This window comes from Falco peregrinus, chromosome 12 (assembly GCF_023634155.1).
Source record: "Falco peregrinus isolate bFalPer1 chromosome 12, bFalPer1.pri, whole genome shotgun sequence".
Lineage (NCBI taxonomy): Eukaryota > Metazoa > Chordata > Aves > Falconiformes > Falconidae > Falco > Falco peregrinus.
In genome coordinates, this window is record NC_073732.1 from 18,386,968 (window position 1) to 18,508,863 (window position 121,896).

Here is a 121,896-nt window from a genome sequence, read left to right on the forward strand (position 1 = left end):
CTCAGCAGGCACTGCCACACCATCTTGGAGCCAGGGAAGTCAGCCCTGATGATTCAGGGGCAAAAAGGGAAATCCAGACTCACTCCTCTGCCCTCCACAGCCTTTCGAGCTGTTTCCTGGCTCCTCTCTATTTGCGTAACAGTCACCAAGCTGCTCCCTGGGGCCAATGGGCCCCCTGCAGCAACTGACCACCCACCGCTGCTGCAGGCTCCTGCGGTCAGCCCCAGCTCTTGCTTGTGCAAACAGCCTTGCCAACGGCTGCCTGCACAGGAGGGTTTGCAGGCACCTGCCCCTGATAACCAGCCAGTGCTCATCACCATCCCAAGCGCTAAGGGGAAGACTGCAAGCCCCAGCAGGGTGCATTGCACTGTGTGGGTGCTCAGCCACGCTCCAGCCAGCAATCAGAGCTGTCACATCCCTGTTAACAACAGGGGTGAGAAGAAGTGGATCCTTGGGGTGGCTGCAACAGACATCTCCATCTTCTGCTAATGCAAGGCTGGTGGCTTTGGCCCAGAAAAGCTGCCCTGACATCTGAGTTCACTGGCAGTTTACTGGGTGACTTCCTGTGGTACAAAGGTTGAGGCCCATTGTGCTTCCCAGCCGAGCCTGCTGCTTCCCCACTACTCCTGGGTGTCCATCAGGAGCAAAGGACAAACCCAGGTGGGATGGGTAACCACCACGTGCCCAACTCCTCTGCCTCCCAGCTCCAGCCTGGGCCACGAGCATGTCCCCTCCAGCCTGGCAATAGGGGTCAGAGACACGGAGAAGTGACAGCCCAGATCCAGTGCCCGTGGTGCTGTTAACCAGCTCCAGCTGTCACTGCTCAGCCCAGCAGGGAGCTTCTCTGCTTTCGAGGCCCTGGCACAGCTCTGGGACCACAGCAGGGCTTTGGCCAAAATGAAAAGGAGGGGACAGGGCTGAGCTGGGGGGATGCAGACAGATCCCCAGTGCAGTGGGGCTGGCTGGGCACAGAGCAGGGCTGTGGCCACTACCCAGGGCCACCACTTGTGGCACTACTTCATGACAAGGCAGCTGCGGGGATGTCCCAGGCCAGGTTAGAGCTCCCCCACAACTGGTATCTGGAAAGAGGCTGAGCTCAAAGGGTTTTTTGGGGGCTTTGCCCACGGGCACTGGGAGGAGAGCCTGGAGCTGCACATACAGCACCCGGCCTGGGGCAACAGCAATAGGCCGTGCTGATCCCCCTCCCTCGAGGGACCCTACAATAAGCCAGGCCCCAGGGACCCCCTCCAACCCTCACCCCATCCCCACAAGCAGCCAGTGATACAAGGTGTCCCCATCACCCCAGCCTGCTCTGCCCTCCATGCCACCAGCACAACACACTCAGCCCCACCCAGCAGACCCTACAATAATAAGCCAGCAGGTGCAAAGGAGGAAGGAAACAAGATGGTTAAAGAAAAAAACAAACCAAAACTAAACCAAAAAAAACCCAACCACCCCAGCCCCAGCAAAACGGCGAGCAGGGCAAGCCAGGCAGCCACACGTTTATTGGGGGGCAGGGGATGAAATACCTGCCGAGGGGGCAGCTGGGGTGCGGAGGCCGCCGGCGCGGCGTGGTACAGGGCTCCTCCCGGCGGCGGCGCATCCCGATCCCGCATCCCGACCCCACATCCCAGCCCCGCATCCCGGCCCCAGCGGGCGGCGTGCACAAAGGCTCCGCTTTTAAAGCCCACGGCCCAGGTCCCCCAGCCCCAGCGGGCCCTGATTGGTCGGGCTGGGGCAGCGCTGCCGGCTGGGCCCCCCCACGCCGGGGGAGGTTGGGGGGGGGGGGAATTAAAAAAAAATTTGAAAAGAAAAAAAAAAAAATCAAACACCGAAGGGGAAAGTGCAAACCGGGCCCAAGCAGCGCAAAAACCACCCGCGGGGATTCTCCAGGCAGGGCACGCCGGGTACCCCCCGTCCGGCTTGGGGGGCTGGCGGGGGCTCCACCGGGTGCTGAGCGGAGCGGCCGGGCGGGAGAGGCTGGAAACCGCAAATCTGCTGCGGAAAAAACTTGCTTATGGCGGGTGGGCGGGTGGTCACGCGTGTTGTCGGCGCCACCCGGCTCCAGCCCTTGGCCCCCCTCCGGCGCTGGCCCTCGCCCCGGGGCCGCCCCGACCCCCCTCCCCGTTCTATCCCCCGGTTTTAGGAGGGGGTGGGGTGGGGTGGGGGGGTGTCCGGGGAGCTGTGTTTTTCCAGCTCGTCGGCAGGGGGTATGCTTGTACCGAATAATCCAGCCTTTTTGTGAAGGATCCCGGCCCCCGGCCCCTTCCCTGGCTGTTGCGTGCATCCATGCATCACCGAACATCCTTGCCTGTTCCTGGTGCACCCCGCGGGGCGGTGGGTGAGCAGAGCAATCCCCTTCACCCCATCCCACCCGTGGGAAGGTGCCGCCGACCCCACCAGAGCTGTTACAAAAGGGCACTAAGCAGCAGAGGGGTGTTTTGGGGCTTGGATGGAGCACGTCTAGTGTGCGTGGTGGCAGGGCATGGTCCTGGACTGCACCAGGAGCAGGCAAGGATGCTTGTACAGGTGTGTTACACCATGCATTTGGCCAAGGGTTGTGTTGATTTCACAGGCTCTCGGCACACGATTGACCCAGCTACAGAAAGGGAAACTGAGGCACAGGAAAAAAAGATCCCAGGGCAGCCCCAGGCCCTTGTTGCCATCCTTGTCCCCAGTCCGGAGTGCCTCAGAGCAGAGCCACATTCCTTGCAGACTTCCTGTACTGCATTCCCTGCTTTAACCAGCCTCTTACTGCTAAAGCTCTGGGGCCAGTGCACATCCAACCCCCAGCAGTGCTGGCCGTCAGTCTTGGCTCTCCAGGGATGCAGAAAGAGTTTGGGGTGTTCATCCCAGCAGCAGGGTTGGGGCCATTTTCACCCCTCTTGTGCCCTGGGCCTCGATCTCTGACCATGCAGAGAAGAACAGAAGAGGTAGAAAACCGAATGGATCTTTCCCGGTGTCCAAAACCTTGTAAAATCCCACTCTGATGGGAAAAGTTTCCAGCCCCATTGTGCTTCAGCCATGGTGCTTTAAAGAGTGTCCCAGACTTGAGTCTGAAGTGTTCATGACTTGTTTTCTTATAATAATTTCTGGGGTTTGCATGTGAAGCATCACCCCTTGGAGATGGGCACCTTCTGGCAGGAGAAAAGCTACGGGGGAAGTACCGAGCGGTGTCTATGTGTAGCTGGGAAGTGCATGTACACGTGTGTGTCTGTGTGTGTGTTTGCATGCACACATGTGCAGGTACACGCAGCACAGAGCAACTCCAGGGCCCTGCGGAGGCAGGGTGGGTGCTCTGGGGATGGCTGCAGGGAGGGGAGGGCTCACCAGGGAAGCAAAGGGTCCTAGCGCAGACAGGAGGGCAGGTACCACTGGAACACCAATCCCAAGCCCCTCTTTTGCTTTGAATTTCTGCAACAGTGCGCTTGCACCGGGCTTTGTTTACGGGGCAGGGGGTGAATACCTCTCCAGGGCCCCTGTCCCATCCTCTTTGCTCAGCTGCCAAGCTCTGCTCACCTCCCTGGGCCCTGGGCAGTGATGCGCTGGGACGAAGAACCATAATCCACTCAGTAATGACTCCCCTTGTTGTTAATTTGGCAGCCAAATTAGCTCAGTGACTCTTCTCTCGATACCATGCTGTGTGGCCATCATCTCATGGCCTCATGAAGAATTCCCCCTGGCAATGCCTATGGAGATGGAGTTGGATGCTGTGGCTTCTTCCCCTCTCTGTGCATCTTCTGTTGGACTTGTGCTCTGCCTGAGCAGCTGGTATCTTCCTGGGGGGAAACTGAGGCACAGAAGCCAGGCTGGCACCAGCCAACCTTGTGTCGAGCCTCCTCACCTACCAAAAAAAAGCAGATTTTAATTCAAAGCAGTGACCCAGGAGCCCTCACCCTGCTTTTCCACTCCAGCCCCTGTGCCAGTTCCCAAAGCAGGGGTCACCCCCACGCTGCAAAGGACCCCCACAGGGTAAGCTGGCTCCTGTGGCTGCTGATAGATGGGCAGACCCATCTGTGGCAAGTCCACCTTGAAGATCAGCAGGTATACAGAAAAAACGAGAAAACCACAGCATACACAAGCTGCACCCAGGCTCTGTTTCTTTGATTTCTTTTTTTTCTTTTCCTATAGGAAACCTGACCCAGCTCTGGATGTCTGCTGCTGCTTTGCAGGTAGGAAAAAACATAGAGGGATTTTGATCAGGCTGGCTTCTCGGGGACAGGAATTAACCCTGGAGCTGAACTGTCTGCATTACCAGTGCTTGGGGCTCCCCAACAGACAGCACTAATGATGACACAGCATCACCCTCAAGACTCGTTAAAACCCATACTTTAACGAGATTGTCGTGTATATAAACCCACACAGCCCTGTTGCAGCACCCATGTGTGAAACCAGACCTGCTCAGAAGCACATCTGAAAACCTCCTTGGTGGCTACAGCAGGTCTCCAGGCTGCTGGCCCTGGCACAAGCAGGACAAGGCATGGGGGGGTACCAGTGTTTTGAAGGGTCCTGGACTCTGCTTGGGTGGAGACGCAGGTGGGAAAGAGCAGCCCGGTGCTTCGGGATGTTCTGCCCATCCCTGGGCTCACTTCACTGCTTAAACCCTCCCGAAGTGGATGGAAGTTGCTGCCCAGCTCAGGCCACGTACATTAAGTTCACCCTCATCCATGCATGGGCCAAAATGGGTTGGATCCTGAAGGAGAGAGATACCGGCAAATCCAGCTGCCTTTTCTCTCCTGAAGATAAATCTCCCACAATAGCCCAGGCAACGAGGAGAAAACAAACACAAATACCGAGCAGGGAAAGTTTGGCTGGAGCTGGCTAGTGCATCCTGGCAAAGCAAACGCTCTTGCTAGTGTTGTTCCAGCTTTTGTGCGAAGCCCCCTTTTTTATTAAATGGGGTCCTGGAGAGTTTGCTTCGCCGCCCATCAGAGCAGCCCTGTGGGGCCAGGCTGGCTGTGGGAGGGAGATGCAGAGCCAGAAAGGCCTGACCCCACCCAGAACCTTATTGTTTTTTTCAGCAAGAAGTGTAACAGCATCACGACCCTTGGTGACATTGAGAGACTATTTGTCACTGGGAAAAATGCATGTGATGTCACTGGCAGGAGGCAGGAGGCAAGCCAAAGGCTGCAGAAAAGCATGAGGCAGCCAGTCCTGCGCTCGCCGGTGAGCAGGCAGGCGTGTGTGCAGGCAGGGCTCCAGCATTCCGGCACCGTGTGCTGCCTGTGCTTGGGCTCCTGCCTGCACTGCTCTCGTGTGCTGCTTGTCGTGTGCTTCGGGTGAGGCTCTGCCTGCACACAGTGCCAGGCATGCACGTGCACCGCCTCCGTTGGGACACCGTGCGTGAATTTGGCAGTCTGGCTGCTTACCTTCATCCAGCTGAGAGCGGGAACTAAACCAGAGCTGGTTTGGTCATGGTGACCCAGTGAGGAGCTGGGGCTGGCATCATGTTTGGGACAGACTGTGATATCAGCTTGGCTCTTCCCCTGCCTGCAGCGATGTCTTCCCAAGGACTGTAGCTTTGCAGTTATTGCACTGATGGAGAGGGATTTCTCCCCTTCAATACGCCGCAGCTGGGTGGCTGGGATGGGCAGCCCTGGCTTGCAGCAAATTTAAGTCAAGCATTCAAGGCTGAAATGGGTCTTTTGAAATCCTCTCAAAGCAGCGGGGAAAGGAGTCAGGTCTGCTCAGGGTTTTTCAGCTAGACCCTGGGCCAGCGCCCAACTCCACCCACGTTTCTGAGGGATTACAAGGCTGAGGCAGCCACAAAATCAGTTTGGAGATGGTTTTTCATGTCCCAAGCACTCCTGGGACTGGGTTCAAGCCAGACATGATGAAAATTCAATAGAAAAGGATTGGCTTGAAGTTTGAGGTGGGAGACAAGCAAGGTGATGCTCTGGCCAGGAGCTGGGAGCCTGGGAGGGAGCCTGATCACCTGCCCTGGACATGCTCATCCCTACTTCATTGCCTCTGGGATGAGCTCTCTTCTCTGCTCTTGTTAACCTAAGCTGTCTTGCAGATCACTTAGGGGCAAGCATGTGTGAAGCACACATCACATCGTATGTGTGCATCCAGGCCTAGACACTAGGTCCGGTCTCTGCTCCTGGTTCTTCCCTGGCATTGTTTGCCTCTTGTTTTTGAAGCAGCCTGTTTGGATGAGGCCCCTCACCAGCCTCTCTGTAACATGTGCACGTGTTCTTGTGCCTTCAGCAGCTTCTCCTGGGCTTTCTTCTTGCTCTATTTAATTAGGCGCCAAGGGAGAGGGACAGTAACCAACAATTAGGTGAGCTGGAGAAGTGCCCTGGTTTTCTGGCCTCACTGCTCTGAGCACCTTGGGAACCACTTTCTCCCGAGACAGGAGAAGGAGAGGGAGGGAGCCAAGGCTCTCGGAAAGATGGAGTGAATAAGTGTCAGCTGGGAAAAGCAGGCAGTGGGTGAAATTTTGCAGGCATGGCATGGTGGGATGAGGCAGGTTAACTCCCTGGGAAGGGGTGAGCCCGTGGGGTTTTCTCTTGGCTCTGAATCGGTGGGGCTGTGAGGCCATCATGGGACAGCATCGCCTGGATCGTCCCTGCACATTATTGATATCCCAGGAAGCGCTCAGTGAAGTGGGTGTGATGTCTGGAGGCTGCTGGGCTCTCGTCCTTGGAGGTTGTGAGGCTTTTCCATTCATAACTTCTTTGTGATTGTCAGCGATCGCCTTCCCCATAGTTGCAGGGTCAGTGGCATCCCTGGGGAGGGATTAACTCCACCACTGACTGCGTGCCTGGCCCAGTTAGAAATGGCCCCAAGCAGCCTCTGCCTTTTTCTGTTGCCAACTCAAGGCCTTGGAGCCAATCTCCAGTGTCACTAAGAGATCAGGTCTTGGCCCTGCTGGTAATGGTGTGATCCCAAAACATTTTGGAAACAGAGAACTTGAGATGCTGAGCCAGACACTGAGCTCCTGGAGAAGACAGTGGGGGGCGGGGGTCTGACTACATCCAGGTGAGGCTGGAGGCTGTGATTCAGGTGGTGAAGGTGGTGACTGGATAGATGATAGAGGTGACATGGAAATGCAACAGGAACCAACAGAAGTGCAGCAATCCAAGGCCTGAGAGCATCCCTCTGCTCTCCTCACTGGCTGGGAGCTACCCATGAGGTGCTGTGGGAGCCCCACGAATGGGCTGCTGCAGAGGAGGATGCTTGAGCAGTTAACAGGGATGACTAGAGCCCTGGTACCTGCATCCCACTGGAAGTCTAAGGCAATTGGAGACTTTTTTGGTCCTGGCGTCTCTGAAAGGTTCAGTGTTGGCTTTGCCAAGGCAAGAGCTGTCTCTGTGTCTCGCCAAGAAATTCCTGCCAAGACGTTATTTGGCCAAAGTCCTGGAGGCAGGATAAATCAGTCTGAATTTGCAAACCCTGGGCAAGTGGCTGTGCGTGTGCTCAGACACACACACCCAGGAGAGGCCGTTTCTTATCTGCATCCGCTCTGCTCAAGGCTGTCTCAGCCCTTGCTTCTGCTCCTGGTTCGGCTCCCTTAACTTCAAATCCCATTAGGCTCCAGCGGCATCTTCCCAGGGGGCTTTTCAGAAGGGCTGTGCCCCATTCCCCCTCACCTGGGGAGCTCTGCCTGGAGATACAGCGTCCAAGGGGGGCATGCAATTAAAATCACCCATTTGTCCCCATAGCAAATGGCCTGGTGGTGGCAGGAGGCTGTTCTCCCATCCATGAAACACACGCAGCTCCTCAGGGGCTGATCCTGCCTTCTCTGGCTCCTGATGGAGTTGATCCTGCATCCCCAGTTCCATGTTCTCCTCTGGCTGAGGCCACTGGATATGCATCTCCTGTCTCTGCTGCTGTGGAGGGGAGAGTTACCTATTGCTGCTGCTGAGCTCTGCCACACAGGGAAACCTCTGATGGGTGGAAGATCCTGGATCTGCCATATTTCCCACTGGAAAGAGGATATGAAATGATCTATGGAGCCAGTCCCCTGCTTGGCCATGGCTGCTGGCACCTCTGTCTCCACTTATCCTCTGGGTGTGAGTCCCAACTGTCCTTGCTTGATGCCATCAGTAAACAAGAGACAAGCGGCAGTGGGTCCAGCTGTGCTGAATGAGAGAGGTGTTGGGGGAAGGCTGGTGGAGAAGAGGCGAGTCTGTCTGGGTGAGGTGCATTGATCAGAGGCATCTGATACATTATTCATGATCAACCTGGGCTGCAGCTCAGGAGAAAGTGGTGAGCGTGCGCTTCTCCTTGGGAGATATGTCTATAAGAGCTGAAGAGCCCCCGTCTGAGGCTGGTGGCATTTTGAGGGAGAAGCTAAGATGCTGAATGTCTCACCCTTCTGCAACATCTCCTCAAGCCAGCTGCCCACAGCAAGCTGGGGGTGGAGTGTGGTGGCCAGGTCTGTCCATGACGAGGAAGGGAAGACAGCCTCAGTGCTGCAAAGCATCGCAGCTGAATGGGCTCCAGCTCATCAAACACCCTGGTAGTCATTCAAGGCACCCCAGCTTCCTTTTGGCTTTTCATACCCAAATCCACTGATGCTTGTGGCACTTGGACTGGCCAGTGAGTCCCAGCACCCAATGGCACCTTGCGCTAGAGAGTTTCTATCCAGCGTTGCTCTCTCTAAGGGCAGAGCAGCTTCTCCTTGCTGCGACACCCCAGTCCTTGTCACAAGAACATGTGGCTCCTTTGAAAGTGATGCTCCATCTTGACCAGCAAGTTAAGGATGGTCTGCTTCCCAGTCTGGACGTGAGCACAATGCTCAGCAGCAAGGGATGTGGGCCATGTTGGGCTTTCCCAAGAGGAGGGAAGGGTGACAGAGAGGAAGGCAGGGGCACACAATGAGGACATCTGCATGGCTTCACATCAGGCCCGATTCAGTGCAGAAGTCACAGCCTGAGATGGATGCAGTGCCCAGAGCTGATCACATCTGGAAGACTTTGGGGAGAATACTAAGAAAGGGACTTTCCAAAATGTCTGAGCAACTAAAGCACCTGGAGAGCCCATCCCTGGGCAGCTGGGGTTTCTCCAATAGCCAGATCCCTTTCCAGTGTCGGACGTCATCCCAGCTGTCCAGGGGACCAATGATCAGGACAGTGAGGGGCAGTGGTATGACAGCAGCATCACCCATGGGATCTGCTCCCCACCACTGCAGGCATCCCTTGGGACAAGTAGCAGCTGCATGACGCATGGGTCATCCGCTTGATGTGGCACTTGGCATGATGCCACCACACTCTGGAGGGACTGGGGCTGAGAAGAGATACTGGGCTGAGGTGTGTTGGGTTGGAAGTGCTCTGGCATTAGGGCTGAGGGGGGTCCTAATGGGGGCAAAATAGGCTGAAAGAGACATCAACCACAATCTGTATTTCAACAGGGGGCCTTAGAGATGCCTGCGTCTGGGTTTTATATCCCTCTGCCCATGGCAGCAGCCCCATGGGGCTGGGGAAGGGGCTCACACCTGCCCCTCCGACCCCGTGAGCATCCTCTGTGATGCTGCTTCTCTTCCTGAATCCATTTTCTCCCCTTCCCCACACCTGGGGATGTGCTGCATCTCTGGAGGATGCAAAGAAACCTGCCAGGCCTGGGACACCAGCTTCCTCCCTGGAAACATCACTGCTGTAATTCCCAGCAGAGCTGAGGTCGGCTCCATATGGCCGCAGACTCCCCTCTGCCTCGCTCGCAGTCTGCCTGGCCCAGCTTCCTCGCAGCTCCTCCCTGGTGCAATATGGTACCTCGCTGTCCAGCGCCAGCACTGGGGGATTAGCTCTTTTTTGTTGTTGTTGTTGTTGCTTTATTAGCTAAACCTAAGGAGGCAGCATTTGTGTCGGCCCTTGAGGGCAGGTGGCCAGGATTTATGACTGCAGCACTGCCAGGTGACCCCGGAGTAGAGACAGGCATTTAGTGCAGGGGAAAAGAAACCAGCACCCACATCCCTGGGGATGCCGGGAGGACCGGACAGCTGTGATGCCCAGTGACCTTTGGTGATGGCATGTTTGCACCGAGTGAGAGCGGGCTCCCGCGATCTGGGTTATTCACTGGCATCACTCACGCCAGAGCTGGCAAGGAGGCTGTGCCATGCTGAGAGAGCACCCGCATTGCGAGAGTCACAGCTGGCACGGGCACGGCACTGCTCTGAAGGGGCATTTCACTGCTCAGATGGTTGCTGCGCATGAAAAGGGCATTGTAGGGGAGCGTGTGTGGCTGAGGAGCAGCTGGCGTTGGCAAAGCATTGCCGTGTCTTAAAGGCACACAAAGACTACCACCTCCTTCCCCAAAGGGCAGTTTTGGAGCCAGAGGCAGCAGGGGGGGAAAGGGCAGGACGTTGCTGGGGTGGCAGTGGACATCACTGAGGATGTGAGCATGAAGGGGACAGTCACGCAGGTCCTGGCTGCAATTCGGAGCCAGCTGGATCCCTGCCCAGGCACCCAGTGCATGGCATGAGCAGGGTAGGTGCTGCCCTGTGCCCTGTGCCACTTCCCTCTGGGTGCCGCGGGATGCTGCGCCCCCGGAGCGGTGACACCCAGATCTGCCTAGAGGGAGGGGACTAGGAGACTTAGTGAAAGTCCCTTCACTCCCTTTCTTCTAAGCCAGCTATAGGGAGCCCCTGCCCGTGGTCCCTTGTAGAATCAGGGCATCAGCCCCACAGCTGCCTGCACCCCTGCTGCACCCCTACTGTGAGCACCCCTCCCATGCCCTGCCCGGGGGGTGCAGCGTGCCCCCATACCTATCTGCGTAGGCCTGGTTCACACCGAGGGATCACAGAAATTTCCTCCTGAAACTGGTTTTTGAACGGGCTTGGCTCACCCAGCGTGAAGAGCAGGACGGGCAACGCTTTATTTCAGGCGGCGGCATAAATCAGCCTGTGGCTGGTGTCGGCTTTGCCAGACGTTCCCCTGGGGAAGCAGAGGCAGCCGCAGGGGATGTTTCTTCAAGCCCGAGTTTGCAGCTTGGGGCCTGAGTACAAATCCACTGCCATGTTCAGGTTCAAAAAAGTGACCGGGGAGATGCAAGGAACACACAGGGCCCTCCGGCAGCAGAGAAGGGGAGCCAGCTGGACGCTGTGATGTCTCAGCTCACTCCTGCCAGCTCTGATGGAGCTGCTTTGCCAATCCAGGGTGCAGAAAGCGGGGAAGGGGACGCTTGGAAGGATGCATGGCTCCCACTGAGGAAGGACCTGAGCGAGATGGGGTGCGTGGGGTGGGGCGGGAGGTAGTGGGGCACGAGGGAAGGAGCCACACCAGACAAAAAGCACTTGGCAAAGTCCTCAGCAGCCAAACTCACTAGCCCAGACACGCTGCAAAGCACCTCTCACTGGGAGCCGCCGCTTGAGAGGAGCCTTTGAGGAAAAGCCGGGGAGCACAAACACGTTTCTCCTCCTTCCCCTGGGGGGGGAAAGCTCCCGTTCCACGGCAGGGTGCTGCACCCCACGTGGAGGAGGACACTCGTGGGGGGCTTGTCACAGCATCTTAGCTTGGGAACGGGGACTGGGGCCGAGCCTCAGGAGGGGGCTAATTGGGGATACAGACTTTCCAAGCTGTTGCTGCGGTGGAGGGAAGGGGGGGCTCTGCCTCCCTGCCCACCCTTCCGTCGTAATGGGGCTGCCGGGAGAGGGGCGAGAGGTTTTGGGGCGGCGGGGTTGGGGGCTGGACGGACCCCCCGCCGCCTCAACCCCCCCGCCCCGCTCCCGGCAGCGCCGCTCTCTCACGGCAGAGGGCGCCCTGCTCCACGCTTGCGAGTCGCGGCGTGGCGGGGGGGCGGGGGGGGCTGGCGGGTTCCTAAAGCCCCGAGCAAACCCCCTGCCTCCCGAAACAGGGACCCCAGCCGGGCCTCAGCCCCTGCCCCGCATCCTTGCATCCCTGTATCCCTGCATCCTTGCGTCCCTGCATCCCTGCCCCACAGAGGGCAAGATAATTTGCATCCGTGCATCTCTGCATCCCTGCATCCCTGCATCCCTGCCCTACAGAGGGCAAGATAATTTGCATCCGTGCATCTCTGCATCCATGTCCTGTGGAGGGTGAGGTAGTCTGCAGCCTGCATCCCTGCCCTTGCTGCTCTGGTCCTCCCATTTCCTAAGGATTCCCTAGAGCTGGATGAGGCTCAGAGTCCTGCTTCAAGGATGTCCTGCACAGGGAACAGCTGCAGCACTCACATGGATGAAAAGACACCAAGGGGAGATGATAGAAGGTTAAAATATCCCAGGTGTCAAGGAAATGGTGTGGAGGGGTGACTGTTCCTGCCACCTCTAACAGAAGAGTGATTGGGGCAGCAAATGAAGACTGAAGGTGGAGCTGCAAAATGGGTGGTGTATGTCACGCAAGTTCTCCCTGCAGGACTCCCTGCTGCAGGGGGCCCTGGGTGCTCAGGGGTTTGCACATGGCTGATAAACAAGTGGACAAAGTCATGTAAGAAAAATCCATGGAAGTCTGTTAGATACAAAAGCTCCGACATCCCTGAGCTGCTGGTGGCTAGAGGCTAGAGGACCACTTGGTCAATCCGACCCTACATACACTTCCTGCTCCTGCACTGCTCCCTGTGCACCTGGGAGACATCCAAGCTGGCTACCATGAGGCAGTGGTGGAGACAGACCTCTGGGCTGCCCCAGTCTACCTCTCTTCCCTTCTCACACAGCCTGGATTTCATGCTGCCCTATGTCCTACCAAGTCTCCCTCCACATTAAAAGCTAATGTGATTTTTTCTGGGCTTTTTTCTGCCCCTAAAAGAGGCCAGTTGCTCCTACCCGGGAATACCTGTCCCATCTGGCTTCTGGGTTGGTTGTTTTCATTGCATGAGCAAAGGACCAAGAAATAGACCATAAAAATAACTGCCTGCAGCTGAAGCTCTCTGGGAAGCTGGGATACACAAAGGAGGTAGCATTAGGGGAAGCCAGTGTCATAGGATCTAGACTATAAACCACCTCCTTCTGTTGCAGGGACAGAGGCCCATGTTTGTGCAGGAGGAGGATCGGTGCTGTAATTCAGATGCTCTTGCAATTGCAGTGTGTGTGTGTTAGTGCTGGGAAATCCCCGAAGCTCATCGCCAGATTAAGAATTAGCTCCAGATTGTAGCGAGATGGATCGGCATCCTGGCATGGTACCCTGAGGCGGCCTGTCATAGCTGCTGCTGGTGCTACGTGATGCAATCGGTCACCATTGCCTAAGGGAAGCAAAAGCTGGAGAAGAAACCAAAACCAGCGGACGAGGATCCGGCACCTTGCCCTCGGACTCTGGCCTGATCCCGATGGCCTGAGCCCTGAGCTGATTATCAGCAGCTTGATCTTTCCTCTAATGCCACAGCCCGGTGCCCACACCAGGCTGCCCCAGAGGGATCCGGTGCACCTGGCTGCCTGCTTTTATGGATGCAGTTGTGTCCAGCATGGCTTTGTGGGCTGTGCATAGTGTTTCTCACCTTCCCCAGCGATGAAGTGCACAGGGCATGGAGAGAGAAAGCTTCATTTTAAGCCACTCTCCCTTGCCAGCCTGTGCTGCCCAGGCACTCTGGCAAGCCTTTGGCTGGCAGCCTGAAGGCCAGGAGTTACCAGCATTACTCAGGAGTGAGAAAGGTCCCCTGAGGACAGGACTGGGGTGACAGAGGACAACACGGGAAAAGCCACTTTGCAGAAGGCAGTGCTTGGGAGGACAACGGCTGGTGTCACGGTGGGAGAACGGGCAGACTCAAACATGGGCTGTGTGACCCCTCCAAGCAAGAGCCCTCTCTGCTCTGAGATCCCCTTAATCCTCCTGTCCCACTCCTGGGGCTGGGACACAGAAAAGTTTTGTTGCAGTTTTCCTTGCAGGACTGTTGGCAGAAAATTTTGCCAAAGCCCTTGTGGACACACCAGGAGGGACAGGGAGGGATGAGGGATGTCCCTCCTGGGGGCTGTTTGGCCCTGAAGGGGAAGGAGTCCACAGAAGGCCAAGCAGACCCGCCAGCATATAGGCTTTGGTGTTCGAGGCTACTGTCTTTGCTTGCAGAAGAGCCCACAGTCCCAGCGTTGCCAGCCTCTCCCAGCAAGCCAAGCCTGATCAGGCTGTGAGCTGAATCACAACGGCTTCCCAGCTGCCTGCGCACATGGGGAGAGTGGGGGATGCTGTTCTGCTTCTCTCTGTGCTCCCCTGGTCTCTCCAAGTTGCCAGGAGATGCTCCAGCCTCTTCATCTGCCTTGTGCTTTCCTCCCCACCTGACTGCCTGCAATTTGAGGTGAGAGCCCATCACCTTGGCCTCTTGGCTGCAGAGTGACGAGGTTCCCATGCACCCTTTGATAGCCTGGGGCTGAGCAATTTGTTCTGGAAATGACGCCCCCCTGCCTTTTTCTTGCCCCATGGTCTGGCCAGGTGGCTGTTAAATAGCACACACACCCTGCACTTGCTATGCCATGAGGTGCCCATGGTGTCCAGTCCAGTGCTGGGACACCCTGGGAAGCCCATGAATTTAAGGATCCCCCAAACAGCCCAGGGAAAGGGGGAGAAGCTCCAGAGCAGGAGGTACCTGTGCCTCAGTGCTGCCCCAGCCCAGCAGATACAGCTTCAGAGATGGGCTGGAGCCACCATGGAGACTCTCTGAGCACCCAGACAAGTTGTACCACAGGCATTTTCAGAAGGATTATACGCTGGAGAAGGAGAATTAAAGTCTGGGACTGAGAGACGAAAAGTAAACGCAGATGTTTAAATAGCCCAGGAGCTATAGGGCATGCTGTGCTTTCTCCTGGAAGAAAGGATGGGGAGATGTAGCAGTGAGGTTGGGTGGGATTTTGAATTTATCTGACAAGTCAGTGTTGGGGTGAACATGCACCAGTATGGTGAGCATCCTATGGAAGAAGGTCTAAGGGGGATTTGTAGAGACTCTTCCAATCCCAAAAGGCAAGGAAGACAGTGCCAGACATGACTGGCTGTGTTGGTTTCATCAGATGAAGCCCTGGGCTGTGCAGGAGGCAGAGTTACACATAAACTGGGGCTCTGCTGGTGGCTGCTGTGGCTTTGAGACAAGCTGGTGACAGTCTGGGGAAGCAACTGGGCTGACAGTGCAAGGCAAAGATGCTGAGGAGATAAAAGCAGTTCAAACACAATGTGTTATCGACAGAATGAGCTCATGTGGCAGAGGACATGGCTGGAAGAGATCTTGGTCACATATATGCCGGGGTTAGATGCGTGCTTACTGAGCCAAAGGAATGGGAAGCCTTCCCTGATGAGGGAAAACTTGGTGACATTGGTTGGGGTGGAAGACACTGGTGTGGTTCACGTGAGGGGAACTGTTCAAGAAGGACAGTCTGTGTGAGAGCTGCGTGGGAGGGAGTGCTTTATGAAGGGGCTGTTTCCTTCGTTTAGAATTATTGATAACTGTGAAGTGTGAGATCTGGACTGCACATGGAGTGACATGCTAACGCCAGCGCCCGAGAGCGGTCCTGCCTGCCAGGCTCTGCACCAGGCAGCTGAACCAGTGAGCAGAAGCAGTTCACTACTCCTTGGGGGAACGGGGATTTCACTGGGTTGTTCGGAGAAATCACACCTGGGTGAAGACTATCCTGAAGGTCTGACACATCCACTAGTTAAAAAAACAAAGAAGGAAGGTTGCTGAAACTGTCAGAAATAAACTGACGTGAAAGGAACCACACAGGACACAAAATAACGTGACTCCGGACCTTGTTACGACAGATACAGATGAATTAATCACTGGGCTGGAAGGTAGTGGTTACCTGGGGACTAGTCAGCCTGACCTGATTCTACTTGTTCTGGGTGAAAAAGTTCTGGCTCATTTGTGTGTGATGCTCCACAGGGTTAATTTTTCCTAAGCTGAGAGAAAGTAGGAGAGATGCTGGTTGGGAGGAATAATTTAGAAAAAATGTACGAAAATATTGTGAGCTCTTTAGAAAGAGTTTTTGATAGTTGGCAGGTCACAGTGCAAACAGAGAGGAAACAGGTTTGGCTACAAGCCCATTCTGATTCAGTGGCAAATTGGAAACCAAAGAGCTACACATCACAACTGGAGGGGAGGGAGGACACTAAGAATCAGTCAATAAAATGAAAACTTGTGGTATTGATTAGGAAAGCTAAAAAAGAACAAGGAAAAAATCCGTGTTGGGCAGGGGTGAGGACGACAGGAGAGACTTGCAGGTAGATGGAGAGCAAAAGTGACAGCATGGATACAGTCTCCACTTAATACCATGGAGATGATAAAATTAACAGTGAGATGTAAAAGTTGTGCTCAGTAAGTAGTTCCATTTGGAGAGCAGAAGGGGGATATACTCGTATCAGATGAGATATCATACAGACCACTGGAATCTTGGAAAGATATTAGAGCACATACAAGAGTAAACTCACAAGCCCAGAAGAGTCCTTAGAGAGCTGGCAGAGGTGTTCTACCTTACCAAACTTTATTTGCAAGAAGATCAGAGAAATGCTAATGTTTTGCCAGAATTTCTAAAAAAGGCAAATGAGATCACTGGATAAATCAGACCTGTTAACCTGGCATCATGCAAAAGAGTGGAAGAGAATCTGAGCTTTAACCAACACAGAACTAACAGGCAAGAATACAAATAATGAATTGCCCTGGTTTTGTGACAACGACAATCCTGGCTTTGGTAAGTGAAGCTCACTGCGTGACAACATTGTTCTTGTGAACATATTGACTGAGAACTCTGCGATACATGATAAAATATTTCTAGAGGAGCCAGCTACAGGTGGGCCTCAGAAATAGTTGACCTCTGCTGACATACAATCTTCCTCACAGGCTTCCCCTGGAAGGTGGATGCTCTTGAATCCTTCTCGCCACTGATAACGCTGGCACATGGCAGAAGGATGATAATGAGATAAGGGCATCACAGTCCTGCTCAGTGGTTTGCTTCTTCGGTGAACTCAACCTGTTCAAATCAAAGATCTTAGCAAGTCAAATGCAGGGAGCAAGGAGCAGATTGTGGACTTCATGTACTGAGTGAGAGGATGGAAAGGTGCAGAGCAACCAACTCAGCCAGAGCTCCTACTGTGATATGGGGCTAAAAGGAATAACACAATTTTTTGATGTTTAAATAGAGAGCAATGACATGGCTGACGCAGAAGACCTGCCTATGCTTTTCAGTTTTGTTTTGTTTTGGTTTGGTTTGTTTTGGTTTATTTTGTCCTGTTTTGTTTTTAATGGGGATGAAACATGGGAGAAGATGTAGAAAAGAATCACTGCAAGGAAGCCCAAGCATGGGAAAGAACGAGAACACACATGCCTGGTCTGGTTATCCAAATGAAACAGAGATTAAGAGGTGTATGAGTGTTTTCCTAAGGCCACAGGAAAGCTGATTTCAGTTGTAGGTAACACGGAACATTTACAGAGGAGAAACCAACAAGACACAAACTCTACAGCCTGTTGCCGACATGAAGGATGCGTTCTAACAAAATAAAACCTCCAGCCGTTTCTCATCGTGTTCCCAATCTAGACTCTGGCTTGGCAGAAGGAAGATGCACCGCAGGTGTCGGAGACCTCTCCCTGGGAAACAAAACCCTCAGACACGCCCTTTGATCCCCTACAGCAATCCCAACATACATATTCATCTCAACGTACCCCAAGCTGGTATCCCACAGCACATACCTGGGATACCTACCGCTGCTGGCTAACACCACATTCGTATCAGTTCTGCGCTAGTTGCAGCATTAGGGCCACTTAATGTATCGTTAGTGGTGCTTGATCTCACAAGTGTCTTAAAGAAGGTGGTGTTCATACAGCCTGACTTTCTTAATGTCTTACGAGGATTGCCAATGGTAAAATATCCTTATTGCTCCTTCTACACCCGTTTTAATCTAGCACCTTTACACATTGAGAGATTTATTGTTTTATTGCTCCATTAACAAACCCATCCACTGTAGTCTTCATCCAAGGTCCCATGACTCTTCTTTATACTAACTGACAAAACCTTTATCTAGGAGCTAAAGTTTTTTAAGTTAGAACACTCTCAGGAGCCTAATTACCTCCATTTCAAGGCTAAATGCTTTAATATAGGCAACAAACCAATGGCTAAATTCCAAAGCCAGGGTAAACCCACATTAGAAATGATCAGGCTTCCTCAACAAGAAGCATGACTAATCGTCAGAACCAACCAGCTAATGAGAGACTGATCTCCAGATCAAGACCTGGTTCCCTTCTGGAAGAGAGCTGTTTGATTTGGCATCCCTTGCAGCAGTAAGTGGGCAAAATACAATGGCCTGTGGTGTAAAAGAAGCCATATGGGAGGGGTGGCCATTCTTTCTGGTCTGATCCTCCCAAATGCACTGTACCTCTGTCTGCTTCATCAAGACCTGGAGGTGAGCAAATGGGCTCCTTGAAATCAAGGTTAGAGAGACAGCTCACCCAGCCTGCCCCTCCTCTCTACCTTCAAGGGATCCCTTAATATGCAGTGTAAAACAGTCAAGGGCAGATAGTCAAGGCATGGCTAACCCCAGCCCCGAGTCAGCAAAGGCCTGGGAGCCTCTCTGTTACACAAATCTTTGGCACGTGTCTGGAACTGCCACCAACCTGAAAGACGAAACATAGCCTTCCTTGGAAATCTCAACTTGGGGAACTTGTTCCTTTACAAAATCCTAGTCCCCAGCCCGAGGCTGAGCCCACAGACCATGGCGCTCAAGGGAAGTCCTGTTAGATCAGAGCTGCTCACATAGCTTATGGCAGCTATGCCAGGATTGTCTTCTTACAAGTGACCCAAAATGTTGTCTTGTGATGGCTTATTAATTGAGACATACCCCTGGACACAGACTACCTCCTTTTCCTCGCTACTTACTGGAAGGCTGCTAACACAATGGGATGGGTGAAAGATGGGAGGATGAATGGTGCACTGGAGGCAGTTCTCTGTCCTGCTTGATGATAGTGGGCATCCCAGTATTAGATGATTATATTAGGAGTGGTACAGTCTCACCTTCAGCTATTGCCTTGAAGCATCCCTCAGTAAAGGTTTGCTCCAGCTGGCAGACTTCATCTTGTCCCTCTTGGATGTGGCCACATCTCTGCCATCTCCTCCCTTTCTCACCACCATTTCTGACTGCCCCCCAGCAGCACAGTACCCTGGGCATGAGGGTTTTTGCCCTGAGGAGATGGCAGTGAGCACACAGCATTGCCATATTTATCTCCAGCAACTCATGTAAAGTATGTCAAGCCTGTCCTATGGTTTCCAAACCAGCATCTCAGGTTGGAGACCACAAGGTCTGATGAGGGTGAATGATTTGCCCTCGAGGCTGTTACAGAGATGATCATTGCATCTCTGAAATGGAAGCAAGCCCTTGGTTTCCAAAAGGATGGACTTCTGACAACTTTACTGAGGTGAGTTCAATCTCTCCTTGTCTTTGGGTACTCCGTGGTGTAAGGCTGTGGCAGAGCCCGAAAGCCATGGTTAGGGCCATTATCTATTCCTTTGATGCAAAACGTTTGAGGGCAACCATAATGCTCTTAGGACCTCCTCAGGAGACAGCCCAGAATGGTGGAGCTTACTTCTCCAAGAGGGACAGGCTGCTTCCAATCTCCCTGCAACCCCCTCTGTGTTTCTTGGGCCATTCATTCCTTGCTGCATGAGCACAGAGCAAGGAGCATTGCTGTGAGGCGTGTGCAGGCGCTGACTACCAAGACATGACTCTCTTCCACAGACTTGCCACTCTTGGGGAGCACGTGGGAGAGCAACCAAAGCCATGGCACTTTGAGGAGGGTCTCCCAGACCCTGCTTAGCTGCTGGGAAGGGGAACCTGGACATAAGTGGGCGTGTGGGGTGGCTGTGAGTGCATCTATGGGTGCTGGGAGCAAAGCTGCTCCACGCACTTGGAGCTGCAGTCTCACACACTTAATCGGCACCAAATGTGCAGGTATATAAAGTGAACAGAGGGAAAGCCTTTGTCAGGCTATGGTAACTGCCAGTGCAGGAACAGTGAGAGAACCCTTTTCCCTTAAAGTTTACTACTTTTACTACTGGCCTAGCCTGGAAGCCTTTATTGGTCCCAGCAAGGCCGGGATCTTGCTCTAAAGCCAACCAACGAGAAAGAAGGATCAGAAAACCTGCACCTATATATATATATGTGTGCATGCACCTTTGTGTATGCATTCCTCTGTGTGTGGGTGCCTGTGTGTGTGTGAGCGTGCCAAGGGGTGTGAGCGTGGGTTTGGGTGGAGCGGGAGTGCACCTCTCCCCACGGATGCTGGCATGGGGAGCCAGGTGGGGGGCTGCCGGCAGTGGCAGCAGGCTCCCTCCTGCTGCCGGAGGCTTGGGGCGGGCGGGAGGAGTTCGGCACTTCTGCAAACAGAGGCCTCTCTCAGAAATGCCAGCAGCCACTTCAGGGGCAGGTTTGCAAAGGAGCTCAGTGCCCTGTTGCAGAGCTGGAAGGAAGAAGGCAGCTTCTGCAGGGAGACTGTTACCTTGAGCCCCCCTTCCAGGGTCTTTGGAGAGTCTGCCCTGGCAAACCCCGGCAGAAACCCTGCTCATGGTCTTTAGATGAGCCCCAGCCAGGATGGGGGAGACCCAACAACAGGGAGGTGTGAAAGGTGCAGAGGCTGTCTGGAAGGGATTGTATCTTTGCTGATGCAGGTGGCAAAGCTCCCCCAGGTTCAGGGGAGCTGCCAGCAGCCCATAGTAGCCAAATCATCTTGACCATCCTCCCCTCTGCTCCAGCTGTCAGACCTCTGCCAGCGGTGGGACAGGTGCCTGGTGGCTCTTGGCAGAAGGGTCACTCCTACAGCTTGAGACCTCAGCCCTGCCCTGCATCCCAGGTGCTCAGTGGGAAACCCAAAGCTGGAGCATCCTGTGGGTCGACTGTGCCTGATGGGCACTTCTGAATTGCCTGACTCCCATCCTCGGGCTGCTTTCCCCAGGACCGACACCCAACCCTCTCATGCCCACAGCAGGCACTCACCCACATTTCATCTGCTGGTCCAGGCTGGCAAAAGAAGGCTGAAACCTGGCTTCCTCTGCCGCCTGCAGCCCTCCCATGGCCCACAGCATCTGGAAGCCGTGGCAGGCATGTCTGCTGCACCACACGGCATTTCTGCAGGCGAGGAGGCCTTTGAGAGGCCAGGATAATGGCTAATAGTGCTGTTTCCCTCTGCTCTGCTTTCCTTCAAGTGAATTACCAGGGTCTTGCTGGGAATTATCCTGCCATTACCCAGCGCTCTGGGGAGCTGCCAGTGATTTACTTAACAGCAAATAACACAAAGAGCCGGACACGGCGGGAGCTACGCAACCAAACAAGCTGGGGAACGTGCAAGTGGAAGAAAAATGCTATAACAGCAGCCAAGGTGCAGGGATCTGGCCAGGGCTGCGGGCCAAAGATGGGCACAAGGATGTTGCCAGGAGCAGCCCTCCATTTGCACATGGACTAACGGAGCTGTTCTCCCCTGAGGGCAGGTTTGGTCTGCGGCATAGATGAGTGCGATGGACATGTCAAAGGGTGGTGGCCCCGCAGTGCTGTGCCCAGCTGGCTGGGGGTAGTTCAGGGCTTCAGCACGAGAGGAAAATCCAGCCCTCCCTGCTCCTGGAGAGCCATAGGACTCAGGGATGGTCAGGAGGCTGCAAGCAGGTTGGCTGACCCCCTGCTCTCCCACGGAGACTCACCCAGTGTCTGTATGGAGGGTGCAGCAGGGACAAGAGTCCTGACACCCCCTTATTGCCTCTTTGCACCTTACAGACTTTGCCCTTGTCACCCTTTATTGTCCCATGGGTAAGCACAGCCCTCAGACACCCGTGACCTGCCTTGTACCAGCCACACTGCCTGTGACAGCCTCCGCCCTGGGGGACCACCACGGTATGAGTTTGCTCAGGGCTCCTCCTTCCTCCTTCTGGGAGCTGCCCTCTGCACGCAAAAGGGTGTGGACCCCCCACAGACATGTGCCACCCATGTGTGTCCCCACCACCTGCACTGCACCCTCCTCACAGGCTCTCATGCTTGCCATGTCTCCCTCTCCTTGTACAGGCTGCCCCTGCACAGCAGCCACACACCCCCTCCCCAGCGCTGTGCACCCCCAACCCCCCCAGCACCCACACAGACCCCCTTGTCCTCCTGCCCGGTGCCTGCTCCCACACAGCTCTGCACACACACGCTCTCCTCTTGACACTTCGCAGGCGCCGGGCGAAGGAGGGGCTCCGTCGAGTGCTAGAAAGTTGTTCCTACTCCGCGCTGGGAGCAACCACATTACTCACGAGTCCTTTTTTAGTGCGGCTATGTTTCCCCCCTTCCATCTCCAGTCCATTAGCTGCTATGGAAACAACGTGTCATTGCCCAGAGGTGGAGTTCAGCCACAGCCAAAACAGCCGCGGATAAATTCCAGCACCCAAATTCACATCCTGGGGCAAAGCCCATGCAGCTCAGCCAGGGAGCAGGAGCAGAGTCCCGGCCGTGCTCAGGAGGCAGATGTCAGCCCAGGCTTGCCGGCTGTAGGATATGTGGGGTGCGGGAAGCACTGGTGGGGACCCCCTTGTCCCAGCTGGGGTGGAAATGGCATGGCTGGGGAAGGCTGGGGTAATTTATTCTTCCGGAGCCCAACCGAGGGTGTGCGAGTGGTGCGGAGATAAACAGCGGAGCCGCAGGGCCTCGGCTGCCTTGTTTCCGCCGTGTCCTGCAGCTCCCGCTGCCCGGCCTGGGGCTGCTCTGCCAGGGTGGCCGCCGAGGGGAGGTGGCAGCTCCGCAGCACCACTGGCTGAGTGGTCTCATCCCCCCGCTACACCATGTGGTCCTGCTTGCTCCTGGCTGCTACCGTGTCCTTTCGCAGCAGACACCCATTGCAGCCCTCAGCTGGGGATGTTGGCTGTCATGACATGTCCAGCCTGAGCAATTTGTGCATCTCACCCAGGGCCCTGTTGCAGAGGGGCACGAAGGGGCTGGTCCCCGTTGCACCAGGGCAGCTGAGGTCCTGCTTGAGCTAAGCTCAAGCTTAGCTTGAGTCTTAACACTGCAGGTAAGCAGTGGAGAGGGGAGCACTGCGGGGTGACCCCCTCAAACTGTGTCCCCATACCCTGAGTCACCTGGGTGTCCCATCAGTGTCCCAACACCTGCCTGGCTCCCTGTGTGGGGAGCCATACTCATGGCAAGGCAGGAGCTGTAGGGACCCAGGGAAGTTGCAGTTTGTGTGGCTGCTCCTTGCCGTATCTCCCAGGGACCCTGGAGAGAAGGAGGGCAGGCAGGGATGGTGGCACATCCTGCCTAGAGGCTTTCATATCAAGGGTGAGTCCTGGCTCCAGTCTCTCCTGGCAGATGGAAAATGCTGGAGATAGGAAGCAAAGCCCTTGGACGGAGGAACTTTCCTTGGTGGCAGCCAACAGTCCGTGACGGGGCTGTCCCACCCAGCACCAGTGCTGCCCAGCTGCCTGCTGCTGCCTGTGGGCACTCTTCCAGCTCAGACTGCCCAGGAGGTGCTATGTGCCACCCTGGTGGCTTTGCCACCCTGCGATGCCAATGCTTGGGGACAGCAGGGTCACACACGGTAGGGAAGAGCTACACCAGTGCTTCCAACAGCTCATCCAGAGACAGGCGCTGGAGCCACCTCTGGCCCTAGCTTGGACCCTCCCTCCCTTCCCCAGCTTCTCCAGGAGACGGAGCAGGAAAACCTGTTAGTCCCCGGGGCAGCCTGGGAGCTATCCACCAGCTTCCGAGTTGGAGCAGTGACCTGCGTAAGTGCCTGCCTGGATCCGGGCCAGCGGGAGCAAACTCTGGCCATGAGGCTCCCTTGGAGGAGGGAGGGAGAGGCTGGAGGCGAGCGGGGATGCCTTTCCAAAGCAGGCAGAGAAATTGCCCATCAGCAAGGATTCTCCGCACAGAGGCGAGCGCTGTCTCTGGAAAACAACTGAACAAACATTGGGAGGAGTGAAAAAATAATGCAGGTTTCTACAGCTGGGATTTTCAACCTGTTCTGCTTTGCTGATCTCCAAAAACATCCCACCAGAGATGTGAATTCCTTTGTAGCAAACCCACACCACCTGGCAAGACACTTGCTGGCCTCAGTTACCCTTCCTTAAAAGCAGTCCACGGAGCCACGGGGATCCCCCAGCCCTGGAAACTGCAGCTCTGGAGAGCACTGGAAACATATAACAAACCAGGCTGGTTTACCCACATGGGAGCCCCGTGGAGCAGATTGCAGCCTCAAAAACCCAGGCCTGCCAGGGCATGGCTTTTGCAAGAGCGATGCTTGTCTGACACCCATAAGGAAGGGGTAGGAGGGCACCCAGTGTAGCTGAGAGAAGCTGAGCTGCACCCTTAAGGATGAGCAGTACTGGGTAAATTGCAGCTTTGAACCCATGCCTCAGCCATGGTGCTCGGTGTGGATTCTCTGATGACTAATAAAAGGCCTGAGTCTGCAGTAGCCAGTATCTTGGAGGGGTGCTAGTGAGCATTCCTCCTCTGTTCAGCCACTTGTTTCCAGGACACCTGCAAGAAGACCTAGGATCTCCCCCTTGCCTCCCCAACAAATTAGTTTAAAATTTGTCCCACGGGTTTGCAACAATCAGAAAGGAACAGGAAACAAAAATGTGAGGAAGGCTCCCTTTCTTGGAAATCAATGTGGAAAGCAGCTGGAAAAAATGCTGGGGGATGTGGGAGGGTGGATAGAAGAATTAGGAAGGGAGCGTTCCTGCTCCTAAAAGAGAAGGTTGAAATATCCTTCCCCTCTGAAATCCTGAGTATTACAGGTGTTTCCACTGAAGCAGGATGCCTGAGCATCCTGACCTAGCAGGGGACAGTCCTGAGATGTAGATCGGTCCTGATGTCCCCAGTCACATCCTTGTCCTGGATCTGAGAAATGGCACCCAAGAAAATCCCTTCCAGGCAGAAATCTTCCTTGTGTTCCCACCCTAGTGTTAGGGGTGTGAACACAGCCCCCATCAGCTCTGCAGCTGAGCTGTGTGACACAGGGGACACCACCCATCTGTGACCCCACAGGCACGGCATTTTCCTCCATATCCCCTTTGCCTCTGCCTTTAGTCACTCTGATATGAGAAACATCCTTATAACACCTCTCAGACGGACAAGCCTCCTCTGAAGTCTGCACAGCCATGAGATGAGTTGGCCAAATGATTTGGTTGAGAATCAGCCTCCCTCTGGAAAAAAACACAACAAACGGCAGGATTTGTTTTCAGCCTGATCCGTTCCCTCATCAGACTCTCGTTGCACAAGGAGGGAGTGAGGCCGCTCACTGGGCAGGGCTGGATGGCTCCTTTTGGCAGCGGCACAGATTTCGATCAGCTTGAAGCAATCGGTGAAACTGCAGCCTGAACTTCCAGTGACTCACCCAGAGAAGGGAAACTTCCTGGCTTGTGTGTTTGAGCATTTCTGGAAAAACTGCTATATTTGGCATGGAAAATAGGAAGGATTCCTCTGGCCACTTGAAATGGGAGCAGCAGAAATGACTCAATGGGCAGTTTAAGAGAGCTGAACAAGGGTGCTCTCTAAATTATTCATTGCGATTCTCCACATTGTGTGTTTTGCCCACAACAACCTCAACAGTGTCTGCACACAGGATGGTCCAGGCTCCGCCAAGAAGTTGTACGATTTATTGCTCTGACAGCAACCCCACCAATGCACACTGGCTGTATATTATTGACTACGGACATTACAGGCTGCTTCCCATCTGTTTACCAACAAATACTGCTCCTAAAAAGGTATGGCATTGTGCTTATCGCTACACGTTGACCCAGCGTGAAAAATCTGCCAATTTATATTTTCATGACATCAGTAGCTAGAAATGCATTTCTTGCCAGCTTCAAACACTGTCAACTGTTTCATCTAGTATGCTGGGGAAAAAAATAATGAAGAAACTGCTCTTCTGCAAAATACTGAAGTTGGTGGAGGGGGGGCGGTATTTCTGAGGATTTTAAATGGATTCTTCCTCTCTTCCTTTTTTTTTTTTTTTTTACATACTTGTCCAAATGGTTATTCAAATAGCTTGTTCATTAAACTCCTGAGCTGGTAAATGAAAGTCGTCATTTTCAGATCATAACATTATCGCCTAAAAGAAAAAAAGATGTGAATAAATCCCAAGAAAAAAATAATCAACAACTTTTTATGAAAATCTGTTAGAAAGAGAGAGAGGGCACCAAACATATTCCATTGGGTTGAAATGCCAACTGGCTCCTGGTTAGCGTATATTAAATTAAATATTCAATTTGGTCATGCACCACTTTTATTGGTGGATTAAATATCGACAGATACGTCTAGCGCAGGGAGATGCTTCACGCTGCAGCCTGACAACTCCTGTGAGAGCTCTGGATCAGTGCTTTGGGTGGGAAAAACTCTTCCTCCCACCACTAAGACCCTGGGAGGCTGATGCCTGGGATCCACGTGACCACAGCCATTGCATGGGGGCTACCCCTCCCACCCTGTGACCCCCCAATGCCCAGCATGGCTGTGCCAGCGGTGAGTGACCGGCACCTCTGCTGTGATGCTCAGGGCAGGGAGCAGGGAGAGGGCTGCTGGGCAGCGACCCTTTCCCAGCTGCCAAGGCTTTGGAGCCAAGGGACCTCCAGAACAGGGAGTGGGCCTGTTGGATTTAACTCCTTCCCATTTCTCTCCTGAATTTATCCAGTTGGTTTTTTGCCTGTAAATTTTTAAACCATTCTCCATGCTCCCACAGCAAGGAGGCCGTAGCTTGGCTATGGCAGAAGAGCTATCACTTTTGTTGGCATGGAGCTTGCTGCTTTCTGGTGGCCCCACGCTCTTGTACAGGGAAGAGCTGGACACCCGCCTTGATTTTGATTTTGCAGGCTTTTTTTCCCTCCTCCCCACTCAGCCTGCTCTTTCCAAGGGTGCTGCTCAGTGGGAACCATCCCGTGCAGGAGGGTTTCAGCCTGGAAGCTGCAGCCTCCTTCCCCCTGACTCCTCCCTGCCTGGCTGGAAGGCAGCCAGTCCCTCCAGTGCTCCAGCAGCGTGGGGGGCGAGCTGGGAGGTGAGGTGAGCGGAGGAGCACTCCCATCCCTGGCACCCCATGTCTTCAGCTCACCAGAAGCCCCAGAAAAGAGTGAGACACATTGGCATCATATCAGACAGAAGGGGCTTGTCCAGGGCTCTGCTTTGCCTCTCAAATGTTGCCCCTGGAGATTCGGTAGCTGCTTGAGACTTCTGGCCCATCAATTATTTAATTCCCTCCAGCCATGTGGTCTCCAGCCCGGAGTGCTTGTCTCCTCTGAACACACAAGCCTGCGTGTGGGGGAAGTGGGGCTGGGCAGGGGGATGTGGAGCTGGGGCTGGGCAGACGACTCCTGCTGGGAAGCAAAGGAGAGGCACAGGGGACAAGTCCTGCCAGCCAAAATGTTGAGCTGAGCGCTTCAGCTGGCATCTTCTTGCCCAGCCACACACCTGCTGGAGGGGTGGGTTTGTCTTATCTCCCGGGATGACCCTCGGCAATTTATCTCCCCACACTGTGCCTCACTTTCGCCACCTATAAAATGGGGGCAATATTTCACAACCAGTATAAGTTTTGGTGGCATCCACCACCTGCCATACCAGCACACAAAAGTGTGTGCGAGATGGTGGTTTGCAATAAAAAAAATAATCAGAGTGGCTCTCGCCCCTGCTTGCAGGGGCCACACCAGCATGGATGTGTCTCTAGCAGATCGCTTAAGGTTGCTGGTCCCTGTTTGCTGCTGCTGTCCATGCCATCTTGAGCTAAAAGCAGCAAGGCATGGCACAGCATGGCACGGCACGGCATGGCGGGCGCTGCTGGGTAGGCAGGACAAGCCGCGACACGCGGTCAGGCAGGCGGCTGGAGCCGGGTAGGTGTGTCGCTGTTACCCAATAAATAACTCAAGCCCTAAAGCAGCCCATTGTAATTACAGGGGCCCCGCGCAGATTGAAAACGAAGAAGAAGGAGGAAAAAAAGGAAATCAAGGTTCAGTCTTCCCCAGGAGGTAGCGCTCCACGGGGGAAGCAATAGAGGGGAGCGGTGATTTATATCTCTCCAGAGGAATTCTCCTTTCCAGGGCTGCCCCAGGCGCCGAACTGCCGCCAGGTTCAGCCGAGTTTCTCATCTGAATATGCATGAGCCAGTAATTAATTCTCTCTGATACTGATCCAGATTTGGGGTTGGTTTTGTGAGTGTGTGCGTGCGCATTGTGTGCCTGTCTTCTCCCAGGTGTGCCGATGCGGCAAGGAGTGACGAGGCGAAGGAGTGGTGGCTCTCCACACAGTTGTCCCTGCAGGATGATGGCCATCGGCACCCCATGGCTGGCTTGGGGCAGGAGGGGGGCTCTGGTCAGGTGGGGACCCCTATGAGGTGGCTCTGGGGGGTGTCCTGCTGGGGAGAGTGGGAGCAAGGGTGATTGAGAACAGGGCACAATCGGGACCATGTGCCTGGGGCTGGCCACACCATGCAGCAATCCCTGCCCCAACACACATTCAGCCTTGGGCATGTGCGGGGGGGTTCCCCTCCTCCTGAGGACATGGCAAAGACGTCGTGTTTGCAAAGCGCTGGGAGAGGCAGGGAGGGAAGAGAATCTGGCCTCGCCTCCTCCCTCCCACCTTCCTGACTCTCTCTCCTTTTAAATCTCTTCTGCGCATCACTTCTAGCAGTGGGACAGGAGCCCTGAGGACTGAAACCATGTCTCTGGCCCAAGGCCCAGGCCCAGGGCAGGGTGTGGGTGTGTAATCTCCATATGATAGGCCCTTGCCCGAGTCTGATCCACGGCATTGATCACTCGGGCTTGTAGTCACAACCAGCCTTCAAACTCGGGAAAACCCCAGAAAACTCATTAAAAGAGAGAAACAACCATTTTCCAAATTCACCAAGTCCATGCCCTGGGGCACAGGTCTCTTCCCCCTGCCTCTGGGGCAGGTTGCCCTGATGTCCTCCTCACCCTTCACTTGATAGAAAGGCAATAATCAGCTTTGCTGCCTTTCAACCCAGCTGTGGGGCCCTGGCAGCCCACCAGGGTCAAGCCAGAGTCATCCTGGCACGCAGGCAGGGAAGGACAGGGATTCAGGGATTTGAGTGCTGGTTTCCTGAACCACGGCATCACTGGCGCTGGCCCTCAGCAGCCAGGGAGGTGATGCTGTGTCCTCTTCTGCTGTTGTGGGCTCCCTGGAAAAGCTAGCATCCCAAACTGGAGGCTTCCCTTGTCTCCCCGTCGCATCCCCACCCTGCCTGCAGGCAGGATCAGGATTAGCAGCAGCGCTGGAGTGTATTGCTGCCCTCGATCCTGCCAGCACTCAGCTGAAGGAGGCAGCAAAGGGCACTCCCTTGCCACCGCCTCCTGTCTGGCCAGTGTGGTGGCTTCCCAGACCTGTGGAGAAGCCAGTGAGCATCTTGGACATCCAGGAACTGTGGTGTCTTTGCCTGCTGGAGTCAGGGGACATAAAGAGATCACACTCCCTTTCCCATATCCTCCAGTCATGGGGGATAACCCCCCCTAGAAAGCTGTCCTCACCCTGGGGCTCCACGCAGAGGCCCAAGGGGGACGCTGGCGGGATGGTGCCACGTCCTGCCCAGCACGTCCTGCTCTGGGTGCCAGCACTGGGATGCAGAGCAGCCAGACTCCCTACATCCTTCTGAGGGATCCCTGCAAATGTCTCCAGGCTTGGTGAGCAGTGGGCTGGGAAAGGCCGGTGAGTCAGAGCCCTATTTTGTAACACAGGGGGCAGAGCGCGTGTCAGAGCAGGGATGGCCGTGAGCTGAAGTGTGGGGCCCGCCTGGGCCTTTTGCAATCCTCTGGGGAAAGGCGAAGTCGGTGTCTCCATGCCTTAATTAAAGTGTGCCACAGGGCCCCGCTCCCTCCTGTTTACGTGGTTTGTGGGGATGGATGGAGGAGCAGCAGCCTGGAACGTAGGGAGGAGGGCGGCCTCATCAGCCCTTCCCTGCATCGGGGTGGCTAATGGTCTCCAAGCGCAGTCTCTGCCTCCTGTGGCAAGGTCTCAGCCTTGGTCCCACAGTCTCACAAAGATGCTTTTTGGACCCATGAGCTGGTCCCAGTGCTCTACACACCTCCATTCCCTCCTGGGAGTACACATGAAGCTCCTTCCCACCTCCAGCCCCCTCCCAAGCGTTCATCGAGGCCCTGCAGAGGAACGTCCATATGCAACCCTTGCCCATCGAGGAACAGAAGGTGACACTGTCAGGATGTCATCTCTGCTGGCTTCATGTCCCGCATCACCAGCCTGACCTAGAAACACTACCACGTCTCGTGCGCTGGAGCCTGGGGATGCTGCAGGCTCATCCCTCTGTTTTTTCCAGAGCAGCTGAGTGACAGTCGCCCCTCCCCTGCCTCTCCGAGGAGCGTAATGAGAATTTCCTCCGAGGAGCAGCTTGCCGCGATGAAATAATCGCCCTAGCAGCAGGATCTTCGCCGGGGATTAGAGAGGCTGCTACTTGCTGAGCTAGGGAAACGACCAACAAGGAGGGAAAACTCCTACCACCTCCTCCAGCACCTCACCTCCTTTGCCAAAACGATCGCCTGCTGCAGACGGAGAGAGGTCCTGGGCAGAGCTCAGCCCTGGAAACTTCTGTCCCCGATGCTTGGGCACTTTTGCAAAGTCCCCTTCCACCCTCCTCCTCGTCTCGCTGCTCCCTGCCGAGCTGCTCCCCAGCCCCAGCCGGCGGGAGGGGTGGAGAAGAGGTAAAGCAGCAGCTGCTTTTCACAGGCAACAGTTTTGTTGTTGTTGTTGTTGTTTCTTTTTGGATTGCTGAGGCTTAACACGCCAAGCTGAGCCTGCCTCTCTCTGCCTTATGCGCAGGAGCACTCACCAGCTGGGTTATCCCGCTGCACAGGGGGACGGCAGCAAGGGCTATACATGGATTTCCGTCGCGGAGTGGTTTAAGGCAGTTTTGCTTCCACTCCAGGCTTGGTTGTTTTTTAGTTCACAACCAACCCCCCCCACCTCCCCCGTCTTCTGTTGGATCCTGGCGTGACCATCCCTTGAGGATTCCTAATTTTCTTCCCCAAATATCCTAACAACTCTTTTTCTTTTTTTTAGCCGTTCGTGAAACGTGGGAACCCCAAGCCCAAAGGTTTGAGGAGAAGGCACACGCTAAACCCAAGTTATAGCAGAAGTGCTTTATTTTAGGGCTGGGCTTGGGTGGTTTTTTGTCTTTTCTTTCCTCTTTCGGACGCATTTAGAGACCCACCGTCCGCCAGTTCCTGGCTGGGCTGTGGCAGAGGGCGCTCCTGCTGCCAGCCCTGTTAGCAACCTGCCCCAAACCCACAGCTGGCGGTGAGTGCCGTCTATGTCTATGGGAATAGACAGCAGCTGCCCTTGTCTTGAACACACCAACCGAGAGGCGTAGCCAGCAGCGACCAGAAATCCCGGTTTCCACAGCCCTGTCCTTCCCCCGAGCCCGCGGAGAGGCTCTCACCCAGCTCCCACCCAGCCCTGCCACTGGGTCAGAGCGGGACATCCAAGATGAGAATTTGTTGTCCCCAAAAGGCCCCTCCTGACTAAACACAGGCTTGCCGGTGGCACCTGAAAGCCACGAGTGTGGCACCGTTGTGCCAAGAGTGGCTCTGCTGCAACGTGAGAGCTTCCTGGGGCAGCACTTGCCTGTTGGCTCACAGCTGGCGAGGTGGCCCCTGGGGCTAGTTGGGGCAGGGGATGGCCAGCCCCAGTGCAAGGTCGGTCAGAGCATCAGCAGCCAACGGTCTCAGCCACCGCGGTGCCTCCCATTCCCACCACAGCCTGAAGGCCCTGACCTGCCCCCCATCATCATCACCTCAGGGCTAGTCCCTGAGGGCAGGATGCTGGGGCTGAGGAGAAAAGTGCTCCGTGGTGCAACCAGGCATGGACCAGCCTGGTTGTGGTGCTGGTATGTTTTCTGAGAGGAACGTTTTTGTCCTGGAAATGGGGCCCTGTGGCCTCAGTGTCCAGCCGCTGTAAGTGTACAGGGACAGGGCAAGGGAGGCTGGCACCACGATGCCTCATGCTGCAATGCCTGGTGCCAGGTGGTGCAGGGGGTACCATGGCTTCTCCGCAGCTCTCTTGTAGCTGGGATGGTGCAGGGGAGAAGCCCAGGGGCAGCTCAGCTCCCAGCAGCCAGGAGAAGCGCACCCTTCGCCCGCGGCAGCCCGCCCCGGGTGTCGCGCCCCTGCAGGGTGCCCCGAACCCCCGGTCTGGTGGCCTCAGTTCCGCTCCCGCACACCGCCCCGCGCCCGCTCCGGGTTTTCAAAACCACTCGGCTTTAGACAGACAGGCGCTTCAGCCAATAAGAAGCCGCAAAGCGTCAACACAGCGTTCGCTCAGCGCTTCAGGCCAATCCGCATCGCTCGATCCTTATATCCCGCCCTCCGAGGATAGGCTCTGCCGACAATCGCCTCGGCCCGGCGGCCATGTTGAGTGTGGCAGAAGCGCTGCTCCGTTTGGGGGTGCTTTTCCTTACCCTCTCACGCCTTTCTTCGCGCTTTTTGTATCGGGGGGTGCTTACCGCACCTCTGTCTTGCCGGCAGGACTGTTGCGGGCTACGGAGCGGCTGCCGGCAGAGGGCAAAACCGTGTGGTTGCCCCACGAAGCGTTCTCGGCGCCATCTTGAGTGTGGCAGAGTCCCCTCGCTCGCAGAGTCGGTCCCCAATTACCCCGCGGCGGCGGGCGGGCGAGGGGGACACAGAGGTGGCTCCGGTGCTCGCGGGTGTGTGTGTGGGCCCGCGGCTCGGTGTAACAACAGGCTGTGGAGGGGGGGAGTGCGGTAAAGCTCTCAGTGCGTGCCGAGCCTGGTGCTCGCGAAAGGTGTGTGTGCGCCGAGGGGCGGTGAGGTGGCCTGGGTGCGTGTGTGTGTGTGGTGGTTGGGTTTTTTTTTTTTTTTTATTGTAAAATAAGCGCATGAGTGGGAATCCCGCATTTCTGCGCGGCGGCAGCCGGCACCCCCGGCGAGCTCGGCTGGCCGCCCCTCCCCCGCTTTCCCCGGGGGCGACAGTTGTTGTTGTGGCCAAAGTTTCTGAGGCGCTGAAAACACGGCGCAGGTTGCGCGGGTGAGAGGGCGGCATTGGGTTACCCCAGCGGGGACCTAGGGACCGGGGCTCCCAGGTACCACCGGCCGCGCTCCCTTTTGCGGACGTTGGGAGGCCCCGGCGGAGTGTGTGTGTGTGTGTGTGGGGGGGACGCAGCGCCGGTTTTCCCGTATTACTATTATTATTATTTTAAACTTAATATTTTTCCTCCCCTCCGCGGGCGGGCGCGCACGCCTCCCGCCCCTCCGCAGGCATGCGGGCTGGCTGCGGCGAGGGGAACGGTGGAGGAGCTGCCTCCCGCCCGCCGCCTCACGGGGCGGGGCGGGGGCGGCGGGGGCGGAGGCAGCGCGAGGGAGGGGAAGGAAAGGGGGCGGGGCTCTGCCGCCCACCGCCTCGCGCCTCGCCCACGCTGAGACCGGGCCCGAACTCATCGCCGCAGTGGCGGCGGCGCCGACGCCTGCCGCTTTAAGCGGCCGTGCCCATTGTTTGCGCCGCGGCCAATGGGCGCCGGCGGTCGGGGCGCGCGCGGCCAATGGGCGCGGCGCGGGGCAGCGCGCGCACCGCCCCCGGCTCTATAAGAGGGCCCGTGGCGCCGCGTGAGTCCCCACTGGCTCGCGCAAAGCCATCTTGGCATTGTTCTGCCCGCGCCGCCGCCCGCGCCGCCACAGCCCCGCCACAGCCCCGCACGCCCCCCGCCATGTCCGACGCGGCCGTGGACACCAGCGCCGAGATCTCCGCCAAGGTGAGCCGTCGCCCCGCGCCTCGCCCCCCGGTTTTTTTCTGCCGTGTTTTTTTTTTCCCCGAGATTTTTTTTCGGTTTTTTTATCTTTGTCCTTTTTTAAAATTTTTTTTTACATCCCTTTCATCCTTCCCCGTCTTCATGCTGGTCCGTCCGCCCCTCGGTTGAAGTTCGCGGTGGGGCTCGGTGCGGGGCCGCCGCTACGCGCTCGTCTTGCGGAGCTGCCTGCGCCGTTTCTTTGTCTACAGCGTGCGGGAAACGTGCTCGCCGCCCTCGCCGGTGCTGCGAGCCGCGCCGGGCTCCGCGGCCCGCTCCCTCCCGCCTTCCCGGGGACAGCAGCAGCAGCGCCGGCTACGGGGCCGTCCCGCCGCGTAGGGGCTCGGGGACTTGGGCGGGGGGGGCGGCGGGGGGGGGGGGCGGGGGAGCGGGAAGCATGATTGCTCCTCGGCATCCGTCTGTGGCGGGGGGATGGCGGCGGCGGGCAGCGCTCGCCTCATTCAATCCGCTGCGGGAGCTTGACAGCCCCGTCAAACTTGGGTCCCGCTCAGCCCTGTCCTTGCGGGGAAGGGGGGGGGAAGCCGGGGGGCGGGGGGAGCGCTCCGGAACATGCACCGGAGGGTTGGGGGGGGCAGTGACTGTTGTGGAGTTACTCCCGAAAAAGGAGGGGGGTGGCGGTTGCTATTTTGGAGTTGCACCCGGTTGATGCGGGGCGGGGGGGGCAATTGCTGTGTCGGTGTTAGCCCCCCCGGGGCGGGGGGAGGCAGTTGCTATTTCGGAGTTGCCCCCCCCTCCCCCCGGAAGGGGGGGCTCAGTTGCTATGTCGGGGCTGCCCCGGATGGGGGGGTTGGGGTTGCTATTTCGGAGTCGCCCCCGGAGGCGGGGGGTGCAGAGGGCTGCACCGGAGCTGCCTCGGGGCGGGGGGGGGGGGGCAGTTGCTATTTTCGGAGTTGCCCCGGTGTGGGCAGCCGCCCCGGGTGCGCTGGGGCGGCGCGGCTGGGGGCTCCGGCCCCAGGCCGAGCTCCTCGCATCGGGGTAACTTTGCGAGTCGGTGTCGAGGGGTGATGGGGAGCGCCGGTACCGGCCAGGAGAGGCTCTCCCGGGAGTCCCGGCTGCGGCTCCCGGCGCCTGCCTTTGTCTGCGAGCCGCGGCGGAGCGTCCCCCGGGGGCGCCGGGCACCCGGGCGGGCTGCGCTCCGCCCCGGGCCGAGGGTGGCGATGCGCCCCGTTGAGCCCGGGGCCGCGAAAGTTGCGGGGGGACTCGAGTCGGGCCGGGTGCGTGGGAAGGTGGCGGCGGATAGATGGGGCGGCCGTGCCCGGGGGCCGCCTCACTCAGCGCCCCGGCCGGTACCGGGTCGTGCCGCTCCCGGGGGAAGCGGGGCTGGAGGAAAAAAATACCCGACAGGGAGGAGGGTTTACAAAAAAAACAGCCAACAAACACCGTTTCTGGCAGATTTCGATTTCACTTCTGTTTCCCGCTCCCGCAGCCTCCCCCCCCCCCCCCCCCCCGCCCGCTCATCTCTGCCTGCCCTGCCTCCGCTCCGGGGCCGCGGCTCGGTCCCCGCTGCCTCCGGCTCTCCTGGAGCCGGGAAAGCGGCTCGATCCCCGTCCCTCCCCGGGGGAACGGGGCCAAGTTTGCCGTTAACCTTCCCCTGCCCTTTACGGCGTGGGGGAAGGGGACCTCGTCCCTGGCTCGCCCTCCCGGAGGGAACGGGGGGGGGGTGGGGGGGTGTCCGTGCTGCGGGGCGGGTGTAGGCACGCACGGCGGCAAGGTGACCCTCCCACCTCCCCCAGACCCGGTGGCGGCGGGGCCTGTGCGTGAAGCGCAGAGCCACCGGGACCGTTCGCCCTCGTCCCGCCTTGCCGTCCGGAGCGCTCCCGGGAGGCGGGGAGGGGGGGTCCCGCCCCGCCCGGGCGGCTGCTGCGCGCCGAGCGCCGCCCCCGGCCGCCGCCGTGCCGCGGGGCGCCCACCACGTGCGGCCCTTCCCGCGCCGCCCCCTGGGAGCCGGAGTCCGCCGCGCCGCCCCCACCGGCACTACACTTCCCGGCAGGCAGCGGGGCGCCGGCCCGGCGCGCTGGCGGGCGGCCAATGAGCGGGGCGCGCAGAGTGGCGCGCGGTTTGAACGGCGGCGGGGCGCGTGGCGGCGCGGGGGGCCCCCTGCCGGCCGGAGGCGCGGGCTGCGGCGGCGGCTCCTCCGCCCGCCCGGCGGGTAGGCAGCGGGGCAGGGGGCTCCCGGCCCTTTTCGCCGGGATCCTGCCCTCTGCCGCGGCTGCAGGGGCAGTTGCCGGTGCTCACGCCCCGCGAGTAGAGCAGGGCCGAAGGTAGAGCTTCCCGGGCAGCTGGTGTATGACTGAATGCCTTTGCTATTTTATGGAGAAACAGCCTCGCCACACCTGTAATTACAGGCTCTGTCAAGCTTCGGAGCTCAGGCAGTCCTGCTGCACAGACTCCTGGATTGGAGGCTGCTGTGCACAGCTGTCTGTTTGTATTGGACTGGCCCTGGGGAATTGGAGAAGCTGTGGTCCTCTATGCAACTCTTGCTAGCACAAACTGGCATCCTGTTGGTTGTTAAACTGAGAGTGTCTTCAGTGGTGTGGGAAAGGTCAGGGCTGGAGATTTGTCCAGCTAAAATCCCCAAGAAGGGGTTGTTCCTTCACCAGGAGAATTGCTTATGTTTTGTGCACAGTGCTTCCGCCCCCCCCCCCCCCAGAAAAAAAAAACCCAAAAAAAAAACCATCGGGAATAGTGAGATGTGGAAACGATTGACTGCTTGATTTGCTTTGTATTTAGCTTGGGAAATGCTTTGTCCTCTTCACACCTGTGTGCCTGATGTGAGGCAGTGGCTGCAGAACATAGCAGTGCAGTGATGTGCGAGAGGTTAAATGGTTGTGATCAGCCCCTGGGGAACAGGGGGACTGTAATCACTGATAGTCTAAAACAAAACCGGTGGACTTGGGTAGCATGGAGGAGATGGCCTGGGATTCAAATGTAAGCAGCAGGAGGAGGCAGGAGTTTGAGTTTCTGTTTTACTACAGACTCCTAGGATGCTGATTTGATCAGGTGGGGTTTGACCAACAGGTGTAGTTGCCCCTGAGCTTGCTTCCAAAGAAGTCTTTCCTCTGGCTGCCTCCAGTAACAGCATTTGTGTGTCTCCATCTGGGTCTGAGTGATTTAAATAACCTGGTGGTCTAAAACCAGTGTGCTGTCCCTCCTAAGCAGCCTACAGGGTAGTACAAACCCTGCCAAAATGGAGCAGCAGTCATGCAAGCAGGGCCAGGGCTGTGCTCTTACCTGTCGATGTTCCATAAGGAAGGGATGGTGGCTCAGGGGGGAGTGAAGGTGCCCGCGGGCTGCAAGGCAGCTGCAAAGGGCAAGGCAGGAGAGGGGCAAAGCCGCTTGCTGCTGCAGCAAAGTAGGGAGCTGCCAGGCAACTTTCAAACACCTCATGGTCGCTGCTGAAGTTGTCTGTGTGGCTGTACTGCTGGCCCTGGGGAAGGGCCTCTCTGCTTTCCTTGGCTGGGGTAACGCTTCTTGTGCTGAAGGATCTCGCTCCAGCTGATGGAGGAACAGAAGGGGAGGAGGATGCAAGCAGAGATGCCAGTGTTAAATCCAAGTGTTCTTTATGCGGGAACATAAAGTTGGATCCTCTCAGCCTGTTTGCTGAGCAACTTGGCATGACATTTTGACAGTGATCAACAGCAAAAACACAAAAGCTCCCGCTCTCCTTTCACTCTGCTTGCAGTGGAGACTTGAACCAAACTAGCCAGGCACTGCTCTTGGAGCAGTGTAAAAATAGACTTCTTCCCCACCCCATCCTGTTACACTTGAAGCTGTGAGCTGGATACTGGCGTCTCCTCTCTGCTGCTGCGAGAAAGACCAGGCGTATAATACTTGCCCTATGATTTTCCCCAGGCAGGGCAAAGAGTGCAGTCTCTACTAGTGAGTCCCTGGGATTTGTTCCTGCTGCAAAGGTACGGAGCAGCCGTGGCAATCTGCAGCAGTGGGGCGGTGGAGCCCGTACGTTGGACAGGGCTGCCGGCTCTCCATGGTGTTGCAGGAGCTTGCGTGGACTGTGCTAAGATGGGCAATCAGCCAGCTCTGCTGCTGTTGAGCATATGCAGGCGGCCAGCTCTGTGTGTTTGGGAGCTCAGAGGTGAAACAGAGCAGTCTCTTTTAGATAGCTGCTCTCTGGCAAGGCTAACTTGGATTGAGATTCACCCCCACGCTCTCCTGTTCCCAAGGAGGAGCCAGAACGTGGTGACCAAATTGCAGAGCAAATGGGTGTGAAGAGAAACCAGCTCCCGCGCTCTCTCAGCCTTGTGTTTTTCACACCTGATCTGCAGCTTCTCTGAACCAGGCACCTGGAATCGGGGTGACTTCTCTGCTTTTCTGCTCCTTCCAGGATCTAAAAGAGAAGAAGGAAGTTGTTGAAGAAACAGAAAATGGCAGAGATGCACCGGCCAACGGCAATGCTGTGAGTATGGCTACAATCTGCAGGGAGAAGCAGCCCTTACACCAATACCTTTTTGTTTTCATTCTTGCTTTTGATGCAAGCTTGCCCCCAGCTCTGCTGAGAGGGAACCCCTCCAAATGGCAGCGCTGTGCTGTGTAGAGCCCTGAAGCCTTTGGAACTTCAGGGTCGACAGATACTCCCGAGCCTGTGGGCAGTTCATGTGTGTGCAGAAAGGAGGGGCTGAGTTCGGATCCCCTCCCCCAAAAATGTGTGAGGTTGTGTCCAGTGCCACCTCTTCCCTAGGCACACTAGAAAGGGAGAGAAAAAAACCCCAGTACACAACCCTAGCTTTATAGTGTTAGTCAGTTAAGCGGGGAAACACATTGTGTACGGGTAGACCAGTTGGTTTCTTATTTTTAACATGCTGGGGGAAATTCACTCTACTACGTTTCAGTGTGTCACAAGAGCATTTGCAGTCTTTGTCTTGGCCTCCAAGCTGCAGCCCCAGGTTACTTTAGACTTGATGCTTCGTGCCTGGGCTGTCTGCATCGTGTGGAGGCAGGCAGGAAGCGGGATGCGCGCCTGGTGGGCTGGTGCTTTGCTTTAGGCAGAAAAGGTGGGGATGCGCACTTCTGCTGAACATTCTTCCCCCTTCTCCCTTCCCCAGTGCATTTTTTTAAGTGATGTTTTGTCTTGCCAAGGAGAACGAGGAAAATGGAGAGCAGGAGGCTGACAACGAAGTAGACGAAGAGGAAGAGGAAGGTGGTGAGGAAGAGGACGAGGAGGAAGAGGGTGATGGTAACTTTCTTTGTTCCCCCCACCCCGTGGCTGTGTCCTGCCCTGGACAGCAGACCCCCGGCAAGCAGAGGAGAGCAGCGAGCAGCATCTCCCCCTCGTGGCTGCGTCCAGGCAGCCTTTGCCAGCCAGGCTCAGTCTTTCCTTGTTCACCCGGGCCACCAGTGCTGAGAGTGAAGTCAGCCTTGAATCCCTTCCAGCAGGTTGAGGGCAGATTCCTTCCTTCCCTCCGGCCAGACGGCACTGTACCGCGGCGCTGAATAAGCGCATTAGCCCTTCCGTGCGAGTAGTAAAACCTGCCCTTGACTCTGTGATTACAACGGGTGCTGCAGACATGAGTGCTGGCCAGTGGGCCAGGGACAGCCCTGTATGGCTGTGCTTTGGCCCGGGCATAGTGCATAGGTCACCATCCTCATTCATGCAGCAGCATGCTGAGGGGCTGATGGTGGTCCCCTCTCCCAGCCCTTTCCTGGCCTGGATGCTGTGTGGAGGTCAGGCAGAAGAACCTGTGGCCCTTCCCCACCCCTCCAATGGGAACAGACAGTCTTGCTTTGAACCTTCCCAGTCTACGGTGTCCTGTGCCTCCCTGCCCTCCCCTGTTTTCTGGCCTGACCCAGCCTGGAAGTGGGTTTTGGCAGCAGTGACCAGAAATCCAGCAGTGACTTGCCGAATAGCTTCTCACCCTTGCTGCTATGATTTTTTTTTTTCCCCAAGATCTGCTTGGATGAATAACATTGTTTATTTTTATTGCTCGTTAAGGTTTGGAGAAAACCATTCTTGTTATGCTGAAATGAACTCGGGGCCCTTGATTAGCTGTTACTAGGTTAATCCCCTGCGAATTGTCGGTTTACGTGCTGACCTACTAACCTGTTGGTTAGTTTTGGGAGATGGGGACAGGGCAGGAAATTTTAATGACCATTAGGCCGGTGTGCAGTGGTAAGCAGGGAAGGCTGCCTCTGCGGGGTAGCACTGCTGTCAGCAGCCTGCTGTCTGCAGCACCCTAGTGAACTGGTTCGCTAGAAAATACCGGGAATTGTGGCCCTCTTCATACTTGAGATTTTAAACCCCTGGGGACAGAGCACAGTGCTGTCCTGGGTCCATCTACCTCCAGCCCTGCTTTGGGGTGGAAGAGGGGGAGAACACTTGCCTCTCCCTGCTCCTGTTGGGCCAGAGGGGAAGGTATGTGCCGCAGGCCTATGTGTATGGGGTAGAAGTGTTGCTTGGATACTGCTGTGAAAAGCCGAGGGAGATTTCTTCGGTCCCGCAGTGCCCAGCCCCGCTCTTCCCAGCTCACCGAGTGCAGGCACGATATGGCACACGGTGCTTGGAGGTGTGAACGCCTCACTGGGATCCTGCACAGGCTTTGTCTGTCTGTGCCTGCTGCCCTCGGGTGATCCTTGCCTGAGAACTGCACCTGAGCAGCTGAAAGCTGCAGGAGAGAGATTTAAAGGCAGCGGGTGCAGCTTGCATCAGCTTTTTTTCCCCCAACACTTGCAGCCAAACTCCATCCTGGAATATGACAGCAAAGGGGAGCTTGAGGGTGTAGTTTTCTTGCCCTTCTCCCCATCCCATCTCATTATTTGCTTTGCTTAAAGCAGCTCAAAGAACTAAAAATGCTCCCAATCAGCTTGGCACTGTCACCTGACTGGCCGGCCGGCCCAATGCATGTGATAGCTGCTGGGGTGTTGATCTACCGCTGGGAGCTAATCTTGGCCCTTCTTGCTGCATGGGCCATGCTGCAGCTGGGCACACGCTGGGTAGGGGAGGATGGGCTGACCTTAATCCCCCCCGGCTGTCCATGCATGTGGCTCATGGCAGTGGTTTAAAGCCAGCTTACTGGCCTTAACGCTCTTGAGTTTCAGTAGGGTCTTGTGTAACAGGAGGCTTGTCACCACAGCCAAGAGGTGGTTCTGCCTCTGGTCTTACCCCCAACCTACCAAAAGTGGCCGAAGGTGATAGACTCGGTTGTTCTGATCCACTGGCCTATTTGAACTCAAAGTGGGTCAGAGCCCAGAGCTCTCTGCTCATCCTCCTCTGGCTGTAAGATAAGTTGGTAGCATTTGTTTGCCGTTCTGGTAATTAGAAAGTGTTCTGACTCAGAACTAATGCGTTCTGGCTCTCTTAACTCATTAAAGATGGACTAATAGCAGCGAAGGGAAGCAGAAGTAATCTGGAGCAGTTAGGCGGAGCAACTGCTAGAAAGAGTTTTTTCCTTTTGGTTGTTCTCCCCATGCCGCGCCCCCCCCCCCCCCCCTTTGGCAATGATTTTGGTGCTCATGGTAGGTGCTGGTTTTGCTGTCCCATTGCCTGCACTACAGATGTGTGAGCCAGACTTAGTGCTGCCAATTCTTAATTTCCCCCTTCGGTGGGTCAGGTCAGTTGGGGGATGCTGCACATGCCCCCATGTCCTTGGGCAGCTGCTGCCCTCAGCAGGGGCTGTGCTAGCTGGGGAGATGGGACACTGGACATCGCAGTGTGGCTCTGAGCCAGAATTAAACCCAGAGGGGGAGGTACATGGTGCTGTAATGCTCTGAGAGGGTCTCACTTCCTCCCCTTCTCCATGCAGGTGAGGAAGAGGATGGTGATGAAGATGATGAAGCTGAGGGAGCCACAGGCAAACGGGCAGCTGAGGATGATGAGGTAGGGAGAGCAACCAGCCCCTCAGAGCTACCCGTGTTGCCAGCGGGCTTGGGGAGGGGAGTGTCAGTGGGGCCAGAGGGGCTGGGCTGGGCTGGGCTCGGGCTGGAGCGCCCTGCCTGCGTGCTCCCCGTGCTGCTCTGGGGACATGGCCCAGTTCTGTTTATACGCTGGCCTGGTTAACGGGGTGTCTGCTCTGGCAGTGCAAAGCCACTGGCCCCAGGTTGGGGAGCCCCAGGGTGCTCATGGCAGGCCAGGCCAGGGATGCTCGGGGGCTCCTGGAGCTGGCTGCAAGAGAGAACTTTGTGGGAGGGAAACACTTGTGTTGCTCTGCTCTTGTACCAGTGGGGGAGGGGGACCCAGAACCCTCTCCTGCCTCACTTGGTGTGGCTGTCAGCAGTCCTGCTGCCTGTCCCTGCTCCTGACAGCTTTGCTTTCCCCCCAGGATGACGACGTCGATCCTAAGAAGCAGAAAACCGATGAAGATGACTAGGCAGCAAATTATTATTATTTTTTTTTTTTAAATAAGGAGGAAAACAAACCAACAAAAAAGGCCAGCGCGTCCTCTTCACCCTTGGGACCCCCCCCCCTTCCCTCCCGTTGAAACGCCCTCCCCACACACAGACACACACCCTTCCTCCCCCTCCGCCGTGGTCATCCTCACCAAGTAGAGTGAATCCCATCCCTGGCCCCCCAGCGCGGCGCTGCCACTCAACGAACATACAAAACTATTCGCCCGTTAGCGGGGAGAGAAACCCCCCACCCTTGCCCACACAGACCCCCTCCCCCCCAAGCACCAAAACTTCAAGGCCCTGCTTTCTTTCTTAAAAGTACTTTAAAGGAGAATTTGTTTGTATTTTTTATTTACATTTTATATTTTTGTACATATTGTTAGGAGGTCCGCCATTTTTAAGTGATCTCGGATTGACCAAAAGGGGGGCTTTGAAGTGTATATCTCTCTTGTTACCTATCTCTGACTTTACTTGTGGTGTGACCAGGCCCAAACCATTATCTCAAAGGAGAATAAAACAAAACCTTGTAAAAAAAATTAAAAAAAAAAGACAAAAATGCAAAAAAAAATATTTACAATCTTATTCTGAGCATTCCAGTAACTTTTTTTGTGTATGTACTTTAGCTGTACCATAGATCGTGGTTTGTATGAGGTGGCAAGGCCAAAGATAAAAAGGTTTTCTTTTTTTTTTTTTTTTTTCTGTCTATGAAGTTGCTGTTTATTTTTATTTTTTCTTTTTTTGGCCTGTTTGATGTATGTGTGAAACAATGTTGTCCAACAATAAACCGGAATTTTATTTTGCTGAGTTGTCCTAACAAGGCTGCCTCCCAACTGCTGCTTTTTGTTTTAGTTTTAATTTTTTTTTGTTTTTTGTTTTTTTTCTTTCTTTCCTTCGTTTCTTTCTTTGCTTTGGATTTGGGCTGGGAAGAGAGTTGGAGAGAGGGTAGAGGGGTGCAGGGTACTGATGGGGAGGGTCTGGGGCTGTGGTCCCAGCTGGCATGGGCAGGATGGTGCTGTGCCCCTGGCATGGCCTCTGCATGGTCCCGCATGGTCTGGCTGTTCTTGGGAATGGGCAGGGGCAGCTTGGACTGGGAAACCCTTGGAGATAGAGAATAAATGAAAGTGAGCCCCAGGGTGTGTGGTATGGGGTGCTCAGCCACCTGGCAGTCCCTCTACAATCGGACTCTGGTGTTGCGTTTGGCTGGTCCAGTGGGGGTGAGAAACCCATGCCCCAGAATTCCTCCTTGGAAAGTGCTGTGGGTGGGTGCCGAGGCTGTGTGAATCCTCGCCCGCCCTTTGAGCTGAGGGCAGCACAGGGCTTGTTTACAGCATCGCTGGCTGTGGGGTAGGGTGTGTGTGCTGGAGGGGATGGTGTTCAGCAGGGACTGAATTCAGCCAGAGCAGGTCCCTGAGGGATGCTCCAGCCTGCGCCAGCTGCCTAGCAGTTGGTTTCTGGGGTGCCAAGTTAGCAGAGGTTTGGTGGTGGGACCCCAGGAGGTAGGTTGGGATTTGTCTGCTTTAACCAAACCAAAAATGCTGTTAACTTAGCTTAGACCTCTGGTGCTTTGCTTCTGACCTTCCTCCGACTCATTTTTCCTCCCTCCTCCAGGGTATTGGAGCTCAGAAAAGCTTAGCCTGCTCTGCCAGGTGCATGGAGACCCATTGCAGGAGCCTGCCTTGTGTCCGTGCTTCCCAAACCCTCACCCAGGCTCCAGCGAGTCCCCTTTCCCTATTGACCCAGGCTGTGCCGAAGCCTTACCAGATGGTCTCATTTCCTCCTCTGATGCTGAATCCCAGCAGTTAAGCGTTAAGATGCTGGGGATTATTATTATTGTACCCCTTTTTAAAAAAAAAAAAAGAAATTGTGCAGTTAATGTGCTGGCTATGAGGGTCACAGCTCCTGATCCCCAGGAGCAGTCAGGTCACTTACTCTATTTACACTGGTGGCAAATAAGCTCAAAATCTGGCTCCTTGTCCTTAATTATCCAACTAATCATGGTGCTAGCTGATAGCTTATCAGATTTACTGCCTCGATGCCAGGGGTCCTGTCCAACCTGCATGGGTGATGGGGTGCTCGCGGAAGGGGTGGAGGCCAGTGCTAGATTTGATGAGCAGGTGCTCTGATGTCCCTGATGGGATATGGCAGCATGTGGCAAACGGTGTTGCCGAATGTCACCGCGCTGCTGGGCAGTGCTTCATCATGCAGCACCAGGAGCCGTCCCTGTGCCCTCGCTGTGGCTGCCCTGCGCGCAGCTCATGTACTGCAATGGGCTGGGACCACGTGCAGTTCGAGCTGGCATTTGTGGATTTGCGAGGCCAATTATTAAATAAGTTTCTGCAGCTAAGGAGCAGGCGAGAGCGGGCTCTGCGTGTCACCAAAACGCGGGGACACTGCATGCACAGCTGGCACGAGGCTCCTTGGGGAGAGATTTTTGGGGGAGCAGTGGCCTTGTTGCCCCCCCCCCCCCCCCACTGCAGAGTCCTATGTCCTGCAGCCCCCCCAGACCTGGGGGTCTTCGGTAGTAGGGTCCTCTGGTCTGGGATGCAGGGTGTGGGGTAGAACTGGAGGTGTCCCCAGCCGGACAGGCTGGCGATGGGTGGGGCACGGAGCAGTGTGGGGTGAGGAGAGGGCAGGCTGGGAGCACCCCCAGCCCCACGGCTCCTGGTCCTTACCCGGTTGCCATGAGCCCTGTGAGTGCTGCGATGGAGAGGGCAAGGCCCGCTCCCCTGCCACCAGCAGCCCCAGTGTTCCTGCGCCCTGCCTTCTGCGCCTGGCCCCTGCCCCGTCCCGGTGGGTCTGGCAGCCCCCGCCGCCCCGTGCCCCTGTTCTGTCCCGGCCCTGGGGGCTGAGGCTGGGCACAGCTCAGTGCACCGACCACCCCAGGGAGCCCCGGCCCAGCCCCACTGCCCTGCCGCCCAGCCCCAGCCAATCCCCACACACCGGCACAGCCTGTCAGCCAATCGCACACTGCCACCGGTCCGTCCCGCCCTCGTGCTGCCTCCACCAACCACAATCAAGCAACATCCAGGCCTGACCAATCCTGGTCTGCCACCTGGCTCTTCTCCCCCAGCCAACCGCGTGCTGCCACCTGGGGGCTGCAGCCTCACCCCTGTGGCAGCAGCTCACCAATCACAGGGTGAGGGAGGTTGCTTTGAGCCAATCCGGAGCTGCCACCTGTCTGCTGGCCTGGCCAATCAGGGGCAACCACACCTCCCCGAGGGGTATAAAGGCCCTCGGTGCGGTATCCGCGGTGAAAGAGTCTCCTGTCTGTAAGGGCTTGGCAGGGAGGGGGTTCTACATCTGACTTGGTGCTCAGTGCCACACAGGATCTTCTGGGTGGATTCAAAATGTTACAGGGATTGCTCACCTGGATGATGCCTTGGGATGGGGACCAGGAGCGGCAGCTCTTCCTTGGCATGAGAGGGCTTGCAGGACTTGTGCTGACTGAAGGCACCTTTGAGGATCTTGGAAATGGCCTCTCTGGTGGGCCAGCCAGGTGCCAGGGGCTGCCCACTGGGACCTGGGGAGTCTCCCTTGCCTCTGGTGTGCGGAGGAGGATCTTCAGTGCTGCCCAGTGGCCAGAGCCAGGTGCCGTAGGGGACTGACATGCAGGACTGGAGGTGAAGAGCACGTCGCTGTTGTGTGTCTTCAGGCATGGTGCTGGGTCCCTCGACTAGAGCACAGGTCACATGCTCAGCTGTAACCTGCAGAGCTGAGGTACTGCTCATGCTGCCCCTTGCCTGCAGATGTGACCCATGGTCATGGGTGGTTTGAATCCTGGCTGGAATGCTGATCATGCTGGTCCTGGGGATGATGGAGGCAAATGGCTGAAACTGTTCTGGGGTGTGCTAGCTGGCTGCAGACTGCTGAAGACACTGCAAGGTAGCTCCAGGTGTAGATAAATGTCAGGAGAGCTGCAGGATGCTCTGTATGAGCCTGGAAGGACTTGGGCGTGCTGGTGTGTACAGGTTGCCACTTGGACCAAGTGCAGCCCTTCCCAAAGGACTCTGCTGTGGCTGGACCTTGGCTGGAGCAACGGTGTCCTGCGTGTGGCTGAACAACCTGGTGAATCGAGAGCAGCTTCTACGTGGTTGGTCTGACATGCAACACACCAGTGGAGCTGTGCTACCAAAGTTCACAGCCAAAAGAACCGGTGGGACTGAGCCCATGCCCTGTGGGCAACTAGACTGGATCTGGACCAGCAGCCCTATCTCCTGCCCGTAGTAGGTTAGGACCTGTTTCATCGGCTCAAGCTTGTCCTGCACCAGCTGTAGCTTTCACTGTCTTATCCAAAACTCTCGTTGCATCTTGACAACCTTAATGAAATTTGGAGCACCTTGAGGGCTTGATGGAGAACCTGCCTGTGGGGAGCACAGGACTTGGACTCCAAACTAGACACGGGCTTGGGGTTACTGGTGCAGTTTGTGTCTGGGCAAATAATTGGCCTCTACTTAAGAGTCTGATGAGTGAAACTGCCTTCCAGGCACAACTCCTCAAGATCACAAACAGAAGCGCTTTTGGGGTGTTGCTGTTGGAAAAGACACAAAGAGCTGTTCCTCTGGCAAGGCAATTGCCATCCAGCTCAAGGGGAGCTGACCCCTTGGGAACGGGCTGGGGAAGTCTTGGCTCATCCCATGTAGCAAAGGTGAACCTCCTAAATGTCACAGGGAGGTTCGTGTACTTGCCCTGAAGACAATCTGGTGCCAGCCCATGGTGAAGAACAGATGTGGGAGATCTAGTTCCTGCCCTGTCCCTGGCTGCTGCGTGTCCCCCTCGGTGAGCTGGGGCAGCTCTGGGCCTGGACCCTGACTTGGCAGTTGGCAAATCCCCGGTATCCCTGCTTATCCCCCAAGGCGAGGGTGTTCTGCTTCCCTGGGGATGCCCCCAGCACGAAGGCCTGTCCCTGGGTCTGACTGGGATCAAGGCTGCAGCTCCGGGGCGATGTCCTGGGGGATCAACAGTGGGCAGGAGCGGGGCTGTGGGGCTCTGCTGTGGGAAGGGGCAAACGCAAGGCACTTAGGACTCCTGTTCCCTGCTCTCCATGCTGCACCTTGGGGTGGCTTTGGGGCACCCCACAGAGTAGGCTGGTCCCCAGCGAGGGCTGGGGTTGCGTTTGGCTGTGGGGAGCCCCGCCAGGCTGCTAGCCGGGGGGCTGGGGCTTCTTGTGCATCCCCTGGCTTGGCAGCAGTGGGGCTGGACGGGATGAAGGTAGGCACGAGGCACAGAGGTGTCGACGCCTGCGGGAGATGCTGGGACACCTCACCCCGCAGCAGGAGCAGCCCTGGTCCTAGCATGTGCCCCTCGGTGTCCCCATCGGCTCTGGGCTGGCAGGGGTCTTGGCACGTGCAACCCAGTGCAAGGGCTACTCCTTTCCTGGGGTAGAGCTGGTGGCACGTCCCATCCCGAGTGACCTCCCAGCCCACGTGGCACGGGGTGACCGGCCCAAGCTGGCCCTCGGGGGCTCTCCTGGGGTGCCTGGCCAGCGCAGGGGACCCAAGCCAGCCTCCTCCCCGCTCGGCCGTGTGGCTGTGCGGATGCTGTGCGGTCCGCGCAGTCTTGCTGTATTGCAGCACCATCTAGTGCTGTGGGACGGGGAAGCCCAGCACCTCGACGTTCCCCCGGAGAGCGGGGACAGGCTGTGGGGACAGGCTGTGGCTTGGCTGGTGTCTGTGGGTCACGCTGCCAAAGCCAACCTGCCAGGAAACCCGAACAGGCTGTTGGTGATGGTGACAAACGGGCAGCACAGCGGGGCAGCCAGGGCTCTCCCTCCCGTGCCTCTGCTCTGTGCCAGGGAATTTCCTGCAAGGGTTCCGGGAAACTTCAAGGGGCACAGGCGTTCCCAGTTCCTGAGCCAAATATATGGCTCAGACCTCAGCTGCTGGTTTTGCCGCCACCTCCCATGAAAATGGGGCCTCTGCCCTCTCCTCCAACCACTTTGGCTTCTTTATTAGCCAGGTGACCTCAGCTCTGTAAGTCCCTCACTGTCAGGGTCTCCACATCACTCTTGTGGCTTCCTCCTGCATCCCTGGCAGTGTCTTGGTGCCCAGCTTCCATAGCTGATGTGAGTGTGATCTCTACCCACAACTTGCCACTGTTCCCCTTTTGCACACCTGGGGTAATGCCAGCCCTTTCCAGCCTGGCTTTTGGGACACCAGGAAAGCTTTCTGCAGCACTGTCCCATTGCCCCCTCCTCCCTTTGCTCTGCGTCCCCAGCTGGTCCCCTCAGCTTGTCATCCCTCCTGGGTGCCTGCTGCACTCCCTACCCTGCATGACCCCAGGGTGCTGGGCGAGCAAGCAGGATTTTGGCACAGGGAAGGTGATGCAGGCAGGATTTTGGCACGGAGCTGGATGCCATCCATGAGAATGGGATGCTCTGCAAGAGGGGCTGTGGTGGTGGCTGGGCCCGCAGTGCAGTGGGGGGTGCCCATGGAGAGCGCTGCCGTGGGTGCCAGGCACGCAGTGGGGTGAGGTGGGTGCTGAGCCCTGAGGGGCTGGTGGCTGGAGGCTCCCCAGGGCAGGAGGAGTTGGGCACCTTGGACTGAAAAGAGGCACTTTGGCTCCTGCCTCTGCCCTGGCTGCCCTCCTGTCTTTGGGGATGGGTAAGTCACCTGGCAGCCCCGAGGTCCCTGTGCCTGAGCAGTCTGATGCCTGGCTGGGGCTCTGCCTGCACTGGCCTGGTGACCCAGGAGCAGGATCTGTGCCCCCCAAAACCTTCCCAGGCCTCCTGTCCCCTCCCAGTGCTGCTGGGGGAGTTGGGAAGAGACAGCACTGACCCGGCAGGCTGCCTGCCCGCCCCTGCTGCCCGCCCCTGCTGCCGCTGCCACGTGCTGCTCGCTGCCTGCCCGTGCGGGAAGGTAAGAGTAGCAAAGCAGGCACCGAACATAACGTGGCCCTGGGCTGTTTGTACACCTTTTGTTCACCAGTAACTTTCATGCATCAGTTAACTAACCGCGTTAGGATGGCTCTGCTTCCCACCGGAGCGTCCCTGGGCAGGGCAGATCTGGGGCAGTGTGCCAGCAGGAGCCCTAGCCGGCTTCGTCAGGCAGCTGAGAGCCCCCGCGGTGGCCGGGGAAGGTGTCTGGGCAGTAGCCGGGGCAGGTAACGCCCCAGGGGGTGCTGGTGATGGGCAGTGAGGGTGTGGGAGCCTGATGCTTGCTGTGTGGCGGGGAGGAGCCGGCCATGTCTCTCCATCACCCTCATCGCAGCGAGCAGGCAAAAGCCCAAACTGCCTGGAGTCAGGGTCCCGCTTCACAGCCAGCCCTGCACCCCTTGATGGGTGGTTTTCAGTGGCGTAAGCCATGCCCGCGCTTTCAGCGAGCCTCTGCGGTGTGGTGCATCCCAAACCCATGCAGACGGCTCCCCTAAAGCCAAAAGCACGTTGTGCATCACTCTCCTCCTGCGCTGCCTTTCTGACTTCACCCAGTGGTGATGTGACACCCCAGCTTGGAGGGGCTCCCAGGCAGAGACGTGGCTGGAGGGCAGTGAAGATGGAACTTGCTTTTTACAAGCTTCACCCCAAATCTCTCCGTGCCACCCCCCCAGGCTGTGCACAATCCTGACTCTCGCGTGCTTCTCCCTCCCTCCACTTCCCCATATGCCTCTGTGGCCTCTGACTGGGAGTCCGAGCTCCGCAGGGCCGCCCTGCCCTCGCTGCCAGGTGTGGGGCAGGCTGCCACGGCCCTCCCGGTGTGGGGGGCGGCTGGTGGGGGGCAGCCTCGCCAGCACCTTCCCTGCCCCCAGGCTCCTGCAGAAACGAGCGCCCTCTGCGTGCGGGCGGCTGGGAGCCACCAGTGCCCACCATGGCAGCTGCCAGCAGTGAGCTGGGGGAGGCCGTGGCGGTGGCAGCTGAATCCGGCCAGTTCCCTTTCCCCAGTGCCGCTTCCCAGTCCCAGTGTGGTGAGTGCCAGGAGGTGGCTGCTCCAGGTGAGCCAAGGTTTCTGCGAGCGGCCGGGCTCTGGGAAGGGCCCTGCGTGGCGAGAGGCTCCTCACCTGCCCCAGCCGGGTCCTGCCACCATGGAGCCCCCCTCGCCACCATGGAGCCCCCCGGTGCAGAGCGCGGCGGGTGGATGGGGCTGGGGGAGTCTCCCAGCCCCAGAGGTGCCGGCCAAGGCTGGGAGTATCCAAGCGGGAACTTTTTTGTTAAATAAAAGGGGGAATCGCTGTGGTGTTCCTCGCACCCGCTTCCCCCCTCCAGCTGGCTTTGCGCAGACGGTGGCACGGGGCTGCCTGGGCACATGGAGGGGTGGTGGCAGTGGTGACACATGGAACCCCTGCCCCACTTGTCCCTGTGGTGGCACCTTCGCTGCCCCAGTGCCGGCGGCCCGGCTGAGGGCTCCCCCCCTCCCCCCGGGCTCCCCCCTCCCCGTAGGCCCACGGGGGGGCCGGGCTGCGCACCGACCCCTGCTCCAGGCACCCGGGGGCCCCTCACCAGGACTGTGGGTGCTGTCAGCTCAGCCCCCGCTGTCCCGCCCCACCGGGGCTCCTCGGCCGGCGGGGCCCGGCCCCCGGCCTTTGCTCGCTGGGTCCCGGCGGGAGGCCGAGTCCCGCTCCGGGGGTGCGGGGGGCCCGGGCGGGGCGGCCCGGGGCAGGAGCGGGGCAGCTGCAGCTGTTCCCCGCGGAGCCGCTTGAGGGCAGCAGCGACCCGCCGCAGCGCCGCCGGCTCCAGCTGGGCAAACTGGGTGAACTGGGACAGCCCGGGCGAGGCGGGCGGGGAGCAAAGGGGCTCCGGGAGCCTCGGGCCGTGTCAGGCCATCACGCGTGTCGGTGGCCGCCCGAGCCCCCGCAGAGACCCCAAGCGTGGGCGCCCGGCAGGGAGGGCATCCCCGCGGGCACCGTCCCCGCCGGCGAGGTTTGGGGCTCGGTGGGTGTGAAAATTCAGGGCTTGGCCGTGGTTTAGCGGCGGACGCGGCAGTCCTGGGCAGACGGTTGGACTCCACGATCTTAAAGGTCTTTTCCAACCTAAACGGCTCGATGAGTGTATGGGTAGAAGGAAAGGCACGCAGCCGGGTTAGAGCCAGCCCTGCCGGGAGCATCCTTGGATACGGTGGCAGAGGCTCCCTGGCACTCGGTTGTAGCTCAGCTTGGCAAAAGGAGATGCCTTCTCCTTGTCTCTGCTGGACACCTCCTGTGTGTGCCTAGCAGAGTGTCTGTCCCAGAACATACCAGTACCTGCTCTCAAGACCCTCGACCTTTCATTTTTTTTCTTTTTGGATACTCTTTGACGGGCATACTACCATCGCGGGGTGTTGATCTCTTTGTATAAAGGCTGACCCACAACGGGTCGTGCTGCCCCACAGACCCAGCAGGCTGAAATCCATCCGTGAGGTCTCATGGGAAAGCTGCTACAATGGCTAATGCTCTTCTCATGGGGATTAAGTCCAACTTCAGGTTGTCTACAAAAAATTTATGCTGTACCCCTCTCACGTACCCTCAGTGGCTGAATTCAGGATCCAAAATGATGCATTCCATTTCCCTGTGACCCTCCCAAGAATCTCAAGCCCACCCACAGGACAGGCTGACCAAAGTGTGGAGTGATCATAAAGCTGCCCATGACGTTTAAGAGCAGAAGCTGGAGATGCTCACTTCCCAAGATTTACACGTGCTAGATCTAATTATAAATGACAAAGCAAAAGAGTAGTGGTAGCGCTCGAGAAACCTGTCACAGCAAAAGTGCCATCGTGTGTCATCAAAGCCGTGCACGCGTGGGGATTGTTGGCACCAGCACCTCCAGCCACAGCCGTGCCTCAGGGAGCTCAGCCCAGCACAGGACTGGTGCTGGCGGGCTCAGGGGAACACAGGTTTTCCAGAGGGGTTTGAGCATCCCCAGGAACCCAGAAAAGCAGAACAGCGTGCAGTGCTGCTCAAGAACCCGGTGACTGGGCAAGCAGGACAAACTGCCCCGCGGGATTGATGGACAGAAATGAGGCCAAGGACAAGCCTCGGTGAGAGCAGTCGGGAAACCTTTCCTACGTGGTCAGCGGGAAGAAGCAAAATGTAACAAGAATACGGGGGCTGTGGAAAGGCCTGTTCTGCTGCTGGCTCGAGTGGCAGGAGTTTGTACCTGGTGCGAGACATTTTTATAACAGAAAGGAAAACGCACAGAACGAACATTTCTTCCCTTCTTTGGACAGTAGGAATGTTTTAATTGAGAAATTTGTTTTAATTACATTAGGTGATATCACAGTCTATTTTACAAGTTCGGGGTAAGAGGATATGTGGACCAGTTACACAGAAATCCAGTAAAAGGATAAAAACCTACAACGTGAGAAAAATGAAAAGGTTAACGTAATCCGTCAAAGATGAAACGCATTGAGAGTTTGGTGTGAGTGGAATGGGAGATTATACCAAGATCCAGAGAAGTACAAAGGATGAGACTAACGTAATTTACAGTATTGGTTCTGCATGACCATCGTTTGCCTGTGTTCAGAGACAGCCTCTATTCCCCAGTGCATCGCTGAGCAGATGGTCCTGTCTCTGAGGATTTGGTCTGGTCTTGTCAGAGGAGAAAGCAAAATAACTGATGGGCAAAGGTCACAACCCACGTTGAGCTGGTCCCCAGGGTCACCGCCTACAGGAGTGTCTTCCACTGGATAGTCAGGGGGGTTCTGCACCAAGAACTGTGTGGAGGAAAACTAAAACAGCTCCAAAAAGCCCCATCTCAAACGTAGAAAAGTCTCACTCTGGAAGTGCTTACGAGAAGATCGTCGTCATAGAATTTGGTTTCTATAATAACATTACCACTGTGGAAGGAAAAGAGGAGAAAGAAGAGGTGTTAGAAGAATGCATGAACAGTAGGCAATGACTGCTCCTCTCAGTGCTCTCACAAGCCGGGGCTGACACCTTACCCCTGTAGCACGAGCTCTGGTTTGGAGCTGCATGCGAGGAGCACTGCGTCCTGACCCGGGGGTGCTCAGGGCTGAAGGATCTCCCCACCGCATTCCTACATGGAGCAGTTCCCCCAGTCCCCCCCTTCTCGCCCCCTTTCTGGGCACAGTACCACGCAGGCTGCAGAGTGCTCACAAACTGCTCACATCTACTGCTAAAAATAAACTAGCAGTCCCAGCACCTTCAGGCCCCTCTCTCTTGCAGTGAATTGTGAAAACTGATGGGAGTTCTTTTTTTATTTCCCATCTCTGTCCTCTAGTGCTGAGCAAGCTACTTCAACCAACTTGTCATTTCCCTCAAGAAGCGCTTAAATGCAAACACACAAGCATATTTTATGCAAACTGCGATGGAAATGTAGTTTTGGGTGTGACAAAAGCTCTGATGATTTAACTTGCTGACTTTGAGATTTTGGTAGACAAAAGTAAGAGCTTTGGGGCCATTGCAACACCTGGACACCTGAGCAGCGTGATCTGACCATGTCTAAATAACCTGGCTCTTGAAAATCAAAGCAGCTGTTCCATCTCCACTGTGGCTCTCGGTGTCTGTAACACTGGCAAAGCTGAACCTGGCAAGAGTGCAAGGTTTTTGCTGTGGTGTGGACAATGCTTGAACTCAAATGTCAGGGAATGTTCTAAGTCTGGTATTCAGTCATCCTGGGAATCCTTTGCGCAGAGTGCCTTGGTTAGCACCAAACGTCACATCTCCATTTTGTCCTGCTATGGAAACACCGAGACGAACATGAGGTTTTTGGGAACACCAAAAAGTGAGGGGCTCTCTCCAAGTCTTGGCAGCTGAAAAAACCTCATTTCTTTTGGGCCACAACCCCCCCTCTGGATTTCTTTGGACTAGTGATTCTACTGAGAAGCCTCAAGAATGACTTTAGGACACCTCCATGAATAGAAGAGAGATCTGTGCAGCCCACTAGAAGCGGACAGACTCCAGGGAAAGTATGGGGCATTGGAAAATCCTCAAGGTTACTTGAGAATTGGACTGCCAAGACTCCCAGTCCTAAAAACGCCTTGATTTCTTCCGATGGTCAAACCCAATGCATCAGATGTCGGTTTCTTTACCCCCACTCCCAAATCTGGCTCCCCCGGTACTGACTGAAAGCCACGAGTTCTGGGACCCCAGGACGTGTGTAGCACCTACAACGTTCTGAGCAGACTGTGGCAGGGAGCACTACTCGAACGCTGATGCTTTCTTCTGAGTCCACTCTCTCTTTGAAACGTGCTGTGAATAGAAATCGGTGAGGGCAGTTCCCATCCCAGTGCCTTCTCTATGCGACTGGCTTGCCTCCAGACAGGGAACGAGAGGGAAAACGCTGGAGAGGGAGGTCTTCCAGAGGACAGAGTGACCTTGCGGTGAGACTAGCTGCTCCCTGTCTGCCTCTTGTTGGCAGCAGGATTCCCATACCCTTCTGTCTCTGCTGGCAAACGTGCTGCTCATGTGCTTGCCAGCACCCATCTAGCACTGCAGGGAGGATGGCTTTTTGTCAGTGATTACAACCTCCTGGGGGGCCTCCCTCAAAGAGCCTTTTCTGTCATCCCACGAAAGCTTGTGCCTTGCTGTCCACACTCAGAGCGATGCCCAGCGCGCGTTATTCTGGTGCAAGTTCTAGAGATTGCTGACTCAGAAGTCAATGTGCAAAGAGAAGCCAGGACTAGATGTTTCTGAGGAAGGTGTATGAGTCCCATTACAGGTGACTATAAAATAACCGTTTCCTACCTGTTAAGGGTATTTTATCCCCACAAACAACTCTGTGTGACTAAATGCATAGTTTATAAGCCAATGTGAAAGACACAAAGCTTGGCAAAACAGTACAGTGATGAAACAAATGCTAAAGCAGCTCCTGTGGGTGATACACTGCATGAAAGACAACCACCTTGGACAAGAGTTAGTGATCAATAGCTGGATTTGAAAATGGCCCAAACATCTTTCTTTTTCCTGGGTGTAAGGGGTACTAAGCTGCAAAGCGTTTTTAAACTCTTTCACGGTTCACCTTTCAAAAAAATTAAGCAACTCTAATAAAGGATCAGTTCCACTTTCTCCAAGCTTTTATTGCTGTATTAATGCAAATTGGACCTATGGGAAGGAAGGTAATGAGGTCGGCTTAGCCCCTTTTACTTCTCAATAGGTAACAGTAGTGAGGGTGATTCAGAGTTGGTAGCAGCTCCCTCTCTTCATTCCCACTGTGGCCCCCAAGGAAACGCCACACTGCTTTTTCTTTGCCTGCTCTCAGATTCTGTAAGCCCAAGGCACTCACGTTAAAACGTTAGCTGGCATCATCTGTGATTCAGGTGCTGCCTCTATCAAGGACTGCCAAGTGTTTGTGGAGTTAGGAATCACAAAACCGAATTCAAAGAACCATTCTGCAAAGTAAAAAGAAGATCCAGAGGCATTTGAAAGAAGATAAAATCCACAAATGGTCCTTTTGCTTTTCACCTGACAGGCTGGGGAATTCCCTAAACTGTCCTGCTGTGCTGCCAACATTTTACATTTAAATTACTTTGTACAGCTTAAACTGCACTGAATCCTGCCCTCCTCTTGAAGCAGATACTCCCTTTCTAAAATAGCTGATGGTAATGATAAAGTCACACCACTTCCTTAGCGTTCAGTGGAAGTTTCACCACACCTAATTGGGAACAGGGAAACCACACTCCCCCTCTTGCAGACATCCCCCAGATCCCGTTGCGATTAAGTGTACAACTGGTTGCCCAAAAGACAAGGAGCTCCATGTTTTATCTCCCCCTCCTCCACCCCAGATTAAGAGTAATTCTGCAGTGAGGGAAGTCAGAGGTGCAGCTCTGGAGGCACGCAGCCAACGCTCAGTGGCACTGCTGTAACCAAAGTAAACCAGAGGCTCCTTTAGCCCAGCCTCCAGTCTGGCAGTGGCCAGCACTAGGTGCTGCAGAGGAAGACACATGAATCCCTGTGATAGGTGACTCTAAAATAACCTGTTTCCTTGCCTCAGGCAGCCTGCGGTGGATTTATGCCCTGAAGCATGATTACCCAGATTTTTTTGTTACATAACAAAGTGTTAATACACTTATGAAATGCTATCCCTAATACTGTGGCCCATTAGTCCTGACAAGATGAGTGCTTCTGTGCTACTCTAAAAAATTAAAATCACCACGTTCAACCCATTTTAGTTTCTCTAATCCCCAGCACGCTGGGGGTCATTCCCTGCACTGCAGCAGGACTGCACCACAGGGCAGATGCATACCTTCTAGACACTGCCCTTTGAAATAAACTTTCTGTTCCAGTCGGAATTTCTCCATTTGTTCTGCTGAGGAAAAGTTTAACTCCCGAGACACTGCTTTGCATTTCAGGATTTTTTTGGGAACTCGAGCTGTGAAACAGATAAAGAAGGATTATTTGGACACGATAAAACAAACCCACCTGCTTCAGGTGCTCTTATAATGTACTTTGAAATAACGATTAGTGCTAGTACAAGATCATAGTAGCAGGAGAAATGCAAACACAAAGGATTTTGGTTTTACATTTGCAGGAGTGAAATCCAAGATGCAAATAGGTTAAGTATCTTGCCCAGAGCCAGGAATGAAACTTGTGACAGAACCAGGGATACAACACTGATCTTTCAGACTCCTGTTCTTAGCTGTTCAGTACTAAAGCCCGCAATTCCTCAAGTTGAAATATGAGATCCAACTTCAAGCTTGATTTTAGGAAGTGTGCTGAAGATCACAAGTAGCCACAGGCCTGCATAGCGCACCAAGCGTGTTAGCCCTTCTCACTTCTCCTTCCCTTTCAGACTGGGCATCCCCAGCAAACCACAAACGGCTATTTCGCAGCCCAGCAGCATTGTTCCAGCCATCTCACATAGCTCTGGGAGGTCGTGCTGTGAAAGTACAAAATGTCTGTTCCCTAAACATTGAGACCCACACAGGCAGTAAAGTCAGTACCAGAGAGTTTAAGAGAGAGCAGTTTGGCAGTCCGGGGTTTCTGGGCTCTTGCAATGGGCGAGACACCAACAGCAAGTGGCAAACGGTACCTGGCAGGTATTTGATAAGGCTTTTTCTACAGGTGGAGGAGTAAGAGCAGGGACAGTTTGGGAGCACTGATTAAAATGCTGAAAGGCCCCGATCAGGAGAATATAGGGGGGAGTCAATGTACTAAAAATCTCCCAAGCCTGTCATACTTCAGTGGCGTGACTGTACATAATCCTTCCTGCATATTAGAAAATGTTTCATGTAAATTTATTAGAAATAAAGAGGGGAGGGAATACAGCTGGCGTGTGCTTTATGAGCCAAACTGTTCCTAAATGGAAAGCGTATCAAAACATCCATGAGTAGACAGCAGGCTGCTGTTTAATAAAAGGAAGAGTTTACCAAACCCCAGGCAAATCCATCTATGTAGAACAGTTTAATGGAGTAGGACCTTGATAAGAAACCAATCTAGAGAGCTGAGGGGTTAGGGAATATAAGCTACCATCCTATCCCATGGAGAAGTACACAGCCCACGGATTGTTTAAAAAAAAAAAAAAAGAAAAGGTAAAAAAGAAAATTAAAAGTCTAATGGAAGAATTTAAAATGTAAAAGCTCTCTAATAATTTTTAGTCTTTTTTTTTCAGCAAGAAATCTGCATGGCACCATCCTTTACTGCCCTCACAAGTACAGACTACAGTCTGTTGTGAATAAACAGCTCTTTGCAGTTAAGTGTAAAATGACTTGTTAAAACTATTCTGTAATTTAGTAATTACATTTCTTTCATCCCCAAGACAGACTGCTGAGAATGTTTGCTTTAATATTGTAAAACTACAAAATAAAAGGTTATTTTAATAAAACAAGGACTGTGTAGACTTTAAACATCTGATCTAAGATATTTAAATTTATATTTATACCATCAAGTAGAAAATTTTAATTGGAATTATTTTAAATTAAATTTATTTTTATACCTTTTTTTCCATTACAAAGACAGAAGAGAAATCAGTTTGATTCACATCAGCTAGGTCCATTTTAAAACATGCTGAAATGCAGGTAAGCATGTTTTAAAATGGACCTAATACCTGCCCATTTATTTAAGCACTTATACAGCTAACTTATATTTAGTCAGATACTTAATTCTGATCAGATTTGAAAGTCATGAATGACACATTTCTTATTTACTAAGCAAGTCATTTTGGGTCCAACTGCATTTAGTTAGAAACTGAAATTCAATTGAAATATCCATATAATTATGTTTTCATATAGTAGTTTAATAAAACTACCGTAAATATTTGGGACATGTAAGAAAGCAAGCTATCTTACTCAAGCTTATTTTATATTTCAAACTACATATTTTCTTAGATAATGAAAGGATTATTTGTATTTCCTAAATGAAAGCTGGTTGTGGTGACTGGGAACAACACTGGGGATTCTACAAGTGCTACACCTCAGCAGCTTACTCCAAGATTTGCTTGTATGTTGGAAGAAACCAAACTTTATGGATTTGTATCTCCCAGATTGCCTCCCAATTTTGAATGCACTGTCACTGAACTGAGCTGACTGCATACACAGAAAAGGTCCTGCTGTCAAAAGCTGGTTGGTTAATTCCAGTTTAAGGTGCTCAGGCAGTGATTTTCACTACTTTCAGCAGTTTAATGTTAAGATTGCGGCAGCTATCCAATACCACATTAATATTCTTTTTAATTAATCTAAGTGGTAATAGTAAGTTTAGGTAGTAATATAGTATCATGACTTAAACTAGATACTACACGATACAGTACATGATTTTGAAATAAAAGAGTTCATTTTTAAAAGAAACCTGTGCTTACATCAAATAGAAGTCCTGTTTAAAGGAAAGGATTTTATTCACTCTGCTATATATTTGATTCTTTGCTTGCTGTGTCTACACTGTGATTTGCTCTGAACGGCCACAGAACACACACACACAAGTACTATATAATGACTTTGAAACACACATGGCCTTCATTTTAGAACAGTTTGTTGTAGTTTAACCCCAGCCAGAAGAGAAGTACTGTGCAGCAGCTTGCTCACTCCCTTTCCCACTCCCTCTGCTCCCGCTGAGGGAAGGGGAGAGGAATAATATCCAAAGGGAAGGGACAAATCCAAGTGATGCACAGTACACCACCACCCACTGAGTGATGCCCAGCCAGGCGCTGAGCAGTGATCAACAGGCACCGGCCACCCCCCTGCCCAGTCCATACGCTGAGCATGACGTTCTGTGGTATGGAGTATCCCTTTGGCCAGTTCGAATCAGCTGCCCTGGCTGCGCTCCCTCCCCATTTCCTCTGCCCCTCCAGCCCTCTCCCAGGCAGGGCCTGAGAAACTGAAAAGTCCTTGATTTAGTATAAATACTAGCAAGCAACAACTAAAAACACCAATGTGCTATCAATGTTGTTCTCGCACCGAATCCAAAACACAGCACTGCACCAGCTACTAAGAAGATAATTAACTCCATCCCAGCTGAAACCAGGACACATTTGTTCTGACTGTTTGCCCTTGCCTTTCTGTTGCAGGACTATCAGAATCACATTTCCCCACACCTTTTAATTCATAGTCAAATTATCCTCCTTTGTGGGAATCTCCCCCCCTTCTTAGCCTATTTATTGAGAATAATCTATCCATCTCAGCCTTCTTTTCTTACTAAGCCATATGAGAATGGCTTTTTTCCTCTCTTCTCCTAAGGAAGACCATCCTCCCATGCACAATCTTTTCAGCGGCTTCTCCTAGTAGCTCTCTGCACCTGTTCCAGTTTGCAGTCATCTGTCTTCTAGATGGATGACTGAACTGCACACTGGATAAGGTCTTAACAATTTCTTGTACAATGGGCATTAATCTCATGCCAGAGTATGTTTTAATTAATTCCCCAAGCTCCTCTGATGGAGGGGAGGGTTTCTGTTTCATATGTGGGAAAAATCTGAGATCCTGTGAGGTGATATGATTTGCCAAAATGAGAAAGACGGCAGTGGGGAAATGGGGCACCACAACAAACCCTCCTGAGACACAGCTCCAGCTGTCACCTCTGCCCCAGATCACACCTTTCTGCTGTTTGTATCGAACCACGGCAGTGCAACGGCCTGTTGAGACAGTGAAGAGGATTCAAAGACTATCCATGCATCCAAGGGGAAGCTTTTACAGCGCAAAATCTGGGAAGACTGGGAATATTTTGAGTTAATCTTCTTTGCTTTCTAAAGCCTGATTCCTCATTTCTCCTAGGTCTCCTGTTACACAGTTATTTTAAGAAGACAAAGCATCACTAACCCACAGTTTAAGACATATAGCACCACATTTCTTTTAAGTTGTATTTCAATTGCTTTCCTACAGTTTTATACGAAGATGCTGGAATGCTTTGCTTTAATACAGGTAGCTTGTATGACAGACATGAGTAAGTATCTGTTAAGGCCCATCAGCAAAACTGTTTGCTCTTGGCACTGCTACAAGAATGGGAGTACAGGTTAGCAAGGCTGAAGGAGACAAAGCTTGGAAAATGCTCTTAGTAATCGCTGAATCACAGCTTTGCTTTCCTCTAGCTCTGATCGGCATCCTCTGTTCCAAGCATCAGGCTCTTAAGCTGAGACAACCTACCACTGGTCCTGTTAATGAATTCTTGTCATAAAGCAGATGAATGTTAACTGGGGACCAAATGAGGAGAAGGCAAGTTATTTCTCTTGTGCCTTAATCTGGCTTTGAAACCAGGTGTATTGCTGGGAGACTACTGGACTCACAGTGTTTTGCCAGAGATCTTCTGTATGCTCTCTGGGCAGAGGAGGATTATACTGGTTGCTTCCTTCAGACATAACAGATTTTCCAGTTTATGGGAGAAATGAGTCCTAGCAGTGCCAGTCAGAACTCAGTCCTTGATGTTTAACCAAAAATACCAGCAAATGTCACCAGCATAATTAAGCGATCAACTTCACTCCACTTACTGGAGATCAGCTATGGTACTCACATAATAGAAAAACCTTCAAAACTAGTTCAGTGAGGCCAGACTTCACAGAGCCAATGCCAAGCTCTTGGCAAGGGATGTCACCTATCACAGTGCTTTGTCACAAAGGGGGAAGAGTAAGGGACAGTGAAGTCCTCTGCTACTCAGTGAGGACAGAAGTGAAAGGGCAACAGTCCTTCCTAGCAATGCTAGACGGACAGGAGAGCAGAGCAAACGTGCCATGTACACCACTTCAAAGCAGAGGTCAAATTTAGCCCAGGACAGTATTAGGACAGTTGTGGCCAGGCAAGATAATAACCGTATACGCTTCTTTCCCACTGGTTGTCCATTTGACCTCTACCTTGACTAAACGTTGTTGTTACACTGAGAAAAGTCAATATATTTTTATACTTTTCATTTTGGAACAAACACTCAACCTAGCAAAGGTTGGCCACTCATTCCTTACCCTGCTGAGCTCCCTGCTTAGCAGTTTAATTTGTCCCTTTTGCCAGCCACTGATCCACTCCCACCCTTCTCCACATGTCCCCAGGTTATTGTGGTGGAAGTCTCTGAAGATGTGAAGTAACAACCAGGACATCTGTCTCTCAAAGCAGGTGCACGCTCACAACCCTGGTGACTTAGACATGTAGCACCACCCAGCCCCAAAATGTACAATAAGACCACACAGTACCTTCATGCTCCACTCCAGGTACAGAGAGATCTTCTGTTCCTTGCCAGAGGATTTTCCCTGTTTCAGCATCCCGAAGGTTCATCCAATTTCTGATTGGGAAACAGTTAAGGAAAACAAGCTATCTGCATCCCTAAATGCTGTGTCTAGTATTCTTTCTTAAGCCTTGAAATAGGCTACTCAAGCTGTTTTAATCATGTTTTCTGATTCTCAGGAGGCCAAGGAGGAGAGATGCTTTTCCCCAGAAAATAAATGAACAAACCAATCCTTGACCAGAATGAATGCAACGAGAGTTGTATAGTCACAGATTTAGTTTTCACTTTAGCTTGTTAACCTCATTTATCATTTTCCATTTGTTCTAAAGGATACAGGCAATGTCACTGTGCTGTGGAGAAGCAAGAACATTGCTAACAATAACAGATAATTCTACACAAGCAATGGCTGTTCTTCAGCATTTGAAAAATGCTAGAAAAAGAAGTGCTTCCTTTATAACATTAGAAAAAGAGTAACACCTGATAGAGCTTGTTTTCCTAACTTGTAAATTATTAATATCAAGGGTTGTTCTATTGCTGTTGACCCTGTAACTGCCACTCATGGGAATTCTTCAGCTGCTGAGTGCTAAGCAAGGAGAGATCCTCTCTTTTCACTCTCAGCAAGTGAGGCTGTGCCAGCTTTCAGAAAGCCCAGATCAGTGATTTAGTCATTAAAGTTACAGGCATGTACGGCATACTCATATTTTCAAAAGGACAATTAATAACGATCTTAAGCACACCTTTAAAACATCTCCCCCATAACATAGCTCAGACATCGACACATCAGGACAAGGCGCCTGCACAGCTGCCCAACGCCGCTCTGAACAGGGATACAGCCATCAGTGAGCCCGAGGCCCTGCAGCAGCCTCCTGCTCCACAGCTCATCAGGGTGGCTCCGAGGAGTCACCAGCACAAACACAAACAGCCTGAACAGAGCAGGATCTGTGAGATAAGCAATGCCTTTCCAGGTGTTTTCTTTTGCTGGTTTACGGCAGTGTAGCCTTTGTACTCAGTAATTCCTAGACAAGAGACTGGAAACTATCTGGGAGAAGGGGAGAGACCAACTGCTCAAGGAACTGACTGAGGAGGTAGAGAAACAGAAGAGGGACAATATGGACCTTGATGTTGGTATAAATAGGAGCTGTCAGAGATACGCATATTGAACTCATCCTCTAACATACAGTTTCCAGGCAGACTCACACAAACTCGTCACACTGATCAAATTTTTCCAGAGCTCCAGGGAAGAAACAGATGCTTTAGCAAATTTTGCATTACAGGGTAACATTTGTTTTAAAATTATGTGTGTGGAGGAGGGAAAGGAAGATGGCTGCTTCAGCAGGGCTGTGAGGAGCCTTTCCCCTTCTGAAGTATGGCCAGACTTTCCATGTCCCACTAAAAGGGCAAGAGGGAGGAGGAAAGTAGGAATATGTGCACAGGGTCCTTTTACACAGGCACGGTCTTACAGCTTCCAAAACTTAGCAACAACTTGGAGCATGGGAAGAGGGAGTGTAGGGCAGCTTGCTCATGTTCTTCCAAACATGTTCTAAAATACATAATATCTACCACTTGTTCTGTGATTAAGGCAAAAGTGAAAGGGAGAGAAGGTGGAAACCATCATAATCTGAGTGCCCCATATGCCACCTCCATATCCTGACAGAAAGCTGGAAAGCGGAGATCTCTCCCCAGCTAGCAAACCAGGGGAGATGGGGGCTGTTGGCAGGCAGGTCAGAGAGAGAAAATGAGCAGCAGCATGGCAAGAAGGACCTGCAGCAGGACAGGGCTCTCATGTGGAGCTGACTGGAAAACTCAAAAGTCCCCAGCCAATGCCACCCATAGGATGGAACCGCCCCAACTGTAATTTACAATGTCCAAAAAAAAATCCACCATTTTTTGATTTATCTTCCCCCAGACAAACACGCAAACTAGCCAGGGTGAAGCTATTTGCATAGAAAGCAGTGTGCAATTTATCAAATGCCATGCACGAGGGAAAAATAACAAATGAGACGATCTGAGCATCTCACTGACAAATTCATTTATCTTCACAACACCCTACGATGCAAACACTCTTGACTATTAGCTGTACAGTAATTCAGTAAAGTGGGCACTTGATTATCAAAACCCTGTATTACCTTTAAAAAATGGTCCCCTTCAGAAGTATTTACTTCCTATTTTTTCACTATCAGTGGGAGTTATGAGCTCACAGGTCTGGCCATAGGCTGTGCAGTGTCAAGCTGAGCAGTAGACAAGTTCCTCTGAACTGGAAATGAAACACTAACAAAAAGCAAACCCACCGCTGCACAGGAACTGATCCAGCCTCCCAGGTGCTATACCAGCACTTTTAACTAACAGACTACCTTCCTTTCTCTTTGCCATGCCTTGCCTTGCCTTGCTTTGCCTTCCTGTCCCTCTTCCCTTACCAATTTTTGGAGTGCTCTGACAAAAGTATTAAATTAGAACTGCCCTTCAAAGAGTGTATGTAGACTCTCAGCTTAATTATTATCCTTACTTGAAATACATAGTTATAGAGTGATAGTGACCTACTATTTCTGGTGAGAGAAAACACTGCTGTAGACTATTGACCTCTGTTGCTTCTCTCTATAAGGTTTTATCTCTCAGTCCAGCCCAAGAGAGATGATAACAAGTTACGTTGTCATGCTGAACAATGCCAGATATGTTAACATTTGGCGTGTTAAGACTTCTATAAAGTGCTGCTATTCTGTATTGATGTTCCACTGTAAGAGTAAATGATGCAGGACAGCCTGCCCCATGCTTTTATATTCTGACTATCAAATGAAAGATGAAGAATAAACAAAAACCTCAGGACTGTATCCCTACTGATGACAGCATGCAGGTCAGTAACGCAAGCCACAGTTTCTAGAATATTTCTTGTATTTAAACAGTCTGGACATTGCTAATCCATGTAAATTCCACATTAAATGAAAAAACGTTTACTGTCAGTGTAGCCAAAGGCTTTCTGGCCTAGACAGATGCATGAGCAGGTTCAGGACATGCTTATCCAACTTCTACAAATAAAACAAATGAAATCAACCTGCTATTCAGAGTGTATATACAGAGGTAAAGTATGTGGATCCTGACATACTTTAAGGGATAAGAATACTCTAGCCAGTTCACAATTTTTTCCCCAGTAACTAAGCATTATTAAAAGGGAAGAACAAATCATCATATCTTAAAAGTGTACACACAGAGTCCTCTCCTATTGGAAAAAAACCTTCACACTCAAGATAGTAATTCTTTTTTAAAAACATATGTTTAAAAAGAAACAGGCATCTGAAAAAAATTCCTAAGTCAAAATTGAGATAATTTATAAAACTTAACTGTAACAGAATTTAAAAAAAAAAGGCAAAACCCATCAGAAGTGATTTTTTTGGCAAGGGAATACCTGACAAAGCAGCAGTTGCATTGCTTACTTACTTAGCAGCTTATCACTACTTCTGTCATCTTGGATAGAAAGGCTGGTACTAGGACATACCCCAGAGTGAAGAAAATGGAGATCTTGAACCAAACCCACACACACTGTTATCTTCTAATGTGTTTAATTGGTTTAAGATTCTTCCATCCCAGCATGAGAGATATTGTTACTAAAAATAAGAAGTGCTCCATCTTCCGAGCAGCAGTGGAGACCTGCAGGCAGGATGAAGAGGGCATTTTAAGTATTATTGAAAAGGAGAAAGTAAATTAATATAGGTTTAACACAATTACTCTTTTTGCAGAGGCTCCTGTCAAGCCACCTGGCAGGGGTAGCTACGAAGAGCAATCAGAGAGCCAGAGAGTTACAGCTTTGTAAAGTTAATATATATGAAAAAAAAGGAAGAACAATAGTATATTCCTAATTCAGCTTCTCATTCCAAAATCACAAGAACACTCTTACACTGTTAAATTTTCATTCTCGTGGATTTTGCTTTTTTTTGGTAGGAAACAGTGTCTGATTTAAGACTCAATAGATCAAATACTCTTCAATCCTGAAGGCAAGGAAAGGATTAGGTAGAACAGCACAAGGAAGGGTGCACTGTTGATCTATTTATATTCCACCACCTATTGGGTCAGCAAAGTCTTACATAAAAGCTTTGTAGTACCTGGAATTTGACTTGCTTTATATACATGACATGAATTAGCTTCTTCACAGACCTGCTCTGTTTAGCCTGATGAAGGGAAATGGTTTGTGCATTTCTAAATCCAAGTTTTGTTGTCTTGAATACCTCTGATCTCAGAACAGAAATTCTTTCTTTTTGGTATCTGTCATAGAGATCTCCTAGTTCAAACATATCAAAATATACATACTTATCTTTAAGTGCTTTAGCATTGCAAAAGATCCCCATGTATTACCACACTGGTAATTAAGAATAACCTTGAAGGAAGAGAACGAGCACAAACAAAATTAATCATTAAAGGAGTATGGAGTTAAAGAAGTTCTGCCCCAATCTTCCTGACTATTATTTTTATCTTGTAATGTTTAGCAGTTCTTAAATATCTCAAAGCCTGCAGCAAACAGTAGGTGCAATTTCTTCCATTAAAATGGTCCATTTTTCATTTTATTCCTTGCTGTCTACACCATTCTAAAACCTTAGGAACTGCTGCACTCTTATCTTTCATAATAAAATCAAGCCTAATGTCCATAATCACTCCTGGAGGGTAAGGTCTTTCATCACCTTTGCCAGCTTTTTTTTTTTTGTGTGTGTGTACATGAAACCCAACATTAAGAACAGTTTACTACATGCCAGGTGCAAACAGGTTCTCAACAATTATGTGTTAATAAGAATTGTCCTGTGGGACAAATGACGGAGAGAAGGTGGAGCTGAAAGCCCCGAACAATTCAGACTTGCATCTCTCCTGCAGACCCAGAAAAGCTTCTGATCTGGTGTGCCCAAATTTCACTTCTGAGTTTATGTAGTCTGTCAAGAAAAGCAGATACAACCAGGCACTCATGACATGGGCCAGCACGTTAATTTAAAGACTGTTACATGTAAGTAAAGATCAACCTTTAGAGATTATATTTTTATCAGACATATTTTCCCAGAATATTTGCATCTCAGTTGTTTCAATCCAGTCTGAGGAGTAAGGACCAAAATAAATTATGCAAAACAACTACCAAGCTACAAGATTACAAAGTAGACCACCCAAATGGTCTTATGCTTCTACTCCACTCATGCCATTCATCCCCTAATCTTTCCAATCTCTAATCTCACTTTTTATTACAACTCCCAAATCCCTTTTCCACAGAACTCTTAATTGTGTGCTTACATTTAAGCATATGCACAGATATTCTGCTGAATCAGGTCCTTGAGTTCACTCTGTTCACATTCAAGAGAAATGCTGCTGCCTTTTGTGTTTAATAAACCACAGGCGTACATTTTGGCAGTGTGGTAAGAGAAAAGGAGTCTTTCCTCCTAGGCTAAGGCTGAAATTCAGTGCGAAATCATATCTGAAGGAACTGAATGAGCGTCCATCCATTCTGTCTAGTAACAGAAAGACCAAAACAAACACACAGACTGGAAGCTATTCCTCAGCATTACTGGAGCCTTTGGGTATAGCACTGTCAACTTCTCCTGCTTTCAGGCAGCAGCACACTCTCTTGGGTTCCAGATTAGTCAGAGAGCATGCTATGACAGCTCTTACAGGAGCAGGTATTAAAAATCCGCTATTATAAACCAACTTTCCTGGAGTGACGCACAAGATACAGGTTACTGTGCTTCTCCAAATGATGGGAGGTGCTGGGGACTGGAGAGGTGCTCTATTAAATCCTCAAATGGAAGGAAGCCAATTATCCCTTCAAAGCACTCCTGACACTCCTGTACTGACTGTAACAAAGCCTGCTTTTAGTCTCCTGCACAGCATTGCTGTGCAACAGAAGCCACAGAGATCCAGATTAATGGGCACCACATGACAAAATGAAGCAAATATCCTCAGCAACCAACAAAGTCATTTCACACCAAATTATGTAATCAGGGGGGATATATTTAACAGCTATAGCATCACAGCAAAAAAATCAACACAGTATCATATACTTGTACACTTTGCACTTCCCCTTTTACTTTCTGCCCTACATCTTTGCGTGCAGATACCCTCTGTATGGGCCTTATATCACCACAGTGTATTTCCATCTAACATCCATCAGACAGTCCTGGATTAAGGTGGTTTTGGACCATACTTGGAAAGACAGTCACACATGTTACTGAATACCATGTCAACCTTACCTTAATTGTAATACAGAGTTATGCTAATAGAGCAGAAGTTAATACTGCCACCTTATATCATATTAAGTAGACCTCAGATCATTTCTGCTGCACAGTAATGTTGGTCCTGTTGTTAAACTCATTGCTGTGTGTCACGTTCTCCCTGAACCTTGGGTAACCATTTAGAAGATGAGTTATGTTCCTACCATGAAACTATTTCCTGCTTGAACCTCTGAATATATATTATCTTAGCAGGGCTCACGTTGAGGCACACTGCAAAAGTCTACAACAAAAATGCAGCACAGGTCAATTCACAGTCAGATCAGCTGCAAAGAGTTGCTAATCCAACTAGAGAAACACAGAAGCCATTTAACTCCGCATACTTTGGAAATACAGTAAAACCACGTCCAACATTCGCTAATAAAAATCTATGCAAACTATCCAGTTTAACATCTGTGCCTTTCAAACAGTTTAGGTTGAAAAATACAATTATTATTCACTATTTTCATCAAAAGGAACAAAACACAGATCTCCACAGCACCCTAGTGACGTTACATAGCAGAACAAGGTACAGAGTTTGCATTTAGTTTACATTTAATTTTCACTTTTGTCAATTTACTGTCTGAAAATATTCACAGTAAAATCTCTCCAAATCTTAAACATTTAAATCAGAATTGGTGACACCTGTAGTAGGCTTAACCAAAGCAGGTACTTGTGCAAAAATAATGAAGACGGATCACTCCCAGACTCTGGGAAGAGGTGTCCAGCATGGGCAGGCAGGGTGGGAAAATGGGTTTTGTTTCTTCAGTAATACACAGCAATACTGAAAAGTAAGCCAAACTTCCATTTCAGTGACTCTTCCTCTCTTCCCCAAACCAAAACAGCAAGAAAAAATGGATGCACATTTTGAAGGAAAGAGCTACAGACCTACTGACATGACGCTATGGGTCATCAGGAGGGAAAAAAGTAAAAAAGAATAAATTACAGTGGTTTGCAAACAGCTGAACTAGGGATGCAGACGCTATTGTTTCAAGGTTTGTATCTCTGTCCAGATGAGTCTAGTCTTGGAGAAGCTTAACTCTCTTAGAAATTTCAGCATTTTTTTTCACTGCTGAGCAACAGGAACCAATTTAGGCATTTTGGCAATCAAACAACCTTTGATTTCTTCAGACAAAAGCAACAATACGTGACTTCCCCAGCAGCTCCTGCCTGCAGCAGATGAGAAGACTGCCCTGTTACCCTGATGTACCAGCAAAGGCCATGCAGACACGCTTCTGGAGTGTGTGCTAGGCACTTCTCTAGGAACTAAGCTCAACCTAAAAAGACTAATCTCTTCTAAGCTCTGAAAAAAACCAAACCCTAAGGTCTGAGATCCCTAAGAATGAAAGTTAAAACAAAAACCAAAATGCACTTGTGGTACATAGAATACAATGTTGTTTAAAGTGGGAATAAGGTCCATATCAAATCTACACACAAATCACCAGCTTATGGGGCAGGTTCTCCTGTCAGAGGGATCAAGCCACCTGTGGAAATGCTTTGTTTGTTACTATAAATGTGTTTTGTTTCCTCTAGAAACAGAGGTTAAAATGGTTCCTAGAACAAGATAACAATGCCAAAATAAAAGCAAGCGGAAACAATGTAGTGGTTTTACGCTGCTTTCTGCTACCTATGTTTTTTAGGCTTTTCTTTGGCTTCTCTGCAGAGGATTGACAGAATTCCTTTATACCAGTGCCTCAGCAGGAAAAACAACATATGATCACAACTGGAGATTGCTTTACATCCTAGGTAGTAAAACAATCAATAACTCTGAAAAACTTATCATTGCTTGCAGAACCATCTCAGAAGCATGAATTGCACAAAGAAAATCATCTTCTCTTTTCCAGTACGGTAACACTAACTCCTCCCCATCTTCTCTGCATTTTAAATGGATCTGAAAAATTAGCATGTTAGAAAAGCTTGAGCTCATGCTAAGAACCCTTTGAATATTAACATAATTAATGTCATCAGTAATACTCTGAGTTTGCAGAAACAGCAGGTGAATCAATGGGAATGATGTATTCATCCAAGAAAAGAATATGACCTTTCAAATCCATAGGGCTTTATCAGAACATAATTGTAAAGTGGGTTGCTTGTAGCTCAGTGGAAAGAACTAAACTGAATGTATAAGGAGAAAGCTAACAGAGACACCACATACACAAGGGAAACTAAAAATACAATTGAAACATAAAACACTGGGACCTCCTTACAGAAGATGCCTAACCTATATCAAAAGGTGAGGCAGCTTCCAGGACAACTTGAGAAGCCACTCCAAGAAATGCTGTGATGAAGGAGAGGCAATTAAAAGAACATTCCTGCAATTCAAATCTGGCTGGAAGAGATTTTTTTATCCAGAATGCTTAAAATTAAGTTAAATGCTTTAAACCCCAAAACAATTTGGAATAAGTTTGCCCATTTTTTAATTTTAGCACATCAAACGATTTTCCTTTCTGCAAGTGAACACTGGAAATGATTCAGCAATTGAAACAACTTCATTTTGTCTTAACTACTTCAGAACATTCAATCATTTCAACACAGCTGAACCATTATGATAATATTTCAAGGTTCTCAGCAATAAGTGAACTAGAGGGAGTTTCATGGAAATAATCTATCAAAGGGTTCTGGTGAATAACTTCATTTTCACAGATGAGGTTGTAACCAGAAACCCTCAGAGGAATTTACCTCCCTGTAAATCACTATGGCCTATTGTTCTTTACAGAGTTGAAACACAGGATGTCATGACAGTCATGCAACAAAATTAGCCTTAATGGAATGAGGTATTTTGAACCTTGATATGCCTCTTTATTTTATACCATTATTCAATTGTTTTAAAATACGCATTATATTGGCCTGCTTAGAAAGCTTGGCTTGATTTCATGTCATTTTTGCAACACTGTAGGGGTGGATTTTTTTTAACATGTCTAAAAGGATCTTCACACTTCCCCATACTGGCAGGCCACAGACCTGAGCAGAGGAACAAAGACTGCTTTGACCAAAATTTGAAATGGGATAAACATGGCTGCTTAGCTGACATTTTCATACAGTTTCACTTGAATGACCTGTAGCCTTGTGTGAAAAGTGGGGAAAAAAAAATGTAAAAGGCTTTAAAAAGGCAGTTTTATACAGCACTGTTTGTGGCCAGTTGATGCCTTTGTTCCTTGAAGGCCTCTCCAATAATTTCTCTATTGAGCAAAGTGATGTTTATTGAAAATGGCATAGCTGAGCATCAGCAGGTTCCCCTGCTGTTTGGTTTATCTGTCCTCTGAACTCCACAGAACATCTCGGTCTGAAAGTGTTCCCCTGGTAAAATAAGCAACTGACAACACAAAAAGCCTAGATGACTTCCAACTGCCAGTGCTTATGTTGTGACTATGTGCTTTTTCCCCCCATTAATATTTAATTTCTTTTTTTCTCCTTCACTTCATGTCTCTTCTTAGAAAGCTCTCTAGCACACCAGCCTACTGAGCTACAAAGACTACTCCTGATAATCCACAGGTTTATAACATTCATGTATTTTAGAAGAATATATCATTTACTAGAGGTACTAATATATGTACCTCTAAGAACAGATCCGCAGATTGGAAATTGAAGGGAATCAGGGCTTTGGCATGAATTCATTCACTGTGCTACCGGTTCACAGCTTCATGCTGTCACGATTGTCTACCTTGGGCTACGCCAGACAGGAGGCAAATGCTACAATTTAACCAGAAAGACAGGATGTCCCACTGAATATACAATACACTACAGCTCAGTGACTAATAACTTCAATAATACCTAGTACTACGCTGTGCTTCAAAAACTTCAAGTAACGTCCTCAAAGTAGCTTTTTGATAACTGCATATTGTAGAGACTGGGAAATAGGCACGAAGAGTTGCCCACAGCCACATAATTTAATCAGTAAGAAAAAAGGGAAGACATCTCAGGAGGTGTTTGGCTTCAAGTCCTATGCTTAAATACACAACGCTGCCTCTCTCTTTAGACAGCCAGCAACTGTGCTCTCTGGCTGAAGGAAACTCTTCCTTTCACTTGGAGTGACTGCGCAGTAGCACAGATTGCTGCAATCATGCTACAGAGCGGGTGCCAGTGGTTCACTTCACTCCGTGTTTTTCTCGCTTTTGGTGGTTTCTCATTCACCCTAACTAGAAAGCAGGGTGGTTCTGAATCACTGCCAAGCATTACTAATTGAAGTGGGGGGCAGGAAGGATATAAAGATGACGGCCTGCAGGATTAGAAGTACTTTCACTGTCTAAAATCGCGTATTAAAGCAGACAAAAAAATAGATGTATTAGCACTGACAATGGAAGCAAAATGCTTCTAACTATAAAAATGAGTAAACCTCTGAAACTTATCAATAATATTCTTATTCGTTAAAACAACATAAAAATAAAATAGGCAAGTAATGGGGGAAAATACTGCATTTGTTCCTTTCTTGGTTCATATTAATTCAAACAGAGTTCCTGAGAAAATGCTTAATTTCCTTTCCTTTTTCTTTTTTAACTCTGGACACTGAACTATATTTTGAGCTCAAAGTGCTTCAATGAAGTCCATATATGGTTCATGTTTAATATCACAGGTTGTTTCTTTATTCATTTAAGGCAAGTAGTCAGCTAAGTTAAAAAATCTCCTCTAAAAATTAGAGGTGCCTCTGATACACAGTTTAAAACATCCTTCAATATACAAGGTTTCCTTCCACAAAATTTCATTTGGTGTAAAAAGGAGCCCAGTGCATGAGTGGAAACACAGCACTTTTTCATGCATTCAAACTGTCATCTAAATTACTAGCTCTGGGAACTATAACAATAATTTTGCAAAATGTAGTCAGCAGTTACTTAGAAAGGCCAAAGTCTTAGGACAAATGCTATGGCTGTTCACTGCTGGCAAGGACAGGCAGAGACCATTTTGTACAAAGTGACCATCCATTTTGTACAGAATGACACTCAGAGATTACTGTCTAAAGGACCCCTAACAGCTGAACCAACAAACATATTTTGCTTAATTAAGCCCAAACAGCCTGATACCATCTTTACTCGCTCAGCACCCTCAGATTCAGACTCCTTGAACATGGGCAGTCAGTGGTGGAGCCGTTAGTCTAAAGTTCAGAGAAAATGTCAAGTCTTGAAGTTGTTTGGTTAAAATACTAAAAATAAACTCTTCATGCTAGGCAGAGTTGTGCTTCCAAAATGAACGCCACCCAACCAGCTCTATTACAAGGATCCATGAATAGATCTGTAACACTGAGATATTCCCTTACACTGTACCGTGATGGAATTTGGGATTAGTTGTTTCCCTATCCATTGAAGCTTCCCAGGTTTGGATCGCAAGCAGGCAGCCACTGACGGGAAGCATCCACCCTGTTGCATCTTGCCTTGTTTCCTCTTTTCATTACATTCTTTCAGAATCTGTTGGGACCAGAGCAGAACAAAGTCTGAGCACAGTTCTGGAATAAAAAAACAACTGGAGAAAAGCAGTAAGTTCCAGCAGCAAGCTTTTCCTAACTTAACTTTACTTGAAAAAGTTTCCAGTAGTTCCAGCCTCACCAGATCCAGCCAAGAATGGGCAAGGACTTATTTTTCTCTCATTCTTGTATTGTTTTTATGCAATCTATTAACACACATATAGTTTAACATTTTAGTGGGAAATCTTTCAAATCTTACATATTTACCTGTAGCTGAACTCCTAAACAGTGGGCTGCCATTTTTCTTTTCACAAAATGCCATACGGAAACATGTATATTTATTTTGATGGATCTCCTCTGTTTGTGAAGGATGTCTGAACATCTGACAGCCCTATCCCATCAGATTGATCCACACAGGCCAATTATAAGGAGAAACAGCAGACCTGTTAGCAAAGATGCACACTGTGACCATACAGCTGGCACTCAGAAAGAGAGACTCAGCCTGGACAGGCCTGGCAGCCGCTATCCAGGACAACTGGTGTTTTTAGCACTGCACACCTCAGCACCATAGGCCAGGAATACAGATAACGATAATGAGACAGGCCTGCACACAGCCAGCCCAGATACAGCAGAACTTTAACTTCTCACGCTCCCTACTGAACCCCACCTGTGAAATCTGGAGCCTCTTTGCACTTGGGGAGACCTTACCCTTGTCTGCTCTCTCTACCTTCTCGTAAGTAACTTCTTGTAAAAAATACTGGCTACTTAGTTGCACAAATAGGTAAAACAACATTTCAGAAAAGGATGCAAATGTACTTAGAAGAGCCTCAAATAAGCTGGCAAAATGGTAAGTGAATCTTGGTTAGAAGAAACAAAGCTATGGGGAAGCCAGTTTGCGTGAAGTGCATTTTAGTTCAACCAAGATGAGCTGCTTGGCTTCCTAACACTTGTTCTATTTATTCCTCTACTACAATCTTCTCAGTGTGACGTCTTTAACAAGGAGATCACAACATCCTCTATACTGGCCAGGAAGATTAAACAACACACACCCCCACCCCCCGAGAAAGCAAGATTCTTTGAGATTGAACTCAAAATCTATGCTGATTTGCCATAAAGATTTGACATTTAAATGACTGAATAATGTTAATCTTCCACTAATCTTAGATTGCTGTTATGAGTAAGTATTACAGGACAAAACCAAATAATTTCCTTTTGAAAATGTATTTCTTTATCTCTATATAAAAGATGTCTGCTGATTTTCCCTAGGGTATCTTCTGTTCCTGGGAGATATGAATTTAATGGTGACCTTGCCCATGCCTAGCTGGCACTTAGACCACAAGCTAGGGAGAAAAGGCTTTGTTTTTCATTTTCATAAAGCTCAAAAAATACACTATTCACTACTAGAATGTTAACTGATGTTTATTCAGAGCAAAGTCCATCTATTTTTTAAATGACCAGTACTAGATTTTGTAGTATTTCTTTACAAGATTCACTGGTATAACAAGGATCCCAAGAATATAATAGAAGTAATTAACCTCTCATTTCTATGTTCACATTCATAAGAGACTGCTTTAGGGTGAGAAGTGGGAAGACAGAAAAGAAGATCACAGTCGAAAGAAAAAGAGAAAATTTATCTCTTGTCAGTAGTCTGGCCACACTACAAAGCAAGTACACATAGCAGCAATAAATCAGGTTTTTTTTAATAGAAAAACTAACTAACAATGTTAGCTAGAAGTGCATAGCTGAATGCTCAGATTTGTGGCATCTGAACAGCTTTTCATTTAAGTAAGTCTGCTTTAATTGCTTATTTTCTATCTTTTTCCATTGTAAGACAAAGCAAGATGTCATTGAGGATGCATCTCCACTGATAAGGCAATCAGAACATGAGCCTGCAATTACAGTAATATTTTGCATAAAGGCTTCCCTTATTAATCCAAAAGTGGTGTAATTTCAAACCCCACTATTTTACCATGCTGCCATCCTCAACAGTGCAAAAATTCTTCTGGATTCTTTGTGCCTGTACTCCAAGCAACTCAGCTGGGCTTCCCCTCTTTAAAGAACCTCTATTTATTCCATTTCAAGGATAAAAGAGGCACAGTATGGTAGCATCACTGAATGTCTAGCAGTTCAACATCTGGTTCTTTATACTACCATTCATTTGGACTGCTGCCCATGTCAAAGATCAGCATCACGTAGTTCACACGTACACAATGCACATACCACCTAGGCATCTATGTTTATAAAGCCTCACATTAATCATTCCTGTACTACCATGAATGAACATTAAATAGATGATTTGAGTGTTCACAAAGGAAACAGCCCTGCTAACTTGGTTACTACTCTCAGATGGATACTGTTTACTCAAGAATTTTATTGTAATCTCTGTTGTCAAAACAATATTCCACGCAGAACAAATATATATGCCATCTTTCAGCGGAATCCTTTTTCTCATTAAAAAACAGTAATTTACAAAAACCCCACAAACAAATAAACAAACGCCCAAACCTTATGTATATGACATGACAATTCAACACGTAGAGCCATATTAGCAAGGACTGTGACACAGGTCCCTGAACATCAAATCTAGCAACTGGGAAGGAATGACGTTTTAAAAAGTCTTCTACAGCAGCAAGACTGGCCAGGGCAGAGCCTAGGCATACTGATTTTGTACATTTGAAAGTCTCCTTACTTCTGGCTAACTGCCCAAAGACTGGAAGGGGCTACAAGCACACTGCAGTATTACTGGGGAGAGATCCTTTTCTGAGATGGCTCTTAAAACACTCCTTGATGCACAGGGGGACAGGTATCCTTAACTCTGGACATCCAAGCCACAGCAGCTACCACAAAAGTCTTCAAGAGCCATAAGTTTAAATAACTCTCAAGGGTAGTTTGTTGCTCTCCAGCAATCTTATATAATTGGTGAATGGCTGGTACACGAAAGCACGTATCTCTCACATCAAAGCTGTTCACCCTCGTCTTTCAAATGAGGGACAGATAGAGGGAAAGTCCTGCCCTTGACTTTTTATATTTCTGATAAAGTTGATGTTGCTTATCCTCTTGCTCTTCCAGGGAATCAGAAAAGAGTGAAAATAAAATTGCTTCAAGAAATATAATCTTCAAGAGCATATTTGAACTTGTGCTGCTGAGAACAGAAACTAGGCCAGGGAGATTTCAGAGTCACTGTCAAGTGAGGTGTCCACCTATACAGAACAAAGCAAAAAATCACTATTGAAAAAGACTGTAAAAACTTTTAGGGAAAACCTGTAGCTCAGTCTTCACAGAGACATGTCTTGATTTCAGAGAGATCTGTAAAAGAGGAAGAATTCATTTGTGCAAAGGACTCCAGGGATTCAGGGAATTTTTATTTGGCCATGGAAACTTTAGGCTGTCTGTTAGCACTCCAAATCCCCATCAGATCAATAAAGCTTGCAGTCATTATGTCTGATAGCTCCTACCTTCCAGGAAATGAGCTTGTGATTTTTATTCTAATTGTGAATAGGAAGGTGTTCACACCACCAAAATCAACGGTAATGGGAACACTTAGACATTCTTGTTGGCAGTCTCAGAGGAGGTAGAAATAAAAGGTCAAGCACTGAATTTCTTTCGCATTCACACACTGATTCTGTCTAAATTCCCCTTCCTCTATGGAAAGAGAATTTGCTCCTCAATACTTCAGCAACACAATGTTAATTTTTAAACAGTACCTTTCAACAGTGATTATAATTAATTAGGCATCTGTCAATGCATAGAAGCCAATCCAGATTAAGGCATAGATAGAATTTAGAGTTGAGCTAACTATCCCTTATTTAACCCTTGCCTGGCTGTTCTTATTCTGCATCAAGAGAGTCCAAATCCAAAGCTTTTAGGTGTCTTCTGTGATTTGGAACTGGACATACTCATCTTGGGATAAAAGTATGCACAGTGGGGAAATCATGCAGAAATAGTTAAGCTGGAGTAAATTTTAAGCATATAAACCATATGGGTTTATCTAGCTCACAGCTTTTTTGCAGCAGTATAGCTACCTCTTCTTTGACACTGGGGAAGAAAAGTATAGACACTGCTTTATTTCAGTGCAGTACATTTACATAGTGTAGCTACATCCATTCAAAAACTGGCACCGACAAGCTCCATATTGCCCAAGCCAGTTGGCATAGAGATGGTGTGTATTCCCTCAGGGTGGGATTACAGCTCTGTTGCTATTCTAAAAAATAGGCCAGACAATTGAACTTGCTTTTCCAGGTGTGCTCATACGCCCTCTCCCACAGGTAATGCTAAAAACTGACAAAAATTAATCAAATCCTGAAAAGATACTCTTTACATAGCTTTGAAAGCAAATGCCAATTGCAGCCTTCAGGGAAAAGGTGAAACAAGTGCTGCTGCTGCAGTACATCTGTTAATTAGTCTATAAGGACTTGTGTTTATGACAGCAGTGAAAACTAGCTATTGCAGCAGAAGCAATGCCAGCTGAACACAGTTCTACTGTTTTGTTCAATCTCATAGCGATACTTAGCATATCTGCACCAGCATTAATGTGACACTGGAGCTGGCAGAGCAGAAGTCACTCAGTTCTACTTGAGGTGGTTCACTCAAAGCCCTTCAGGCTTTTTTGAACCTCTGCATCTTTAGTTGCCCCACAATCTCTCACATACAGCGTATCCCTCGCTGTTTCAGTCCTGTGCTGTTCTGTAACCAGGGATACATCTACAGATCGCTACAGTTCTCTGAGAAAGCAACTCAGTATCCTTGAAATGTAATCAGAGAATCACAAGGGGATTTAATCTTCCTGACATGTTATAGTAAAAGAGTGTTTAGCCCTGGCATCTTCACCTAATAAACAAAATAAAAATTCAAGTCAACCAAACAGCTATGACAAGCACTTTTCATAAGTCCACAACAACAAATGCCAATCTCCTATTTGCTGACATGGCACAGCAAGAGAACAAGCCACCCTTTCCCTGGCATTAGCTGAAACGGTTCCTTAGATCTACAATCCATGTGGCCCATACTGGCCTGAATTTCATTGGAGCTACAAATACTTCAGTTGAGTTTTTTTGTTGGTGGTGGTTTTGTTCATTATTTTTTTTAAGTTGGGCTACATGTGCATGAGAAATGGGCATGCTTTACCCTTGCAGACAGTGCAACCCTTAAAGCCAAGGCCTCCATGACTCAACAGGAAGAGCATCTTCACTGTCAGCTACCCTATTTTTCCAAGGATGAACTGGCAAAAAATTATTACCAACACCCTCAACACCAAGCCGAGGGAGTAAGTAAAGATGTGAATACTTAGGTGGATGTCAGTGGCACTCTAGACTCACACGAGAAGACCACAGTGAGAATTAGATGTAGCTCTCAAAGGGACAAGAGAAAAATAGGTCATGGATCTGAACCACCCAAGTGGTTACATCTCTGGAGAGCTATTGCAGGCAGGACCACATGCTGTAATATAGACCAAACAATTTTTGATTTTCCACTTAAAACTGACAGGACTAAGATTATTCAAGGAAAACAAGTTCATTATCTTGTCTCTTCTGAGGAAAGGAAGAAAACTTAAGAGCACACAAAACAAGTGGAGAATCAAAACAAAATTGAAAATACAGTCAGGAGGGAATGATTGGCAGTTGCATGAGGAAACTAATCTTGTAAATGGACCAGAGGCTGCTGAAAGTGGAGGCAAGAGAGGAGGAATAAAAGGGGATTTACAGTGATTGATGCAGAACTCTCATAAAACAAGGACTCCACAACAGAATTACTGTGCTTTTTTAGGAACCTACTAGAGTATGAGAAGTGCTTAAATTTGCAGTGTGGATTACTGAGTTGACAATTTAACCACCGCCACATTTTACTCAGTGTTAGGCAGTATGGCAGTATGAAAAGAGAGCAAGTTGTTTGGAAAAGCACTATAGCAAAACATGGAATTACAAGTTAAAAATTCCATTCCAAACCAGTTTAGAATAGGTAAAATACCAATATTTGGTTCTGAATGCTGCACTTGAATCAGCCTCTATAGATACACTAATGTGAACTATACTGATGTGAACCTCTGAGCATGTCACTAGGAGATGTCTTGAAGGTGGAGTGTCTGTGCCCAAACCAGCATCTCTCTGCTCCAGCATGCATTGGAATTCAGATGAAAAACATTACTGTGGAGATACAATAATGAAATGTCCACTGAAATGATGAAAAAGCAATGACCTCTATTACTTCCACATAGCTCCTATACGTTTTGTTGTCAATAAAATCTACAGTTATATTTATACTAAGTTTTTAATTTTATTATTTTAACAAGCTTGTAGCTGTGTGTTCAATTTTCAAAGTATTTTAAATCTGATTTTTATAATTTTAATCAAAATATATTCATATTTTTTCAGCTGAAACAATATCTTATTTCTGCTGTGAAAAAGAACAGCATGTATAAATAATACAATCAGCTGTAGTTCACAACTGGACTCTTTCAATTTAGTTATTAATAACAAAATAAAAATGCGGTTCTTGAAAAGCTAGACTTACATGAAATTGATACAAATATGTTTTTAAAATATTATTTTGGTGTTTCAAAGTGTAAACTTTATAAGCATTTATGTTAAGGTGAATGCTAATGTTGTGAAGTTGTATACAAAAAAAGCTCAAAAATGAAATAATCAGCATTATCTGCACCCTTTACAGGTATGCCTACATTAAAATATTTATTTTATTTGAATACTTTATTTGAATTTGCACTTTTTAAAACATTCCTCTGCTTCAATCAGTACATTTACTGTCTCAGAACTGGCAAAACTACAACTTCTACAAACAAAAAGCAGAAAAACAAGGAACTACTGTTTTACCAGTGAAACAAATGCGAGAAACCATCATGAACAGTGAAACATTTTCACCTGGCCATTGTCAGGGCTGTATTTAAATGAGAAACAGGGCCTTAATAAGGGTAGCACAGCTAGAGGTTTTGGGGGAGTAGAGGATTGCTCTGTAACTGCCTGGTTAATGCCTCACCTCTACTTTGTATAGGCAGGGAGAAGGAGGTCATGCTGGGATGTGCCAGTGGCAAGAAGGGAGCTTTGATCCTTTTCTTTGAGGAACAGAGCTTAAAAAGATAAGCTTACAACTTTCCTTGGGGAATTTTTGGTTTTATTTTGCAAGTAGTACTTCAGGCTACTTAAAAAAATATATATAGGTTTGTAGAGTTTTTTTGTTCAGAACTCTAAGGAACTTATTTTAATAGCAGAATGAAGATGCTAGGAGAGCCAGGGAACCATTTTTTTTCTTTCTATGAAGCTAAATGTTTCTGTGCAGAAGCTGAGCTTAAGGTCAGTGTTACACTAATATAACACAGTTCCCTTTAAAGGAATTACAGGGTGAAGAACAGAAAACAATTCCTTCCTAGAGCTGCTTAAATACTGTGGTTTTTATGGCAACAGTGTAACTGTAATGACTCCTTGTGGATTAATAAGGGTGCCATAAATGAACAGTTCAAACTGGATTGAGAATTCTGCTGGTTTCTCTCCCTCTTTCTGGAAAGAGTATTTTAAAAGCAACATGTGTCTGTTCTCCAAGGCTGCATGGGATTTTCAGCCAATGATTTCCTATGTCTGTCTCATCACAAGCTACAGGAGAACAGTCTCTTAATGGCACTTGCTACATGGTCTCAGACCCTGTTTATGACTTTGGTGACTGGTCAGTAACTTGTTGCACAGTAATGCTGACTTCTTACACTGCAAAGGGGGAAGAGAAGATTACTATGATACCAAAGTAATCTCAAATGCATTTTTCTTACCTAAAAAGTTATGTGACCACAGACTTAGTGATGTGAAGTTAACATGCTCAATAATGCTAAACTAGGATTTTTAGAATGGGTGCTGCAAGGATAATTAAGCATGGTAATGTGAGAAGCCTCCTCAGGTGAGCTGGTGTTGCATGTTAGAGAAGACAGCACGAGGCTGCACTGATAACAACTTCATCTCCTCTAAGACTGAGGATGTGGGCATGACACCTGACAGCAGCAGTGGTTGGAGAAGATTGCTCTATACAGCCCTCCCCAGCTGCTTATTACTTTCTCCCTCAAATCTAGCAGGCTGAGCTGTTTGTAAATCTGCTAACCTGATCTACTTGACCAGCACAGGTTTCTGCTCCTTAACCTATTGCTTAAGTTGTTTAAGCTAGCATGCCGCATTCTGACTGAAACAGGAGGCTGCAGTGCTCACCTGAGCAGCTCGACTAGTAAAGCTGGGGATGGTAATCTGTGCTCTGCACAGCTGTTGTGGCAGAAGCACACATCAAGAAGAATGTAAGGACAGATACATTTTCTCAGAAGCAACAAACCCATACCACTTCCCAGACTGAGCTTTTTTTAAAATGTCACTTAAAGGCTAAGTTCAAGTGAAATAAACAGGACTTTTTTTTTTTTCCCCTCCTTCTCTCAGCTTGTGGGAAAGGAAGTAACTTTACTAGAGAAACAATGAAGTCTGAACTTGGGCTGTGACTGACAGGCAAGTATCCTTTTATTATCTATTAATGTGCTGAAGAGTCTATCCTGAAGACTTAAACTGTAGGTCAAAGGTCTGGAGTATCTTCAGAAGATCCCTCTGTATTAAAGTCAGTAGGGTGTCCAGTTTCCAGATGGGTTGGTTTATTTCACCACATGGTGGTACATAATGGGGACAACAGTTGTTATTCTACCCTCTCTCTCTGTAAACCTCTTCCTTCGAGAGGAGTTAGGGGTGTTGCAGAACTCCCTTTAAGCACAGAACTAGCAACAGTCTGTGCCAACTCATGAACAGAAAATGGGTTCCCCCTTTGTGAGAGTCTCTAAAAGTTTTCCCAAACACAGGAAGAATTCTTAAAGTAATGCAAATAGCCAGTTTTTCACCGTCTCCTAAAATGGAATTTCCTTTGACTTTCCAAACTGAAATGACTTGACATTAACACTCTGCTTTCCCAGCAGGCTGTTCCGGATTAGAAGTTTCTGACACACTTAATAAAACATCAGATGAATTTCTTGGTTCTAAGCATGTGTAACCTTCCTCTTGGAAAGCTTTAAATCATCTGAAGTGAGGAGCAAAGAGGCAGGCAACCTGCTTAGGTGGGGTATATGCTTTAATAACAAATTAATGTAATCAATTTAATCACCATTTAATGTCCCCCCCATTTTCTTGATACAATAAATGGGAAAAGATGGATATAAACAGCTGTCCCAAAGACCAAATGACCTTCTGACTTGCTACAGAGTAGATGAAATTTATGTACACTGTAGCATACAGACTGACCCATCTAAAAATACTCCTCTACAGAATTACTAAGAAGTAAAATTGCCTGCACTCTTATTCTCTCTAATGGAAGACAATATTACTCCTAGTTAGTTAAGCAATCCTTTCAATGCAGGATTGGATAAACTTAATAACATGATGCTTTTCTGCACTTTTATCCCAAAGGCTGACTGAAAATAAATTATTTTTCTTGCTCTTGCTTTTACCTAAGCCTGACATTCTTCCAGACCAGTGTTGCCTCATATTCTAGTCATGAACATAACGAACTCAAAGGTTCACTCATGGCTGAATTAATCTGATACTATTTCCCTTAAGTCTCTTCTATACTTAAGTATAGAAGTTCATATCACACATATGATTAAGTTCATAATCACAACTGAAAATCCTGGCTGTCAATTAGGATTTAGTAATATGCAGCTGAGATGTGGTTCCAACTACTGTTCATGAGAACCTCTGTTACTGTTAGGGGTCTTCTGGACAGAGCCTCCAAACACTCCTGCTGTGTCTACTTGGACATTCTTATAATAGAGAATACTAAAGTCAAACGGCTTTAGAAATTTCACAGTAATGCCCAATGAGTATATGGGGGTGTTCTCTCAAACTGCCATCTATTCTTTAACACTGCTCTGAGACTGATGCTACACAGATGCCAAACCTCTTGTTTTTGTGGGTGCTCCTGATATAGTCTCAGGATAAAAAGGCAGCCCCTGAGACTGTTTTTTTAGTATTCAGTGCTCACTACTATAGTTTCTTGCACATAAGATGGGTGAGCAAGAGACAGGTGAAAGTTGCCTTTTATGTGCTTACAAGCTAACTGTGATAAATTTTGCTATGCTAATATGCAGGGAAAGACACAATTTGATATTGTCAGGTTGCCCTTAATAGATCATGATGTTTTCTGTGTGTTACCTGTATCTGGGAACCCAGTGTACCTCATACTTCTGTACAAACTTTGACTATCTAGATGTAAACAAAACACTGGTTTATATTAAATGGAGGATCTGAGCTCAGAATTGAAGCTGCCTTAATTTCCCAGCTTAGATAGGGAAATAGAAGAGGCTTGTATTACATAAATTGTGGAAGTCAAAAGCAGAAGTTGGAGTACAGCAGCTTGTGATCTTATGAACTTCATGTAAAATTTTGACTCAAAGTGTTTTCTGGATCAACTTAAATTCAGAGATATACATGGTAAGAGCAAGTCAAATCAACTTCCATGCTAGAATTGGTTTAGCTACCAGAAAACTTGTTTTTTCAGTAACACAGGAGACACATCAGCTGTCTGTATAAAAAAAATACGCTACTCTGAACAGTATCTGTTCTATTTGCGGATTTTTAGATGCCTCCCTGCTTGTCTACATCTGTGTAAGCTTGGCTTTTTTCCTATGTGTTGGCTGTGAAGATGCATGGTGGGGAAAAAGCTCTATCAATTCTCCCTTGATGAATTAAATGACTATCTTCTGCTGTGTGGAAATTCAAATACTGTAACAACAGCTGAAGCATAAGGCACCAATGACTTCCAAGGATTCAAAGACTAAATGACATTATTTTGATATGAGATAAAGGAAATAAGGGGAAATAATTTTGCTAATGACAACTGCATTATTTTAGGTACCTTATCAGGTCAACACTAGGCAAAGCAATTAAAAATACTGAAACCGTAAGTCCAGTCAGATGCTGGATGGGTAAGCTTCGGAGTGATGAAAGGATCTTAGAAACCCAATTCTAACCATAAGGTGCTGTAGTAATATTGCTGACTAAACAGAAACCCCCAAACTTCAATGTCAACTTACACTTTTAAATCAGTGTTGTATTCTCTGTAGCACCTGGTAACGGATTTGTTTCCTGTGATGGCAAATTCTTAATGCCCCTTGCACTGTCAAGGGCACAAAGCACCACTTCCAACACTACAAGTGCATTGCATTAAATCTGAAATGCAGAAAACTGACTGTAGCTCATTCAGATATAAAGTTAATGCAAATCACTGTTTAAGTTTAATTAAATATGTATACCTTTTTCAATGAAAGTTATCAAGGGGAGGACACGGGAGTTTTTGGTGTTCACTGGGGAACCAGGCAGGTAAAACCAAACCCAGTAAAATTGTTCCTGCTTTACTTTTGCAGGTATGACTCATGACTTATGCATAAGGAACACGATGAGTCTGTGTTTAGCATGCCAGAACTATAGATCACTGCATACTGCAGAACTTCTGTCAGTGCTGCAAACAATCATGATACGTTAAAGGTACTTGTATAACTACCAAGTACAAACTGGCTAAAGCTTCTACATGAAATGTTGGCCTCTTTGAGGCAGTTCTCTTGTTCCACAGAGAAGTGGAACGGGTTGCCCAGAGAAGCTGTGGGTGCCCCATCCCTGGAAGTGTTCGAGGCCAGGCTGGATGGGGCTTTGAGCAACCTGCGCTAGTGGAAGCTGTCTCTGTCTACGGCAGGGGGGTTGGAACTAAGTGATTTTTAATGTTCCGTCCAACCCAAACCATTTTATATTTTGCCAGGGTGGGTGCCATGCCAGGGTGGGAACCTGTTCTGCAGTCAAGAGTAACTGGGAATGTGGACAACTCTTGCTTGTACTCTAAGGTGTGTAGACAGGAAAGTTTAATGGATGTTCAAGAACAACTGAAGACCAACTATTACGCGATATAAATAATGAACTATATGTATTAGATGGAAGAACATTCTAGTTTTTAGAAACCAGCAATGTGGATGGGGAGCACAAACTGATGTTTTCCAGAGTGTTTTAAAACTGCACTGGTGCAAGCTACAAGCAAGTCCTGCTTTGGCTCTCTACAGAGTACATTGCTCAGCTTCTGGACTGCCCTATTCCCTCTTTCAGCTGGCCAGCGGCTCCTTTTAATCCATAAATTTGGCGATTCATCTTTCTATTACATTCAAGAATTCTAAACAAATTGAGATCTGAGGAAGTGCACAGAAGAAACCTCAAAGCAGAGGGGAATTTTTAAGCCAGTTAAAGCTGCTACCTTGTTAGTTGTGTAAACACTGCAACAGGTAAGCATTTTAAGTGAATAAGCAGCTAAAGATCTACTGGCCTAACACATAAATTTGAAACTCAATTTGATGGAGCTTCCATTTGGATTTCTCAACTTTTGAATGCTGCATCAAACTAGTCCAAAACTTCAGTGACTATTCTAGGAACTGATAGGCAACATTCTCATTGACTACAGCTTCTGTGTGTACAGCAGAAACCAGGTAGAAGTTGGAAGTAGAAGTGTCTCTGTCTGTGCAGTAATATAAAGTTCATAGAAGCTCTTAATGGTTTCTGCTATAACTATATTTTCATTACAGCTCCATCTTTCTAAGAGGTTAATGCTCTGCTAGAATGATTTCCTAGACATAATGGCGAGCAGAGGATTGGAAGAAGCTCTGGGAGCTAAGAGAATGTTGCACAGGGAACACTGAGGATTCCAGAAAGTAGGACAGCCTTTGACATATAAAGTTTTGCTTACAAATGTCAGAGTGCCTGAGCTACAGGTATATGTTTATTCTGACCACAAATACTAGTTTTGTAACTCCATAATTATTCTGACCTACAGTTAATATTGTGTCTTCATGCTTATGTTCACCATATTAATTTGTTTCAGAAGATTTCTGAAGTACAGTAAGATATACTGCATAGCCTTAAATAGAAGTTCATGGAGAAACTTATCCTAACCTAATAAATATCTATAGGGCAATAAACACTATGGAGATCCAATTCTGATGAGACTCCTCTGTACAGAAGCAAATAAAATAGGTGATATCTTGTTTGACCTGGAGGATTTAAAATAGAAAATGGATGTTGAGAGGCTAGACTCAGCACCTGAACCATGCTATGCGACCCAACTGACTTGTTTGGGTTTTCTCTTCTGTGCTGTTCCAGCTGAAACACTACAGGAAGCAGTGCATAAAAAAGTTGAACTGTGGTTCTTCAAGAGCTGAATGTGAATCTGTTGTTACAAACCATGACTGGATATTTCTAATCTACAGCATGGATGCTATGTAAGAAAGCAAAGCATGTATGCTTTCCAAATGCCGGCAAACCAAATTAAATAGGATAACTGTCTACAGTCTCCTCATTCTACTGAACATAGTGCATAAAAAAAAAAAGTAAATCTGTACTGGCTCATGTCAGGACAAAGATACACAGACAACCCACAAATTATCAAGGGGGCTGGTGAGAAGGAAGCTATGAAAAAAACCCCTGAGTTTTGACTGCTAGGGAAATACATTATTGGTGTTACCTTTTTATGAAAAAGGTTGCTAAATACATACATTTAAGAGTACATATTAACTCTAAAGATAAAATGACAGGACAAAACCTGAAGTATGTGTTGAAAGGGTAAATGAGGGTCAAGTAAACTGCTGTTCTGAAGCTTCACAAGAGTAACTATCCCATCTTCTGGAGAAAAAAGGCATAATCAGATCTCGTGCATTTGAGATTACAGGACCAGCTGTGCTAAATACTTTCAGAAATAAGGCTTGGCCAGTATTACAGAGGAATGAATCTTCAGTCACCAACTGAACTGATATTGCTTATAGCAAATCAATGAGACTGCATTCTCATAGTACAGGACTATCTGTAGATACTACGTTAAGTCTAACAACTGCTGTTCGGGTGAGTGCCTTCAAAACGGACTTGATGCCAAGCTCTAACAAATACTGTCTCTGAAGTAGTGATGAGCTACAAAAGTTTTTGCTGGCCGCTTTCAATCTTTTACTGCACCATACTTACTGGACTGTCAGTGTTCGATTTCTAACTGGTGCCCTAAAAATTCTTAGGACAAATGTAATAATGTATAATGAATAACCCCATTTCGCTGCAAGCATTAAACATTTCTCCTTTGGTTTTATTCTTTTCAAAACAGTAACATCCAAGAGGAGAGTAAATGTTCCTGGCTTGAATTTCAGGACACTAGCCACAACATGTTTCTGCAGTAGTGTCATAGAGGAAGGAAAGCATACCTCAACATTAAAGTCAGAGGGTGGGTTTGGGCTAAAATTTAACTTCCACAGCAGCATCTCCCAATCAGCTGGAAAGCTTTTAATTAACCTCTTCTCAGGAACCACAAGTAAACATAATTTGCTTGAGGAAACTTTGATTACTCAATGTGAACTGGATTTCCAGCTAAAGTGCCCTTCCTGTGTTAAAGTAAGCAAGTATTTTGGAAGTCTGCTTCCTCAGTGATGCTTTCTGCCCTATCAGCTGATCTTACCACACAAGGAATCGAATACATACAGACCCCAGGTGTAATACTGTGCTAGTTTCTTGTGCTAAAAGCAAGTTCAGTTTGAAATGCCAAGTTTGCAGGATGTGCTTAAGCTGGTGGAGTTGAACTCCCCCTCTCCTGGGAGCAGAGGAAAAAGTTTTCAAGTATTCAAAGTAGAAATTTAACAGTTTTTCCGAATATGTTTCTCTCTTCCTTTCTATTAAGTAAATTAGCACACCCAGTAGTAAAGTGGGTGGAAGATAAAGCATCTCTTAAAAACGTAATGCTCTCTGGAACACACACTTGCTCTCAGAAAAGGATGTGGCAGCCTGAGCTGATGGCAGCCTTGCAGAGAGCATGGTCACATCTGGGCATGAGTAGTTTCCTGTGTGGATGGCGCAGTGTCTCAAGGCTTCCTCTCATAAATGAGGAATGTCTGCTCAGCCACTCTTCTGGTTTACTAAAGGCATACATAGGCATTTTTCAGCTATTTTAACTTGCTAAAAGTTCCAATTATAAAATGTTTCTTAAAACATTCATGTTTCTCAGACTTTATACTACCTGGCCTCTATGGCAAGTATCAAAGTATTCCAGCATGTTTTTGGAGAAGCACAATCAAAGATTTGCCTAAAACTGTCCTGTCAGAAGTAAAACTGGTATGTTTTTTTGCAAGGACAAGCAAAGGAAGACTAAGCTTGAGGTACTTCAATGTGGAACTGCAGAGTGTTTCTACTAAAGCTTCCCGTTCATGCTATGGCTGTTTGAGATAATAGAAGTTTACCTCAGGTTTGTCTAACATGCTCTCAAAGAGCAAAAACTATTTTCTGCTTAACCCATTTTATCATTTGTTGGGTTATTTCATCCAAAGTTGGACAAAGGCCTTCATGTGAATTCTGCTATCCAGCAAAGATTATATACAAACACATGCAAGAAGCACTTCAAACTTTGTTCCCTAGGCTTAACTTTCTAGGCACTCCCTGCTTCTACCAACAGCTTAGTCTGGTTTTGTCAGAAGCTTATTCTTCTTCTAATTGCCAGCACAAAGGGTTTTTAAATCATGTTTTGACAGCTAAAATACCACATCTTCATAAATAAAAAGAACTGTCAATAGTGACAGTGCAGAAGCAAGAAACCAGATGCCGTACTAACAGCTGGAAGAGAGGACAATGATTCAAAAGTTAAGAAAAGCATCTGCTTGTAGTGTGATAGCAGTTATCTGTCTAAATCCAACCTACAAAATTAGATCCTGCTACAGCTGGCGTAGAGATTATGAACATCTCACTGGACAAAACCCCCCTGTTTAGAAATAACGGTATTAGATCAAGAGGGTATTCTGTACCCTTCTGTCCTTTTCATTGTAAAAAAGAAAAAACAAACCAACGAACCCACAACAATTTTCTGGTGTCTAAAGGTCAAGCTAGCAAGCTTGCATTTGTCTTCCAAGCTTAGAAGAATCTACTATGTGAAAATACAGTAGCTTTTTTCCACGTGGCATATTTCTCCCACCCTTAGTTTGCACGTGGGCCTTTAGGTTGAGCCTTTTTCTACCTCACTGAAATCCTGGGATGGAAGGGTACACACAGGACTTCCCTTCCAAGCACAGATCTATCTCATTTCATCAACATTAAATTCATAGTCGGATAACACGGATGTGCAATGAGACCACTTTTTGAAAGGCACAATGTGAAAAGTTTTAAAACAACCTGCACAGAAAGGCATTAACACCTAGAGTACATCAGCATTAGCAGTAAAAGAGACCGTACGACCAACCATGACCAACACAGCATGTGCCAGTACCTCACGGTATGAAAAGGAACAAGATGCTGCTTCTGGACCTGAAGACCAGGTGTGTCCTTCGCAAGCAGAGATGCCTGGGCACAGGCCGCAGAAGGGACGGGATCACCAGATCCTCCCGGGACCGAGGGCGCCGGGCTGCTTCACCTGCCCGCTGTAAGCGGTCCCGGCTGCCCGGGCGGGGGCTCCTGCCTCCCCGGGGCCGCCGCCTTCCCGCCCAGCCCCTCTCCTCCGCCCGCCCGTCAGCAGCCGCCGGCGGACAGCTCCGGTGCAGCGAGAAGCCGGGGTAGGGGCCGAGACCGCCACCGTGGTGGGACTTTGGCCACCTGCCACCGCCCCGGTGGGGGACCCGCCAACCCGCGCCTCACGGCAGCCCCCCGCGGGGCGGGGACAGCAGCCAGGCCCCGGCGCTACGGGGGCTCCTTCCCCGCGTCCCCGTCCCCAGCCGGCTCCGGGCCGGTCCCGGCCCCGCGGCGGGTTCAGCCGCTCGCAGCGGGAGGGACACCCCCCCGCCACCGGACAGGGAGGACGCCATTGGGGACAGCCCAGCCGGGGAGGCGTTTCCATGACAACCCGCTTCCCGCCCCGGGGGACCGGCACCCGCCCTCGCCGCTGGGGGGCGACGATCCCCGTACCGCCCCCCCCCCTCCTTCCGACCGGGGCCCGCCCGCCCGCCTCACGGCCCCCGTCGGGAGGATACAGCTTGAAGCCCCGGAGGATCTCCTTGGCCCGCTCGTCCGTGGCCGACATGGTCCTGCCGCGCCGCGGGCGGACGGGGCTGGGCCGGGCTGGCCTGGCTGCGCGGGCCTGGGCGGGAAGGCGGCGGTGACAGCAGCGCCTCAGGACCCCCCACCCCTCCCCCCTCACTCCCTCGCACCCGCCACTGCCCGGCGCAACCAACCCGAGCGGCCTCCCGCCGCACCGCCCCCCGGCCCGCCGCACCGCCCAATCATTCTCTCCCGTCGCCTCGCCGGCCCGCCTCCTGGCGCAGGAAGGACGGCGCGGCTGTCCAATCACATGGCGCGCCCTCGCGCCCGCCCCCCTCCCTCATTCAAGGGCGGCTGCGCAGCGGTCGTTAAGGCGTACGCCCCGGCCGAGCCTGACGTCGCCGGCGGACGGGAGTTGCCGCAGGACAAACCTCTCCCGGCCGCGCCGCGCCGCCGTTGTGAGGCTGGGCCGCGGGGGGGGCGCGGGCCGGGAGCGGGAGCCCCTGCAGGCGGCCCGCGCGAGGGGGGCCTTGGGGACGTTAGTCGAGGGGGCGGGAGGCCCTCGGCCGACGGCGGCGGGGCCCCCCACGGCTCCGGGGTCGCTTGGCGCTGCCCTCGCTCGGCGGGGCCGGTCTGGCAGCGAGTTTCTCCCTCGGGCCGCACGACGGCGGCGCGGCCGGGCTGTGGCCGTGAGTTTGGGCAGCAGCGGGCACTGGGGGCTCGCAGCGTGCAGGCCCAGAGCAGCTCCCGCGAGTGCCGATGCCGGAGCCCTCAGGACCGGCATTATGGGGAAAGTTTAAAACAACTAGCATGCTTTCCCTGGAACAAAAGTGGCTTTTGTCCTGCAGAACTTGGGCCTTTGTGTAGCGAAGTAGAATGTTGGGGGAAATCTGTGGTTAGTTAGCGCATCCCAGAAGTCAGGCTGTTCTTAAATATGAGCACAACAAATTAACTCCGCCGCTAGCAGTATGAGCACAGCTAATACAAAGCCTTAATAAGTAATGACAAAACCAGAGGCAGCAGGTGTAACCCAGGTTTAGAACAGGGCCAGCAAACAATCAGGGTGCCATCAATACATTCATGGCTCTGCCTCCAAATTGGCCACTGTGCAAATGAGAAGAACATGAACATTAATAAAGGTTGCATTTAATGCATAAGGACAAGGCTGCTGCCAGTATAACCAATAAGAGATCTTAATAATAAAAATAGGTTGCATTTATTTCCCTGATGTATGTGATCCAAGCTCGGTTCCACACCATCAGTTTAAAAGTGTACGAACAGATCATTTCAAATCTGGGCAGAGTGCCAGGGGCACGCTATGTTAATATATATCTGTCTTTTATTAAGAGTCCTTCCGTAATTGCATGCTGTCTAAGGAAGAGGGACTAAAGATCACTGCGGAGAAAAGACTGACTGGGAGAAAAGGTGAGGAAGAAAAAAAGCAGACCTGAGGAAGGCAGAAACAAATGGTCTTGTGTGTGGGAAGAGCCTGCCAGGTGGAAGTATGACAGGCTGGTTTACACAAGACGTAAGGAACTCAATCCTGCCTCCATTCAGGCTCCTCAGAGACGAAAGAGCCGGAGACCAAATGGATCTGGCAGCGAGGAATCGTGCAGTGTTGAAGGGCTTCTCTAGCACAGGGGTAGGAGTGTTTTCAGAATTTATAGTTGGGGCATTTCTGTTTTCTGGCCAAATCTCAGAATTTCCAAATTCACCTTGCTGTGCAGAGAAGACAGGCCTCTTGTTTTTGAACTTCTGAAAATCACAAAAGAGCTTGTGGCTGAAGTGTAAAGTTCTTGTGACTGCTGTAGACATGAGTAGCAGTGGAACACATGACACCATAACTCAGGGAGTGACAGAAACCTTGGGATCTCTTGCCTCCCTCAAAATCCTTTGGCTGCATTAACACAAATGACATCCTTGAGCACATTATCTTTCTGATTGACTTGCAAGAAAGTTGCTGCAAGCCTCTCGATCCCTCTGTGCCACTTTGTACTGAAAATGTCATCTTTGCTTTCACATCTCTGGCAGGTGTGTCAGTTTCTGAGCTGCCATTGCAGGTGAGAAGACACCTCCAGCCTGCTTCCTGCTTTCCCAGAAGCTGTTCTCTCAAGGTGCGGATAAATGAGCTGGTGTTTCTGTGGATCAGCATAATTGGGAGATGGTTTCATGAGCTGGGGCATCATGCCACCCCACACTTGATGGAAGGGGTTGTACAGCTGCGTATCTGCAACCACCCAGACATGCACATGACTCCTCACCTGGCCAAGGTGCAAGATGAGATTCCAGCAAGAAGCTCAGTCTGTGGATCCTGGGAAGTGCGGAGAGTTCGACAGCTTCTTCAGCAGGGCCTGGGGGCTCCCATCACCCTGTGCTCTGGAGACATGTTCTGGCAGCTGCAGGTGTCAGAAGCCTGGAAGGAGACAGGATAAGTGGATGAACCACGATGAAAGCACACACAGGAACTGCATCCAGGACTGTGTTAGCATGTACACAGCCTACCTTACCCCTAGAGCTACTGGCCATTTGGTCATGTGCAGATGCACCTGCTCCTGCTTTAACATGGCCATGGTGCCAACAGTTAATTTTGTTTTGCTTTCAGTTGTTGGGAAGTAATATTATTACAGACACTTTAGGAACCAGATCCTAATCCTGGTGGCTAAATCTAGCCTAATGTATGATTTCTGAATATAATGTGTGTTATGTGGGTTATTGGTAAGGTCCTATGTTGTCCTAATGTCCCTCTTTTCACAAAAGTTTTAGATTTAAACCACCTTATTTATGAAAGATAAGGAAAAAGGTAAGAAATACAAAAGTACCTGCTTTTAATGTCAGCCCTCTCCTTGGTGAGGCCAGGTGGTAATTTTCTTGCCAATGACACATCAGAATTGGGACTTTGGGAGTGGAAGAACCAGCTCCAGAATTGTGTCCCAGGGCACTGGGAGGTGCATACCTAGAAGGGGTGAAGCTGGTGCTGCTGGCCTGGCATGCAGGAGGCAGGCACAGGGAGGGTGCAAATGCAGGCATGATGAGCAGCTGGGGGCACAGGGCACTCAAGAGCCTGAAGAACCAGACACTGAATTCAGTGTGATGGAAGCTGCAGGACAGAGGGGTGCCACTTTGTGCTGTTCATCACACCCTTCCTGATCTCTGTCCTTTACAGGTGACTTTGCAGCCTCCTGTCTTGGCTTCTGACTGAGAGAAACCAGAGTCTTTCTCTCTGGGGCTCCATCACCCCACTGCTTGGGGAAATTAGTCTGGATTTATGGTTTCTGTTCACAGGCAATGCAGGGAAATAAGGTGAATTATCTGCTGCCTAAAAGGGACCTGGACTGCAGAATCACAAGGGGAAGAGATGGGGGTGAGTCAAGAGATAATGCCAACATTAAAAGATAAAATGGATTAACATCTCCCTGAGCACAGAAGGCTGCGTGGGTGGAGCAAGAGGTTGCAATAGCTATTTAAAAGGGGATGAGACAGCTGGGCATTCACATATTTTTCTCTTAAAAAAAGGAAATCCATCCCAAAAGCTGAGCTTAGCTGATGCTGTCCTCCAAAGTTCACGTCAACCAGCCAGGCTGTCGGCTGTCGGGAGGTGTCAGGACAGCCTGATGAAAAGACCCTCCTGGCTGACCTACACTGGGCTAACAGCTGATTTTTACCCACAGGCTCCAGCAGACGGTTGCAAAAAAGATCCGTGGAAAACAGCTCACAATCATATATTTCCATTTCCATTTAGGCATGGGATTTCAGCTTTAATGAGTCTTGAGACAAATGAGGCCACGCACTACTTGCCCAAGGCAACTGTTCCAGCGTCTGTGGGGCAACATGAACCATGGTGGAGGGCCTGTTTAGGATGTGATTAAAGAGGTAATTCTCCCTCCCTGTACAGATGAGATCTAAGTGTGGCTTAAGTAAATTACTGAATGGCTTGTTATAGCCCTGGCTGAGTTCCCTTGCTGTGCAGGGCCTGGTTTTTTACATCCAATTTGCTTTGAAGCTCAGAGTGTCAGCATCACATCTCTGTGCTTGTCTGACACCCTTTCTCTGGAAGATGGGACTCCTGGGACCCACTGCGGGTGTATCTGAGGTATAGGCTAAGCCCCATCAGTTTTCCTAATAGTTTCTGATGTTCATTCCCTGAAAGCTTCTCCCTCCTGACTGGGCTGGTCCACGGTTTGATCTTCAGGGACTCACTGACTGAAAGCCAGAAGCACTTCACTCTCAGCTAGAGGATTTTTAGCAGAAGCACACTTTATTCATAGCATGACATAGATCAGCATACAGACCTTGAGAAGGGCAGCAACTCCGAAAGCTCTCATTTCCACCCCTGCTCTTCTACCCCCTCAAGAGTCCTTTGGCTCCTGATTTGTGTCCTGGAAAGGACTGCAACCCCTCCAGCTCCCTCCCTGCTCCCCCACATCACAGACGTTGCTCTGCCCTTGGGTTTGGGCCATTTTTCTATGGAGTTTAAAATCACTTCTTGCACCTTGTGGTCTTTTCACCCCATCTCTTGGCGGCATTTTCCCATTCACACTGCGGGAGGACCGGCCCAAGGGGCTTGGCTGGTAGCCTCCACTGTCCTGCCCTGCACAACCGTTCAGTCTACCAGTGGCCCCGCTGCAGCTCTTCGGCCATGGCCCGGTTCTTGCCGTAAAATGACAGATTTAATCCTCCCTGAAGGCTGCGGTGTGGGCAAGCACTCGAAAGAGGAATGGGCCTGTGCATGGGGAAGGGACCTTCAGAACAAAGAACAAGCTAAAGTGCGTGGCCTTTCGGTGGTGGCCCTTGGCACAGGCCATTTCGGGGTGCCAGCCCCCCGCCGCGCTGCCACCGCACCGCACCTCCCCGAGCGGGAGGCGGCAGCTCGGCTGGCTGTAACCGAGCAGCCGCCCGGGGAGCGCCGTTTGCTGCGGAGGCTGCCGCCAGCACGCCCAGCGTGCCGGGACCGGCCCCGGGGGGCCCGGCCAGCCTCCCCTACGCCGCGGGCGGGCGGACGGCGGCCCGGTTGCCGCGGGATGCCGGGCGCGGTGCCCGAGCCTTGCGGCCACCCGGGGCCGGAACGTTCCGTGCGCGGCCGCGCGTTCCGGGGGAAGGATCTGCGCGAGGGACACCGGCGCCGCCATCATGGCGGCCTGAGGCGCGGCGGGCACGGCGCCGGGAGCGGCAGGACCGGAGGCCAGGCGGAGAGGTAACGCCGGGGGAGGGAGCAGCCTCCCGCCCGCCCCTCCGCGTACCGACTCTCTCCCTTCCCCGCTCCGCGGCCGCGTCCCGGCGCTGCCGGGCGTGCTGCTCCCCGAGCCCTGAGAAACGAGCGGGGACCGGGACTGGCGGGTGAGGGGCGAGGGGGCCCGGCGGTGGGATCCCGGGTAAATCGGCCCCTGCGGCGGGGCTCGGCCCCCTGGCTGGGACACGGCTGCCGGCCCGGCGGGGCCCGCGGGTCCAGCCGGGGGTCTGTGGGGCCGGGGCGCCTGGCCGCATCCGCAGCGCGCCCCCCCCCGCGGGGCCTGCCTGCCTCCCCGCCGCGGGACCCCCTCGCGTACCTTAGAGGGGCCGCAGCAAGGCGTGACCGGGGGGAGAGGCCCAGCTTATCCCCGTGTGTGGGTTTTGGTAGCCTTTGGGCAAGCTCCGTTCAAGTGTCCCCCATTTGTATTTCAGTCACCTCTCACCAAGGCCAGGCGGTTGTGTTGAGAGGTGGCCAGGCAGTCCCGGTGACACGGCTGTGCAGGCAGGTTGCAATAGCAACGTGCTTGTCTGAACCTTAAAAAGGGACAAAGAATTGGTGTTTTTTTTCCTAGCAGGGCATGGAGAAAGCCAGCCAGTCTTCTGTACTCATACACCAGGTGTACTTTGATTACCTGTGAGGGAGGACAACAACTCGGGAACCATGAAATCTGGATCTCATTCCCAACGCAGTAGTTCACTTGCTCTCCTGAGAATATTGCCTGTGCTCTGTGTCTGTTCCTTATCTGTGAGCGAGGAGAGCAGTACTGATGCACCCTCAGATGTATTAAGAAGCCACACTGAGCATTATTGTATTGCAGGGATTTCTCAATCGAAACTGAGGTGCTATTCAGTCCGGCTGTGTGTGTACCTCTGATAAAAAGAATCCCAAAGAGGCTACACCGAGAGCTGGGAAATCTTTGCGTGGAGAGTGCAAAAGATTGCCTCCTCGGGTCGAGACCGTTTGCACCTGCAGGTGTAATGGAATGGAGTAATGTGTATTTTTAGAATCTGACTAATAAGGAAAGCTGGCTGCATTGCCTTCACGAGTCTTAATTTGATTAAAACAGTGCAAACACCTGTGTAACTGTACTTCCCCTGCAAGGGCAGATGTCCCAGTGGTCACACAGAATGAGTTCTCTGGTGCTTGGTTTTCTTCACCAAAGGTTACATGCTGTATTTGATAATTGTCCAATACAAACGCAATGCAAAAAAACCTTATCTGCTAAGTTATTTGTTTAGTGTCTTGAATAATAGGCCTCAGAAGTTTTTTCTTAGTTGTTTGTAAACAAGCAACTTATTTTGTTGGACTTGTCAATAAATAGCGGTTTACATTTCAAAAGCAACATGTTGGTGCTGGGAGACAACATGCACACCAGAAATGTCAGGCAGCAGCTGAAGACAAAGACCTCTCTTTACAGAGACTTAAATAGAGCCCTTTGTAGAAAGAGTATTTTTATCACTTAAGCTTTCCAGTTAACCCAAAACAGTTTAACTATACAAAGTAGGCTGGTAAGCTGCTTACAGGCCACAGTTCTTTTTGCCTTTTAGGCTCAGAAAGCAATAGGAAATAGGTACGCAGGCTTTACCTACAGTCAGCGTCAAAGCGAAAAGTATCATGCACGGGCCTACAAGGTGGATCAGTTCTTCACAGAACATTAAGTTATTTGCTGTTTTGAAGCTATGTAATGAGGAAGGAGGAAGTCTTAGCTGGCCTCTAACAGACGTAATAATAAACATATTTGCAGTTAGCATTATTTGGCAGCTTCAGTAGAAGTCTGAAAACAGTGTGGAATCTAAACTTTCCTACTAGCAAGAGTAGCTAGATCCTTTTAGGGAACTGACCAGACAGTCTGCAGAAGTTTTGCTCAGATATTGTGTGAATTGTTTTTGCTCCCCGGATAAATCAACAGTTGAACCTGCTGGGTTCCTGGCCCGCTCTCTGCTGAAGAAAGACCTGGCTCTGCTGACACTGAAATGTTACTATGCTGAGCATACCTTCTGATCCACTGCCAGACAGAATTCAGCAGAGGAGAAAGGATGTATTAAAATTGTGTTCTTCTATTGACAGATTGAAAACCTAGAATGGCAGGAGAACAGAAACCATCCTGCAATCTTCTTGAGCAGTTTATTTTACTAGCCAAAGGTACAAGTGGCTCTGCTCTGACTGCCCTTATAAATCAAGTGCTGGAGGCTCCTGGGGTTTATGTCTTTGGAGAGCTCTTGGAGTTAACAAATGTACAAGAGGTAAGAGATGAGTTTCTGTCCTAATGCCCCTTTTGCACTCCCAGTACAAGGGATACCCAGAAGTTTCCACAGACAGCCCATGTGGGAAATTTCTGTGCCAGGAATAAGCCTGGCATGACTTATCTTGGTTCTGAGATGTTTGTGCATGAGAGATTGACATTGCTTTTGCCTGTATATATTAGATGTTAAGAAATGCCTATATAAAGCTTTGCTACCTTAATGCAATTGCTAATACAGCAAAAACCTGGCAGCAGCACAGTAACAATTTTAAGAAGGCACCTAGCCAGCCAGCAGTGAAAAAATCCCTTTCTACTTCTTCATTGTCCTGGAAAGCATAACTTCAGTGCTCTCCAAAAGTCTTTGTGAACAGATGTCTAGTGTATCAGGCCTGGGTAGTAACCAAATCCAAACCATTTCAAACTAAGGTTGAAAGTAAGTTCCAGAGCTCTTACTGAGAATGCCTCGCCAGCACCTGCATCTACTACAATGAGGGAATCTAGGTTGAGTATCTCTGCAGCTGGGGTAATGTGGCGTACAGCAAGTTTGGCTTTCCAAACAGGCTCTTAGACATGCTGAAAAATGCCTCTATGGTTATTCAGCATCAAATCACAAGTAAGTTTTTTTCCTGGATCTGTGTGCAGCAAATGGTATTAAGAAAACCCCCACTCAATAAAAGTCACTGCTTGGTGCTGCAGTTGTTCCAGTGAAGTGTTTGCATGTGAGAGAAGCGCTATTGCTTTCAAATGCACTCAACTTAAAATGTTCTAGCTTGCTTTGCTTTGAAGTTTTTGTGGCTCTTCAGGTAAGCTGTCTTAGCTTTCCCACTAACAGCAAGGGTGCTTAACTGACCAACACCATTGCCTGCTTGCTTGTCACATGGTGAGAAGAGCTGGCCCTGTAGGTTGTCAGCTGAAATTGAGTTGCCTTTTTCTTTTACCTCCTAAGGTGCTGTTCAAAGCAGTTGACAGTCCAAACTGTAACTAAGTTCTGGTGCATAGAAATGGCTGGATCATCTTGACTCTAAAACTGCTGAAATATGCTGCTACTCGTAAGGCCTTAGAAAGGGTCCTGCTCTTTAACATGGGGGCATAATTGCTTCTCTGGGTACTGCTTGTCCTGTGTAGACTTCAAACGTTCTCTGGAGAAGTTGCCTACCAGGGTCGTGTTGGCTGTTACTGTGTTACGTGGAATTTCTTTTGTTTTCTTCCCATCCAGCTTGCTGAAGGGTCTAATGCTGCTTATTTCCAGTTGCTGAACCTGTTTGCATACGGAACGTACCCAGACTATGTAGGTAAGGGACTGCCGCCTGTCTGCAGAGTACGAGACTGGCTTGCCCGTTAGAATTGCAAGAGGCAGTTCTTTGCTTTCTGTGGTACCTGGTGTAGTGTGGCTGGGTGAAAGTGTCCAAGAACAGAATTTGCTTGGGAGGAGAATTGTTCACAGGGTGTCTGTGGGTCATACGTGCTTTTTAATTGCTAAGACATGAAGGAGGGGCTAGAGACTGTGGTGTTTTACTGGTTTGGATTGGACTGCAGCACTGCATTGAATTGGTCTGTAGCAGTATTCATTGATGTTCGCAGGCTGCTTACCTCTGCAGAATGCAATTTCAGACACCTGTTTTGAAATTTAGATGATACCGGTTATGGAAGCTGCAGAAAACCTAGACAAAATTGTTCTGCATTATTTATAACAATCTATAAGGTTTATGGGATAACCTTTTATTCTGTGACGGCATTGCTGAAACAAAATGAAGAATTTCTTAGCTAGAATACAAATCGAAATAATGACTTTTATACAGCTTAAGAAGGACTAGGTGTGAATCATCTTAGTATCTGTCGAGATGTGCTTTTATCTCTGGTGCTTATACTTCCATTCTGCTACAATTTAATGCTTCATTTGTGGGTAGCAGCCTAACCCAGACCATTGCAGAGTGTGACAAATAATTCTGTCATAGTACTGGCTGTCACTGTGGTGGATGAGCTATCCGGTTCCTGTAAGGAGAAGTGACATCCTAAGTGTGAGGACTGGAAATTCCAGTGGCTGTGGAGCAACACGAGCCTTGTGAATTCTGTGACTGATGAGAGGATGTGTTTGCTGTGCATGGATCTTGTGTCCTAGCATGTGACAGTGCAATTCATTCTTCCTTTTCTAGTAAAGAAAAAAAAAAGGTGTGAGAAGTAATCAAAATGTAGAGCACTGAATGAGGTGGGATGGATGGGAGAACTTGAGTGGCCCTGAAACACTAATTTCCATTAAAGCAGATCTTGTAAAGAGTTTCTTTGCTTTGGAAAGCCGCCAGTTTCCTTTCTGTTTTTAAATATTCATGAGGCACATGGATATAATACAATGACAGTGATGCCATCTAGATTAGTAATTTCTCCTCTCTTCCTCAGCCTGGTACTTTACACTTTCAGGGCAAAATACTGCAGTTCTTCAGAGAAATAAAACCAGCTTTATTTACAACCAGATCAGCGAAGGGGGAAGATTTTATTCTCTCAGCTTGTTAATGAAATAAAAATGACTTGGTGGTAGAAATAAAGCATTGACCAACTATTTTGGCAGGACACCACGTGTGCAGATGTGAATTCCGTTCTAATTCCAAAACCAGAATTACTGAAGAAGCAGAGAAGAGTGAATTGCCAGCTTGTTTTTTAACTTTTCCCCTCTCCCCCTGGGTGTGCTGATTTGTCAGCGGCAGCCGCTTTCTGCTCACCGGCACCCACAGTAGCTGGACAAGTTCAGCCTTGCAGGGTTTAGTGTAGTTTAACTAGGCTGAAGTTCTGCAGCCTGGATTATATAATTCTTGAAGAAAAGTCCTAAATCTTGTCTTTTTAACATTAACAGCAAACAAAGATAACCTGCCTGAATTAACAGTGACTCAAAAAAACAAGCTGAAACACTTGACGATTGTAAGCCTGGCTTCCAGAATGAAGGTAAAGTACACTGTGTGTGATAGCAGTTGGTTTTTTGTTTGTTTTTGTTTCTGAAAATGGCATCAACTCCTCTGAAGTTGTATTGGACTGCATCAGGACTCACAAAAAATCCTGCAATTAGTAAAGTAATATAGTGTTCTCTTGTGTTGCATTTGGGACATTCATGAGATCTGGGGGTGTCTGAACTGCCATACAAATTGGTCAGCAAGTGCTGGGAAACTTTGTGTGATGAGTTTCACTGCTGGAGTTGAAGAATCATTCTTAAAAATGCTGACTTTTTGTTCTAGAGAAAACTAAGCAACACTCTTAATTTCTTCTGCAATCCCATTACCTTTTTTCCTCCAGAATGAGTTGTGCCAAAGCTTTAGGAATTAACAGAGTTGTGTCAGAGTATTACGTAGCTCAGTAGCAGACGTTTGTTCTGCCTTCTGCCGTGATCAGTCACGGCTGTACTTTGAGGTTCAAGTGTAATCTACAGTAAACATTTGGGTCTTGACCTTCTGAGACTTAGCTGTTCATTTTGGCCCTAGGACTGTTAACTTATTCTTGGACTTGCTGTTTTTAGTGCATTCCCTATTCTGTGTTGCTGAAGGACCTGGATATGAGGAATTTGAGGGAGCTGGAAGACTTAATTATTGAAGCAGTTTATACAGATATTATCCAAGGGAAGCTGGATCAACGAAACCAGGTGCTAGAGGTGGATTTTTGTATCGGCAGAGACATTCAGAAGAAGGACATCAGCAATATTGTCAAAACACTCCAGGAATGGTGAGGCAGTCTCTCCACCTTGCTTGTTCCTTGTACATAGCTAGTCCTGTGTTTTTCTTATTCCTCAAAGTTTCAAGTGCTGGTTCAATTTCACCATGTTCAATTTATCAGGAGGAGGAGTCTATTGGGCAAGTTTTGCAAGATCCCATCTACAATTCCATTTGTGTTATGTATCAAGCCAAACTATACTAAGTCTTGAGATTCTGCTCTCACTATAGCTTTTACATGACAGAACTCCAGTGAAGGGTCAAGGCCTTTTTAAACAGATGTGCCAAACTGGACTCGTGGTCCTTCTGCTGTTACACTTGATAAAGAACCACAGAACTATCCATTACTTTTCAGCCTTTCTCACTGTGATGAGAGCTGCACGGGCAAATTCTAGAGAATCACAGTTCTTTGGAGGGGCTGCCACTTCACGGTTGAAGTTTCAGATGCCTTTGTTTGCCTTCTTTTTGTTCCTATAAATGCGGTCTATATGCAGCCATATTGGGAGTGTGGTACTATCTTTTTGTACTTTTGCCAGGAAGCTGCTTCTCATCTTTGTAGGATTCCCTTCCCACCCAGAGAAATTCCCTGGAGCCTGTGGCAGGTTCTGAGCTGACTGGGAATTGCTTCCTAGTTGCTATGGTAATGAGTGCATGAAAAGTAATTAAACTGCTGGGCAAATATGTTGATCTGAGGTGGGGGCAGGTTTTTTGCTTCTTTACTCCAGCTTTCTCAATCCTGTCATGGTGGCATGGCTCTGGCAGCTTCCAGGACCTTTCAGCATTGTTTGCAAGGTAACAATGAACCCACTGCCAATTCCCTTTCCATCCCCTCCAGTTACAAGTTCTGTGTTGAGTGCTCTTGTCTTTTGAACACTTAACAGGCAGGAGGATTATCTCGATATGACTTCTTTCTTCAATTTTAAAATGTTACTCCTGAAGAATGTGTTGTATCCCTGTTTAAGCAGTAATTCTAACTGAAAAGGAAGTCTAAAGCGCATTGAACCTGCGCTTTTTGATGGTAAAAGTCACATGGACTCTGTAAAGAATGCTGTGAAATACATCAAGTAAGCAGCAAAGCTTTTTCTTGCCAGCTTTTTGGAACTCTAAGTAGGAGGTATAATTTAATAATCTAAACTTTTAGTTGAGCGTGACTTTTCAGATTGCCTGATTGAGGTGCTCCAGAGAGAACTCATAAACACTGTTGGACGTTGTTTGTGTCTTGCAGGTGTGATGGTTGTGAAGCAGTTCTTTTAGGAATTGAGCAGCAAGTACTTAGAGCCAACCAATACAAAGAGAATCATCACCGAACTCAGCAGCAGGTAGAGATGGAGGTGGGTACAGAGTCACTTCAGACAGCGCTATGCTTTTTGATAAATGTTTGTTTATTGAAGAAAATAACTTGGTAACATCTGGTTAATGGTCATGGCTTCTCTGAAGTAGGCTAGCAATCATGCATATCAGATGTGCTGGTTTGAGGTAGGAAGAAGACCTATCTGCTTCCCTGTGTTAGTAACACCACAAATATCAAATTTGCCCGCTCTGAGCAGGCTGGAACTTTTCTTTATAAATTTTTATAAATATAGGCTAGGTGACTGCACTAGCTATGGTTTCCTGAATTGATTTGTTAGGAAAAGTGTGCTTTTAACAGAGAGCTTTGAGGCACTTCTGTTATTTTTGTACAAGGCAGGAAGGAAGGGAAAAATGGTTCTCTTGGTTCTAAACCTGAAAGTGTAATTAACAAAAACCTCACGAGTCTCACTGCTTTTGCAAAAAGTGCCCTCAGCAGCTAGCTGCCTTTTGCGGGGTCACACGCTCGGCCCCGTGGCCTGGGAGCGCTCCTGCCCCTGTCCCGTGCGCAGCTGGGCGGTAGGGGGCAGCACAGGCACGCGATTTGAGCTCCGCGGAGGTGTGTGTAGTTGTGAGACCGGCTCTTGGCTGGTGCAGCTGTAAAGGTGAAAATGGGCCTCCCGAGACACTCGCTCAGGGTTTATTTCTTGCAGAGTGCTGCGTCCCTGCAGGTTTACGTTTGCCTTCTGAAGCAGCATATGCTTGGCGGCTTGATTGGTATCCATAGCACATTTGGTTTGCCAGATGCCTTTGGCCTGGAGTTGGCACACCTGACTCTCCAACTTGTTTTGGCCTGTGGAGTGTTTTAAAGTTTGCTCATTGTATTTCTGGTGAGCCCTACAGGGTTCCAGGGGACAGTGTGTGATGCCTGGTGCTATATCTCTCCTTTTCAGCCAGAGTAGCAGAAGCACTACTGCTGCCTCCCACAAAACAAACTTCTGTTCCTACTTCTAGGAAGTATCCGTGGCTCAGACAGGCAGCTAGGCCTAATGGAATTTTCCCTTTTCAAGTGCTGTCCTAAGTGTTAGGTCTGTTTCTTTCACGGTCTCCTTTGTCCTTCATGCTTCTAGCCAACAGCGTGGTAGGATGGCTGCCTTCTGCACCAAGGCAGTAGTAGGTCCCTCCAGCCAGCGAGAAAGATGGTATAATATTGTGCCATTCTCTCTTAGACAATAAAAAGTAATCTCTTGTTATTCTATATTGGACTCAGACTGGAAATGTTAACAACTCTAGCTGTAAGTGAGAATGAAACATTACCTTTAATAAACTCAAGTGCAGAGCATGTTTCTGGTGGGAGAGTTTATTTTATAATCTCCACTCTACACTTCAGAGGTTTTTCAATATGTTTATGAACAGAGTTTCTGCTGCGAGGGGAGGAAGAAGCAGATGCTGATTCACTGTCTCTTCTTGGCCAGGTCACAAACATAAAGAAAACATTAAAAGCTACAGCCTCATCGTCGGCACAGGAGATGGAACAGCAGCTGGTAGAGCGAGAGTGCCCTCCACACACAGAACAAAGGCAGCCCACAAAGAAGATGTCCAAAGTCAAAGGGCTGGTCTCCAGCCGTCACTAGAACATACCATCTAAATGTCATTCAGCTAGGAATGACAACAGGAGGAGCAAAAAAGGGCCTGCGTCTCCTTTTTCAGTGGGTTCTGGGCCAGTCCCTTCCAGGCTGGCAAATAAAAGCCCCGTTTGAATACAGCTCCCAGTTAGCAGCACCTGGCTAAGTTACACTGTGCAGCCCTATTAATTTCCAGGGTGTCCCTGTTCTGGTCCTGTAAAGAGGAACTTCTAAAGAGAGGGACTAACCAAAAGGGACAGGGAAAAAAAAAATCTGTGGACAGTTTTTCTCCCTCCCAGCCAGTCTCATTGCTGCTTAACCTTGAGGAAGCTGCTGTAGTAAGTCAGATCTTGGGAGAACTTCTGTAGCCAGTGTCTGAATCCCAGGGTTGAAGTGTGGCTACCAAAGCCAGGCTGGGAGTGAGAAAGCCATCAACACAGATATTTTCATTCCCAAAGGGAGTGCAGAAAGGTTTCTAGGCCAGGAGCTGCTTTACATGGAAGTCTTCAGCCTTTCCACTACCCCTGTCTATTTTAAACTGGGGTGAAGTTCACACTACCTCGCTCTGTGAAGATGAGATCCAGTGCTGGGCTGTTTACTTAACTGTCTGTTTACTGCCCTTACTAAGCCCTTTAATCTCTCACAGATTTAAAGCACTGCTCTGCATCTCTGAGGCATCAGTACAATAAGGAGGAAGCAGGCTGCTCTTTCAAGCCTTCCTTCTTGCAGGTGGTTAGGGGTATACCAGAAACTGTTTCTTCTGAATGTCATGTGACCTCCCAGAGCTGCCTGTGAGTTGTTTCCCCCACTGATACCTTCAAAGGGGAACACATTCACTCTTCCTTGGATGCTAGCGACAGTGGTCTGCATGGGAGAAGAGCCCATTTAACATCGTGGCAGGCTGGTGGCCCAGGACCCACTGGCAAGGGTCGCAGCAGCATCCCCTTGCTGAAGCAATGGACTTGACTAGTCTTTCTGAATTTTGAACACTTTCAGGTTGTATTTTCCTCCCTTTTTTTGTACATTGTTGTGATTCTGAAGCATTTCAGCCTTTGTTTTGTGTTTTTTATTTTGTTACAGATTAACTTCAGGTCATTTGCACCCAGTTTGGCAAGATGTGGGGTTTTTTTAAGGGGGAGGATGGGGTTGGCATTGAAACAACAATTCACAAAAAAGCACATTTTAGAAAAAATTAAAAATGCTGATTTAATGACAGTCTGGAGTCTTGGCTTTGAGGCTGGTTTAGGCTTGTAGTCCAACAGCACTTGTTCACTTGAGCATTTACTTGATTCTTGACGTTACTAATGTAATGTCAAGAATCAACGGCAGGCCTGACTAATCTCCCTGGTGCCTCTGGGAGGCAGGGAAGTGCTCTTCGCATTTTGTCAGTAGTTCATCTTTGTCCAAATTTGTGCAGAAGGATCTGTGGCAAAGCCAGTAGCTAAGCCCAGTGCCCTGGGCCTAAACACCTTTGATGCCCGATTGTGGAAGGTTCGTAGTTGTGCTCTGTCTTAGGCCAGACAGTGCCTTCCTCTGGGTCTAGCAGAGAGCTGCTTTGTAGTTTGGCCCCTGCATTTCACTGCCCTCTGGGCTGTAAAGAGAAGGGCTTTCTGTGAGTGGGCAGGGGAGCTGTTTAAGCAGAGTACTGTGACAATGCTCCAGTCCTGAGCCAGCTGTTGCCGGCACTTACTTGTGCAACGCACGTGCCTTCCTCTTACTGCTACCACAATTCATTGCCGTCTGCGTGTTTTCAGTCCTCAGTCACAGGGCTTGTTGTACATCTGTGAAAGTAAATTCCTCTCCTCCTGCAGTGCAGGCCCACCAGCTTTTAATCTTGAGGGGTGGATCTAAATACCCCCCATCCAGCGTCCTCTGGGTCAAGCCTATTAATTCCTGATTCTTTGCCAGCTCTCTCTCCCCTAGAAATGCTAGCCCGAACACGAAGCCTTCCCCTATACCTCAAGGGAACTGTTTCCCAAGCAGTGGCAGTACTAGCTTCAGTACTTGCTTCTCCCAGTGTTTAGCTGACAGCTTCTCGGGAGGTGTACGTGGACTTTGTGTACCCACGTCTAATAGATCTGTGTGACGGAAGCGGACTGAGTGTTTCTGGCTTTCTGTGTGGATAGCTGCAGTGTACTGGTCATCCAGTTCCTCGCTAGATTTGACTAGTGAGGAGAGATTCTGTGGTTCTCACTAGCTGTTTTCTTCCCTTCCCATTTTTAATATCAGTCCTGCAAAGAGGCAGGAGGAATACAAATGCCTTTGGAAACTGTTTTAGCTGCTCGGCAAGCCACGGTCTGCTGGGGAAATAGATGTGAATTTGGCATCCTTGGTGTTTATTCCCTGCCAGTTACAGGAGTCACATTAGTTTGCTGAAGCTTCTTTAGTGTGTTGGAAGTTTTCGGGTTTGTTCTTAGGTTTTTGCTGTTCTCAGAGCTTGGCTGGGGGTGAAGATCTTATTCATGCTTCGGTACACATTGCCTTTGATCAGCAAAGAAGCACGGGAGGAAATAGCACTTTGAATAAAGAGCTGTCCCATGTTTGATGGCGGTAGAGGACAGGGAAGGGAATGGGGTATTGGAGGGAACTGAGCTGTTTGCGTTTGGCTTTCCTGGTGTGCCAGCGACGTGCTTGGTGCCGCAAAAGGAGGGGGGCGTCTTTGCAATGAGCCCAGGCTGAGATGAGTCATTAACAAATGACATGCACAGAGTACCTGGGGGAGGCAAACAGCTCTGCAGCAGCTGGTTAATGAATCTGGCTTGAAGGAAAGAGTTAGAAGCTATTCCAGGAATGAAGCAGAAGGCATAGTTGTTAACAGGGAAGGATGCAGGAGGTGATACGCCTTTCGAGAAGGACAACAGATAAAGACTGCATTGGCTTCCTGTGACTACAGGGAGGGCAGCAGCTCGGAGCAGAGTTGTGCGAATTAGGGGCTGATGGGAGCTGAATTGCAGGTGGTTTCGAGTGGGGAGTGCCTGGGGATCTTAATTGTGCTATGGGGACGAGAGGGAGGCAAAAGCAGAGGTAGATTTAATGCAGACTCCCATGTATTGCATGTGCCTGCTGGAGGCAGCTAACACAGCTTGTGTGAGCACTGCTGGACACTGCTCCCTGATGTGGGGAGCGCATCCTGTCCTACTTTGTTTTATGGCAGCAATGGGCTGCTCCAGCTGCAGCTCACTTCAAGATTGCAGCAGGACAGAGTTTGAGCTATTGAACTTCTGTTTGCTTCCTCCACCCGGAGGGAGACAAAGTAGATGGAGCTGCCTTCCCCCTGCTCTTCAGGGCTTTATTGTCTAGCTTCGTGTTCTGCAGCTCCACTTGTACTAGTGCTTGTTTAATATGGAATTGAGCACTGAGCTGGAAAATGGAAGAGGATCTCAGCTGATTGCAGTGCTGGTAGACTGCCCTAGCCCTAAAGCTGTGCCTCATGCTAACAAATGTCCCTGGCATTCCTGCTGTGACTCAGTTGATACCAGCTAACATCAGGCAATTCTGGAACATGATAAAGCAATGTTGATGTCAGTCTTACAGAAAAAAAAGTTTTGGCTTGAAATCTATTGTTCTTTTGCTTCCCTCCTCACCACCTTAATTAAGTTGAGCGCTAGCTTAGTCTTCTGTTGAAAGCAGGAGGGAAAGTCAGTGATGCTGACAGACCTTTCTGTGTTCAGATTAGAGACCTGTCCTGCAGTCAGTCTTGTGCAGCCTTCTGAAGTCCCACGGGTGCTTGTGGAGCTGCACGCAGGCTTGCAGGTCTCTCTCTGTGAATCATGTACAGGAGTAGGACCAGCAGAGCTGGGGAAAGTGAAGCTTTTGTTCCCATAGAAGAGAGCGGTGGTAAGAGATGGCCATTTTTCCACCAGCCCTGCAAAGTGCATTTTGCTGAATAGCTTTCTGTTCCTGGAAGAATGGAAAATGATACAGAACCCTGTGGGTGTTTTTGGTTTTGCTTTTAGTGTTCTGATTATCCTGTGAGGGGAAAATGCCTTGGTCCACGTGGGCAAAAAGGAAGTTGGACTTGTTGCAGGGGAGGCAGAAGGGAGAGTGCCATCAATTTTGATAGCGGTATTAGAACGTAACAAATCGTATGGGTAAATCAGACTTTTCCTAAACTTTCAGTTCTGTACAGGTTTACATGAGTGCATCTAAGCTGTTCAGAGAGGCCTCTGATTTTGAAAATGACATAAAGCCTACCTCCTGCTGGGGTCAAATAAACAAAAAAGCTTATGCATTTGTAGGCCTATTGCAAACTTTGCAATGGAGAGCAACAACCTGCTCTTTATTATTCTGAGTAATGGGGAAATGGAGAAATTAAAGAACCTGCCCCACAACTGTATAGACCCAGCTAGCCAGATATCTGGCATCTAGTACCATACAAAGTTTTCTGTTGGTTCCCCCCCAACCAAGTCCTCTATAGCAGCTGACCTAACGCCAGAGAACCAAAACCTTAAACTGTCTAGCTTATTTTTGTGTAATCTGAGAGAGCGTAACCCAGGGGCATCAAGAAAGGTACATTAAAATTTAAAGTGATCTCAGTTCCAACTTGTAACCTCAACCTTATATTTTTATTATGGAATTTTAACCGGACAGACTGATTGAATTTCTCGGCAGAGTTTTTAGAAATATGTCGTTGTTTCACTCTGCTCCATGGCAAAGGTCGGTGTCTCTCAGGGAGTGTTGACATTTTGCTGATATTTCATCAAGTTTGGCCCTACCACAGAGCTACCAGAGGTAAGAGAGGTGTGCTGTAAAAAGAGTGCATACTTACCCCCTTGCCTAGGCTGCACTTCTCAGTGGCACTGTGATGCCCCCATCTCTGGTTAGTGAACCAGGCAAAGAATTAGGCAGAGCAGCACTTTGCTCCCTGTCTCCAAATACACAGGCACACACGTTTCTTTTTTCCCATAGTGTGTAGACCTCGTGGGATGCCCTGCAGGTTGCGTGAGTATGATAGCTGTGACCATGGCTTTTTCTTATCAAGAAAAGATGTCCCTGCTCTAGCAAATGAACATATACGCTGGAAATTCTTACAGGTAATGGGATTGCCATAAGGTCCTTAAATGGTCCTGAAATGCGTGTGTCCACATAGCGCGCAAAAGAATTTGTGCCAGTAATCCTTGCTTGGTGTAATTTTAGTAGAAGATAGGGTGTCCCTGCACAGCTTCAGGTCTCCTATAGAGGCTTGTGAGTTTGTGTATCATTAGGGCATTTTTGAAGAGCTCATGCACACGTGATACCTCTGTGTTTCCAGAAGAGTGAGGCCTTGCTCCATCAGAGATCAGCCTTTTTGTGAGTATTTTGAGCTTGTCTGACCGTAGGGCTGTATCTTCACGGGTATGAGGTTTGGAAGTAGTGTTGTATAGCCCTCCAGACTTTCTGAAGATGCTGTTTACCTCACCAGCCCTGATGTTTCCGTTGCTGTCTCATGATCAGCACAGTCCTAAGGCTGGTTTGTGCTGACGCAATGCAATCAGTAATGTCTTGGTGTTTCATTGTCACCTTCACAGCTGTTAGAGAGCACCAGTTCCTGCAGGATCACCTGCCAGCTGTGATGCTATACCTTTTACATCATGACTGTGAGATGACACCTCTCCTTGCTGGCAGACAAACCAGGTGGGTAGGCATTGCTCCTCAGAGCTGTTCTGCATCTGGGGAGGCACAGGCTGTTGCCTGGTTTAGCGTAATGGAAATCAAGGACAATGTTGTAAATAAGGGGCAAAGCACGGAGCTGTGTCCTATTGCAGCTTCTGCTGTTGCAGAAAGCAACTTTGGGCAAATCAGCTCCTCTGCAGCTGCATTTCCCAAGACAGCCTCTCTCTTCCATGCTGACTTTGCGACAGGTTTGTAAAGTGCTTTGGTCTCCTGGCTGGGCAGAGGTTCCTTGATGATGGAATTGAAGATGCGTATGTATGGGAGGAGGGGAATCTTAAAGCTTTCAAGTTTTTCTAGAAGTCATCTTTCTCCTGTGTACCATATACTCTTCTTTTCCCTGATGCAGATGAGGTGGTCCACTGTGGGAATATCAGCCTGGAGTATTATGGGTAATATGCCAGGTTAATTATGGAGGGGGCAGGAAAAATAGCCTGTGCCGTTTTCAACAATATCAAAGGGATGCTACCTAATGATTTTCCTATTAGTTCTTTTCCCAGCCTGCCAGAGTCACTGCAGAGGTGTCATTTACAAAAGCAGTTTGCAACTCATTACCCTGGATTTTCACTGTAGTTCTGCTCCAGAGAGCGTAGGCTTTTGCTGTGTGCCCCAACCTAATGAATTGCCTGATTCAGTTAGTGCTGCCATCCCTTCTGACAAGGTTAGTTGCTGACTGACAGGAAGGGGACTGAATTCAATTCCCTTCTTGTTTTTGACTAACACTTGTGTCAAGTGCAGGCTCCCTCTGGAAGCTGCCCTGTGATCCTTTCCCTTTGTTTTCCTGTGTTCTGAGGAAAGCAGCCCATGCTTGGAGAAGTCCTAGAGCAAGTGGCAGGGGCATGTGTGTTGCTGCCCACGGCAGTCCCTGCTCAGTGCCTCAAGTCCTTTTCCAGCTGGAAAATTCCAATGCTTTCCTGCTCTGGGGCTATAGGCTTTTCTTTTTCTTCATTGGTTTGGGATTTGCTGTCACCTGAGCTGGGCTTTGTAACCCTTCAGCAATAAATACCTTGGAAAAGTTGCATTAATGGTACCAGGGAAAAACATGCAATGTGGGCTGGGGGTACAGAACTGATTTCCCATATGTTAGAGGACAATTGTGTCCCTGTTGTGGGAGCTCCCAAGGTCTGCTCCGGCCTGTTTGGGCTTTACAAGGCACTTGTACAAGACCACAGGAGAAAGCTCTTACCCTTTTTCGCTAGGGAGCAGCATGCTTTTTCAGGCCGGAGGCCTGTGGCTCATGTCATGCTAGGAATAGCTCCTGGAGAAGAGAAATTGAGGCTGTTCCTCTGTCATGTCGCAAGTGCTCCCACTTGGAAGCTGAATGTGGCTACTGCTGGTTCAGCTGGTAGCACAGTAAATGTGTAGGTCCCGTGGGTGCTAGTTTGACCTTGGTGTGGGCAGAGGAGCTTAAGACTCCTGCCACCCTCACTTCCAGGTGTATGCACACACCTCTGCTCAATGCCGTTCTCTGAGCCTGCTGCTGAGACACCAGGTGCCACCCCCCTGAGGCTGCAGCTTGCATCCAGGACAGCTCTCGCTGTTCAGTTATGCTGTCTGGCTGGGACGTGGCAAGGGAGTTTTCCAGTGCTGGCCCTCGATCCTTTTGCTGGATGTCTTGAGGATTTGACCTAGCTGACCCACAAAGGAAGCAGTGATGTGAGATCGATTTGTTTCTGCTGCACTTGATGCCTCCTCCCCTCTTAATTAGATTCCTGTGGCCCCTCTCTTTCCTGCTGGCTTTGTTTCCTGCTGAGCCACTGTCAGGGAGACCCAATTGTGGCCTTTCCAGGTGCTTGCTGTGCTCTAATGAGCCGTTTCCATTTCCTATTCTGGCCTGCCCACAGAACCGAGGAAGGTGCTTGTCAGCGCTCTGAAAACTGACCTCTACTCACAGTGCCACTCTCTGCCCATCAGACCCGCTGGTCTGGCTGTGCCATGTGGGTGCTAAGGTTGAGTGGATCTGGAAGTTTTCCCAAGTGCTCTTTCACCTGAGTTCTGCCTTCTCTCTTGCATATTGGCTCACCCCCTCCACATGGGCACGATGTTCCCATCCTGCTGGTGGGAAACCAGCATGCTGAGGGACAGGGTGACTTATCCCTGGTCAGAGCGAAAGCAGCAAAGCGAGGAGCCAAGCTGTTATCCCCTCTTTCTGCACAGGGAGCTCTCACTCTGATCGCTTTCCTTCTGCCAAACTAGTGTCCTTTTGCAGTGCAGCTTTGTCCTTTTCCTTGGGCTTGCTCTTTTCCAGGAAGCCTGGGTGGATGGAAGGAATCCATGCTGCGGGGCTGTGCTTCTCCCCTTGGAGTACGCTGCAGAGGAGAAATGGGAATCGAGACAGTATGCAACCCCAGGCTGTGATCTCTGGGATTTCCCCCAACCTGACCTCAGGTTCTGCCCCACTTAGGTGGTCGAATTTTGTGGATTGAGTCCCTGAGACCGAGTTCCCTCTGCTCTGTTGAGGAGAGCCCCTCTGTCACTATGCAGATGGTTTCGTTCCAGCTCTGGCTTTGCAGCAAAAAGCCAAAACTGGAAGGGGAATTGGCCCCACCTTGGTCCCCACCTGGTACTCTGTTGTGGTCAGTGCTCTGGCTTCATGCTTGAGGACCCTGAGGCGGACCTGCACTACCACCTTCTTATACCACTGTTCAGACCTGGTGCGCGAGGTCTGAACAGCAAGTGATTCCTTATTGTCCCGTAGGTTTGCTGGGTGGCAGTGGACAGTCCCCTCTGATGAGCATCTCTTTAGGAGCTCCTGTTACAGTCTCTCCTTTGCGCTAAGGATGTATGGAGCTGGTAGGGTGGCCTTCAGAAGTGTTGTACTTGCCTTGCTGAGCCCTGACAGTGGGTTGTCACTACCTACAGGCATCTCTGGAGGGCTGTAGCTGACCCTCAGGCAGGGCACCAGGCTGCCAGCCACCTGTTCTGCCTCCCTTCCTCCCAGGGTCTAGAGTTGGTTCCCCACAGGCAACATCTTGTGTGGTCTGTCAGCTGCTGCTCCCCATCCAGCTGGACCCTGGACATTGTGAGGTGGGTACCTGCCTCTGATTGAGGCTTTGCACGTATGAGGCTAGAAATGTCATGTGCACGCTCCTAACCAGATGATTGAGCTGTCGGGTGTCTGGATAAATCCCCTCGTTCTGTAAACCTAATGTTCTCTAATAGCTGGGGAGAGTCTGGCTGGAGGTTTCTATGGTTTCCTGGTGGTTGCTACGGAAAAGGATCTCTTTGCTTCTAGGTCTTGGTGACTTTGTTTTTGCCCTGTCCTAGGCACTGGAGCCCTGCAGAACATAATGGTTGTTGTTCCCCAGCCCACTACAATGGTCAGGGCATAATTTGTGACTCCTGTCACGGCTGGGCTGGGCGCCTGCCACTCTGTTTTTCTCTAAGGCCTCTTTGAAGATTGAGACCAAAGAGCCTTCATCCAGGAGTCTGCGTGTTTGCTGTGCTCCCCACCCCCTCGCTTGCTGTTTCCTTTAGAGCTCCAAGTCATTTTAACAATTTATTTCATGCACTTTACATAGCAAGAAGCTGTAGCAACAGCTGTGTCCGTGAATCCTTACCAGGCAGCCCTCAGTATATTTTGGTCTGTCTATGTATTGTCCCAGGCACAGTTAAATAAATCACTGCTGGAGGAAGGGACTTTACAGCTTAGCAGCAAAGGTTTGGCAAATGGGAGTATCAACAAGATACTCAGGGAGCTGCTGGATCCTAGAATAACAGCACTTCTGGCATAAAGCTCTGTTCCCACCAGCACAGCCGGGGGCCAGATCCAGCACAGTCTCTTTGTTGCTGTCAGCAGGGACTGCAGCTCCGTACAGCGCCCAGTGGTAAAGCTATAGTTACAGGATGAAATTTGGACCCAAACCTGCAGGCTGGAAGCAGTTAAAATGCGTCTAGGCCAAATGCTGCTCTTGTCTCGCTGCTATCAATCCATGTCTAGGCTGTTGAACATGATGGGCTTATTTCCACGGGTACCATTCAGGATCTGGGCACAGATGAGCTGCCCGAGGCCATGTGCTCGCAGGGAGTTCAGTTGGGTTCTGCAGCTGCACGCCGCGCTGGGCAGGATCTGGTCCATCAGAGCATCATGGAATTGGGCACAAGTTTACTTTTGCATATGGGATTAAAGCTTAAAATATCAGCTGGCCTTTTTCTTGCTCCTTACTTTTCTAAAACATCTGAACAACTTCTTCTTGAACTCTGTTAAAATCAGTCAATCTGACATTAAAATTGTATGTGAATTTGATAAATAAAGACAGGTTACAAAATGCCACATGGAATGATTTTTTTTTAAAGTTTTTCAACTACTTAGGACAAAAAATGTTACAATGCTTGACTTTTCATTTAGTTACATAAATAATTTTTTTATAAATATCTCTTTATAAACAATATATAAATAGCTTTACAACATAAATACATTTATGCATGACATGAATTTACAAACAGCAACGTTATACAGCTGGCTTCATCAGTCTTTTGGAAAAGCACTGTCCCTTGTCTTGGTGAGTGTTTGTATATATAATATATATAAGATAGAGAGCACTTTTTAAAAAAATAACAAAACCAAAACAGCTGGTGCCATGACTCCTCGTACCAAAAAGAAAAACACAGCCACATCTTTTGTCCATTCCGGGGGGTCTCTGCTCTTCTAGGCGTTGCCTGGGGGATGGCCGTGCCTGGCCATGATAGGAGAAAATGGACTATGGATTCAAAGCCCTGCAAGGAACAAGAACAGAGTGCCTGTTAGTACTTGTCATACAACACCGCTTACCCGTCCCAAGTGAGAATAATCCTGGTTGTGGGGCCGCAGGATGCTGAAGGCAACGGAAGCCCTCACCTTTTGCTTTCTGGCTATTTAGTGTTTAGGGGAGAGGCCAAGGGAAGTGTGCTGCTCCTCCTGGCTTTAAGTCTAGCAGAAATCTTTTTTTTTTTTTTTTTTTTTCCCCCCCCCTGATGAGAATTTAATGAGAGAGGATGGGTGCAAGCTGGCTGCACAGCGTGCGTGTGCTTCTTAGAGCCCGGAGCTGGGTGATTCCTTGGCAATACTGGGGAGCCACTACATGAGGGAGCAGAGGGGTAGCACCCATCCTTCAGGGCAGGGCCATGGAGGTGTGAGTTCATCTGCGTCTGACCTGCTGGCGGGGACCTGGCCAGAGTGGTGCCTCAGTCCCCCCTGGCACCCTCGGGGATAGCTGGCCAGGCCAGGAGCTGCTGTGTTTCTCCCAAACCGGTCACTGTGGGGATGTGATGCTTCTCTCGCCTTCAAGCACAGCAGCCATGGAGCATGGTGGGAAGAACTTCTCCCAGCTTCGCGTAACTCACTCGGATGCAAAGCTGGAGTTTGGAAAGTGCTACCCTTGGCTTTCACCACAACTGGGAGACACCTGGGGAACTTGTGTACTGTTTTTCCTTAAATGAGAACTGGGGTGTGTCTGAGACAGGCTCCTCGCTCATGCTCCCATCACAGAAGTACCCTGCCCTCTTCCTGCACATCCATAGGTCACCTGCGTCTGTCAAGCACAGGGAGCGACTGGGAACGTATGGCTGCACCGGAGCCCCTGCTGCACCCTCCCCGAGCCCAGGGCTGTAGCTCGCTGCGGGGGCGATGGACCGGGGGTCCCCGGGCCTGCTACAGAGGCGCAGGCAGGGGAGGCAGCCGAGCGGCGGGAGGGCTGCTGGGGGGTGCGAGTGCAGTTAAGGCCGCCTCTGGGGTCCCGCCCTGTGCCCGCCAGCACCGCCGCGGCTGGCAGCGGGCTCAGCGAGCTCAGCGCCCGCAGCAGCGCCCACCGGCACCTCGCGCGCTGCGGGGGCCCGCCCCGCCCCGCCCCGCCCCGCCCCGCCCCGCCGCGCGCTCACCGCCAGGGGTCCCTCAGCAGCCGAGGCCGCTCATGGCGCCGATGCGGTCCAGCTTGAGGCCGAAGCAGCCCTTGCCCAGGCCCTTCTTGTGCAGCCCCTTGTGGCGGCGGCCCGGCGGGTCCTGCAGCAGCCGCGCCCAGCCCGCCCGCGGCCGCGTCTCGGCCCGCGCCTCCCGCGCCTCCCGCGGGCCCGGCCCGCCGCCGCCGCCGCCGCTGCTGCCGCTGCCGCTGCGCTCCTTGTCCCGCTCCTTCTCCCGCTCCGCCGCCTCGGGCGGACCCGCCGCCGCCGCCGCCGCCGCCGCTGCCGAGCCGCGGGAGGCCTGGGGGGGAGAGGGTCAGAGCGCCGCCGCCGCTTGGGGCCCCCCCGCCCCCGCCCCGCGGCTGGGGACATCCCCGCTAGGGACTCGCAGCGGGGTGGATGCACCCCTCTGCGCTGCGCACCCAGGGCAGGGGTCTGTCCGCACCGCCCCCCCCCCCCCCCCAGCAGTGTAGACCATCACTCCGCGGCTGTGCCCAGGGCATCCTCCCCCCTCCTCAAATCCATGGTCCCTGCCCTGGGGTCAGAGCATCCCCCCACCCCACCCCACCGCGGTGCCTTTCCAAGTTCCCTGGTCCCCAGCACTGCCCTGGTCACTGTGTGTCCGCCCCCCCCTCCACCCCCGGCTGGGATCACTGCATCCCCCTCAAAAATGGCTAGTGGTGGTGCACCCCCTCCCCCCATGCTGCTGTCACTACACGCCCCCCCCGCCCCCCCCCCCCCCCCCGTAATCTGAAGGGGCCTGAAGGCTGACAGGGGACACGGTGACCCTGCCAGCTTTCAGGCCCCTTTGGTCACTGTGTCCCCTGCCAGCTTTCTGGCCCCTTCAGATTACGCGGGGTGCATGTGTGTGTGTGTGTGTTCCTGCCCCCCAGCCCAGCTCCGGAGGGGTGTCACTACTCTGAGCAGCTCTTCCTGTGCCCCTGCCTTGCAGAATGTCCCCAGCAGCAGTGGGGAGACCAGGGCTCCCCTTTCCCGCTGTCCCTTCCCCTAGTTACTGTTCTCTGGGTCCCCCCACTCCTCCTGTTCTGATCCACAATTATGGGGGGCACAACCCCTTCCTTACTGCCCCCCATCTCCCAGGCTCCCTGTCTCCCTGCTGGAGGCTGCTGCCCACCCAGCTCTGGGATTGCTCACCCCCATTCACCTCCCCTCCCCCCCCCCCCCCCCCCGTATCACCCCTTTCTCTGCAGCCTGCACCCTGGTTCCTTACAGGGACACCCACAGCTCTGTTCCACCACTGTCCTGGAGCACCCCTCAGCCGGTGTCCCCATCTCTGTGCCCAGCCCACGGGGCAGTGCCACCCAGTGTCAGTGGCCTCTGGTACATCCCTCCTCCTCAGCATCGAGGGACACCAAGCTCCCTGGGGCACCCCCATGTGGGGACACCCCGTGTGCCCCTGCCTGACCTGTTTGGGCAGGGCTGCCCGGAGGGCTCTGGCCTCACACCCTGCCTGCCATGCACCTGCTGCCCACCCCACTGCAGGTCTGCTCCCCTGCCCCAGTGCCCGCCACAGAGGGGGCCCCCACAGTGTCACCGGGGAGCCCACTGATGCCCTCCTCAGCCCCGATCCCGCAGGGTACAGGGCACACAGCATCCCCCTCCAGCCCCTGATTCGGGGCTGATGTCCCCAGGGCACGCACACTTGGGACAGCCTGGAGAAGCAGGGGGTTCTCCTAGCCCCTAGCAAAAAGCCCATGGGGAAGGAGGACTTCGCACGGACTCTGCTGCCCCAAAGTCACCCCACGTCTCCCCCCTGTGCCGTTAGGACCCTCAGCGGGATGGGGAGAGAAGCAAGAGCCAGGGGGCAGCTCCAGCCGTACCTTCTGTGGGAGCTGAGACGCCGGCTTCGCCTCCAGCCTGACGGAGAGCAGAGCAAGTAAAAGTCCACCAGCCAGCAAGGGTGAGATCTGCATCCTGCGAGGCCGAGCGAGAGGGGGGCCGGGTGGCAGCGGGGAGCCGGGGGGAGCCCTGGGGAGAGGCCGGGACCGATGGGAGTCAAAGTTCAGAGCGGAGCCCCGAGGTCCCTCCTGCCGCCTGCGAAGTGCCGAGCTAGTGAACTTGGGCTTTCTGCTTCATTCATTTTATAACCCAACCTGCTCGGTGATGTCATCTAAACAACCAGGTCCAACCCGGCCTCCCACTCCACAATAACAGGAATTTAAAGGGGGGGTGGTGGTGTCCCCTCTCCCCTGGCAGGAACAAATGACACATCAGCCCAAGGCAACCAGTTCAGGGAGTCGGAGAGCAGAAAGGGAAAGTGGGGGGCATTTGGCTTCACACCCCACTGCCCAGCCACCCCTGGACCCCCCTGCAAGCCGTCTGCCCTCCCCTTGCCTTGCTGCCCCGCGGCCCCTCTGCTCCCTCCTCTTCCCTGGTGACCCCCCGCAGAAGAACACGGGCCAGCATGGGGTGGCTGTCGCAGGCTGGGGGGGGGTGGGGGGGGGGTGGGGGGGCGCCGGGGGGGGGGGGAGGTTAGGGCCCAAAACACAGGAATGGGCACAAAAAGCACTTTTTTTCCATATCCAGGGTTAAATCAGAAGCTGTCTGTCCCTCAGCTTCTCTCCCAGGTCCCTGCTTGGCAGGAGGGGTGTCACTGCCCTCCCTGGCAGGGATGTTGGGGCACAGGAGGATGCAGGGGGCAGTGGTGCTGCTTGAGGGCACCTAGGTGGGTCCCTCAGCTTAGAGGGGGTGACCTGCTCTCTCTGTTCTTGCGGGGGGGATGAATGGTGTCCCTGGCCCTGGGGATGGGACTTTTCACATACCCTGAGGTTGTCCTCTGCAGGACTGAGGGCACAGTCAGTGTCACAGGGTCCCTACTGGGGACAGGACCCCGAGGGCTGACCCACCCACCACAGGGCTGTGCAGCCTGGCCTCCTCTGACCTGCTCCCAGAGCTGGAAGGTGCGGGAGAAGGATGTGACCCTGGAATTAACTCCAGCAGCTCGCAGAGACTCTGGGGACACAGTGGGGGCTTCCCCCTGCCCTCCTCCTTCCCCTTCAGCATGCAGGAGGGCAGGATTTGTGCCGTTGCTGCTGGCGTGACTGGCATCGGGCAGCTCTAGGGCTCTGATTGCTTTTTGCTGATGGAGCTGGGCACCCCCCCAGCACCACGGCTAGGGGTGATGCTCTTATTGGGATCAGGCCAGAGGAGAGACACCCCATTTTGCAGAAGCATGCAGGGCTGGATTGCACTAGCCTGGATTTGCACCCCAAATCCCTTCCCTGGGACCTGGGACGTGCTCTCTGCTCTTCTCCCTCTCTCCAGGGTCAGGTCCAGGCTGGTCCCTTTCTCCTGCTGCTTTTCTTGGTCTTTCTGGGCTCTGCTGCTCCCCAAATCCCTGGGGAGCTGCCCTTGCCAGGGGGGCATGGCAATTTGGGGGTCTGTGGTTTCCCTGCTGGGCAGCAGGGAGATGTTTCCTCCTCCACAGTCTGGGCTACTGGGCACGGGACACTTCAAAGGAGACTGGCTTTTCAGCTCCACGTGAACAGGAGCTGGAAGTAGAAGGTCTCAGTGGTTTTTCCATCATGCCTGCCAGGTGGAGACAACTTGGACTTTTTGGAGTGTAAAGTTGTGCTTGGGCATTTGTCTGCGTGCAGGCAGAGCAAGGCGATGGAGCTGGGATTAGAGCAGACCCTGGGTGCCAGGGGAGTCATGGGTGCAGGCGAGGAGCAGGGAGAGGCCCCTTCTCTTGGGGTTCAGCTCTCATCCCACCCAAAGCGTAGCTGAGATGTAACATCCAGCCCCCCCCGGGGTGCAAGGAGGGGGCTTTTGCAGCACTACCCCCCTTCAGCAGGGCTCGTTCAGGGGAGCAGCAGGCAGCTGCACCCTGAGTCTCCGCAGCCTGGGGCTGTCGGGGTGCCCCAGGTCCCCAGTGTCCTGCCATCCCTGCCCTGGTTGTGCCGGCTCCTGCCCCGGTGCTGCGGGCAGCGACGCCCTGCGCCTTCCCCCGGGGGTCCCGGCACACATCTGGGGGGCAATGTCCCAGAGGGGGGGACGAGCTGCCTCTCTTGCCATTCCCCTCCCCCCCCCCCCCCCCCCCCCCCCGCACACTGCAGGGTGTGGGGTCGGCAGCTGTATCGGAGCGTCTCCCCCAGCCCCTCCCCCCGCAGTACCGCCGCGCTGCCACCACACATGCCACAAGGCGGTCAGGTCTCAGCCAGCGCCTGCCCGCAGGAGGCTCGTCCGTGCCCTCGGCTTCCACCAGCGTGGTTTGCATTAGCGTGTTTTCTTTGTCACGCTGTGCAGAGCCTCGGGTTTGGAGGCGGGTGCTTTATAAATCCAATTAGTCTTGTTATTCAAATTACTCGGCCTTTTCTGCTGAAAGTCGCTGGAGTCAGAGCCCGGCCCCTTAACTCAAACCAGATTGGATCCACCAGAGTGGCAAAAGATCCCAGTGGGGAGAAGAGATGGGCGGGAAGGGGTTAAGAGCATGAAACCCTTTTGCTTTGTGGGATGGGGGCCTGAAAGCTTTTAACCCTTGAAGGGGTGTGCCTTGGGCCCTGCGGGTGCTTGCCCGGGCTGAGAACTGGCAGACTCGGGGCACAGGTGGAAGCTGAGAGCAGGGGAATGCACTGGCTGAGAGCAAAGGGGATTCTGCACGGCGGGGCAGGAAGGGATGGAGACCGGCGGGGTGGGCTGGAGGGGGTGACACCCCTCCCCATCACTCACCCAGGGGCACAAAGAGAGCTGGCGGGAGAGAGGGGCTCCAGGGGCTGCTCTGCCCCTGAGGAATACCGGCGTTGAACCAGGGGTTATGGCGACACAGGCTGCCATGTGTTTGGTGAGGGGGTGGTTCAGGGTGACCTAAAAAAGGTGTGGAAAACTGTATTTGACTGCTCTCGATGTCACCTAATGTCCCCAGCACCCTTTCCCTTGTGACAGTAGACTAAGGCCTGGTCAGAGGTGTCCATATGGTGGCAGCGGTGCTGGCTCCATCCAGCCTGGATTTGAGCTTCTCGCCCCTTTGGGTCCTGGAGGCATCACCCAAAGCCAGGACGTATCCTGCCCTCCAGAAAGCCCCGCTACTGGGGTGAGGGGGGAACGGGCATGTGCTGGAAACTGCCCCAAAGCAGAGAACATCACTGCTAAAAATGGGGAGGTACTGCCAAGTCTTACCAACGTGGGGGTGACCCCTGAGAAGGGGGACTTGAGGGGCCTGTCGGTGTGCAGGGAGCAGAGAAGGGAGTGGAGTGGGTGCACGTGCAAGAGGGCACACAGGTCCCCATGCCTCAGGATGGAAGGGGATTCATCCAAGTGTGACTGGTGGCAGCATGATTTGGAGGGTGGGAGGAGATGGGTCATGGGGGTATGTGTGACAGCAGCACAGGGTGTTTCGGCCCCATCACAAGGAAGGGGTGAGTGATGCCTGTGGGTGAGGCTGGATCCTGCCAGCCAGCCCTGGGGCCTTGGGTCTCTTGGCTAAAGTCAGGAGCCAGGTTCCGGGCACCTTCCAGATGATGACCCCAAGAAGATTTACAGGACAGAAACGTGGACTCTGGCCTGAAGTAAGCTGTGCCACTGCAGCAGTGAACAATCAGCTATCTATCCCCTTTTTCTTCCACTCACTCTTCATTAGGGAGCACATTTCTGTATTGATTTGGGGAAAGCACTGCCCAGATTTGTGTCTTTGTGTCTCTTCTGCTGCCATGGGCCAGGGAGCATTTCCCGATGGAGCAATGGATAACTATAGCGTGAGGATTTCTCGCTGATGCCACGTGAGGACATCAAAAGGCTGTGTGCATGGGATGGAGATGCCGGAGTGGCCCACTACCAGTGGCCAACCCAAGGAGCTGTTGATGAAGCACCATCCCAAAGTCCATCAGTGGCTTTGGAGAAAATATTGTTGCTCTCTGCTTGTCCTGCCCATGTTGCTTGGTGCCACCTGGGACAGGGCCAGGGGAGCAGAGCAGGTACAAGAATGGAGCTGGTACAAGGACACAGCAGGTGCAAAGACGGAGGAAGTACAAGGATGGAGGAGCTACTTCCTCTCCAGTGCAGCTACCAACTACCACTAGGAACAAGACACGTGCTGGTGTTTACCAGGAGAATGTCACTGGGGGTTTGATGTACCACAACAGGAGTTTTTTACAGTTTATGGGTTTTTTACAGGTTTTAGAGTACCTCTCTAGGGGTCTGGTGGCAGCAGGCTCAGCAAGAAGCAGTTTGTTGGGGGATTTCGATTTTGGCTGCAGGGGTGGATGAGCACTCCCTAGTGCATGCGG

The 121,896-nt window shown here is 50.6% G+C and overlaps 5 protein-coding genes across 11 annotated transcripts; 3 read left to right on the forward strand and 2 right to left on the reverse strand.

The window, feature by feature from the left end:
* Nucleotides 1-33,426: 33,426 nt before the first annotated feature.
* On the forward strand, nucleotides 33,427-42,792 carry PTMA (prothymosin alpha). Of its 4 annotated transcripts, none has more exons than XM_055817319.1 (5): nucleotides 33,427-33,584; nucleotides 37,981-38,052; nucleotides 38,733-38,829; nucleotides 41,393-41,466; nucleotides 41,909-42,792. In XM_055817319.1, exons 1-5 carry the CDS (start codon nucleotides 33,540-33,542, stop codon nucleotides 41,954-41,956), a joined length of 336 nt encoding a protein of 111 aa, XP_055673294.1. In that variant the 5' UTR covers nucleotides 33,427-33,539; the 3' UTR covers nucleotides 41,957-42,792. The 4 variants fall into 4 exon arrangements, with proteins under 4 accessions (XP_055673294.1, XP_055673295.1, XP_013154850.1 ...); XM_055817320.1 differs by having other exon boundaries at nucleotides 38,733-38,823; XM_013299396.2 differs by having other exon boundaries at nucleotides 38,736-38,829.
* A 9,292-nt stretch (nucleotides 42,793-52,084) lies between these two features.
* On the reverse strand, nucleotides 52,085-90,220 carry PDE6D (phosphodiesterase 6D). Of its 2 annotated transcripts, none has more exons than XM_055817662.1 (5): nucleotides 90,055-90,220; nucleotides 61,435-61,523; nucleotides 56,083-56,208; nucleotides 55,123-55,228; nucleotides 52,085-52,714 (listed from the first exon to the last, which is right to left on the reverse strand). In XM_055817662.1, exons 1-5 carry the CDS (start codon nucleotides 90,102-90,104, stop codon nucleotides 52,633-52,635), a joined length of 453 nt encoding a protein of 150 aa, XP_055673637.1. In that variant the 5' UTR covers nucleotides 90,105-90,220; the 3' UTR covers nucleotides 52,085-52,632. The 2 variants fall into 2 exon arrangements, with proteins under 2 accessions (XP_055673637.1, XP_005237814.1); XM_005237757.4 differs by lacking the exon at nucleotides 90,055-90,220 and adding an exon at nucleotides 89,378-89,681.
* On the forward strand, nucleotides 89,332-92,879 carry LOC129785390 (basic salivary proline-rich protein 1-like). Its single transcript, XM_055817387.1, has 3 exons — nucleotides 89,332-89,406; nucleotides 89,604-90,519; nucleotides 92,093-92,879. Exons 1-3 carry the CDS (start codon nucleotides 89,332-89,334, stop codon nucleotides 92,491-92,493), a joined length of 1,392 nt encoding a protein of 463 aa, XP_055673362.1. The 3' UTR covers nucleotides 92,494-92,879.
* Nucleotides 92,880-95,057: 2,178 nt separating this feature from the next.
* Nucleotides 95,058-114,053, forward strand: COPS7B (COP9 signalosome subunit 7B). Of its 3 annotated transcripts, none has more exons than XM_055817659.1 (7): nucleotides 95,058-95,252; nucleotides 97,356-97,531; nucleotides 98,747-98,822; nucleotides 100,376-100,464; nucleotides 101,030-101,232; nucleotides 102,445-102,550; nucleotides 109,639-114,053. In XM_055817659.1, the coding sequence occupies exons 2-7, from the start codon at nucleotides 97,370-97,372 to the stop codon at nucleotides 109,681-109,683; spliced, it is 681 nt and encodes a 226-aa protein (XP_055673634.1). In that variant the 5' UTR covers nucleotides 95,058-95,252; nucleotides 97,356-97,369; the 3' UTR covers nucleotides 109,684-114,053. The 3 variants fall into 3 exon arrangements, with proteins under 3 accessions (XP_055673634.1, XP_055673633.1, XP_055673636.1); XM_055817658.1 differs by lacking the exon at nucleotides 109,639-114,053 and adding an exon at nucleotides 103,982-105,346 and having other exon boundaries at nucleotides 95,077-95,252; XM_055817661.1 differs by lacking the exons at nucleotides 95,058-95,252; nucleotides 98,747-98,822; nucleotides 109,639-114,053 and adding an exon at nucleotides 103,982-105,346 and having other exon boundaries at nucleotides 97,393-97,531.
* An 84-nt stretch (nucleotides 114,054-114,137) lies between these two features.
* On the reverse strand, nucleotides 114,138-117,895 carry NPPC (natriuretic peptide C). The gene is made up of 3 exons (XM_055817663.1): nucleotides 117,496-117,895; nucleotides 115,637-115,955; nucleotides 114,138-114,496 (listed from the first exon to the last, which is right to left on the reverse strand). The coding sequence occupies exons 1-2, from the start codon at nucleotides 117,586-117,588 to the stop codon at nucleotides 115,650-115,652; spliced, it is 399 nt and encodes a 132-aa protein (XP_055673638.1). The 5' UTR covers nucleotides 117,589-117,895; the 3' UTR covers nucleotides 114,138-114,496; nucleotides 115,637-115,649.
* Nucleotides 117,896-121,896: the final 4,001 nt, after the last annotated feature.

Bases quoted from the DNA above. Each gene is read 5' to 3' on its own strand.
- PTMA (XM_055817319.1), top strand. From the start codon at position 33,540: ATGTCCGACGCGGCCGTGGACACCAGCGCCGAGATCTCCGCCAAG. The intron at 33,585-37,980 runs GTGAGCCGTCGC...TGCTCCTTCCAG, and splicing joins GCGCCGAGATCTCCGCCAAG to GATCTAAAAGAGAAGAAGGA. The intron at 41,467-41,908 runs GTAGGGAGAGCA...CTTTCCCCCCAG, and splicing joins GGGCAGCTGAGGATGATGAG to GATGACGACGTCGATCCTAA.
- LOC129785390 (XM_055817387.1), top strand. From the start codon at position 89,332: ATGACCAACACAGCATGTGCCAGTACCTCACGGTATGAAAAGGAACAA. The intron at 89,407-89,603 runs GTGTGTCCTTCG...GCCCGTCAGCAG, and splicing joins CTTCTGGACCTGAAGACCAG to CCGCCGGCGGACAGCTCCGG. The intron at 90,520-92,092 runs GTGAGGCTGGGC...CATCTCTGGCAG, and splicing joins GGCCGCGCCGCGCCGCCGTT to GTGTGTCAGTTTCTGAGCTG.
- PDE6D (XM_055817662.1), bottom strand. From the start codon at position 90,104: ATGTCGGCCACGGACGAGCGGGCCAAGGAGATCCTCCGGGGCTTCAAG. The intron at 61,524-90,054 runs GTATCCTCCCGA...TTTCCCAATCAG, and splicing joins ATCCTCCGGGGCTTCAAGCT to AAATTGGATGAACCTTCGGG. The intron at 52,715-55,122 runs GTGAGTGCCTTG...TTCCTTCCACAG, and splicing joins ATGCCAGCTAACGTTTTAAC to TGGTAATGTTATTATAGAAA.
- COPS7B (XM_055817658.1), top strand. From the start codon at position 97,370: ATGGCAGGAGAACAGAAACCATCCTGCAATCTTCTTGAGCAGTTTATT. The intron at 100,465-101,029 runs GTAAAGTACACT...TGCTGTTTTTAG, and splicing joins GCCTGGCTTCCAGAATGAAG to TGCATTCCCTATTCTGTGTT. The intron at 102,551-103,981 runs GTGGGTACAGAG...CTTCTTGGCCAG, and splicing joins AGCAGCAGGTAGAGATGGAG to GTCACAAACATAAAGAAAAC.
- NPPC (XM_055817663.1), bottom strand. From the start codon at position 117,588: ATGCAGATCTCACCCTTGCTGGCTGGTGGACTTTTACTTGCTCTGCTC. The intron at 115,956-117,495 runs GTACGGCTGGAG...TCTCCCCCCCAG, and splicing joins CGTCTCAGCTCCCACAGAAG to GCCTCCCGCGGCTCGGCAGC.